We start from the raw sequence: 140,543 nt of genomic DNA, 5'->3' as shown, positions 1-140,543 counted from the left end.
AAACGACCTTTATTAATTTTATTCTTTCATAAGTAGTACACTCTATTCAAATTTCATTTTCGTACGTTAAATTTCCGTTTTCTACCTTTTCTCGTTATTTTATAATAATTTGTATAAACTCATATGGTTATAAACAATTTCTGTTTCTCCATTTTTTCTGCTTTTTACACGTCTCCTGTTAACTATAACTTTAATTCTTCTGCATTAACAGATTAATACTGAAATAAGAGTAGGATAATAAAACTTAAACAAACTTTGTTATATAAAAAATCTGGAGAGGTACATTCCTTTCTTCGTCATTTTTATTTGTCTTATGAAGTTCAAATTCAATTCGGGTGCACATTTTGCTTTGTATCTTTTTTTTTATTTCTGTCTTGAAGTACACTAATGCTGTATTTCTAATCTGGTTTAATTGGCTTTTGATTTGCTCGTATTCCAGAGCTACATCGATTTCTCTCCCACTTTTCACCCCGTAAATATTGTTTGCCTCATTGTACTCATAAACATTAATTATTTGTACAATAACTGATATATCCTTACAAAATATAAATGCCTCTTAATAATGCCACTAAAATAGTAAAACACGTCCAGTGATCAGTTTGCCATACCTTGTGTGATATCTTAAATAGGAATTCATCTCACCGCGCACATTCTTCTATTCTCAAAAAATTAGCAACAGATGCCAAACTTTGTTCTTATAGGACATAATGCACTTTCATGTTTGATCCAAAACAAATATGGTGTGTTGAATCTATAGCATACACAAGTTCTCCTAAATGTCGTGCAAATATGAAATAAAAGTTGATTTAATTCTTAGCTTTTTGTGAGAGTTTTAACTACTCTTTGAAGAATGGTCAAGTGTCGAAGATCGATATTTGTTGAGATATTTGATTAAGCATGAAATATCTGGTCTATATTATCATGAGTGTGGCACACCATAAGAAATCCAATCTTCATCCGAGTGAAATAAGTTTCATTCGGAGAACTATTCGAAACAAAATTCGAGGATTCCTGAGCACTTGCTGCTTCTGAGAATCACCATTGACACTATCTAGGCTGTCTTCAAAGACACTCCCAAACTTTGTCAGTAAAGGAAGACTAGAACGGTAGTTGAAGTAATCCTCTTTCTGTCCCTACAACATGTCTTCTTCCCCTACAACATGTCTTCTTCCCCTAAAACATGTCTTCTTCCCCTAAAACATGTCTTCTTCCCCTAAAACATGTCTTCTTCCCCTACAACATGACTTCTTCTCCTACAACATGTCTTCTTCCCTTTTCTTTACTTCACTACCTACTACATTATTAGAAGTTTTGAGATAGCCTACATCCTATTTAGCAATGCAACCACTTGCATTGCTGAGTGGTTCAATATTAAGCATACGATCGAATATTTTTTCATGATTGATCATAATCTTCGATATACCGGCACGGATCTCTTTGCTTAGCTCACACAGCTCCTGACCGTATAAGGTATGTTTCTGTAGCGGGAGATTTGAGCTGATCGTTGACTCAGCTGCTGTGGGTTCAGGGAACTTTATTTCGTTTCGGCCCCATAAGTAACAGGAAAATGATGTAGAACGTGAGTAAGCAAGTAAAATGGACTTACTGAAGCAGTGAGATTGTAGAATCACTATAAAATGTGTTGGTTGAAAATATTTAGCGGAGCTGGTTTTGTACACGTCCTCATTCAGTCGTTCTGGCAACGCGAATTTATTCAAGATTCTTTGTGTATGAGAACGCGAATCGGACGCAACTTCAAACGCCGTTAACACAGAAGTAAAGTAAGACGACACCGCACATCTCAAATCATCCGCATACTGAATGAACTTGCATTCTTTACCCCGACTACCAGGTAACTTCGCACCCTGAATCAAACCTGACTTCATGTACAAAACATAAAGCAGGAGAAAGAGGGCAGCATTGCCTCACGCCCCGCCCCATTAACCATGACATGACTAAAAGATTCAACATAAAACAGCGGAACCACCGCAACACATTTTCTTTGAAACAAAACCTTTTTAATGTTAAAAAAAACCTTAAATTAACTATCAAACGCCTTCGATCAAAGGATCAAGAGACGCGTATTCCACAATATATCTAACCAAAATCAACTTCGATTGAACCTTCCTGCCAGAACGTTTGATAGGGACCACCCAACAATGCCAATGACTTTCTATGTCCTTAAACAAATAACTTTTGCCAACAATTTGTAGTTCACATTAGGCCGAGGTTTTTCCTCCTTTGTGGTGTAAACACCACTTTTATTTACATTTCATGTCATCACCATAAAATCATATTATTTTCACTATTATCACATTTTTAATAATTTGATCTTCTTCATCAGTAACATTTTAAAGCTTGTGAATTCACTTTGTATTTCATATTACCTCATGTTTTCATAATTTTTTTTATATTTTTAGTCGCGTGGAAGCGACTCTATAGTTCACTATGTCGGTCGGTCTGTCTGCCCCGGACAATCTCTTGGGCCCTCCTCAAAAAACCGCACCCTCGTCCTAACTCGAGCTCCCTCCAATTGACTCTGAGTCAGGCCCTACAGATCAACCTTGATCTTTGTCATTACATTAAGGTTGTATTTCACGGGAATTCTCATAAGATGTGCGTATCAATCACCAATTCAAAGATTCACATGGTCAACATGACCTCTGACCAACTCTTATTATCTAGAACTAGAGAGGGCGCTAAACCATTAAACAAGATATAAAGTCAAACTTTACAAATTCTAACGAATCATATACTGCGTAACTATAGAAAAAAATAGCTTCCAGCCGAAGTATAGTTGTTATGGCACGCCGTGTATGCCAAAATATTTTATTTTATGAAAATTAGACCAAATCGTCGTCTAGAACCTAAACTAGCCGCGCGGTGAAAATAGTAATAATAATATTTATTCAGTCACCAAAAACAAAAAATAAGTTAGTGAAAAATCCCAAATATATTCTGCACTGCTCATAGCATGCTCATGTTCAATCTCTCTTTTCTTTCAAGTGTGAATTTTGTTAAGAAGCAGGCAGAGTACAATGCAGTTTGTCATATATTTAGTAGGAATTGAAACGGGTAAAAGAAAAGGCGGCATGTTGTAACTCGTATATATACGTGAAATACATACGTAATAACACTGTGATTTTAAAAATGAAACTTTATTACTCAAAATAAAATTGTTTAAATGATAATATATAATTTATTATGGATTCATATAACGCCTAATGTCGTGAAACCTCTAAGCGCTGAGGCCTACATAGAGTAGAAACTGAAAAAGGTGCAATAAAATATTTACTACTGTAGTAATGTATATCTTGACAGTTTATTAACAAATATATGAAATGGTCATCCATTGACGTAGGCGGGGTTTGTCTGTGAAACCACTGTAACTCCACTCGTCTTCTTGCTCTTTCGTCGTCTGTAGAAAACATCGACAAATACTTTCTTAAACATTTCATTTACAACATTATATATGAAAGGATTAACGTACGAATTTGTATAAAGTGCAACACGAAATATGTTAACAATCTGAAGTATAACATTATGGTCAATGCCATGGTAGATACTCACTATGTTCATGATTGAGAATGGTGCCATACAAAATATGTAGATAGTTACAGTTAGGAAGATCGTCATAAAGACCTTCTTTTCTGATTTTGACCTTACTTTATTACCCGTTGAATTGGCTGTTGCAAAGGTTGATCTTTTGAGTGTAATCAGGATTATTGTATAGAAACCAACTACAATTGTTATTAGGGTAAACGATAAATAACTATCGATCACAAAAAGATCATTTTGAAAATCACAACTGTCGGTGTTCGCACCACAGTAAGTACATACTATCGTTGAATTTGGAGCCCCGTTGTACATATCAGGCCATGGGAATTCATATGAAACTATAGCGATCCAAGTAAATTTCCGGGCCTGCCATGTTAAGGATATTAGCCACATGATAACGCAGACTTGTAAAGATCTCGAACGTTCTCCAAATTTACTGTTCCGAAATTTCAAAGGGTGACAAATTGCAAGATATCGTTCAGCAGACATCCAGAAGATTGTGAAATTTGCAACTTGCAACGCAGTGTCCACGATGTAAATGCTTAGGTGGCAAAACCATAGCATACCCTCTCCGATGCCCATGTCAACATACATCGTGTAATGGACTGTGCGCAAAGGATGACCATATCAGATCAGGAGCAAAGCAAAGAAACAGAACGTCAGCAATCGCTAAGTTGGCTAAATACACGTTGACTGATGTGCGCATGCGAGGATGTTTCACTATTACAGTGATTGTCATTAGATTCCCAATAATACCGATAATTACAACAATTGGCATAAATATTGTGATAACAATTTCATCTGTAGTTGTATAGGAGTACGATTTGATTACGTCATCCCAATCGGTCTCCTCAACTTTTCCTATGACATCAGTCGTCGACTCATTCACAATATTCGAATCGGTGTAAAAAGTTGATTTGTTCATTTTTTCACCTTAATAAATAAAATAAACGTTAAATAAATGGTATATCTATAAACAGCCTAGATTAAAACAAACTACGTAGGCTACATGTTAAACAAGGCCTACACAAATGAGCAAAAAATTGGGTTAATTTAACCAAAAATAGAAAGGAACTCTTTTTTTCATGAAACAAATTAATTTTGCAATTAAGTTTCTTTGCTAAATCATCAATTGTAATTATTACATAACCGTGTTTAATATTGTATATAAGGATTTGTATTAACAATGGCATGACAAGATTTTGTTTAGAGGCCTAAGGACATTTTTCAATGGTTTTGATGGTACCCGTTTTATTATTACTGTATTTCTAACGAACATCCTAACGACATGACTATAGACAATACAATTACTGCAGTAGTAACAGTTTAGACAGTACAATTACTGCAGTAATAACAGTTTATACTTAATTGTTGTTGAACTTGTGCTTTAATATAGTGTTTTCTGTAAAACAGAATAAATCTTGTATTTGGTATCATCACCTTATAATTACATAAAGTAATACATAAGTCAAATTATCGTGTCTTTTGAATAATAATTTTATGTTTGATTTTGTTTAATTCCTTCCAGAAATCGGTCCAATCGGCTCGATCTGGGCTAAATTGCCTAGGATTCTTATTATCAATACAGGAAAAGCGTGCAGTATCCGCCGCGATATAACGGTTTTATTTGCTATAATCTACAACTGGCTCAGGTTAGTACGGTCCTGGGATTTCAAATTAAATCACTTTATTTTGTCCTCAATAGGAACATTTAACCGTATTCCATGTATAGTACGTTACATAAAAATAATATTTGAGAATATGTCGCGAATATATCATTACTCAAATTTACTAAAAAGCGAAACGTGTAGTCTTGTTTTCTGCATGACAGCGAGATTTGAGAACAATAATTACGGTTCATAAAATAAAACTCACAAGACGAAGTACTGTGTACTTAAGCTTAAAAATGTCTTACCTGTCCCTTTTCCTTCAATGTTAATAGTAACAGCTACAATTCCGATTAAAGTAACACCGATACTCTTAGTGCGGCAAGAGGTTTGACGTGTAAAATAGTTCACACCATTTAAGGCAGATAGTTATAACGGTATTACATTAATTAACAGGCGTGGCTTGTATTTGATTGGCTGATACCTCCAGATAATTAGTTATTACATTATAAAAGAATTTGGTTAATTCATTAATGTTGGAATCTACTTAATTGTATTGAAGGTATTAATTAATATATAAACATGAAAAATTTGACTTTGACTGACATTATAATTTAATTAAAATATAACTTATCATTGCCCATCAGCACCAATCCGAAAAGTAGGCTATATTTCTTGATGTGCATGTAGGATTAGAGGGAACACACATGAGTCTCGCGTCCCTTTTGAATCCTTTTTGTAGATAAGTCCAATAATTTGATTTCGCGAAATGGAAAAAGTGATCAAGTAAAAAAGGGGTCTATAACAATTGGTAGAGGGCACTACATAACATGAATCACGTGTCAGTTTCTTTTTGGCTAATGTCACCGGCGGATTCTAGCTCACGTATTTTTTTTTATACAATACATGCAAACAATCTATCAACCGAAAAAAAAAGAAACTAATGACGTAAATGAATGTTTGAATAGCCATTCAGCCAAAGAGTAAAAATTAGGATGAAAATCTTCATATGACATAGCTCCCTCTATAGTCTATAAATATGAATTATGGAAATTGCACGATCATAGCTTGCTATTAATGTGCATGCGCAGTTATATTTACAGAATAGGAATTCTAACGAGTGCCCTATTATGATGAACTAAATTCTAGCATAAACACACAGTCTAGCTTCCAGCTCAAGTATAGTTATTACGGCACGCCGTGTATGCAAACATATTTTCTTTTTATAAAACTTAGGCCAAACCACTGTCTAGAACCAGAATCTTTAGTAGGCCTAGTTACTTTTCCCAGTACAATTCCAGAAGTTGCACTTCTATTACCTCCAAAATCTAGTATCTCCACCCATCCCCCTTCCAACTAACCCCCTTCTTAGTATGTGTTTAAGATGTGTGTTAAGCCATTACCCCAACCCATAATAATGAGTGGCAGTTTTCAAAATAATTTGTAGGCCTACATTACATTCCCAGTACAGTTTCAGTCATGTTGAATTAGAATTATGCAAATTTTACGATCCTAGCGTGCGATGAATGTGCATGCGCAGTTATATTTACAGAATAGGAATTCTAACGAATAATTTGCGTAACTATAAGTAAAAAAAAAGTCTAGCTTCCAGCTCAAGTATAGTTATTATGGCACGCCGTATATGCCAAAATATTTTCTTTTTATGAAAATTAGACCAAACCACCGTCTAGAACCAGAACCTTTTGGACAAAATAAATTACTCTATTTGTGGGTTATTCAATATTAATTTTTGAACATCGAGTTCATTCTTGTTTTGGGAATGTGAATCTTATGAAGAAATTCTGTTAAAGATATCTGCTTGTCCGACAATATTTAAAAAGATTTATAAATAATTTATACTACTGTATTTTGGGAAGAAAGATAGGCCTATGTTTTACACTGATCTTACTGTTAATATTTTTCAACATCAATACAACAAATATATTATTTCATTTTATATTAAATTTTTATAGTTCTTTTTTAAGTGTATGTTTTTATCTAATCTGCAGACAGTATAATGTTTCGATCTTATTAGATCTCTTCAGTGCAGCTCAGGTTTTGAAATGATATGTACCACATAACTGGCACAATATATATGATGAGCCGGCCAGTTATGTTACTGAATATAAACACAAATACACCTTTCACATCAAAAGCAAAACTCCGGAGACACTCCGGAGTTGACGCACCGGTGTTTTGATGTGAAAGATAAAAGAAATAAAACTTCAAAACAGCGGGGTTGAACAGCTGAACGTTCTCCGGAGGGCAAACTCCGGAGACACACCGGTGTTTTGGTGTGAAAGGTAACAACATCAAACTCTGGAGTTTTTAGATTAAAAGGCCATCCTCACACGATCAATAATCAATTCTTCTATTCCTACAAAATATATAGCGGGTCTAAAAAATAATAAGTAGTATCAGTAAAACATTATATGACTTCTGAGACTTATGAAAAGTGATTTTACCTTTCACACTGGTCAAAAACACCGCCGGAGTTTCTCCGAAGTTTTGCTTTTGGCGGGAAAGGGACCTATAGCTATGTATAAGTGTAGCCACAATAACGAGTATGCTCTTTTGGTTTTTCATACTGTGTTGCTTCATATTAAATTTCTATTCTATTATCTAATCACATGCAATTTTGGAAATAAATCAGTTGAAGATATAAAAAGTTTCCCGTGTCTGTTTATTTTAACACTAGCGCCCCCAGTGGGCATTTAAATTTTTTGGGAACAAGTAGATCTTGGCAAAAAATACGATGAAAATCTTCATATGCCATATTTAACTCCCTCTATGGTTTATACATTATAATTGTTTTATTTTATTTTATTTTATTTTATTCGGTATATAAAAATATATTACAAAACGACAGTCAAGGACTGAAATGAATTGTATTACAAATAAATAAAAATTAGTTAAAATTGCTATAAAAATAGAAACATCTTATTAAAATTAGATATCGTACCATAAAATTAAAAAAACATACATGAATAAAAAACCTTAAAACATACACTTATTACATATCTAAAAAAGAGCTAGTGGTGCCTATTAATTATATCCACCATGGTGGGAACTGGAGACGACCTAAGTCTGCTGATTTTACAATGAGGTACTTCTAGAAAGCGGTTGAATCTGAGAGACCGAGCTGGCTTATGAAGAGTGGGGAAGTATTTCTCTAAACACCTCGGATTTTAATAAGCCTTCTCCGAAAGACAACGCCAGTTTAGTTTGTTTCTTCTCTCAACAAGAGTAGGTAAACCGGTAACAGACAATGCATGATCATAGCACAAATAGTTGTTACCTAGCATGATTCGCAATGCTCTCTTTTGTACCTTTTCAATAGACTTGGACATATCCTTAGTGATAGCGCCATGACAAACAGCGGCAGCATTATTCTAAAATAGGTCTTATATAAGCCATATAAACAGTCAACAAATCATTAATTAAGATTCCAGCTTTCTTCAAAATGCACAAGGAAAATAAACGTCTAGAATTGCTGAGTGGTTCAATATTAAGCATACGATCGAATATTTTTTCATGATTGATCATAATCTTCGATATACCGGCACGGATCTCTTTGCTTAGCTCACACAGCTCCTGACCGTATATATATATATGTTTCTTCTGTAGCGGGAGATTTGAGCTGATCGTTGACTCAGCTGCTGTGGGTTCAGGGAGCTTTATTTCGTTTCGGCCCCATAAGTAACAGGAAAATGATGTAGAACGTGAGTAAGCAAGTAAAATGGACTTACTGAAGCAGTGAGATTGTAGAATCACTATAAAATGTGTTGGTTGAAAATATTTAGCGGAGCTGGTTTTGTACACGTCCTCATTCAGTCGTTCCCATCATGCATTTATGGCGCAACATAAAATAGAACTGGCAACGCGAATTTATTCAAGATTCTTTGTGTATGAGAACGCGAATCGGACGCAACTTCAAACGCCTTTAACACAGAAGTAAAGTAAGACGACACCGCACATCTCAAATCATCCGCATACTGAATGAACTTGCATTCTTTACCCCGACTACCAGGTAACTTCGCACCCTGAATCAAACCTGACTTCATGTACAAAACATAAAGCAGGAGAAAGAGGGCAGCATTGCCTCACGCCCCGCCCCATTAACCATGACATGACTAAAAGATTCAGCATAAAACAGCGGAACCACCACAACACATTTTCTTTGAAACAAAACCTTTTTAATGTTAAAAAAAACCTTAAATTAACTATCAAACGCCTTCGATCAAAGGATCAAGAGACGCGTATTCCACAATATATCTAACCAAAATCAACTTCGATTGAACCTTCCTGCCAGAACGTTTGATAGGGACCACCCAACAATGCCAATGACTTTCTATGTCCTTAAACAAATAACTTTTGCCAACAATTTGTAGTTCACATTAGGCCGAGGTTTTTCCTCCTTTGTGGTGTAAACACCACTTTTATTCACATTTCATGTCATCACCATAAAATCATATTATTTTCACTATTATCACATTTTTAATTTGATCTTCTTCATCAGTAACATTTTAAAGCTTGTGAATTCACTTTGTATTTCATATTACCTCATGTTTTCATAATTTTTTTTTATATTTTTAGTCGCGTGGAAGCGACTCTATAGTTCACTATGTTGGTCGGTCGGTCTGTCGGTCTGTCGGTCTGTCGGTCCGGTATCACTATGCGTTTTATCGCTTTCTGACCTTATCTTAATATCAGTTTAATCTAGCTAGGTCAATTTTTCACAGTATATTCCTTATGGCCAGGATTCGATGTGGTTATGTTTTCACGGTGCGCAATAAAAAATTACGCGGTCTACGCACGATTTAACGAAATCACGTTTGTAATCATATCTTCACAACCATGAATCACAATTAAATAAAAATTGGTACTCATAAATTTCAGGGCTTAAATCATCATATGGCAATACAATTACGTGCGTAGCGCATGTGACGCATGCGTACGCGCGCTTAAAATTTTCAAAATTTATTTTCTATGAAATAAGAGTACGTTTCAGGCAATTTTAAGCGTTTAAAAAATTGCCATGAGTGCAATTTTAACGCATTTAACATGCGTTAAATGTTATTGCGCACTCTTTTTGCCCGATTTCTGTTTTCTTGACTTACTTTTCAACTCGAAATTACGTTATACGAGCACATCAAAAGTGACAGGCTACGCACGTGTAAATTAAAAAAATATAAATGTTTTTAAACATTTCAACATTTTTAAACATGTTCAGTAATTTCGGTCAGTATAGTTCACTATGTCGGTCGGTCGGTCTGTCTGTCTGTCTGTCTGTCTGTCTGTCTGTCTGTCTGTCTGTCTGTCTGTCGGTCTGTCTGTCGGTCCGGTATCACTATGCATTGTAGCACGCGACTTAATGGCTGTTGGCCTTGTTCGATACTACACTTTCACAATAGAAGTTTAAGAAGTTAACGCACAAATAACTGCAACGTTTACCTTTTTGTTTTCAAACATCGCTATAACATAATAATATTATATAAATATTATATAATAATAATATAATATCCTTATAAATACATTAAGCATAGTTATTGGGCTGCGATTTTCGGGATCCAGACAATCCCAACCTTTCGGGAACAACTTAAATAAGCCCACCTTTTTGAGATGACGACAAGTGCCTCTTTTCAAAAATCGACTTGTAAACACAAACTACGAATCGAGAAAACATCTTGATTCTCTGCAAAAAGATCCTCACTCATTTCAAACAGATTCTTATAAATGTCCTCAAAAATGTATTCACTGCCCCGGACAATCTCTTTCCCTCCTCAAAAAACCGCACCCTCGTCCTAACTCGAGCTCCCTCCAATTGACTCTGAGTCAGGCCCTACAGATCAGCCTTGATCTTTGTCATTACATTAAGGTTGTATTTCACGGGAATTCTCATAAGATGTGCGTATCAATCACCAATTCAAAGATTCACATGGTCAACATGACCTCTGACCAACTCTTATTATCTAGAACTAGAGAGGGCGCTAAACCATTAAACAAGATATAAAGTCAAACTTTACAAATTCTAACGAATCGTACTGCGTAACTATAGAAAAAAATAGCTTCCAGCTGAAGTATAGTTGTTATGGCACGCCGTGTATGCCAAAATATTTTATTTTATGAAAATTAGACCAAATCGTCGTCTAGAACCTAAACTAGCCGCGCGGTGAAAATAGTAATAATAATATTTATTCAGTCACCAAAAACAAAAAATAAGTTAGTATAAAATCCCAAATATATTCTGCACTGCTCATAGCATGCTCATGTTCAATCTCTCTTTTCTTTCAAGTGTGAATTTTGTTAAGAAGCAGGCAGAGTACAATGCAGTTTGTAATATATCTAGTAGGAATTGAAACGGGTAAAAGAAAGTTGTAACTCGTATCACGTGAAATACATACGTAATAACACTGTGATTTTAAAAATGAAACTTTATTACTCAAAATAAAATTGTTTAAATTATAATATATAATTTATTATGGATTCATATAACGCCTAATGTCGTGAAACCTCTAAGCGCTGAGGCCTACATAGAGTAGAAACTGAAAAAGGTGCAATAAAATATTTACTACTGTAGTAATGTATATCTTGACAGTTTATTAACAAATATATGAAATGGTCATCCATTGACGTAGGCGGGGTTTGTCTGTGAAACCACTGTAACTCCACTCGTCTTCTTGCTCTTTCGTCGTCTGTAGAAAACATCGACAAATGCTTTCCTAAACATTTCATTTACAACATTATATATGAAAGGATTAACGGACGAATTTGTATAAAGTGCAACACGAAATATGTTAACAATCTGCAGAAATATAACATTATGGTCAATGCCATGGTAGATACTCACTATGTTCATGATTGAGAATGGTGCCATACAAAATATGTAGATAGTTACAGTTAGGAAGATCGTCATAAAGACCTTCTTTTCTGATTTTGACCTTACTTTATTACCCGTTGAATTGGCTGTTGCAAAGGTTGATCTTTAGAGTGTAATCAGGATTATTGTATAGAAACCAACTACAATTGTTATTAGGGTAAACGATAAATAAATATCGATCACAAAAAGATCATTTTGAAAATCACAACTGTCGGTGTTCGCACCACAGTAAGTACATACTATCGTTGAATTTGGAGCCCCGTTGTACATATCAGGCCATGGGAATTCATATGAAACTATAGAGATCCAAGTAAATTTCCGGGCCTGCCATGTTAAGGATATTAGCCACATGATAACGCAGACTTGTAAAGATCTCGAACGTTCTCCAAATTTACTGTTCCGAAATTTCAAAGGGTGACAAATTGCAAGATATCGTTCAGCAGACATCCAGAAGATTGTGAAATTTTCAACTTGCAACGCAGTGTCCACGATGTAAATGTTTAGGTGGCAAAACCATAGCATACCCTCTCCGATGCCCATGTCAAATACATCGTGTAATGGACTGTGCGCAAAGGATGACCATATCAGATCAGGAGCAAAGCAAAGAAACAGAACGTCAGCAATCGCTAAGTTGGCTAAATACACGTTGACTGATGTGCGCATGCGAGGATGTTTCACTATTACAGTGATTGTCATTAGATTCCCAATAATACCGATAATTACAACAATTGGCATAAATATTGTGATAACAATTTCATCTGTAGTTGTATAGGAGTAAGATTTGATTACGTCATCCCAATCGGTCTTTTCAACTTTTCCTATGACATCAGTCGTCGACTCATACACAATATTCGAATCGGTGTAAAAAGTTGATTTGTTCATTTTTTCACCTTAATAAATAAAATAAACGTTAAATAAATAAATGGTATATCTATAAACAGCCTAGATTAAAACAAACTACGTAGGCTACATGTTAAACAAGGCCTACACAAATGAGCAAAAAATTGGGTTAATTTAACCAAAAATAGAAAGGAACTCTTTTTTCATGAAACAAATTAATTTTGCAATTAAGTTTCTTTGCTAAATCATCAATTGTAATTATTACATAACCGTGTTTAATATTGTATATAAGGATTTGTATTAACAATGCCATTACAAGATTTTGGAGGCCTAAGGACATTTTCCAATGGTTTTGATGGTACCCGTTTTATTATTACTGTATTTCTAACGAACATCCTAACGACATGACTATAGACAGTACAATTACTGCAGTAATAACAGATTAGACAGTACAATTACTGCAGTAATAACAGTTTATACTTAATTGTTGTTGAACTTGTGCTTTAATATAGTGTTTTCTGTAAAACAGAATAAATCTTGTATTTGGTATCATCACCTTATAATTACATAAAGTAATACATAAGTCAAATTATCATGTCTTTTGAATAATAATTTTATGTTTGATTTTGTTTAATTCCTTCCAGAAATCGGTCCAATCGGCTCGATCTGGGCCAAATTGCCTAGGATTCTTATTATCAATACAGGAAAAGCGTGCAGTATCCGCCGCGATATAACGGTTTTATTTGCTATAATCTACAACTGGCTAAGGTTGGTACGGTCCTGGGATTTCAAATTAAATCGCTTTATTTCGTCCTCAATAGGAACATTTAAAGCGTATTCCATGTATAGTACGTTACATAAAAATATTATTTGAGAATATGTCGCGAATATATCATTACTCAAATTTACTAAAAAGGGAAACGTGTAGTCTTGTTTTCTGCATGACAGCGAGATTTGAGAACAATAATTACGGTTCATAAAATAAAACTCTAAAAGATCACAAGACGAAGTACTGTGTACTTAAGCTTAAAAATGTCTTATCTGCTGTCCCTTTTCCTTCAATGTTAATAGTAACAGCTACAATTCCGATTAAAGTAACACCGATACTCTTAGTGCGGAATCGGCAAGAGGTTTGCCGTGTAAAATATTTCACACCATTTAAGGCAGATAGTTATAACGGTATTACATTAATTAACAGGCGTGGCTTGTATTTGATTGGCTGATACCTCCAGATAATTAGTTATTACATTATAAAAGAATTTGGTTAATTCATTAATGTTGGAATCTACTTAATTGTATTGAAGGTATTAATTAATATATAAACATGAAAAAATTGACTTTCACTGACATTATAATTTAATTAAAATATAACTTATCATTGCCCATCAGCACCAATCCGAAAAGTAGGCTATATTTCTTGATGTGCATGTATAGGATTAGAGGGAACACAATGAGTTTCGCGTCCCTTTTGAATCCTTTTTGTAGATAAGTCCAATAATTTGATTTCGCGAAATGGAAAAAGTGATCAAGTAAAAAAGGGGTCTATAACAATTGGTAGAGGGCACTACATAACATGTCACCGGCGGATTCTAGCTGACGTATTTTTTTTATACAATACATGCAAACAATCTATCAACTGAAAAAAAGAAACTAATGACGTAAATGAATGTTTATAGCCATTCAGCCAAAGAGTAAAAATTAGGATGAAAATCTTCATATGACATAGCTCCCTATATAGTCTATAAATATGAATTATGGAAATTGCACGATCATAGCTTGCGATTAATGTGCATGCGCAGTTATATTTACAGAATAGGAATTCTAACGAGTGCCCTATTATGATGAACTAAATTCTAGCACAAACACACAGTCTAGCTTCCAGCTCAAGTATAGTTATTACGGCACGCCGTGTATGCCAACATATTTTCTTTTTATAAAACTTAGGCCAAACCACTGTCTAGAACCAGAATCTTTAGTAGGCCTAGTTACTATTCCCAGTACAATTCCAGAAGTTGCACTTCTATTACCTCAAAAATCTAGTATCTCCACCCATCCCCCTTCCAACTAACCCCCTTCTTAGTATGTGTTTAAGATGTGTGTTAAGCCATTACCCCAACCCATAATAATGAGTGGCAGTTTTCAAAATAATTTGTAGGCCTACATTACATTCCCAGTACAGTTTCAGTCATGTTGAATTAGAATTATGCAAATTTTACGATCCTAGCGTGCGATGAATGTGCATGCGCAGTTATATTTACAGAATAGGAATTCTAACGAATAATTTGCGTAACTATAAGTAAAAAAAAAGTCTAGCTTCCAGCTCAAGTATAGTTATTATGAAAATCAAATATGAAATAAAAGTTGATTTAATTCTTAGCTTTTTGTGAGAGTTTTAACTACTCTTTGAAGAATGGTCAAGTGTCGAAGATCGATATTTGTTAAAATATTTGGTTAAGCATGAAATATCTGGTCTATATTATCATGAGTGTGGCACACCATAAGAAATCCAATCTTCATCCGAGTGAAATAAGTTTCATTCGGAGAACTATTCGAAACAAAATTCGAGGATTCCTGAGCACTTGCTGCTTCTGAGAATCACCATTGACACTATCTAGGCTGTCTTCAAAGACACTCCCAAACTTTGTCAGTAAAGGAAGACTAGAACGGTAGTTGAAGTAATCCTCTTTCTGTCCCTACAACATGTCTTCTTCCCCTACAACATGTCTTCTTCCCCTAAAACATGTCTTCTTCCCCTACAACATGTCTTCTTCCCCTACAACATGTCTTCTTCCCCTACAACATGTCTTCTTCCCCTAAAACATGTCTTCTTCCCCTACAACATGTCTTCTTCCCCTACAACATGTCTTCTTCCCCTACAACATGTCTTCTTCCCTTTTCTTTACTTCACTACCTACTACATTATTAGAAGTTTTGAGATAGCCTACATCCTTCTCTTCAATACTCATCACCATCGACCAGCCAGCCTCAAAACAAATAGAGCAGACTACTTTGTTCTTACATTCTAAGTAAATTTGACCAAGAGAGTAACCTTTCGAACACGTTCCCAATCAGTCCTGAACCAGCTGGTCAACGACCCCACAACAACGGCACGTTTTAGACTTACCATAACATCGCACCCAACCGTACCTGGTTAGCAATTGCTTAACTATTGCTTCTTATATTTTGATCTTCCCTGTTCAGATGTTAATGAATGAGTTTTATGTTTTGTCTCTTATTGCTTGCATAATTTTGCTTTGAGAAATTCTCCTGAAGTATACTCAGTGGCCATGTAATCTGTTTTCCAATAAATTTTTGCTTCTCCTGTTTTGAATAAAACTTCTTTGGTTTGTGTTATAAGGTTATCCACGTGTTGCATTCTTATTTTTATATTTAACAAAGTATGTGTAAGACATTTTAATTACACGCTCAGCATCATTACCAATTACAAAAATCTTCTTGTCATAGTCATTCTTTTTTCATTCCGAGTTATATCTGATGTTTAAAACAAGTCGACTGACATGAAAGTGTGTCCAGTTTCAAAGTACATACATTTTATTTGGTTTGATCGTCCATGGTTGCCATGTGATTGACCCTAATACCGAGTGTCTTATAAACTTATCAAATGGTCTAGCAACATCGCAACGTCTCGTCCAGTGATGCTTTCATCCAAAATATGTATGGTTATATATCTGAATGATTAAAGAATAAATCTAACTGAATAGTGTATCAACCAGCTATCTTTAATTATTACGGAACCAATGAATTATAAATGTGATCGTGTAATTCTTATCTATACGATAATCTTATCTAAATCAAGTAGTTCTCCAAGTCGGTCTCTAAAGATAATCTTTTCATTTAGTGAAGTAAAGTTTCCAATTGCCCCGTCATGAAAGAACGACTTAACTGCATAAAGCAAAATTTTGAGATAATCCACAAAACGTGATATGGTTTTAGCTCTTCTTTTGTGTAGATTATATTATTTGGTTGTCATACCTTTTAGTAGCTTATATAAGTCCTCTTTATTGTGTAAACATTGTTTAAGATTTCCCCATGTTTTATTAGATATGTCAGATTTAATGTTTTTCAAGACATTCTGTGTCAATCACGCTCATGAAAACCATGAAAGAAGAAGAAACTCAACTGCATTTGTCATGGAAGAATCCACTCAACTACAAACTTTTTTTCTTAAATTCAAATAGGTACTAAATTAATGTAAACATATATACAAAATACTTTATTTAACTTTATAACCTTGTTCAAGAGACTTCTTTTTATATAATAGCAAAATTTAAAACCCCAACTCTGGCCTGTATGGCTAGGCTTAGTAGGCCTAGGTGTGAGGGGCCTAGCGTTGTTGGGTTCTTAAAGCAAAATAGTTACTGTAAATAATTTAATATGTTACAAAAATTACAAAGTATACATCAATTATATATAACAAGAATACGATATAATAATAATTACATTTTTTCAATAATTTATAATGAGGGGCCAGCTATTTCTAACTCACCATTAATTAACTCTGTAGTAGGCTTATACTCTGTATGTACATAATGTGATGGTAATTAAACCAAAGTATACATTAATTATAATGTGAACAGGAATACATCTTTTAATAGATTATTAATTATACTATTAGATTTATTTTTCTTTAATAGAGAGCAGCCTATTTCCATTAATTACTTTGTTTTGTGTAATTTGTATTATTTAGACTGGCAGTCAAATCTGCAACTTTGTCAGTTGGGATACCATTCCAGAATGTGCCTCCTTCTTAACCAATCCGCGCAACCTTCTAACCAACTGTTTATCAGAAACTGTTCTGTTCACTATAATATGTAAAGACTGTGGTATTAAAGTTTTTTAAAATTTAAAATCAATGTGATTTATATTCATAATAACACAAATAAATATTTCAAATTTATAACATATTTCATTTAGTTAATAGTTAGAATGATATGAACTTACTCATGCCTTTGGTTATGCCTTTGTTTTCTTCTACAATTTTACCATCATTATGAAATTTATCAATTATCCCTCTATTAAAAAAAACCCCAGTAATTGACATTATGTATTCTTGAAATTGAACACAAATTCTTGATACACAGTACCGGTTTTAATTTTAACAAAACTGAAAGTGAAATATAGAAGCTAGTATGACTGATAACAAAATTAAACATGATTTAAAATTTGGGAAGCATTTGAAATTCTTTACTTAAAACTTTGATAGTTTAGGTGACTAATTAAATTGTTGTTATTTCTCTCCCATTTTAGTGACATACCCAAATAAATAACTCTCAAGATTGTTAACAAATAGCAATGCATTGCTGTCCAGTAAACACCATTGTTGTGTGCACTTGAGTGAGTCTTTCATTGTCAGTGTGAGTCTTTCATGGAATTTGCAGTTGAGCTAGTCTTTGGTGACAATAGTAACACACACTTGCAATTGAGTGGCATTTTGATTTTAAAATTTCATATTTCTAGTTACAATTTTGAATATCTGAATTTACCACAAGGTGTATTATTTCCTAAATAGCCAAAAAAGATAAAAAAGGTGATTTTTAAAAAATGTGTCAGTTGAGTCGTTCTTTTATGACAGGGAAGCGTAGAGGTTACCATTCTGGAACTGAAGACGCTTACCATCTCTATATCTATCTATCGGCCACGATGGTTTTTAGCTCACGTTTATTAGTCGCGTGGACGCGACTCTATAGTTCACTATGTCGGTCGGTCTGTTGGTCTGTCTGTCGGTCCGGTATCACTATGCGTTTTAGCACGCAACTTATGGCTGTTGGCCTTGTTCACATCTGCGTCAGTTAGGTCTTCTATGATAAAGTGTTGTTTACCTTGTAACAGTTCCTTGACTTTCATCAATACCAACTGTCTTTGAGGCCTAAAAATAAAATTAATGATGATATGCCGTGGCTTGCTGTCGTCGTTTTCCAACCTTATGAGCATTTTCAGCTTCTATATTTGGTAGATTAAATTCGGAAGTAAATATCTCCTTAATGTTTGTCCATGGGTTTTGATTTTCGGTTTCCTCTATTCCTCCAAATCGAAGGTTAAAGCTACGGAAATACCGTAGTATGCCGCTTCCAGCAATGCAATATTTCATCCTTTTGTTTCAGAGCAGACTCCATACCTGACATTCTTGCTTTTTTTCACCTTTGCTGAATTATCTTCAGTGGCTGCATTTAGCAATGCAACCACTTGCATTGCTGAGTGGTTCAATATTAAGCATACGATCGAATATTTTTTCATGATTGATCATAATCTTCGATATACCGGCACGGATCTCTTTGCTTAGCTCACACAGCTCCTGACCGTATAAGGTATGTTTCTGTAGCGGGAGATTTGAGCTGATCGTTGACTCAGCTGCTGTGGGTTCAGGGAACTTTATTTCGTTTCGGCCCCATAAGTAACAGGAAAATGATGTAGAACGTGAGTAAGCAAGTAAAATGGACTTACTGAAGCAGTGAGATTGTAGAATCACTATAAAATGTGTTGGTTGAAAATATTTAGCGGAGCTGGTTTTGTACACGTCCTCATTCAGTCGTTCCCATCATGCATTTATGGCGCAACATAAAATAGAACTGGCAACGCGAATTTATTCAAGATTCTTTGTGTATGAGAACGCGAATCGGACGCAACTTCAAACGCCTTTAACACAGAAGTAAAGTAAGACGACACCGCACATCTCAAATCATCCGCATACTGAATGAACTTGCATTCTTTACCCCGACTACCAGGTAACTTCGCACCCTGAATCAAACATGACTTCATGTACAAAACATAAAGCAGGAAAAAGAGGGCAGCATTGCCTCACGCCCCGCCCCATTAACCATGACATGACTAAAAGATTCAGCATAAAACAGCGGAACCACCGCAACACATTTTCTTTGAAACAAAACCTTTTTAATGTTAAAAAAAACCTTAAATTAACTATCAAACGCCTTCGATCAAAGGATCAAGAGACGCGTATTCCACAATATATCTAACCAAAATCAACTTCGATTGAACCTTCCTGCCAGAACGTTTGATAGGGACCACCCAACAATGCCAATGACTTTCTATGTCCTTAAACAAATAACTTTTGACAACAATTTGTAGTTCACATTAGGCCGAGGTTTTTCCTCCTTTGTGGTGTAAACACCACTTTTATTTACATTTCATGTCATCACCATAAAATCATATTAGGGCCTATTTTCACTATTATCACATTTTTAATAATTTGATCTTCTTCATCAGTAACATTTTAAAGCTTGTGAATTCACTTTGTATTTCATATTACCTCATGTTTTCATAATTTTTTTTATATTTTTAGTCGCGTGGAATCTCTTTCCCTCCTCAAAAAACCGCACCCTCGTCCTAACTCGAGCTCCCTCCAATTGACTCTGAGTCAGGCCCTACAGATCAACCTTGATCTTTGTCATTACATTAAGGTTGTATTTCACGGGAATTCTCATAAGATGTGCGTATCAATCACCAATTCAAAGATTCACATGGTCAACATGACCTCTGACCAACTCTTATTATCTAGAACTAGAGAGGGCGCTAAACCATTAAACAAGATATAAAGTCAAACTTTACAAATTCTAACGAATCATATACTGCGTAACTATAGAAAAAAATAGCTTCCAGCCGAAGTATAGTTGTTATGGCACGCCGTGTATGCCAAAATATTTTATTTTATGAAAATTAGACCAAATCGTCGTCTAGAACCTAAACTAGCCGCGCGGTGAAAATAGTAATAATAATATTTATTCAGTCACCAAAAACAAAAAATAAGTTAGTGAAAAATCCCAAATATATTCTGCACTGCTCATAGCATGCTCATGTTCAATCTCTCTTTTTCTTTCAAGTGTGAATTTTGTTAAGAAGCAGGCAGAGTACAATGCAGTTTGTCATATATTTAGTAGGAATTGAAACGGGTAAAAGAAAGGGCGGCATGTTGTAACTCGTATATACACGTGAAATACATACGTAATAACACTGTGATTTTAAAAATGAAACTTTATTACTCAAAATAAAATTGTTTAAATTATAATATATAATTTATTATGGATTCATATAACGCCTAATGTCGTGAAACCTCTAAGCGCTGAGGCCTACATAGAGTAGAAACTGAAAAAGGTGCAATAAAATATTTACTACTGTAGTAATGTATATCTTGACAGTTTATTAACAAATATATGAAATGGTCATCCATTGACGTAGGCGGGGTTTGTCTGTGAAACCACTGTAACTCCACTCGTCTTCTTGCTCTTTCGTCGTCTGTAGAAAACATCGACAAATGCTTTCCTAAACATTTCATTTACAACATTATATATGAAAGGATTAACGGACGAATTTGTATAAAGTGCAACACGAAATATGTTAACAATCTGCAGAAGTATAACATTATGGTCAATGCCATGGTAGATACTCACTATGTTCATGATTGAGAATGGTGCCATACAAAATATGTAGATAGTTACAGTTAGGAAGATCGTCATAAAGACCTTCTTTTCTGATTTTGACCTTACTTTATTACCCGTTGAATTGGCTGTTGCAAAGGTTGATCTTTTGAGTGTAATCAGGATTATTGTATAGAAACCAACTACAATTGTTATTAGGGTAAACGATAAATAAATATCGATCACAAAAAGATCATTTTGAAAATCACAACTGTCGGTGTTCGCACCACAGTAAGTACATACTATCGTTGAATTAGGAGCCCCGTTGTACATATCAGGCCATGGGAATTCATATGAAACTATAGAGATCCAAGTAAATTTCCGGGCCTGCCATGTTAAGGATATTAGCCACATGATAACGCAGACTTGTAAAGATCTCGAACGTTCTCCAAATTTACTGTTCCGAAATTTCAAAGGGTGACAAATTGCAAGATATCGTTCAGCAGACATCCAGAAGATTGTGAAATTTGCAACTTGCAACGCAGTGTCCACGATGTAAATGTTTAGGTGGCAAAACCATAGCATACCCTCTCCGATGCCCATGTCAAATACATCGTGTAATGGACTGTGCGCAAAGGATGACCATATCAGATCAGGAGCAAAGCAAAGAAACAGAACGTCAGCAATCGCTAAGTTGGCTAAATACACGTTGACTGATGTGCGCATGCGAGGATGTTTCACTATTACAGTGATTGTCATTAGATTCCCAATAATACCGATAATTACAACAATTGGCATAAATATTGTGATAACAATCTCATCTGTAGTTGTATAGGAGTAAGATTTGATTACGTCATCCCAATCGGTCTCCTCAACTTTTCCTATGATATCAGTCGTCGACTCATACACAATATTCGAATCGGTGTAAAAAGTTGATTTGTTCATTTTTTCACCTTAATAAATAAAATAAACGTTAAATAAATAAATGGTATATCTATAAACAGCCTAGATTAAAACAAACTACGTAGGCTACATGTTAAACAAGGCCTACACAAATGAGCAAAAAATTGGGTTAATTTAACCAAAAATAGAAAGGAACTCTTTTTTCATGAAACAAATTAATTTTGCAATTAAGTTTCTTTGCTAAATCATCAATTGTAATTATTACATAACCGTGTTTAATATTGTATATAAGGATTTGTATTAACAATGCCATTACAAGATTTTGGAGGCCTAAGGACATTTTCCAATGGTTTTGATGGTACCCGTTTTATTATTACTGTATTTCTAACGAACATCCTAACGACATGACTATAGACAGTACAATTACTGCAGTAATAACAGATTAGACAGTACAATTACTGCAGTAATAACAGTTTATACTTAATTGTTGTTGAACTTGTGCTTTAATATAGTGTTTTCTGTAAAACAGAATACATCTTGTATTTGGTATCATCACCTTATAATTACATAAAGTAATACATAAGTCAAATTATCATGTCTTTTGAATAATAATTTTATGTTTGATTTTGTTTAATTCCTTCCAGAAATCGGTCCAATCGGCTCGATCTGGGCCAAATTGCCTAGGATTCTTATTATCAATACAGGAAAAGCGTGCAGTATCCGCCGCGATATAACGGTTTTATTTGCTATAATCTACAACTGGCTCAGGTTGGTACGGTCCTGGGATTTCAAATTAAATCGCTTTATTTTGTCCTCAATAGGAACATTTAAAGCGTATTCCATGTATAGTACGTTACATAAAAATATTATTTGAAAATATGTCGCGAATATATCATTACTCAAATTTACTAAAAAGCGAAACGTGTAGTCTTGTTTTCTGCATGACAGCGAGATTGGAGAACAATAATTACGGTTCATAAAATAAAACTCTAAAAGATCACAAGACGAAGTACTGTGTACTTAAGCTTAAAAATGTCTTACCTGCTGTCCCTTTTCCTTCAATGTTAATAGTAACAGCTACAATTCCGATTAAAGTAACACCGATACTCTTAGTGCGGAATCGGCAAGAGGTTTGCCGTGTAAAATAGTTCACACCATTTAAGGCAGATAGTTATAACGGTATTACATTAATTAACAGGCGTGGCTTGTATTTGATTGGCTGATACCTCCAGATAATTAGTTATTACATTATAAAAGAATTTGGTTAATTCATTAATGTTGGAATCTACTTAATTGTATTGAAGGTATTAATTAATATATAAACATGACAAATTTGACTTTGACTGGCATTATAATTTAATTAAAATATAACTTATCATTGCCCATCAGCACCAATCCGAAAAGTAGGCTATATTTCTTGATTCAAGATTCTTTGTGTATGAGAACGCGAGTCGGACGCAACTTCAAACGCCTTTAACACAGAAGTAAAGTAAGACGACACCGCACATCTCAAATCATCCGCATACTGAATGAACTTGCATTCTTTACCCCGACTACCAGGTAACTTCGCACCCTGAATCAAACCTGACTTCATGTACAAAACATAAAGCAGGAGAAAGAGGGCAGCATTGCCTCACGCCCCGCCCCATTAACCATGAAATGACTAAAAGATTCAGCATAAAACAGCGGAACCACCGCAACACATTTTCTTTGAAACAAAACCTTTTTAATGTTAAAAAAAACCTTAAATTAACTATCAAACGCCTTCGATCAAAGGATCAAGAGACGCGTATTCCACAATATATCTAACCAAAATCAACTTCGATTGAACCTTCCTGCCAGAACGTTTGATAGGGACCACCCAACAATGCCAATGACTTTCTATGTCCTTAAACAAATAACTTTTGCCAACAATTTATAGTTCACATTAGGCCGAGGTTTTTCCTCCTTTGTGGTGTAAACACCACTTTTATTTACATTTCATGTCATCACCATAAAATCATATTATTTTCACTATTATCACATTTTTAATAATTTGATCTTCTTCATCAGTAACATTTTAAAGCTTGTGAATTCACTTTGTATTTCATATTACCTCATGTTTTCATAATTTTTTTTATATTTTTAGTCGCGTGGAAGCGACTCTATAGTTCACTATGTCGGTCGGTCTGTCTGCCCCGGACAATCTCTTTCCCTCCTCAAAAAACCGCACCCTCGTCCTAACTCGAGCTCCCTCAAATTGACTCTGAGTCAGGCCCTACAGATCAACCTTGATCTTTGTCATTACATTAATGTTGTATTTCACGGGAATTCTCATAAGATGTGCGTATCAATCACCAATTCAAAGATTCACATGGTCAACATGACCTCTGACCAACTCTTATTATCTAGAACTAGAGAGGGCGCTAAACCATTAAACAAGATATAAAGTCAAACTTTACAAATTCTAACGAATCATATACTGCGTAACTATAGAAAAAAATAGCTTCCAGCCGAAGTATAGTTGTTATGGCACGCCGTGTATGCCAAAATATTTTATTTTATGAAAATTAGACCAAATCGTCGTCTAGAACCTAAACTAGCCGCGCGGTGAAAATAGTAATAATAATATTTATTCAGTCACCAAAAACAAAAAATAAGTTAGTGAAAAATCCCAAATATATTCTGCACTGCTCATAGCATGCTCATGTTCAATCTCTCTTTTCTTTCAAGTGTGAATTTTGTTAAGAAGCAGGCAGAGTACAATGCAGTTTGTCATATATTTAGTAGGAATTGAAACGGGTAAAAGAAAGGGCGGCATGTAGTAACTCGTATATACACGTGAAATACATACGTAATAACACTGTGATTTTAAAAATGAAACTTTATTACTCAAAATAAAATTGTTTAAATTATAATATATAATTTATTATGGATTCATATAACGCCTAATGTCGTGAAACCTCTAAGCGCTGAGGCCTACATAGAGTAGAAACTGAAAAAGGTGCAATAAAATATTTACTACTGTAGTAATGTATATCTTGACAGTTTATTAACAAATATATGAAATGGTCATCCATTGACGTAGGCGGGGTTTGTCTGTGAAACCACTGTAACTCCACTCGTCTTCTTGCTCTTTCGTCGTCTGTAGAAAACATCGACAAATGCTTTCCTAAACATTTCATTTACAACATTATATATGAAAGGATTAACGGACGAATTTGTATAAAGTGCAACACGAAATATGTTAACAATCTGCAGAAATATAACATTATGGTCAATGCCATGGTAGATACTCACTATGTTCATGATTGAGAATGGTGCCATACAAAATATGTAGATAGTTACAGTTAGGAAGATCGTCATAAAGACCTTCTTTTCTGATTTTGACCTTACTTTATTACCCGTTGAATTGGCTGTTGCAAAGGTTGATCTTTAGAGTGTAATCAGGATTATTGTATAGAAACCAACTACAATTGTTATTAGGGTAAACGATAAATAAATATCGATCACAAAAAGATCATTTTGAAAATCACAACTGTCGGTGTTCGCACCACAGTAAGTACATACTATCGTTGAATTTGGAGCCCCGTTGTACATATCAGGCCATGGGAATTCATATGAAACTATAGAGATCCAAGTAAATTTCCGGGCCTGCCATGTTAAGGATATTAGCCACATGATAACGCAGACTTGTAAAGATCTCGAACGTTCTCCAAATTTACTGTTCCGAAATTTCAAAGGGTGACAAATTGCAAGATATCGTTCAGCAGACATCCAGAAGATTGTGAAATTTGCAACTTGCAACGCAGTGTCCACGATGTAAATGTTTAGGTGGCAAAACCATAGCATACCCTCTCCGATGCCCATGTCAAATACATCGTGTAATGGACTGTGCGCAAAGGATGACCATATCAGATCAGGAGCAAAGCAAAGAAACAGAACGTCAGCAATCGCTAAGTTGGCTAAATACACGTTGACTGATGTGCGCATGCGAGGATGTTTCACTATTACAGTGATTGTCATTAGATTCCCAATAATACCGATAATTACAACAATTGGCATAAATATTGTGATAACAATTTCATCTGTAGTTGTATAGGAGTAAGATTTGATTACGTCATCCCAATCGGTCTCCTCAACTTTTCCTATGACATCAGTCGTCGACTCATACACAATATTCGAATCGGTGTAAAAAGTTGATTTGTTCATTTTTTCACCTTAATAAATAAAATAAACGTTAAATAAATAAATGGTATATCTATAAACAGCCTAGATTAAAACAAACTACGTAGGCTACATGTTAAACAAGGCCTACACAAATGAGCAAAAAATTGGGTTAATTTAACCAAAAATAGAAAGGAACTCTTTTTTCATGAAACAAATTAATTTTGCAATTAAGTTTCTTTGCTAAATCATCAATTGTAATTATTACATAACCGTGTTTAATATTGTATATAAGGATTTGTATTAACAATGCCATTACAAGATTTTGGAGGCCTAAGGACATTTTCCAATGGTTTTGATGGTACCCGTTTTATTATTACTGTATTTCTAACGAACATCCTAACGACATGACTATAGACAGTACAATTACTGCAGTAATAACAGATTAGACAGTACAATTACTGCAGTAATAACAGTTTATACTTAATTGTTGTTGAACTTGTGCTTTAATATAGTGTTTTCTGTAAAACAGAATAAATCTTGTATTTGGTATCATCACCTTATAATTACATAAAGTAATACATAAGTCAAATTATCATGTCTTTTGAATAATAATTTTATGTTTGATTTTGTTTAATTCCTTCCAGAAATCGGTCCAATCGGCTCGATCTGGGCCAAATTGCCTAGGATTCTTATTATCAATACAGGAAAAGCGTGCAGTATCCGCCGCGATATAACGGTTTTATTTGCTATAATCTACAACTGGCTCAGGTTGGTACGGTCCTGGGATTTCAAATTAAATCGCTTTATTTTGTCCTCAATAGGAACATTTAAAGCGTATTCCATGTATAGTACGTTACATAAAAATATTATTTGAGAATATGTCGCGAATATATCATTACTCAAATTTACTAAAAAGCGAAACGTGTAGTCTTGTTTTCTGCATGACAGCGAGATTTGAGAACAATAATTACGGTTCATAAAATAAAACTCTAAAAGATCACAAGACGAAGTACTGTGTACTTAAGCTTAAAAATGTCTTACCTGCTGTCCCTTTTCCTTCAATGTTAATAGTAACAGCTACAATTCCGATTAAAGTAACACCGATACTCTTAGTGCGGAATCGGCAAGAGGTTTGCCGTGTAAAATAGTTCACACCATTTAAGGCAGATAGTTATAACGGTATTACATTAATTAACAGGCGTGGCTTGTATTTGATTGGCTGATACCTCCAGATAATTAGTTATTACATTATAAAAGAATTTGGTTAATTCATTAATGTTGGAATCTACTTAATTGTATTGAAGGTATTAATTAATATATAAACATGAAAAATTTGACTTTGACTGGCATTATAATTTAATTAAAACATAACTTATCATTGCCCATCAGCACCAATCCGAAAAGTAGGCTATATTTCTTGATGTGCATGTATAGGATTAGAGGGAACACAATGAGTTTCGCGTCCCTTTTGAATCCTTTTTGTAGATAAGTCCAATAATTTGATTTCGCGAAATGGAAAAAGTGATCAAGTAAAAAAGGGGTCTATAACAATTGGTAGAGGGCACTACATAACATGTCACCGGCGGATTCTAGCTGACGTATTTTTTTTTATACAATACATGCAAACAATCTATCCACTTAAAAAAAGAAACTAATGACGTAAATGAATGTTTGAATAGCCATTCAGCCAAAGAGTAAAAATTAGGATGAAAATCTTCATATGACATAGCTCCCTATATAGTCTATAAATATGAATTATGGAAATTGCACGATCATAGCTTGCGATTAATGTGCATGCGCAGTTATATTTACAGAATAGGAATTCTAACGAGTGCCCTATTATGATGAACTAAATTCTAGCACAAACACACAGTCTAGCTTCCAGCTCAAGTATAGTTATTACGGCACGCCGTGTATGCCAACATATTTTCTTTTTATAAAACTTAGGCCAAACCACTGTCTAGAACCAGAATCTTTAGTAGGCCTAGTTACTATTCCCAGTACAATTCCAGAAGTTGCACTTCTATTACCTCAAAAATCTAGTATCTCCACCCATCCCCCTTCCAACTAATCCCCTTCTTAGTATGTGTTTAAGATGTGTGTTAAGCCATTACCCCAACCCATAATAATGAGTGGCAGTTTTCAAAATAATTTGTAGGCCTACATTACATTCCCAGTACAGTTTCAGTCATGTTGAATTAGAATTATGCAAATTTTACGATCCTAGCGTGCGATGAATGTGCATGCGCAGTTATATTTACAGAATAGGAATTCTAACGAATAATTTGCGTAACTATAAGTAAAAAAAAAGTCTAGCTTCCAGCTCAAGTATAGTTATTATGAAAATCAAATATGAAATAAAAGTTGATTTAATTCTTAGCTTTTTGTGAGAGTTTTAACTACTCTTTGAAGAATGGTCAAGTGTCGAAGATCGATATTTGTTGAGATATTTGGTTAAGCATGAAATATCTGGTCTATATTATCATGAGTGTGGCACACCATAAGAAATCCAATCTTCATCCGAGTGAAATAAGTTTCATTCGGAGAACTATTCGAAACAAAATTCGAGGATTCCTGAGCACTTGCTGCTTCTGAGAATCACCATTGACACTATCTAGGCTGTCTTCAAAGACACTCCCAAACTTTGTCAGTAAAGGAAGACTAGAACGGTAGTTGAAGTAATCCTCTTTCTGTCCCTACAACATGTCTTCTTCCCCTACAACATGTCTTCTTCCCCTACAACATGTCTTCTTCCCCTACAACATGTCTTCTTCATTCTCATTCATTCTCATTCTTTCTTGGAGATCCAAGAAACATTTATTATATATGGCCTTTGGCCCAAATAATATACAATTTAATACAATATTAAATAAATATCAGTTGAGTGCGTTTAAAAATTCTGTTCTACGTTTAAATGAAAAAAATAAATATTTTCCAAGTTTAACAATAATATCAGTATTTGTGGCAGACATAAGATAAATATATTTTAATTTAGTTGGGTTGTTTGTATAAAAGGAAAACATATATTTAGTTCTAATATCTGAATAAAATGGACAAACTAAAGTGAAATGATATTCATCTTCAATTGATTGTAAAGCACATAATTTGCATAATCTTTCATTTCTATTTATACAATTCCATCTTCCTTTTTCAATTTCTAATTCTAAAATTCCTAGTCGTATCTTAGTCATAATTTGTCTATGTTTGTAATTTGTTACTTTTGTTAGATATTCTTCAATTCCAAACTTATATTTAACGTGCTTGTAATATTGGAGCTTAGAGTGTAGCCTAGTATCTTCGTAGAATTTCTGTCGTTCAATGTCTGTAAGCCTTTGTTTAAAATTTGAAATAAAAGTATATATATTATTAACCTGTTGTGAGTACCATATGTTACCAAATCCATTTATGCATAGTATTTGTTTTACGTCATTGGCCCAACATTGCTCATTTCTTTGAGCTTTTCTATATTGAAAATCATAACATTGTTTAATAAATTTGTCATTATCCATTTGGATTACTCTAAGCCAATAACGAATTATATTAATGATAATTTGAATTTGGATAGTGAATCTTCCACATTCTCCTCTCACTGCAACACTTGGTGCAGAATTACCTATTCCTAGAATGTATTTACAGAATCTTAAATGAACTTTCTCTAATACTGATATATCATTTAAACCCCATATTTCGCTACCATAAAGTAAGATTGGCATAATCTTAACATCAAATATATGGTTCCATATATTAACTTGGAGGTTACCAAAACGTCTATGGGTCAATCCTTTTAATGCGAACAAAGCCTTATTAGCTTGTTGACAATTGTATTCTTTGGCTTTATTCCAATTACCATTTGAGTTGAAAACAACTCCTAAATATTTAAAGGATTTGACAATGTCAACTGTATTTCCATTGTAATTCCATTTTTCAAATTTGTTAAGATTACCACCATTCTTAAACACCATAATATTACTCTTGTTAACATTGACAGTTACATCCCATCTTGCACAATAGGTAGATAACTTGTTTAAATAATATTGTAGACCATAAACGGTATCACCAAATAACATAAGGTCATCTGCATAGAGTAAATGATTAATTTTTAGATTTCCTATTTGGATTCTATGCTCGTCGCCTTCCTCATTTAATGTTTCACTCAAATCATTAATAAAAACATTAAATAAAAAGGACGAGAGTGGCGAACCCTGTTGTATACCTATTAGACATTTGAAAGAATTACTAATGTTGCCGTCGACCTTAACATGTGCTGATAACTTATTGTACATTGAATTAATAACGTTTAACATTTTTCCTTTTACTCCTGAATTTTTTAGTTTTATGTGAAGATATTGATGTCCTACGGAGTCAAAGGCTCGTTTAAAATCAATGAAAGCAACATATACTTTCCCACGTTTTTTTCCTAGGTATTTATTAATGATTGTGTTAAGAATAAATACATTATCCGATGTTCTGAACCCCTTTCTAAAACCGGCTTGTTCCTGATGTAGAATGTTATTATCTTCTGCCCAAAATTGTAATCTTTTATTGATAATATGTAGGAAAATTTTAGCAAAAACGGGAATAAGTGATATTCCTCTATAATTCTCTGGTTGTTCTTTGTCACCTTTTTTAAATATTGGGACAATAAGGCTGGTTGCCCATTGCTGTGGAAACTGTCCTGTATTATAAATTATATTATATAATTTTGTTATTAGATTGATTACATTTTGAGGTGAGTGTATAAAAAGTTCTGGTAATAATCCATCGATTCCAGGTGATTTACCTGTTTTTTGGGATTTAATGGCATGAATTACCTCATCTACTGTAATGTCATTATTTAGGTTAGGTTCGTTTTCATTTACAGCAGGTTCATCATTAATGATACTTTCTACATTTTGATTATCTCTATTTTCATCAATATGAAATAAGGATTCGAAATGAGTGCGCCATGTATTAATACATATGTTACTTGGAAAATTTGGTTTTGTTTGTTTTAGTTTAATCCAGAATGATTTGGAGTTTTTTTCTCCTAATGATCTAATCAATTCTGTACGTGATCTTTTAATATAGCTGTATTTCTTATTTTTTATTAATGTTTTATATTCTTTTTTTATTTCCAGGTATGCATTAAGCAATGTTTGTGTACGATTGTGTCGGAATCTATTTAAATTTCTTCGAACTTTGTTTTTAAGTGTAAGACATTGATTGTCATACCATGTGTCTTTAGCTTTAGTTGTTTTATTGTTGGAATTCCTATGGATAATTCCTTTACATGCATATTCATACAATCTACCTATAGTTGAAACAGCTTCATCAATTAGGTTATCATTAATCAAGTTAGTTAATTCATTTTTAAGTTCATCGATTTTATTATGCTGTAATCTTAATTTAAATGTTTCAGTATATGTTTCTGACCAATTGAATTTAGTTTGTTTAGGATTAGGACAATTTTCAATATTACATTTTTTTATTTTTATATTATCTTTAGTTAGAAGGCCTAATTGAAACGTAATTGGCATATGATCAGATTCTATTCTATTTTCTACTTTCAAATCTGCTATGTACCTGAAGTTATCAGCTTTTGTCAATATATAATCGACTACGCTTTTGCCTTGTTGTCCTATGAAAGTGTAGCTTTTACTATACATTGGGTTAATTCTACCATTAGCAATTCTTAAATTCATTTCTTTACAAAAATTGAGAAGATCTATGCCATAATTATTCGTGACGTCATCTTCATTAATTCTAATTTTTAAATTATCTTCATCATCTTCAATATATAATTCGTTATCCCAATCTATTGGGCATACATCGTTGTTGACATAATCCAATAAATCTCCTGTTCTACCATTGAAGTCTCCAACAATGAATATTTGATTTTTATTATTATATTTATATAAATATTCAGCGTATTCGTTTGTAAGTATTTCATATAAATTGTTATTATTAGCATATGGGGAGTTTTGTGGTGGTCTGTAAACTACAGCCATTATTATAGAATCGTTCTCCGTTTTGATTCGTAACCACATAATATACTTAATTAAGCTAGGTAATTCTTTAACTTTGATATTAGTTTTATAATATATCATAATTCCACCTGTATTTCTACCACGGTGTTGTAACTTTTCTCGCATTTTACTTATACAATTATATCCCTTAATGTAGTAGTCATCACTATAAGTTGTCCAAGTTTCAACCAAACATATTACATCGAAATCACAAATAAATTTTATAAATTCACAATCACTAAAATTACTTTTTAAACCATTTATATTCCACACAATAGTCTTTAAAGAGGTGGACGTGTAAATACTTTTACTTATATTTTTATTTGTAACATTGGTATATATATTGTTATTATTGACGTTGTTATTCCTATTATTAACGTCGGCGTTTATGTTATCGTTATCTATACCATTTGTTTGACCATTATTAGTTGTATTGTCAATATTTTCTTTTTCCTGATTTTCGTTATTATTCTCACCTTTATTATTATTATTATTGTCATTTACGTCATTATCAACAATTGTACCAATAATATTATTACATTTGTTGTTTATTTGATATGTGTTTGGGCCATGGCCGGACCCCTATCTAGGTTTATATCTACTATACTTAACTACTTTATCATTATCTATATCATATGTATAAGTTTCGTCATCAATAATGAGTTTATCGTATCTTATTTTGAACGGTTTTCCGCTTTTAATAGCTTCATCTATTTTTGGTTGTAAATTTTTTCTGATCTTACGAACTCTTGCTGTGTAATCTTCGCTGATAGTAATTTGTTTCCTTCTTTCACCCCCCGGTCTTCATTTTTGTTCATTTTTCGACGTTGTGTTCTACTTGCTTTTAGAACATTTTCTTTAGTTTTGTAATCTTTGAATTTCACAATGATCGGTCTCGGTTTAAATCTTGCGTTGAGCCTATGTGCCCTCTCAATCTCAATATTCTCCCCACCAATACCGAGATCATTTGTAAAGTGTTCTTTTACTTTCTTTTCACTCTGATCCCAATTCTCATGTTCGCTATCTATTACTCCATATACTATCAGGTTGTTACGTCTGCTTTGACCTTCAATTTTGTCTATATGTTTGATTAATTGTAAGTTCATTGTTTTAAGTTGTTGATTTTCTTCTTCTATTATTGTCATTCTTTCGTTTAGCGAGTCCATGTTGCTATTTAGTGTATCAATTTTTTCTTTTACGCTTTTAACATCTCCTGAAATGTCATCCATTTTCTTATTCAATTTCGTGTTCATTGTTTGTAGTTGTATTAATATATTTTGTATTGGAAGTTCATTTCCTCCCGCATTCAGCGCCACTTGTGTTGTTGCGTCTTCCGTTGTGGGTTTACCAGTAAGTTCATCCAATGTAGCTTGTCTAGTGTAAACTGGACCTGGATTGCTTTCGATATCGCCGGCCAAAAAAGGTAACAAGCATAACGCGGATAGTCGTAGTGTAGTTCTAATGACTACACCTAAAGAACCATGACTTTTTATGCGCTTTTGTTTATTTCGTTTTCCTCTCCAATATAGTCCTATTCTTAACCGGTAATTATCAATGTCAATCATATTGATGTAGAAGTTTAAGTGTGATTAGACGTGTAGTTATGTAAGCCAGTGCGTGCTATGTTGAGGTATTGTAGAACCGGAAGCAACTGGTTTCGGTAATGTGACGTGGCGTTTTTCGATCAAGTCCGGTCATGTGACTTGAAAATTCCGTTGAATTTTTTTATACTGAAGTTATAGATTAAGTTAATGTAACGAAAATTTATAAAGTGAAATTGATATAACTTGTGGTATTTACTATTGAGTTATTACAATAAACCAAACAAAAGCAACTTATCTTGGTTTGACAGGCCTATGTCGTGGGCCTGCCGCTTAACAGCTGCTCTGGAATGTCGCCATGAGTTATGTTAATCCAACAAGTAAAAAATCAGTTCCAATCGGTGTTTAAAGATCCCGCCGCTTAATTGCGGCTTACATAGGTAGTTTACAGTAGCTGTATATAACGTTAAATGTAGTTTCCGGTGAGAAGGCTGTATAAAAAACGGTTGTCGTAGGCCGTCTTACCCTACAACATGTCTTCTTCCCCTACAACATGTCTTCTTCCCCTAAAACATGTCATGTCTTCTTCCCCTAAAACATGTCTTCTTCCCCTACAACATGTCTTCTTCCCCTACAACATGTCTTCTTCCCTTTTCTTTACTTCACTACCTACTACATTATTAGAAGTTTTGAGATAGCCTACATCCTTCTCTTCAATACTCATCGCCATCGACCAGCCAGCCTCAAAACAAATAGAGCAGACTACTTTGTTCTTACATTCTAAGTAAATTTGACCAAGAGAGTAACCTTTCGAACACGTTCCCAATCAGTCCTGAACCAGCTGGTCAACGACCCCACAACAACGGCACGTTTTAGACTTACCATAACATCGCACCCAACCGTACCTGGTTAGCAATTGCTTAACTATTGCTTCTTGTATTTTGATCTTCCCTGTTCAGATGTTAATGAATGAGTTTTATGTTTTGTCTCTTATTGCTTGCATAATTTTGCTTTGAGAAATTCTCCTGAAGTATACTCAGTGGCCATGTAATCTGTTTTCCAATAAATTTTTGCTTCTCCTGTTTTGAATAAAACTTCTTTGGTTTGTGTTATAAGGTTATCCACGTGTTGCATTCTTATTTTTATATTTAACAAAGTATGTGTAAGACATTTTAATTACACGCTCAGCATCATTACCAATTACAAAAATCTTCTTGTCATAGTCATTCTTTTTTCATTCCGAGTTATATCTGATGTTTAAAACAAGTCGACTGACATGAAAGTGTGTCCAGTTTCAAAGTACATACATTTTATTTGGTTTGATCGTCCATGGTTGCCATGTGATTGACCCTAATACCGAGTGTCTTATAAACTTATCAAATGGTCTAGCAACATCGCAACGTCTCGTCCAGTGATGCTTTCATCCAAAATATGTATGGTTATATATCTAAATGATTAAAGAATAAATCTAACTGAATAGTGTATCAACCAGCTATCTTTAATTATTACGGAACCAATGAATTATAAATGTGATCGTGTAATTCTTATCTATACGATAATCTTATCTAAATCAAGTAGTTCTCCAAGTCGGTCTCTAAAGATAATCTTTTCATTTAGTGAAGTAAAGTTTCCAATTGCCCCGTCATGAAAGAACGACTTAACTGCACAAAGCAAAGTTTTGAGATAATCCACAAAACGTGATATGGTTTTAGCTCTTCTTTTGTGTAGATTATATTATTTGATTGTCATACCTTTTAGTAGCTTATATAAGTCCTCTTTATTGTGTAAACATTGTTTAAGATTTCCCCATGTTTTATTAGATATGTCAGATTTAATGTTTTTCAAGACATTCTGTGTCAATCACGCTCATGAAAACCATGAAAGAAGAAGAAACTCAACTGCATTTGTCATGGAAGAATCCACTCAACTACAAACTTTTTTTCTTAAATTCAAATAGGTACTAAATTAATGTAAACATATATACAAAATACTTTATTTAACTTTATAACCTTGTTCAAGAGACTTCTTTTTATATAATAGCAAAATTTAAAACCCCAACTCTGGCCTGTATGGCTAGGCTTAGTAGGCCTAGGTGTGAGGGGCCTAGCGTTGTTGGGTTCTTAAAGCAAAATAGTTACTGTAAATAATTTAATATGTTACAAAAATTACAAAGTATACATCAATTATATATAACAAGAATACGATATAATAATAATTACATTTTTCCAATAATTTATAATGAGGGGCCAGCTATTTCTAACTCACCATTAATTAACTCTGTAGTAGGCTTATACTCTGTATGTACATAATGTGATGGTAATTAAACCAAAGTATACATTAATTATAATGTGAACAGGAATACATCTTTTAATAGATTATTAATTATACTATTAGATTTATTTTTCTTTAATAGAGAGCAGCCTATTTCCATTAATTACTTTGTTTTGTGTAATTTGTATTATTTAGACTGGCAGTCAAATCTGCAACTTTGTCAGTTGGGATACCATTCCAGAATGTGCCTCCTTCTTAACCAATCCGCGCAACCTTCTAACCAACTGTTTATCAGAAACTGTTCTGTTCACTATAATATGTAAACACTATGGTATTAAAGTTTTTTTTAATTTAAAACAAATGTGATTTATATTCATAATAACACAAATAAATATTTCAAATTTATAACATATTTCATTTAGTTAAAAGTTAGAATGATATGAACTTACTCATGCCTTTGGTTATGCCTTTGTTTTCTTCTACAATTTTACCATCATTATGAAATTTATCAATTATCCCTCTATTTAAAAAAACCCCAGTAATTGACATTATGTATTCTTGAAATTGAACACAAATTCTTGATACACAGTACCGGTTTTAACAAAACTGAAAGTGAAATATAGAAGCTAGTATGACTGATAACAAAATTAAACATGATTTAAAATTTGGGAAGCATTTGAAATTCTTTACTTAAAACTTTGATAGTTTAGGTGACTAATTAAAATGTTGTTATTTCTCTCCCATTTTAGTGACATACCCAAATAAATAACTCTCAAGATTGTTAACAAATAGCAATGCATTGCTGTCCAGTAAACACCATTGTTGTGTGCACTTGAGTGAGTCTTTCATTGTCAGTGTGAGTCTTTCATGGAATTTGCAGTTGAGCTAGTCTTTGGTGACAATAGTAACACACACTTGCAATTGAGTGGCATTTTGATTTTAAAATTTCATATTTCTAGTTACAATTTTGAATATCTGAATTTTCCACAAGGTGTATTATTTCCTAAATAGCCAAAAAAGCTAAAAAAAGGTGATTTTTAAAAAATGTGTCAGTTGAGTCGTTCTTTTATGACAGGGAAGCGTAGAGGTTACCATTCTGGAACTGAAGACGCTTACCATCTCTATATCTATCTATCGGCCACGATGGTTTTTAGCTCACGTTTATTAGTCGCGTGGACGCGACTCTATAGTTCACTATGTCGGTCGGTCTGTTGGTCTGTCTGTCGGTCCGGTATCACTATGCGTTTTAGCACGCAACTTATGGCTGTTGGCCTTGTTCACATCTGCGTCAGTTAGGTCTTCTATGATAAAGTGTTGTTTACCTTGTAACAGTTCCTTGACTTTCATCAATACCAACTGTCTTTGAGGCCTAAAAATAAATTTAATGATGATATGCCGTGGCTTGCTGTCGTCGTTTTCCAACCTTATGAGCATTTTCAGCTTCTATATTTGGTAGATTAAATTCGGAAGTAAATATCTCCTTAATTTTTGTCCATGGGTTTTGATTTTCGGTTTCCTCTATTCCTCCAAATCGAAGGTTGAACTACGGAAATACCGTAGTATGCCGCTTCCAGCAATGCAATGTTTCATCCTTTTGTTTCAGAGCAGACTCCATACCTGACATTCTTGCTTTTTTTCACCTTTGCTGAATTATCTTCAGTGGCTGCATTTAGCAATGCAACCACTTGCATTGCTGAGTGGTTCAATATTAAAGACCCCTTCCCTGCAATTTTGGACGTTTTTTGGAAAATAATACATATATATCACTTTAAAAACATTAAACCATGTCATTCCTTGTCTTAAATGTACATTTTATGGTAAATTATGATAAAAAGTGAGAAACAATGCACTACCTAAGTAGCTCGCGGCGATCGACCTCTCGTGGACGGTCTTAGGCCTAGCCTAGCTAGGCTTAGTTTTGTAGGCCTAGCTGGTAAACATCGGTAACGTACGAACATCGTACGCGAGCTATATACCTAGCCTGACGTTGTATAGTTGCTGCATTAATTGTCTTTCTATTTTTGCCAGACTCCGTTGATACAAATTGGGGAAAACCCGGTATTTTCGCTGAAAAGTTAGGAGTCTTCCATTTGTTTTGGCCTCACGATCGTTCGAAAAGTGGGCGAATTACAGGTGAAAAACAAAAATATCAATCCGCGCGCAATGCATTTTGGGATTTATAGCGGGCCGCTATAATTATTAGAATCGGCTTATTTTTCACATTTTTAACCGTTTAAAGACGAAAAAAGTTATCGCAATAGGACCATATAGTATTATTTTTACATTAAATATAGTTTGTGATCTTAAATTAGATCTAAAAAACGTAGGGAATGGGGCTTTAAGCATACGATCGAATATTTTTTCATGATTGATCATAATCTTCGATATACCGGCACGGATCTCTTTGCTTAGCTCACACAGCTCCTGACCGTATAAGGTATGTTTCTGTAGCGGGAGATTTGAGCTGATCGTTGACTCAGCTGCTGTGGGTTCAGGGAACTTTATTTCGTTTCGGCCCCATAAGTAACAGGAAAATGATGTAGAACGTGAGTAAGCAAGTAAAATGGACTTACTGAAGCAGTGAGATTGTAGAATCACTATAAAATGTGTTGGTTGAAAATATTTAGCGGAGCTGGTTTTGTACACGTCCTCATTCAGTCGTTCCCATCATGCATTTATGGCGCAACATAAAATAGAACTGGCAACGCGAATTTATTCAAGATTCTTTGTGTATGAGAACGCGAATCGGACGCAACTTCAAACGCCTTTAACACAGAAGTAAAGTAAGACGACACCGCACATCTCAAATCATCCGCATACTGAATGAACTTGCATTCTTTACCCCGACTACCAGGTAACTTCGCACCCTGAATCAAACCTGACTTCATGTACAAAACATAAAGCAGGAGAAAGAGGGCAGCATTGCCTCACGCCCCGCCCCATTAACCATGACATGACTAAAAGATTCAGCATAAAACAGCGGAACCACCGCAACACATTTTCTTTGAAACAAAACCTTTTTAATGTTAAAAAAAACCTTAAATTAACTATCAAACGCCTTCGATCAAAGGATCAAGAGACGCGTATTCCACAATATATCTAACCAAAATCAACTTCGATTGAACCTTCCTGCCAGAACGTTTGATAGGGACCACCCAACAATGCCAATGACTTTCTATGTCCTTAAACAAATAACTTTTGCCAACAATTTGTAGTTCACATTAGGCCGAGGTTTTTCCTCCTTTGTGGTGTAAACACCACTTTTATTTACATTTCATGTCATCACCATAAAATCATATTATTTTCACTATTATCACATTTTTAATAATTTGATCTTCTTCATCAGTAACATTTTAAAGCTTGTGAATTCACTTTGTATTTCATATTACCTCATGTTTTCATAATTTTTTTTATATTTTTAGTCGCGTGGAAGCGACTCTATAGTTCACTATGTCGGTCGGTCTGTCTGCCCCGGACAATCTCTTTCCCTCCTCAAAAAACCGCACCCTCGTCCTAACTCGAGCTCCCTCCAATTGACTCTGAGTCAGGCCCTACAGATCAACCTTGATCTTTGTCATTACATTAAGGTTGTATTTCACGGGAATTCTCATAAGATGTGCGTATCAATCACCAATTCAAAGATTCACATGGTCAACATGACCTCTGACCAACTCTTATTATCTAGAACTAGAGAGGGCGCTAAACCATTAAACAAGATATAAAGTCAAACTTTACAAATTCTAACGAATCATATACTGCGTAACTATAGAAAAAAATAGCTTCCAGCCGAAGTATAGTTGTTATGGCACGCCGTGTATGCCAAAATATTTTATTTTATGAAAATTAGACCAAATCGTCGTCTAGAACCTAAACTAGCCGCGCGGTGAAAATAGTAATAATAATATTTATTCAGTCACCAAAAACAAAAAATAAGTTAGTGAAAAATCCCAAATATATTCTGCACTGCTCATAGCATGCTCATGTTCAATCTCTCTTTTCTTTCAAGTGTGAATTTTGTTAAGAAGCAGGCAGAGTACAATGCAGTTTTGGCTAAATACACGTTGACTGATGTGCGCATGCGAGGATGTTTCACTATTACAGTGATTGTCATTAGATTCCCAATAATACCGATAATTACAACAATTGGCATAAATATTGTGATAACAATTTCATCTGTAGTTGTATAGGAGTACGATTTGATTACGTCATCCCAATCGGTCTCCTCAACTTTTCCTATGACATCAGTCGTCGACTCATTCACAATATTCGAATCGGTGTAAAAAGTTGATTTGTTCATTTTTTCACCTTAATAAATAAAATAAACGTTAAATAAATAAATGGTATATTAAAACAAACTACGTACATGTTAAACAAGGCCTACACAAGTGAGCAAAAAATTTGGGTTAATTTAACCAAAAATAGAAAGGAACTCTTTTTTCATGAAAGAAATTAATTTTGCAATTAAGTTTCTTTGCTAAATCATCAATTGTAATTATTACATAACCGTGTTTAATATTGTATATTAGGATTTGTATTAACAATGCCATGACAAGATTTTGGAGGCCTAAGGACATTTTTCAATGGTTTTGATGGTACCCGTTTTATTATTACTGTATTTCTAACGAACATCCTAACGACATGACTATAGACAGTACAATTACTGCAGTAATAACAGTTTAGACAGTACAATTACTGCAGTAATAACAGTTTATACTTAATTGTTGTTGAACTTGTGCTTTAATATAGTGTTTTCTGTAAAACAGAATAAATCTTGTATTTGGTATCATCACCTTATAATTACATAAGTCAAATTATCATGTCTTTTGAATAATAATTTTATGTTTGATTTTGTTTAATTCCTTCCAGAAATCGGTCCAATCGGCTCGGTCTGGGCCAAATTGCCTAGGATTCTTATTATCAATACAGGATAAGCGTGCAGTATCCGCCGCGATATAACTGTTTTATTTGCTATAATCTACAACTGGCTCAGGTTGGTACGGTCCTGGGATTTCAAATTAAATCGCTTTATTTTGTCCTCAATAGGAGCATTTAAAGCGTATTCCATGTATAGTACGTTACATAAAAATATTATTTGAGAATATGTCGCGAATATATCATTACTCAAATTTACTAAAAAGCGAAACGTGTAGTCTTGTTTTCTGCATGACAGCGAGATTTGAGAACAATAATTACGGTTCATAAAATAAAAATCTAAAAGATCACAAGACGAAGTACTGTGTACTTAAGCTTAAAAATGTCTTACCTGTCCCTTTTCCTTCAATGTTAATAGTAACAGCTACAATTCCGATTAAAGTAACACCGATACTCTTAGTGCGGCAAGAGGTTTGCCGTGTAAAATAGTTCACACGATTTAAGGCAGATAATTATAACGGTATTACATTAATTAACAGGCGTGGCTTGTATTTGATTGGCTGATACCTCCAGATAATTAGTTATTACATTATAAAAGAATTTGGTTAATTCATTAATGTTGGAATCTACTTAATTGTATTGAAGGTATTAATTAATATATAAACATGAAAAATTTGACTTTCACTGACATTATAATTTAATTAAAATATAACTTATCATTGCCCATCAGCACCAATCCGAAAAGTAGGCTATATTTCTTGATGTGCATGTATAGGATTAGAGGGAACGCACATGAGTCTCGCGTCCCTTTTGAATCCTTTTTGTAGATAAGTCCAATAATTTGATTTCGCGAAATGGAAAAAGTGATCAAGTAAAAAAGGGGTCTATAACAATTGGTAGAGGGCACTACATAACATGAATCACGTGTCAGTTTCTTTTTGGCTAATGTCACCGGCGGATTCTAGCTCACGTATTTTTTTTTATACAATACATGCAAACAATCTATCAACCGAAAAAAAAGAAACTAATGACGTAAATGAATGTTTGAATAGCCATTCAGCCAAAGAGTAAAAATTAGGAAGAAAATCTTCATATGACATAGCTCCCTCTATAGTCTATAAATATGAATTATGGAAATTGCACGATCATAGCTTGCGATTAATGTGCATGCGCAGTTATATTTACAGAATAGGAATTCTAACGAGTGCCCTATTATGATGAACTAAATTCTAGCACAAACACACAGTCTAGCTTCCAGCTCAAGTATAGTTATTACGGCACGCCGTGTATGCCAACATATTTTCTTTTTATAAAACTTAGGCCAAACCACTGTCTAGAACCAGAATCTTTAGTAGGCCTAGTTACTTTTCCCAGTACAATTCCAGAAGTTGCACTTCTATTACCTCCAAAATCTAGTATCTCCACCCATCCCCCTTCCAACTAACCCCCTTCTTAGTATGTGTTTAAGATGTGTGTTAATCCATTACCCCAACCCATAATAATGAGTGGCAGTTTTCAAAATAATTTGTAGGCCTACATTACATTCCCAGTACAGTTTCAGTCATGTTGAATTAGAATTATGCAAATTTTACGATCCTAGCGTGCGATGAATGTGCATGCGCAGTTATATTTACAGAATAGGAATTCTAACGAATAATTTGCGTAACTATAAGTTAAAAAAAAGTCTAGCTTCCAGCTCAAGTATAGTTATTATGGCACGCCGTATATGCCAAAATATTTTCTTTTTATGAAAATTAGACCAAACCACCGTCTAGAACCAGAACCTTTTGGACAAAATAAATTACTCTATTTGTGGGTTATTCAATATTAATTTTTGAACAACGAGTTCATTCTTGTTTTGGGAATGTGAATCTTATGAAGAAATTTGGTTAAAGATATCTGCTTGTCCGACAATATTTAAAAAGATTTATAAATAATTTATACTACTGTATTTTGGGAAGAAAGATAGGCCTATGTTTTACACTGATCTTACTGTTAATATTTTTAAACATCAATACAACAAATATATTATTTCATTTTATATTAAACTTTTATAGTTCTTTTTTAAGTGTATGTTTTTATCTAATCTGCAGACAGTATAATTCTCTATATCTTGCGTTCCAAATTATCAACTTAATCTCAGAGATAATAAAGACAGCTAACTTATTTTTGTAAGCATCCGGTGTAGTAAACGAAAACAAACAAATGTGAGACTCACTAAAATCCACATGCAGGCCTGGAAATCTTGCCAATATTTCCAAAGCCAATTGCCAGGCCAAAGACAATTTATTTACCTCCTCAACATCTACATCTTTCTCTATTATTGGCCTACTCGTGGTCTGAGTAGTGACAAACTTGGTACGTAAAACTGTGTACTGCACATGCCTCCGGAACATAGAACCTGTCAAGTCGGCATGCGACCCTTTTGCCAAGGAACTCCAAGACGTAGCAACATCATGAGGAAACAGGGTCGTGTATGCATCCGTTATCCGGTATGATAAAAAGTACGCCAGTTCAATAGCACCCGAAGTACCACTGGCCGAGTTCCCACCAACCTTGTCTATCAGGGGATTGTCGATACAGCTGGTAAAAAAAGTCTTCCTTCGGCCAGGGTTGTAAACACAGCAAATTTGCAATGAAGTTTCAATGAAATCCACCAGGACTGTTTTGACCTGCTTAATGACATCCCCTGTTTCAACTGGATTGCCACCCCTCCTCTCCTTGGAGAAGAACCATTTCAGTAAGACTCTCACTTGGGGTTAGAAGTGTTGCTTGTTTTCCCCTCATCACTTCTCTAGTGCATCTGATGTAAGGGTCAGACAGCATGCCCAGGTACAGAATTACAATAATTTATGACTCTGAATATGGTTTGTCTGGTCCTAGTTCTGCAACAACGTTGTTTTTTAATTTTAAAAATATGTCCTCTTGTCCTTGAGTTCTCGTCCATATAAAAAAAAAATGTTGGCATCAAGGTTATCAAATCCTTTTATAATTTTGAAAATCTGTATGACATCTGACCTTTCTATTCTGTAGGCTAAAGTAGGAAGATTCAGTTCTTTCAATCTGTGTGGGTAGGATAAATGCCTGATCTCGGGAATAAGTCGTGTGGCTCGTTGTTGCGCTTTTTCTAATAGATTTCATCTTATACAATGGATACCAAGCTGTATTGTAGTATTCCAATGTTAGTCTTATAATGGTTTTGTAAAGTTGGATGAAACCTTTCTTTTGTAGTGATTTAAATGATCTTTTGATCATTCCCAGCTTGATGTTTGCTCTTCTTGCTACATCACTTGCATGGAGACTGAAAGTTAATTTCTTATCAAATCCTCCACTTTGATTGGTTTCTGGGTTGTTCCCTCATCCATTGTATATTCATGATGTTGATTATTCCTCCCATAGTGCTTAACTTCGCATTTATTTTTGTTGAAGAGCAACTGCCATTTCCTTGACCAATCCATGACTGCTTAGACTTTGTAAAGCATCAGCATCTTCTGGGTTGTCTACAATTTTAAATAATTTTGTGTCGTCAGCAAACTGTTTGAGGTCGGCAAGAACAACATCTGGAAAATCGTTAATAAATATGATAAACATTGTTGGTCCCAACACGCTTCCTTGGGGGATTCCGCTTGTGATATTTGCACTTTGTGATAGTTTACCATTTACTGTAACTTTCTGTGATCGCCCAGTCAAATATTTCTCTATCCATCGGTATAGGTTACCTTCAATGCCATATGATGAGCTTGCTAAGTAAACGTCGATGCGGTACACTGTCAAAAGCCTTGCGATAATCTAAATACAAACAATCAATAGAGTGACCTTCATAAATATCCTCTGTCCATTTCTCCAAGACTTCCAGCAATTGCGTTGTACAGGACCTGATACTACGAAAACCATGCTCATTGCTTATAAAAAGTTATTTTGATTTAGATGATTTGTAAGTGCCTTTCGTATAATTCTTTCCATAATCTTGCATACCACCGACGTCAAGCTTACAGGCCTATAGTTGTTTGGGTCATCCTTCCTTCTTTTTTTTGAAGATTGGTGCCACTGTAGCTTTTTTCCAGCTTGTCGGAACATCACCCTCATTCATCAGCTTGGTAAAGATCATCTGCAATGTTTGTGCAATATTTTCAATGGGTTTCCTTCAAAATACGAGAGTGCAGTCCATCCGGTCCCGGTGATTTATTAATGTTTAAATTGATGAGAAGGCTATCGATATCGTGTACTGTAAAGTCGATATTAGTTTTTTTAGATTCTGTTTTTTTTTTTTTATAAATATTCTATGCAGGTGTTAACACTTCCAAAAAATGTGTTGAGAGTTTCAGCTTTATCCTGGTCAGATGTTGCCAATTTTCCTTCTGGTGTCTGGAATGTCCAATTTTGTTCTTGTTTTTGCTTTGACATATTTCCAAAAACTTTTGTTATTATCCTTAACTTCTTCTGTGTTTCCTCTTTACAGCTTCCAGAGCGGCTTTATTCATCCACTGTGGTTTATTACTTGTGTATTTCCTTCGCATTGGTATTTAAAATATTCTTTTCTTACTCTTAGTTTATGTCTCATATTTTATCGACTTCATTTAAAACGCATTCAGGGGTATGTATAATACTTGTGTCTTAGATTACCCTTGCTAACCCAAGTGCTTTTAAAATCATAACTTTGCCAAATATCGAGAGGTTTCTTTTGTGCCATGTATCAAGCATTTTTTTTTAAAGATTGAATTTTTCAGACCAGTTTTTAGTAAAACATATTTCTTTGTCATGGCCAACATGTATACGTACTTAGAATCTTAAAGCTACTGTACACCCAATTGATGAAACATTTTCGTTCTTCTTTCTTTTTTTCCAACGCCCTAACCACATGGCATTGGTTTTTTCTTTGTTTAGCTTTAAACCTGATACTAGACCAAATTCAACGATTTTATCAATGCTATTTTTTATACTGTTTTCATTTTTTAGAAATAAAACTGTCATCTGCTAATTGTGCAATTTTGACTTTCCTGGAAGGGCAATCCCTTCGATATTTTGATCACTTTTAATTCTTATAGCCATTATTTTTGCTACTAAAATGAATAGTAAGGCAGAAAGGGGACAGCCTTGTGTGATCCCTCTATGCATTTTGAAGCTTTTTGAACACCAACCGTTATTCATTATTACACATTCTGTATCTGAATACAGTACGTTCACCCATGAAATGAAAGAAGAACCAAAATTGAAGGAACGCAAGGTACTTAAAAGAAACTGTCTTATTACAGTGTCAAAGGCTTTACTAAAATCTACGCTAACAAGAGCTCCTGTTAACCTGCCGTTATCCATATACTGAATTACATCATTAATTAATCTTACATTGTCGCCACCAAAGCGACCTTTAATGTAACCTTTTTGGTCATTACTAACAATTGTTGATATAACCTTTTGTATTCGTTTTGTTAAAACCAATGCAGCAATTTTGTAGTATACATTCAAGAGAGTTAGGTCTCCAGTTATTGAGATCATCATGGTCTCCGTTCTTACCACTCTTCTTTGTGATATTGATAGTTTCCCATCTTTATCGCATGTATTAAGAGCATTACAGATTAAGGAGCCTATTTTAGGCCAGAAAAATTGATAAAATTCAACGATAAGGCCGTCAGTACCGGGTGATTTATTACGCTTCATTAACAAAATTGCATCTTTATCTTTAGTGTCAGTTCACCCTCACAGGATTGTTTTTCATCATCTGTGAATTTTGTTAAATCTGTTTCTTTTAGATATTTTGATTTTGGTATAGACTTTCGAAGTGTTTCACCTCCTCCGAAAGTATGTCATTTGTTTTTTTCGGCATAAGATCCATTGGGTCTTTTTATTTTTCTAATTTGTTTTTTTTTAACCATTTTTTTTCCAGATATAGAAAGTATTTACTGTTTGTTTTGCCCTTTTCTATCCATTTTGTTCTTGAACGAATTTGGGCGCCTTTTGCTTCAAATTCATAAATATCCTCCAACCCTTTAGTTTTCTTTTTAATTTCTAGTTCTATTGTTTCTTCTCCGTTTGTATCTATTAACTGAACATTTAGTTGATTGATTTCTTTTTGTAAATTTTTTTTTTCAATTTTTATAATATGTTTTTGTTTTTCCGTATTTGATTGAGTACTCTTTAATTTTAACTTTAATTAGTTCCCATTTGTCTACAGGATTAAGAGAATCTGACGATTTATTGATGTTTTCTATTACTTTGTTTACACTGTTAATAAAAATGTTATCAGGTAAGAGGTCTGAATTAAATTTCCATAGACCTCGACCACGTTTTTCCTCAGTTAAGTTGAGTTTAATTGATACTCCTTGGTGATCTGCGAATATAGCAGGTCTGATATCACAGGAAGGTATATTTCTTTTTTTGATACAAACCAATAGTCTAATCTTTTATAGAGATTTACTGAGTTTCTACGCCATTTAAATTGGATTTTATTTTTATTAAGAAATCTCCAAATATCGATTATATTGAATAATTGGCGTCCCATTACCCTCTTAAACACCGATTACAAAATTCTTGCACATGTATTAAGTAACAGACTTAAAATGGTTATTAAATCAATAGTAAGTTCAGACCAAAAAGGTTATATAAAAGGCCGTTTCGCTGGTGAAAACATTCGGTTAATAGAAGACCTGCTTTATTATACAGAGTGTAATGATATCGAAGGGGCAATAATTACCGTAGATTTTAAGAAGGCTTTTGACTCTATTAGTAGAGATTTTATGTTCAATGTTCTAGAAAAGTTTAACTTTGGAATGTTCTTTTGTAACTGGGTAAAAGTATTATACAATAACGTTGAATGTGTCACAGTTAACAATGGTTGGGTTTCAAACAATTTTAAAATGGAAAGAGGTATTAGACAAGGTTGTCCTCTATCTGCTCTGTTATTCATTTTAGTGGTTGAAGTAATGGCATCTAGAATAAGAAACAAAGATGACTATAAGGGTATTAAACTTCCAAATAATGAAAATAACATAGAAGCTAGAATAAGCCAATTAGCCGATGATACTGTTTTGTATGTTGGTAATGACAAAAGTATTAAGTCAGCAGTCAGTGTAATTGAACGTTTTTGTGAAGTATCTGGAATGACACTAAATAAAAAAAAAACCAATGCTTTTTGGATTGGTAAATGGAAGAACATAATAGATAGACCTTTAGAATTAAATTGGGTAAAACACCCGATCAAAATTTTAGGCATATATGTAGGGTATAATACAGAAGAATGTACCAGAAAAAACTGGGATGTTAAATTAATAGAGCTAGAAAAGACTTTAAAACAATGGAATGCTAGAAATCTCTCAATTTTTGGTAGAATAATAATCCTGAAAAGTCTTGCACTATCTAAATTAACATATGCTGCAAATATCACTGATGTTCCAAAATATGTATATACACAAGTTACAAATCTAATATATAATTTTATTTGGAACAATAAAAGGGAAAAGATAAAAAGAAAAACTCTAATTGGTGATGTTGAGATGGGAGGCATTAAAATGCCTGATTTTACTCTTCATGTTAACGCACTCATGTGTGGCTGGTTAAAAAGAATTATGAATGATGATGGTGCTAAATGGAAAAATATTCCAATGTATTATATTAAAAAAATATGTGATGTTAATGTTTTACTTAATATGTCATGTTATAACATTATTGATGTTAATTCTGATAAAATTCCACTGTTTTACAAAAATATGATAAAAGCCTACATAAATTATAACAGAATCTCAAAAAAAAAACCTGAAACTTATAACGATATAATGAATGAGCAACTGTGGGGAAACCACTACGTTAAACTAAAAAAAAAACGCTTTTCTACAAGCATTGGATTGACAGTGGCATTATCAGTATTAAAGACATTGTTAATAAGAACACTTTTTTAACATCGAACGAAATACTGGTGAAACTACAATGTAAAACAAACTGGTTAAATGAGTATTTGTGCATTATTAAGGCAATACCAATTCAATGGAAACGTATTATTAAGGAGGTAGATATTTTCAATTGTGATGATAATGATGAAGTAGTTGGGACTAAGTATGAGATTAATACTACCAAACTAATATACTCATGGTTTGTGAAAGAATATTTCATTATTCCAATGTCACAACTAAAATGGGAAGAGTACTTCAATGATAACAACATTGATTGGAAAACTTCTTGGTTACGGAAAGTATGTAAAATGAAAGATAAGAAACTAGCACAATTCAATTATAAGATGTTACATAGAATACTGCCTACCAACAAACGGCTGTATCAGTGGAAAGTTAAGGAAACACAAACGTGTGACAAATGTGGAGAAATTGAAAATGAAAATCATTTGTTTTTTAGTTGTAGATTTATTCAGAAATATTGGAGGAAAATGCTTAGTATCTTTGTAAGTTTAAATCACAATAATATATCATTTAAACAATTAATACTAGGAACGGGAGATAAGCTAATAGATTATATTTACACTTTTGCAGCATTTACTATTTATAGAATAAAAATGTTATCTGCACTAAATAAGCCAGTGGGTAAATCTTTATGGAATTCATTTAAAAGCAATATGTTATATAACATTGAATGTGAAACATATAACAATAAAGAAACAAGTATAGAAAAATGGGTAGCTTTAAGAAATAAGATTATGATAATATAAATTCTAATTTGATACGATTAACCGAAAAGGAATTACAGTGATACGGGTTACTGGTGGTACTGAGCTATTATTGTTTTTTTTTTTTATCATGTATATAAATATATTGTATAATCCGGGTTGTAAAATGAAAACAAACAAATGAAAATGTGTGAACTATTTTAAAACGAGATAGATGATAATGATGATCCTGTCAAGTGTATAACAAAATATAAGAAAATTAATGAAAAAAGGAGTAATACAGAATTCATATATGTAAAAATGTTACTTATGAACTGTAACGACATTTACAAGTTAAATAATACGATTTTATGTAATATGAGATAATATGAATGTGAATAAAAGTGGTGTTTGCGCCACAAAAGAGAAAAAAAAAAATATCGATTAATTTAAGTTTGTTTAAAAAGTTTTTAACCGTGAATACGGATTTATCAATTTTCATCTTACTGCCTCTTTGGTCGCAAAATTTATCTTGGATGCAGTTCATGTCTCCGGCAATTAAAATATATTCTGTGTTGCAAAAGCTTTGAATATGTTTCTGAAGTGCTCCGTGATTTGCTATCATTTGGAGCATATACATGAATTATTGTGCATTGAATTTCGATAGTTAACAGGATGAATCTACCACTGACGTCGAAATTCTGTTTTATAAATTTGTAATCTAAGCTTTTTCTAATAAGAATGGACACTCCTTTGTTAGCAGAAGTGTCAAAGCTATGAAAGGCGTCACCATCCAAAAGGAAATTGAGATCATTAGTACGATCTTCAGTGAGATGAGATTCTTGTATAAGAAATATATCGACGTTATTAACATGTGCCCAATTAAATATTTTTGGCTGTTTTTCTTTTGTCTTTACGTTTAAAGAAACGCAGTGTAAGTGTAAATTATTTTCTTTAACCATTTCATATGAGAATTAAATAACTTAATTTAAAAGCTTTACATAACGGTACTATAGCTTAACAGTGTAAGTAACTCTATAATACGATACTGATACATACTATCTATGTGGACTTGCTTCTCATACGTTTTCTCTTCTTCTTCTGAGTTTGTTTAGGGCTTGGTGGTGCGATTAGTTTCTCTACATCAGTTTCTTTGCCTTTGTTTTCTGTTTCATGGATAATCACTATTTCTCTTGAGGCTTGCGATGTTGGTTTAATGAAGTTGGTAATCCTGGGTTGACTATTTTCGCATGATGATTTTCGCATCGCATGTATTTCTTGATTTCTCTCCCTGCTAATTCTCGATGAATGTTCAATAATTAACGACCGAGTCTTAACACTATCCCACAAGTCCAGTATTGAATTGTAGCCCGGTTTGAGCGACTGCCATCCTCTGAACTTCGTAGTGAAATCCTCCACAAAACAAGGATCGGACAACACAGCCACAATGCACTTCCAACACCGCTACCACGGCGGGTTTCCTCAGATACGATCGCATCCAGTACCACGAAGTCATGGTCAGAAAAACCACAAACGGAATGGGAAATGGACTTAAAAACGAATCAGGAGCAGAAAACCGGTCCAACCTACAAGCGACACCCTTGGCCACGGATGACCACGACGTTGCCACAACATCAGGATACAGCTTCCGAAACTGACCCACAAGAAGACCGAGCGCCGAGCAAAACTCCATTAACTCGACAACCCCTGCACTTCCTAACCCATGATTACCACCAACGTTATCCAAGTCAAAATCTGGGACACAATTAAAATCGCCGCCAAGCAAACAAGACACAGCGGGCGAAACAAACTTAGGCAGGTCCTTAAAGAAATCTTTCGACAAGCGGGATCATTAGAAGCATAAATACAACAAAGCCACGCCTGACATTACCGAACCAGTAGGATCTCCCTGATGTTTGATAGGGATAACCCCAAACCAAAGAAGAATCGCAACACTACCACTTCTTTTAGAGTTCCCATACCAATATGCACCACCAGCCCAATCTTTCGCCCATGAATCACCTTCCGAATCGGAAGCACAATGAACTTCCAGAAGGAATACAACATCAAATTTTCCCTGTCGGGAATCGCTAAAAACCTGCGCTCTCCTAGACGAATCTCGAAATCCATTCACATTCAATGAAGCATACAAAACCATTAAAAACAAAAAAAAGGTAAACCAGTGGTCCCCTACAACTCATTTCGAAAAAGTTTGCCTCAACAATTCTCGCTCTGCCGTGCGAGCAACATAGGACGCGTGGAACGAAGCCAAATGGCCGAATAAATCCGCTGGCCTGGTCGCCGAATTCCTGCAAGATTTGACCGGAAAATTCACCACTGCGCTCTTCTCATGCTTCTTTGCCATATTATCTGCATATGACCGCCATGAGGAGAAAGACGGTAACGAACAACCTTTCACGCAAGACATCCCTGTCTCCTTCCGAAAACCGGCTTCTTTAGGCTTTTTCAGAGCCTTGGCGTTCACCGATGCATCCTTTGCCACTACCAAATTCGAGGAATCTTGGGCACTCACTACATCTGAGGAATCACTATCATCACTGTCCAAACTGTCCTCACAGTCAGTATTAAAAATACTCCCAACCTTAGGCAGTAAAGGAACACTAGAACCCTAGCTGGATAACTCCTCCTGCTCTCCCTCCAACATGTCTTCTTCATTTCTCTCCACTTTACTACCTCCAACACTATTAGAGCTTTGGAGGGGGCCTAAATCCTTCTCTGACGTACTCGCTAACATCGAGCCTGACTTTCCTACTCTCTACCTCCAACTCTTCCTCTGCATCCGTCACATTATCTTCAACCACCACAAGATCATCCTCTACACTTGAAATTAATCCATACTCTTCAATAATATGCTGACTGTCATCACGAGCTTTAGCGCTGAAAGAAACAGGACAACTCCTAGCTACATGACCAGCTTCAGTGCAAATCAAACAGACTACTTTGTTCTTACACAGGACAAATGACCCAGAAGAAAACATTTCGAACTCTTCTTTTCTGAGCAGTCTCGGACCAGGTGACCAACGACCCCACACCTCAGGCACGTTTTAAGCTGTCCATACCGCAACCAACAGTCCCTTGATCCGATGCGAATCTGTGACGCGTCAATTCCATCTTGTACTGGCGATTTCCGTTTAAATCGTAGGCTGATGGCTATAAAAAAAGCCGTCTCGATTCAGTGACTTCGCCATATCGGGATAACATGTGCTTCACCACACCATCATCCACCTCACATTTGACAATCAAGATGTTACAACGACCCGATTGTCATAAAACTGGCCATGTTAAACACAGGTCCTTATTCCGGTTTAATTTACATACAATGTAGCTAATGTATTCATTCTATCGATGTGTTAAGCCATACCGGTAAAAATGTAACAGTAAAAGAAACAGAAAAGAACAGATACTCCTTTTTGATTTAGAGCGAACGCAAGGATAAACTAAGTTAGAACAAAACCACTAAGCGTTCAACCCCATGCAGGCTGCCCACGGCAGACCGGAATACGTGAGAGTACGATCCTCCATGCCTCTAAAAACTAAACAAAAACCAGATGCGAGAAAACAGAAACTGCACAAAACTGAATTAATTTACAACTTAAAAACCAAATTTTCGCCATCCACGCATGCGAAAACAGCCTGTGTGTACCAACAATTTTGAAAAGTTGGTAACTGACGCTTGAGTCGTGTAAATTCCAGATTAATACAATTTTTTTAGCTTTCTTGATTAAGAGAATAAGACCTTCTTCCGAAACAAATTCTTTGTGGAACAAGGCCTGACATCTAGCCTTCCAAATAACAAACTTAATCTCTGAAATGAAAAACACTGCCAATTCATAAAGAGGCTGCTCAGACGCACTGAAAAAAAAAATATCAAGTGGTCCTCAGACAAGAAGACATCCAATCCATGAATGCGACTAAGCACTTCCATCCCACTGCCAAACTAAAGCGAGATGCGAGCAGTTCATAAGACAGTGGCTGATTTATTCCGTAACACCACACCAAGGACAGTCAAAACGCTTGACCGACATTCTGCGAAGTTTCAAAACTTCTCCAAACGATAGACATGTATGCACCGCTTTCCATCCTACCTCTCTACTACGGTTAAAGATTCTACCACCCCATAGAGCCTTAAAGGCTAAATCCCAATCCTGGGCCGGTCTTGAACTCACACACAAAGCCACATAACTGTTACCTTCTAATATAGCATTAAAAACCTATTTACTCGATAACTGATGCCAAGCAACTTGTTTCTTGCATAGGAACCAATAATCTGCACACAATTTCTCCAGATGGTCATATACCTTTGGAGGTTCCATATCATGGGGACGGTTGTTATCCCACACCAAAATCCCAAGTCGATGAAGAACCCGACCTAACCACAAGGCACCAAAGAAAGACCATTCAACCCCTTTGCAAACCTGTGACATGGAGGAAATTAGAATACTTTCACATTTCGCCACCGGATCTAATAGACCCAAGCCACCTTTACTTTTTGGCAAAAATAAAGTCTTCCGTGAAACAATTTCTCTACCACCCCTCCACCACACGAAGGAGAACATGCACTTATATATACGCTTGACCAAAGCCATCGGAGCTACGTAAACAGGAGCTACATACAACACAATAGGTAACGCTAAAGAATTCAAAATCAGGACTCTACTCATTACAGACATTTTCCTGTTTTTCCATTTTCCAACTGTTGTCTGGACCCGCCCCACCACTTTTTCCCACGTAGCCAGGCCGGGATGTTGAGCCCCTAACTTCACCCCGCAAACTCTTAAAGAATTCGCAGACCACGGGACTGAATCCACCCCAGGAAGTCGGGATAATCCGCATAACACACACCATAACAGACCACATGTTTTTAAAAGATTAAATCGGGAACCAGAGACCCCCTCAAACGCCTTTAATAATTTTACCAAAGAAATAACAGAGAAACGAGACGAATTAATACATGTGAGGTCATCTGCGTATTGGATGAACTTGCATTCTTTCCCAACGCTTCCAGGGGAGCGTTACTCTTTGAATGCACTCGGAACTTTGAATCCTGCACGCCAATGTTTCCATGTATAAAATATACAACAAAAGAGACAGCGGGCAACCTTGCCTCACCCCCCGAGTTAACGGAAATGAACGAGAAACAAAACCATTGACCATCACACCGCTAAATAGGTTGCAGTACAAAACACGCAGCCATTGAAGAAACTTCATGCCAAACCCCATCCTTCTCAACACTTGAAATAAAAAATCAACGTTAACTCTGTCAAAAGCTTTTTCTTGATCAAAAGATATGATTGCTAAGGGAAACTTACGTCTTGATGAAAATTCCACAATATCCCTTAGAAGAACTAAATTAGATTGAAGACGTCTGCCGGGAACGCTACATATTTGTAAGGGGCCTACCAAGTCACCCATCACGCTACCCAAACGAAGAAAAAGCACTTTTGCCAAAATCTTATAGTAAACATTTAGCAGGGTGATAGGACGCCGGTTCTTTGGTTCTTGGCTATCCCAAGGCTTTTGTAAAATGGTTATAAGACCACCCCGTTGCGATTTCGACAAACTACCTGACTGAAATACTGAAGTATAAACCTCAATCAAGTCGGCGCAGATAAGCGACCAAAATTCCAAATAAAATTCCACAGGCAAGCCATCTGACCCAGGTGAATTGTCTTTGGACATGGAAGAAATAGCTTTCTAAAACTCGGCCACATCTACAGTTCCTTCCAAATCGTTCACCTTTGTTCTTGGGAACTTGCTTTTATACACCATTCAAGAAGCTTTCTTGTCCGGGTATGTCTAACTTTCTGTCGCTTCCGTCAAACAGATCCTGATAATAGTCAGCAAAATCCTCAGTAATTTCCTCGGTATCAGTGACGATCTCGGCTTTGCTCTTACGCACTGACCTGATCAGTTTCTTCTTTCCTTTTTCATGGCCAAAAAAGAACTTGGAGGTCTTTTCCCCTTCCTCTAAAAATTGGACTCTTGCCCTAATTCGGGCCCCTTCTCTTTCTACCTGGGCTAGCTTGTTTAACTTAACCTTTATTGCTGCCATTGAATCTAACCATTAATTAATTTAACCATTACTGCTCATCTTTAGACAGGTTGAGCTTGTATTTGAGTTGCTCATACTCATTCTCCAATTGTTCCCTTTCATTTTTCTTTGACTTACTGATCCTCACCGAGTGGTGGTAATAACCTCTTTAGACCTCTTTAAATCGTCCCACCATTCAAGAATTGACGGAAACCATGCTTTAAAGTTTGCCACAAATTATATCTATGAGTGAAGTCTTCAGTAAAAACGGGATCATTCAGAACAGAAATATTGGATTTCCATACGCCTTTCCCTTTTCTTATGCAGGATGATACCTCTGCTTCCATTACTGTCCATTCATGATCAGAGCATGCACATACAGTGTACTCAAAACGCTTAACATGGATTGAAGGGGACGCATAAAACCTATCAAGTCTACAGGCCTTTGCGCTTGAACACCAGGATGGGCTAACGGTATTAAGATGTAACAAGCGGAACTGGTCGGCCATGCAATAATCATGACAAAAATCACGTAATTCGACAGAGCCGGACATTCCGAGCCCCGGGTTTCCCCCACTTTGTCTATATCTCCATCCATAATGCAATTAAAGTCCCCACCTAGGACACAAGGCACGAATGGGGAAATCCGTCAGCGCGGCGAAGTACGTCTTTCTAATTGCCGGGTCATTTGGAGCATACACACAACAGAGCTTCACCAATTTCTCTCCGAACATTACCAATCCTGAGATCACAGTACCATTCACATCCCTGCGAACTTTCGAAAGTAATATCCCGACGCCCCCACTTCTATTAGAACTTACACCCCAAAAGGCGCTTGCACCCCACTCAAGTGATCACTGGTCGGTATCCATACCACAATGAACTTCTTTAAAAAAAATAACATCATATTTCGTTTGCCTACACGAATTAAAAATAAAAGTCCTCTTTACAGGATCTCTTAACCCATTTACATTTAAAGAACGAAAAAAGACCATTGCTAAAAATAAAATTAAGCTAAAAACTCTCATTTCTATGGCAACGATAGGCAAACCATGTCGTTCACTGACGTTCTCAATACATACCCAGTATGCACTTCGACCAGGTGCGGGATTACTTCGGAAGGTCTCGACATCCACCTTCTACACGCTCTAACCGGGCAGTTGGCCATTACGTTACTTTTGCCGTGCTTCTTCGCCATATGGTCTACATATGTAGCCCAAGCCGTAAAGGACCCCTTGGTGCAACCCTTGGGGCAGCTTAATATAAAGCCTCTTTCCTTGGCAAATTTTGAACTGTCAAGTTTAACTTGGGCCCTTTCTCGTCTGACCGTCTCCTTAACAGCGGATGCCATTGGCATTTCTTTCTCAGAACTAGCTTCTTCCTGAATTACCAGCTTTTGATCTTCATGAAGGTCCTTCATATCGCAATCTGCCCAGCTGCCAGAACATGTTTGTGTCACCACATCTCCAATAGTAGACACATTACTAGCTTGTGATACCCTTTCATCAACATTTGACCCAGTGCTAGTCAATGTTCCCTGTCATCTTGTGTAGACAGGTAACTGTCGTCTAACTCACCAGAAACATCCAGACTCATGCTCGACGTACAGCACAGTAACAGTAACTCTGTTGTCGTAAATAGTGACCCCCATTTTCGTACTACAAGATAAATGATACAAGATACAAGAAAACTTTATTGTCAAAGGTCAAACATGTGACAGTTGAAATTCTTCTTGCTTGCTGCAAGAACTCACCACACTACAACATAAATAAATACTAAACTGAAACATTATCTTAAAAATCTACAGCTGAACTCATGGATTGCATTTACTAGGAAGGAGTTTCTGTGTCGATTAGTATGACCCTTAAGAGGCCTAATCCTACCTGACCTTTGATACACAATATACTGATTTAAAGGGTGTTTTGTATTATTCATGATCTTGACAAAATGCTTATAAAAAGTATGTATATCATCGACATGTTTTACATTGCAGCCAATTACTCTGCCAGCCCGTTTCATAACTTTCTTAAATTTATCCTTGTTTATTCCTGATAGACTGGCAAACCAGACAATGCAGTTGTATAAAAGTACACTTACAATAACACTAGAGAAAAATAAATAAAGAATATCCTCACTAACCCTGACCTTTTTCAAATTTCTGAGAAAATACAGGCGCTGATTAGCTTTCTTAGTAAGGTATATTGTATTAGGCGTCCAACAAAGGTCCTTATCTATAATGGTACCAAGATACTTAAATTTATTGACAACATCTATTTCATTATTCTTAATTATAACTGCCTCAATGGGTGAATATTTCTTCCTAAAATTAAACACCATCTCCTTTGTTTTTGAGGCATTTAATATTAAATAATTATCGTCACACCAAGATATAAAATTAACTATAGAGTTTCGGTAGTTATTCTCATCCTCTGAACAAATAAGCCCTGTGATGACAGTGTCATCAGAATAGCGTATTAGCTTACATGCATTGTTATCGAGGTGGAAGTCATTGGTGTAAATTGAGAACAGTAGTCTGGACACAACACACACCCCTGAGGTACACCAGTGTTAGTGATAACTGAAACAGGTAACACATCCCCAAACCATGACATATTGAGGCCTATTGTATAAACAATCTGCTATCCATCGTGAGATGTGGGGACTGATGCTTAGAGTGGACAGTTTACGGAGTAACAAGTGAGGTAAGATGGTATTAAAGGCGAGGAGAAGTCAAAGAACATAGATCTGGCATATGAACCTTTCTTCTCAGGTGAGAGTAAATAGAATGAAGAAAAGTGAGAAGAGCATCAGTCACCCCAACCTTACTCTCATACGCGAATTGATTTGAGTCTAAGGATTCACCACATTCATTTAATAACCGTTGCTTGACAATTGACTCCTAGCATTTCATTGGTAAGGCGGTAAAAACTATTGGTCTGTAATCATTATGGCACAATGGATTCGGTTTCTTTGGTAATGGTTTGATACAAGATGTCTTCCAAATCTTAGAGATAGTATGACTACCAATAGACCAAGTAAAAAGACGAAGAAACACATTGCTTAACTCATTTGCAAAAGTTTTCAATAATTTTGCTTTGACACCATCAGGTCCATTTGCCTTACATGCATTGAACTTTTTGAGGCTATTCCTCACAACAACAATATTAATTAAACACTCATTACCTTTATCTACACTCATGTTAATTTCATTATCTAAATCCTGACAGACTTCTTTAAATGTATCCTCATAGAGGTGGCTATCCTTATTAAACCTGTTAAAAAACATATTCAAGTCATTAACAGAACCCCTACTACTTGAGTTCATAATTGAGTCATTCTTTTTACCAATACCCGTAATCTTTTTGAGCCCGATCCATGCACTTTTTTGATTATTCTGCCTAAAGTTTGCTTCAATTTTAAACACTACACAACTCACCGGAAGCACGTCGGCATATTGCAGGGGTCTTGTCTTGTCGAACGATCAACTGCTTAACCGCTGAACAGCTTCCACTTCCTCTACCCGAACACCAGCTTTCTTGATGTGCGCAAACACAGACTTTACATACACAACCTCTTTGAATCTCAGGTTTAGAGACGAATGTCCGCATTTTAAGACGCACAGTACTTCAAATAGATACAGGTATAATCTTCTATCTTTTTTTTTGTCTTGTGTGGGGTCGTCCCACTTTTATTATAATACTCTGTTTTATATGTATATATATTATATATAAAAATAAAGGTACATTTGTGTAACAATTAATTATTGTATGAATATTGCTCTTTCTATTGTATATTACTACGTTTGTTACAGTGTTAAAAGTAGTTAAAATGCAGGCATAAAAGGTGATTGATTACAATATAAAACCATATGCTTTCATTTACAATTTTAATTAAATTATAAATATAAAACATGGTAATAAAAGTCTTTGAACTGTCATTTAAAATCGTACTTATAACATTTGGTTCATGTTCATGTTCGGGTAGATAGGCTGTCATGTGGCTAGGAGGTGTCCTGTTTCTTTCAGCGCTAAAGCTCGTGGTGGCAGTCAGCCTATTATTGAAGAGGACGGACTAACTTCAAGTGGAGAAGAGGAGCTTGTTGTGGTAGAAGATGCAGGTAATGTGTCGGATGTTGAGGAGGAGTTGGAGGTAGAGAGTAGGGAAGTGGTTGCATCAGGCTCGATACTAATGAGTACGTCAGAGAAGGATTTAGGCCCCCTCCAAAGCTCTATTAGTGTTGGAGGTAGTGATGTGGAGAAAAATGAAGAAGACACGTTGGGAGGAGAGCAGGAGGAGTTCTCCAGCTGGGGCGATAGTGTTCCTTTACTGCCTAAGGTTGGGAGTATTTTCGATACTGACAGTGAGGACAGTTTGGACAGTGATGATAGTGATTCCTCAGATGTTGTAAGTGCCAAAGACTCTTCGAATTTGGTAGTGGCAAAAGATGCATCTGTTGTGAACGCCAAGGCTCTGAAAAAGCTGAAAGAAGCCGGTTTTGGGAAGGAGATAGGAATGTCGTTATCCTGCGTGAAAGGTTGTTCGTTACCGGCTTTCTCCTCATGGCGTTCTTTTGCAGATCATATGGCAAAGAAGCATGGAAAGAGCGCAGTGGTGAACTGTCCGGTTAAATCTTGCAGAAAGTCGGCGACCAGGCCAGCGGATTTAGTCGGCCATTTGGCTTCATTCCACGCGTCCTATGTTGCTCGCACGTCAGCAGTGCGAGAGTTGTTGAGGCAAACCTTTTCGAAATGAGTTATAGGGGACCACTGGTGTACTTTTTGTTGTTTTTAATGGTTTTGTTTGCTTCATTTTTTATTTATTGACCTAATTTATAGCCATGAAACGTATAGTTTACTGTTTCGTCTTTGTTTTACGGTCCGACTCGATAAACCTTACGCTACTTACGTCACTCTGTATTGTTATGTAAATTGACAACGTAGCGTAAGTGTTCTATAACGTTAACGGTGTTTTACGACCATCGAACGTAACACGTCATCAGTTTTGTTTAAAAAAAACATGTTGACAGTTATTACAAATTAATTATATTACTCTATAATCTCTGTAAAAACTTTTATATTTTAAACGGTATGGCTTAACACATCGGTCGAATGTATGCATTAGCTACATTATATGTATCACACTGATTCGACAGCAAGTCGTCATTTGTTGGTACTAGTTGAGATTCGTTTAATTGTTATCGCTTCTCGGCCTTTTGGCTAAGATCATGTGTAGTATCTGTTCTTTTCAGCTTAATATCTGAAACGCTGCTCATCGAGTAGCTTCTATATTAAACTGATTTTTGAATTTAGGCCATGGAATAGGAGCTTGCTCCATCCTGGCCACGGGTTGACCTGGTATTGCAGTACGTCCAGGATTGGCCCAACCTATCAAGATAATTATTAAAAAATAGAATCTGTTACACTGTTTAATGTAGGTCTTCTGTATTTACGTTACAGGTTACATGTTGTTACGTCATACTTTTTCAATAGAGAAATAATTATGTATTTTTTCTGAATAAAATGTTACTGTAATTTCAGTTGATTGTTTAATTATTAAAATGCACAGAGAAACGAATGGGCGTATATTCAAATTTTGTTAATGACGTAATTTATAGCCATGAAACGTATATTTTACTGTTTCGTCTTTGTTTTACGGTCCGACTCGATAAACCTTACGCTACTTACGTCACTCTGTATTGTTATGTAAATTGACAACGTAGCGTAAGTGTTCTATAACGTTAACGGTGTTTTACGACCATCGAACGTAACACGTCATCAGTTTTGTTTAAAAAAAACATGTTGACAGTTATTACAAATTAATTATATTACTCTATAATCTCTGTAAAAACTTTTATATTTTAAACGGTATGGCTTAACACATCGGTCGAATGTATGCATTAGCTACATTATATGTATCACACTGATTTGACAGCAAGTCGTCATTTGTTGGTACTAGTTGAGATTCGTTTAATTGTTATCGCTTCTCGGCCTTTTGGCTAAGATCATGTGTAGTATCTCTTCTTTTCAGCTTAATATCTGAAACGCTGCTCATCGAGTAGCTTCTATATTAAACTGATTTTTGAATTTAGGCCATGGAATAGGAGCTTGCTCCATCCTGGCCACGGGTTGACCTGGTATTGCAGTACGTCCAGGATTGGCCCAACCTATCAAGATAATTATTAAAAAATAGAATCTGTTACACTGTTTAATGTAGGTCTTCTGTATTTACGTTACAGGTTACATGTTGTTACGTCATACTTTTTCAATAGAGAAATAATTATGTATTTTTTCTGAATAAAATGTTACTGTAATTTCAGTTGAGTTGATTGTTTAATTATTAAAATGCACAGAGAAACGAATGGGCGTATATTCAAATTTTGTTAATGACGTAATTTATAGCCATGAAACGTATATTTTACTGTTTCGTCTTTGTTTTACGGTCCGACTCGATAAACCTTACGCTACTTACGTCACTCTGTATTTTTATGTAAATTGACAACGTAGCGTAAGTGTTCTATAACGTTAACGGTGTTTTACGACCATCGAACGTAACACGTCATCAGTTTTGTTTAAAAAAAACATGTTGACAGTTATTACAAATTAATTATATTACTCTATAATCTCTGTAAAAACTTTTATATTTTAAACGGTATGGCTTAACACATCGGTCGAATGTATGCATTAGCTACATTATATGTATCACACTGATTCGACAGCAAGTCGTCATTTGTTGGTACTAGTTGAGATTCGTTTAATTGTTATCGCTTCTCGGCCTTTTGGCTAAGATCATGTGTAGTATCTGTTCTTTTCAGCTTAATATCTGAAACGCTGCTCATCGAGTAGCTTCTATATTAAACTGATTTTTGAATTTAGGCCATGGAATAGGAGCTTGCTCCATCCTGGCCACGGGTTGACCTGGTATTGCAGTACGTCCAGGATTGGCCCAACCTATCAAGATAATTATTAAAAAATAGAATCTGTTACACTGTTTATTGTAGGTCTTCTGTATTTACGTTACAGGTTACATGTTGTTACGTCATACTTTTTCAATAGAGAAATAATTATGTATTTTTTCTGAATAAAATGTTACTGTAATTTCAGTTGATTGTTTAATTATTAAAATGCACAGAGAAACGAATGGGCGTATATTCAAATTTTGTTAATGACGTAATTTATAGCCATGAAACGTATATTTTACTGTTTCGTCTTTGTTTTACGGTCCGACTCGATAAACCTTACGCTACTTACGTCACTCTGTATTGTTATGTAAATTGACAACGTAGCGTAAGTGTTCTATAACGTTAACGGTGTTTTACGACCATCGAACGTAACACGTCATCAGTTTTGTTTTAAAAAAACATGTTGACAGTTAATATTACAAATTAATTATATTACTCTATAATCTCTGTAAAAACTTTTATATTTTAAACGGTATGGCTTAACACATCGGTCGAATGTATGCATTAGCTACATTATATGTATCACACTGATTCGACAGCAAGTCGTCATTTGTTGGTACTAGTTGAGATTCGTTTAATTGTTATCGCTTCTCGGCCTTTTGGCTAAGATCATGTGTAGTATCGGTTCTTTTCAGCTTAATATCTGAAACGCTGCTCATCGAGTAGCTTCTATATTAAACTGATTTTTTAATTTAGGCCATGGAATAGGAGCTTGCTCCATCCTGGCCACGGGTTGACCTGGTATTGCAGTACGTCCAGGATTGGCCCAACCTATCAAGATAATTATTAAAAAATAGAATCTGTTACACTGTTTATTGTAGGTCTTCTGTATTTACGTTACAGGTTACATGTTGTTACGTCATACTTTTTCAATAGAGAAATAATTATGTATTTTTTCTGAATAAAATGTTACTGTAATTTCAGTTGATTGTTTAATTATTAAAATGCACAGAGAAACGAATGGGCGTATATTCAAATTTTGTTAATGACGTAATTTATAGCCATGAAACGTATATTTTACTGTTTCGTCTTTGTTTTACGGTCCGACTCGATAAACATTACGCTACTTACGTCACTGTATGTATACTCTGTATTGTTATGTAAATTGACAACGTAGCGTAAGTGTTAACGGTGTTTTACGACCATCGAACGTAACACGTCATCAGTTTTGTTTTAAAAAAACATGTTGACAGTTATTACAAATTAATTATATTACTCTATAATCTCTGTAAAAACTTTTATATTTTAAACGGTATGGCTTAACACATCGGTCGAATGTATGCATTAGCTACATTATATGTATCACACTGATTCGACAGCAAGTCGTCATTTGTTGGTACTAGTTGAGATTCGTTTAATTGTTATCGCTTCTCGGCCTTTTGGCTAAGATCATGTGTAGTATCTGTTCTTTTCAGCTTAATATCTGAAACGCTGCTCATCGAGTAGCTTCTATATTAAACTGATTTTTGAATTTAGGCCATGGAATAGGAGCTTGCTTCATCCTGGCCACGGGTTGACCTGGTATTGCAGTACGTCCAGGATTGGCCCAACCTATCAAGATAGTTATTAAAAAATAGAATCTGTTACACTGTTTATTGTAGGTCTTCTGTATTTACGTTACAGGTTACATGTTGTTACGTCATACTTTTTCAATAGAGAAATAATTATGTATTTTTTCTGAATAAAATGTTACTGTAATTTCAGTTGATTGTTTAATTATTAAAATGCACAGAGAAACGAATGGGCGTATATTCAAATTTTGTTAATGACGTAATTTATAGCCATGAAACGTATATTTTACTGTTTCGTCTTTGTTTTACGGTCCGACTCGATAAACCTTACGCTACTTACGTCACTCTGTATTGTTATGTAAATTGACAACGTAGCGTAAGTGTTCTATAACGTTAACGGTGTTTTACGACCATCGAACGTAACACGTCATCAGTTTTGTTTTAAAAAAACATGTTGACAGTTATTACAAATTAATTATATTACTCTATAATCTCTGTAAAAACTTTTATATTTTAAACGGTATGGCTTAACACATCGGTCGAATGTATGCATTAGCTACATTATATGTATCACACTGATTCGACAGCAAGTCGTCATTTGTTGGTACTAGTTGAGATTCGTTTAATTGTTATCGCTTCTCGGCCTTTTGGCTAAGATCATGTGTAGTATCTGTTCTTTTCAGCTTAATATCTGAAACGCTGCTCATCGAGTAGCTTCTATATTAAACTGATTTTTGAATTTAGGCCATGGAATAGGAGCTTGCTCCATCCTGGCCACGGGTTGACCTGGTATTGCAGTACATCCAGGATTGACCCAACCTATCAAGATAATTATTAAAAAAGAGAATCTGTCACACGGTTTATTGTAAGTCTTCTGTATTTACGTAACAGGTTACATGTTGTTGCGTCATACTTTTTCTATAGAGAAATAATTATTTATTTTTTCTGAATGAAATGTTACTGTAATTTCAGTTGATTTTTTAATTATTAAAATGCACAGAGAAACGAATGGGCGTATTTTCAATTTTTATTTATTGACCTAATTTATAGCCATGAAACGTATAGTTTACTGTTTCGTCTTTGTTTTACGGTCCGACTCGATAAACCTTACGCTACTTACGTCACTCTGTATTGTTATGTAAATTGACAACGTAGCGTAAGTGTTCTATAACGTTAACGGTGTTTTACGACCATCGAACGTAACACGTCATCAGTTTTGTTTTAAAAAAACATGTTGACAGTTATTACAAATTAATTATATTACTCTATAATCTCTGTAAAAACTTTTATATTCTAAACGGTATGACTTAACACATCGGTCGAATGTATGCATTAGCTACATTATATGTATCACACTGATTCGACAGCAAGTCGTCATTTGTTGGTACTAGTTGAGATTCGTTTAATTGTTATCGCTTCTCGGCCTTTTGGCTAAGATCATGTGTAGTATCTGTTCTTTTCAGCTTAATATCTGAAACGCTGCTCATCGAGTAGCTTCTATATTAAACTGATTTTTGAATTTAGGCCATGGAATAGGAGCTTGCTCCATCCTGGCCACGGGTTGACCTGGTATTGCAGTACGTCCAGGATTGGCCCAACCTATCAAGATAATTATTAAAAAATAGAATCTGTTACACTGTTTATTGTAGGTCTTCTGTATTTACGTTACAGGTTACATGTTGTTACGTCATACTTTTTCAATAGAGAAATAATTATGTATTTTTTCTGAATAAAATGTTACTGTAATTTCAGTTGATTGTTTAATTATTAAAATGCACAGAGAAACGAATGGGCGTATATTCAAATTTTGTTAATGACGTAATTTATAGCCATGAAACGTATATTTTACTGTTTCGTCTTTGTTTTACGGTCCGACTCGATAAACCTTACGCTACTTACGTCACTCTGTATTGTTATGTAAATTGACAACGTAGCGTAAGTGTTCTATAACGTTAACGGTGTTTTACGACCATCGAACGTAACACGTCATCAGTTTTGTTTTAAAAAAACATGTTGACAGTTATTACAAATTAATTATATTACTCTATAATCTCTGTAAAAACTTTTATATTTTAAACGGTATGGCTTAACACATCGGTCGAATGTATGCATTAGCTACATTATATGTATCACACTGATTCGACAGCAAGTCGTCATTTGTTGGTACTAGTTGAGATTCGTTTAATTGTTATCGCTTCTCGGCCTTTTGGCTAAGATCATGTGTAGTATCTGTTCTTTTCAGCTTAATATCTGAAACGCTGCTCATCGAGTAGCTTCTATATTAAACTTATTTTTGAATTTAGGCCATGGAATAGGAGCTTGCTCCATCCTGGCCACGGGTTGACCTGGTATTGCAGTACATCCAGGATTGGCCCAACCTATCAAGATAATTATTACAAAATAGAATCTGTTACACTGTTTATTGTAGGTCTTCTTCTGTATTTACGTAACAGGTTACATGTTGTTACGTCATACTTTTTCTATAGAGAAATAATTATTTATTTTTTCTGAATGAAATGTTACTGTAATTTCAGTTGATTTTTTAATTATTAAAATGCACAGAGAAACGAATGGGCGTATTTTCAATTTTTATTTATTGACCTAATTTATAGCCATGAAACGTATAGTTTACTGTTTCGTCTTTGTTTTACGGTCCGACTCGATAAACCTTACGCTACTTACGTCACTGTATGTATACTCTGTATTGTTATGTAAATTGACAACGTAGCGTAAGTGTTCTATAACGTTAACGGTGTTTTACGACCATCGAACGTAACACGTCATCAGTTTTGTTTTAAAAAAACATGTTGACAGTTATTACAAATTAATTATATTACTCTATAATCTCTGTAAAAACTTTTATATTTTAAACGGTATGGCTTAACACATCGGTCGAATGTATGCATTAGCTACATTATATGTATCACACTGATTCGACAGCAAGTCGTCATTTGTTGGTACTAGTTGAGATTCGTTTAATTGTTATCGCTTCTCGGCCTTTTGGCTAAGATCATGTGTAGTATCTGTTCTTTTCAGCTTAATATCTGAAACGCTGCTCATCGAGTAGCTTCTATATTAAACTTATTTTTGAATTTAGGCCATGGAATAGGAGCTTGCTCCATCCTGGCCACGGGTTGACCTGGTATTGCAGTACATCCAGGATTGGCCCAACCTATCAAGATAATTATTACAAAATAGAATCTGTTACACTGTTTATTGTAGGTCTTCTTCTGTATTTACGTAACAGGTTACATGTTGTTACGTCATACTTTTTCTATAGAGAAATAATTATTTATTTTTTCTGAATGAAATGTTACTGTAATTTCAGTTGATTTTTTAATTATTAAAATGCACAGAGAAACGAATGGGCGTATTTTCAATTTTTATTTATTGACCTAATTTATAGCCATGAAACGTATAGTTTACTGTTTCGTCTTTGTTTTACGGTCCGACTCGATAAACCTTACGCTACTTACGTCACTGTATGTATACTCTGTATTGTTATGTAAATTGACAACGTAGCGTAAGTGTTCTATAACGTTAACGGTGTTTTACGACCATCGAACGTAACACGTCATCAGTTTTGTTTTAAAAAAACATGTTGACAGTTAATATTACAAATTAATTATATTACTCTATAATCTCTGTAAAAACTTTTATATTTTAAACGGTATGGCTTAACACATCGGTCGAATGTATGCATTAGCTACATTATATGTATCACACTGATTCGACAGCAAGTCGTCATTTGTTGGTACTAGTTGAGATTCGTTTAATTGTTATCGCTTCTCGGCCTTTTGGCTAAGATCATGTGTAGTATCTGTTCTTTTCAGCTTAATATCTGAAACGCTGCTCATCGAGTAGCTTCTATATTAAACTGATTTTTGAATTTAGGCCATGGAATAGGAGCTTGCTCCATCCTGGCCACGGGTTGACCTGGTATTGCAGTACGTCCAGGATTGGCCCAACCTATCAAGATAATTATTAAAAAAATAGAATCTGTTACACTGTTTATTGTAGGTCTTCTGTATTTACGTTACAGGTTACATGTTGTTACGTCATACTTTTTCAATAGAGAAATAATTATGTATTTTTTTCTGAATAAAATGTTACTGTAATTTCAGTTGATTGTTTAATTATTAAAATGCACAGAGAAACGAATGGGCGTATATTCAAATTTTGTTAATGACGTAATTTATAGCCATGAAACGTATATTTTACTGTTTCGTCTTTGTTTTACGGTCCGACTCGATAAACATTACGCTACTTACGTCACTGTATGTATACTCTGTATTGTTATGTAAATTGACAACGTAGCGTAAGTGTTAACGGTGTTTTACGACCATCGAACGTAACACGTCATCAGTTTTGTTTAAAAAAAACATGTTGACAGTTATTACAAATTAATTATATTACTCTATAATCTCTGTAAAAACTTTTATATTTTAAACGGTATGGCTTAACACATCGGTCGAATGTATGCATTAGCTACATTATATGTATCACACTGATTTGACAGCAAGTCGTCATTTGTTGGTACTAGTTGAGATTCGTTTAATTGTTATCGCTTCTCGGCCTTTTGGCTAAGATCATGTGTAGTATCTGTTCTTTTCAGCTTAATATCTGAAACGCTGCTCATCGAGTAGCTTCTATATTAAACTGATTTTTGAATTTAGGCCATGGAATAGGAGCTTGCTCCATCCTGGCCACGGGTTGACCTGGTATTGCAGTACGTCCAGGATTGGCCCAACCTATCAAGATAGTTATTAAAAAATAGAATCTGTTACACTGTTTATTGTAGGTCTTCTGTATTTACGTTACAGGTTACATGTTGTTACGTCATACTTTTTCAATAGAGAAATAATTATGTATTTTTTCTGAATAAAATGTTACTGTAATTTCAGTTGATTGTTTAATTATTAAAATGCACAGAGAAACGAATGGGCGTATATTCAAATTTTGTTAATGACGTAATTTATAGCCATGAAACGTATATTTTACTGTTTCGTCTTTGTTTTACGGTCCGACTCGATAAACCTTACGCTACTTACGTCACTCTGTATTGTTATGTAAATTGACAACGTAGCGTAAGTGTTCTTTAACGTTAACGGTGTTTTACGACCATCGAACGTAACACGTCATCAGTTTTGTTTTAAAAAAACATGTTGACAGTTATTACAAATTAATTATATTACTCTATAATCTCTGTAAAAACTTTTATATTCTAAACGGTATGACTTAACACATCGGTCGAATGTATGCATTAGCTACATTATATGTATCACACTGATTCGACAGCAAGTCGTCATTTGTTGGTACTAGTTGAGATTCGTTTAATTGTTATCGCTTCTCGGCCTTTTGGCTAAGATCATGTGTAGTATCTGTTCTTTTCAGCTTAATATCTGAAACACTGCTCATCGAGTAGCTTCTATATTAAACTGATTTTTGAATTTAGGCCATGGAATAGGAGCATGCTCCATCCTGGCCACGGGTTGACCTGGTATTGCAGTACGTCCAGGATTGGCCCAACCTATCAAGATAATTATTAAAAAATAGAATCTGTTACACTGTTTATTGTAGGTCTTCTGTATTTACGTTACAGGTTACATGTTGTTACGTCATACTTTTTCAATAGAGAAATAATTATGTATTTTTTCTGAATAAAATGTTACTGTAATTTCAGTTGATTGTTTAATTATTAAAACTAGATGGCACGCTCGCTTCGCTCGCGTACCATCTAGGGGTGCTCACAGATGGTTCTCGAATACAGTAGAATCCACGGACGGGGACTTTTTTGGGACACTAAACAAAAACGGAAGTGTCCCCCTAATTGGGGTATTCAGAAATAGAGACAACAAAACCAATACTGGATTCTGGACAATTAATTTATGTGGATTAAAGAAATTAGGGAGAAATGGAAATGTATGTACGGGAATTGGGCGGCACGTGGTGGTGGTGATGGAACCGCAGTAATAAAGTTGATTGTATTTATATATTATAAGAACCAAACTAAATAAATAGACCTAGACATTCTGCGAAATGGAAATCGGAAATTCAAGCTCCTATTCAGTGAAAAATTAAACTGTAGTCTACCTAAATATTTAGGGCAAATCATCGGTTGTGGTGTTGAAATTCCTGTAAACATTTGTGTGAACCAAACTGGGTCGAATTTCTGTCATGAGTACTGATTTGTTGGCCTGTGATTTATGACGCCTAAGGGATCTATCTAGACTTATTTTTTAGAATAATGTACGTACCTGTCAGATACAATTGTCTTGTGTCGTATAATAAATAAGTACTGTAATAGTTACTGAAGTTACTATTACAATCTCGTCAATGAAAACACGAAAATGTATATGCACTTACTTATGAAAACGTATACAGTATTATACTCAGTTATTGAAACAGTAGGTTTAAAAAAGTTTCGTTTGTCTGTAAAATGATGTAATCAAGCTGTTTACATGAGTCTTAATTTATAAGCACATCAATAATAAAATAGTTTATCTATCCTGTAATTGGCGAGATTATGGTCGCTGTTGAATGAAATAAAGCCAATCGGTATCATATTTGTACAGAAACGTTTTCGCGGCCGAAGGGTGTAACCTAAATTCGTTGTATTATCGTCAAGAACTAACTGTAACTAAACTTACATAGAAAGTAGGGTATCATAAATTTGGCCTTAGCACTCGGGGGAGTGGCTAAGATGAAGTCCGTGGGACTACTAAATATAAATTGTAATGAACCTCGAGGGACATAAATAGGAATATTTCATGTTTCATTATCAATGTATAATAAATGGAAACTGTTTACCGATTCAAATAATAGAAATTGGTTTTTAACATTTTCCGAACCTATTGCAAGTTTATTCTCAAAGGGCCCATATATTTACCTACCGTATGTGTTAAACCAAGGGCTCATAAATTTACCTACAGTACTTGTGTCAATACATTTGTATAATCGTATATTAAATCTATCAAAATAGTATTTTTTAAAGAAAATCGGCCTGTCTTCAACATTATGATGGTGTACTCTAGCAATCTATCAAAATAGTATTTTTTAAAGAAAATCGGCCTGTCTTCACTCTTCAACATTATGATGGTGTACTCTAGCTGTTCAACCGGTTTTCAGCTATTAAAAACAATTATCGTAGGAGGAGATAGGAAAATGCGAAGCCTCCTCGCTATGTAACATTAGGGTTGAGGGATGGGAAAGCGGATAGGTACAAAGAGGAACAATTTTAAAATATATTCTTTATCCACTGAGTAACGAAATATTTTGTTCATGTTTTATAGGCCTATAAATAATATACCTCTAAATACAGTAGGCCTAAAACATTTGCGATTTAATACTTTGTTAAAACTGTCACTGTCATAATCGATTGAAATATTAAAGTACATGTCACGATACACCACTACGACGTTTATATTTTTGGTAATTATTAATTATTACAAACGTTGAGAAGGAACTGTCAGTATAAAGTTTATTTGTATATCTAACAGTAGAGCCTATCCACAGTCTCAGTAATAAAGTTTATTTGTATATATTTTTATATTACATCTAACAGTACGAACATTCACAGTAAGAAATGTTCGATTCAAATGAAAAATAGTTAATAGGTATTTACAGTATTGTCAAAGTATTGCAAGTTTATTCTCAAAGGGCCCATATATTTACCTACCGTATGTGTTAAACCAAGGGCTCATAAATTTACCTACAGTACTTGTGTTAAACCAAACTCTGGCAGACTGAGAGGTTGGGATGTTCCATTCATCGCAAATCAATACATTTGTATAATCGTATATTAAATCTATCAAAATAGTATTTTTTAAAGAAAATCGTCCTGTCTTCAACATTATGATGGTGTACTCTAGCTGTTCAACCGGTTTTCAGCTATTAAAAACAATTATCGTAGGAGGAGATAGAAAAATGCGAAGCCTCCTCGCATTTTTTTGGCGGGTATTTTTCAAGATGGACATCCATTAGACAGTGTATACCACGATCGGAAAACACCCCTATTTGGGGCAAATCGTTGAACCTAAATTCGTTTTAATCGTCAATAACTAATTATCTAACTCAATTTAATTAGTAAACAGGGTTACATCAGGCGGTTAAAATCAGTACCGAAAGTACGAACCAACTTTACATACCATCGAGTGAAAATTCTAGAAGTAAGGCGCGATTTACCGAATTTTGCCCTTACGTAAATTTATATATAGATGCACAGAGAAACGAATGGGCGTATATTCAAATTTTGTTAATGACGTAATTTATAGCCATGAAACGTATATTTTACTGTTTCGTCTTTGTTTTACGGTCCGACTCGATAAACATTACGCTACTTACGTCACTCTGTATTGTTATGTAAATTGAAAACGTAGCGTAAGTGTTCTATAACGTTAACGGTGTTTTACGACCATCGAACGTAACACGTCATCAGTTTTGTTTAAAAAAAACATGTTGACAGTTATTACAAATTAATTATATTACTCTATAATCTCTGTAAAAACTTTATATTTTAAACGGTATGGCTTAACACATCGGTCGAATGTATGCATTAGCTACATTATATGTATCACACTGATTCGACAGCAAGTCGTCATTTGTTGGTACTAGTTGAGATTCGTTTAATTGTTATCGCTTCTCGGCCTTTTGGCTAAGATCATGTGTAGTATCTGTTCTTTTCAGCTTAATATCTGAAACGCTGCTCATCGAGTAGCTTCTATATTAAACTGATTTTTGAATTTAGGCCATGGAATAGGAGCTTGCTCCATCCTGGCCACGGGTTGACCTGGTATTGCAGTACGTCCAGGATTGGCCCAACCTATCAAGATAGTTATTAAAAAATAGAATCTGTTACACTGTTTATTGTAGGTCTTCTGTATTTACGTTACAGGTTACATGTTGTTACGTCATACTTTTTCAATAGAGAAATAATTATGTATTTTTTCTGAATAAAATGTTACTGTAATTTCAGTTGATTGTTTAATTATTAAAATGCACAGAGAAACGAATGGGCGTATATTCAAATTTTGTTAATGACGTAATTTATAGCCATGAAACGTATATTTTACTGTTTCGTCTTTGTTTTACGGTCCGACTCGATAAACCTTACGCTACTTACGTCACTCTGTATTGTTATGTAAATTGACAACGTAGCGTAAGTGTTCTATAACGTTAACGGTGTTTTACGACCATCGAACGTAACACGTCATCAGTTTTGTTTTAAAAAAACATGTTGACAGTTATTACAAATTAATTATATTACTCTATAATCTCTGTAAAAACTTTTATATTTTAAACGGTATGGCTTAACACATCGGTCGAATGTATGCATTAGCTACATTATATGTATCACACTGATTCGACAGCAAGTCGTCATTTGTTGGTACTAGTTGAGATTCGTTTAATTGTTATCGCTTCTCGGCCTTTTGGCTAAGATCATGTGTAGTATCTGTTCTTTTCAGCTTAATATCTGAAACGCTGCTCATCGAGTAGCTTCTATATTAAACTGATTTTTGAATTTAGGCCATGGAATAGGAGCTTGCTCCATCCTGGCCACGGGTTGACCTGGTATTGCAGTACGTCCAGGATTGGCCCAACCTATCAAGATAATTATTAAAAAATAGAATCTGTTACACTGTTTATTGTAGGTCTTCTGTATTTACGTTACAGGTTACATGTTGTTACGTCATACTTTTTCAATAGAGAAATAATTATGTATTTTTTCTGAATAAAATGTTACTGTAATTTCAGTTGATTGTTTAATTATTAAAATGCACAGAGAAACGAATGGAAGTATATTCAAATTTTGTTAATGACGTAATTTATAGCCATGAAACGTATATTTTACTGTTTCGTCTTTGTTTTACGGTCCGACTCGATAAACCTTACGCTACTTACGTCACTCTGTATTGTTATGTAAATTGACAACGTAGCGTAAGTGTTCTATAACGTTAACGGTGTTTTACGACCATCGAACGTAACACGTCATCAGTTTTGTTTTAAAAAAACATGTTGACAGTTAATATTACAAATTAATTATATTACTCTATAATCTCTGTAAAAACTTTTATATTTTAAACGGTATGGCTTAACACATCGGTCGAATGTATGCATTAGCTACATTATATGTATCACACTGATTCGACAGCAAGTCGTCATTTGTTGGTACTAGTTGAGATTCGTTTAATTGTTATCGCTTCTCGGCCTTTTGGCTAAGATCATGTGTAGTATCTGTTCTTTTCAGCTTAATATCTGAAACGCTGCTCATCGAGTAGCTTCTATATTAAACTGATTTTTGAATTTAGGCCATGGAATAGGAGCTTGCTCCATCCTGGCCACGGGTTGACCTGGTATTGCAGTACATCCAGGATTGGCCCAACCTATCAAGATAATTATTAAAAAAGAGAATCTGTCACACGGTTTATTGTAAGTCTTCTGTATTTACGTAACAGGTTACATGTTGTTGCGTCATACTTTTTCTATAGAGAAATAATTATTTATTTTTTCTGAATGAAATGTTACTGTAATTTCAGTTGATTTTTTAATTATTAAAATGCACAGAGAAACGAATGGGCGTATTTTCAATTTTTATTTATTGACCTAATTTATAGCCATGAAACGTATAGTTTACTGTTTCGTCTTTGTTTTACGGTCCGACTCGATAAACCTTACGCTACTTACGTCACTCTGTATTGTTATGTAAATTGACAACGTAGCGTAAGTGTTCTATAACGTTAACGGTGTTTTACGACCATCGAACGTAACACGTCATCAGTTTTGTTTTAAAAAAACATGTTGACAGTTATTACAAATTAATTATATTACTCTATAATCTCTGTAAAAACTTTTATATTCTAAACGGTATGGCTTAACACATCGGTCGAATGTATGCATTAGCTACATTATATGTATCACACTGATTCGACAGCAAGTCGTCATTTGTTGGTACTAGTTGAGATTCGTTTAATTGTTATCGCTTCTCGGCCTTTTGGCTAAGATCATGTGTAGTATCTGTTCTTTTCAGCTTAATATCTGAAACGCTGCTCATCGAGTAGCTTCTATATTAAACTGATTTTTGAATTTAGGCCATGGAATAGGAGCTTGCTCCATCCTGGCCACGGGTTGACCTGGTATTGCAGTACGTCCAGGATTGGCCCAACCTATCAAGATAATTATTAAAAAATAGAATCTGTTACACTGTTTATTGTAGGTCTTCTGTATTTACGTTACAGGTTACATGTTGTTACGTCATACTTTTTCAATAGAGAAATAATTATGTATTTTTTCTGAATAAAATGTTACTGTAATTTCAGTTGATTGTTTAATTATTAAAATGCACAGAGAAACGAATGGGCGTATATTCAAATTTTGTTAATGACGTAATTTATAGCCATGAAACGTATATTTTACTGTTTCGTCTTTGTTTTACGGTCCGACTCGATAAACCTTACGCTACTTACGTCACTCTGTATTGTTATGTAAATTGACAACGTAGCGTAAGTGTTCTATAACGTTAACGGTGTTTTACGACCATCGAACGTAACACGTCATCAGTTTTGTTTTAAAAAAACATGTTGACAGTTAATATTACAAATTAATTATATTACTCTATAATCTCTGTAAAAACTTTTATATTTTAAACGGTATGGCTTAACACATCGGTCGAATGTATGCATTAGCTACATTATATGTATCACACTGATTCGACAGCAAGTCGTCATTTGTTGGTACTAGTTGAGATTCGTTTAATTGTTATCGCTTCTCGGCCTTTTGGCTAAGATCATGTGTAGTATCTGTTCTTTTCAGCTTAATATCTGAAACGCTGCTCATCGAGTAGCTTCTATATTAAACTGATTTTTGAATTTAGGCCATGGAATAGGAGCTTGCTCCATCCTGGCCACGGGTTGACCTGGTATTGCAGTACATCCAGGATTGGCCCAACCTATCAAGATAATTATTAAAAAAGAGAATCTGTCACACGGTTTATTGTAAGTCTTCTGTATTTACGTAACAGGTTACATGTTGTTGCGTCATACTTTTTCTATAGAGAAATAATTATTTATTTTTTCTGAATGAAATGTTACTGTAATTTCAGTTGATTTTTTAATTATTAAAATGCACAGAGAAACGAATGGGCGTATTTTCAATTTTTATTTATTGACCTAATTTATAGCCATGAAACGTATAGTTTACTGTTTCGTCTTTGTTTTACGGTCCGACTCGATAAACCTTACGCTACTTACGTCACTCTGTATTGTTATGTAAATTGACAACGTAGCGTAAGTGTTCTATAACGTTAACGGTGTTTTACGACCATCGAACGTAACACGTCATCAGTTTTGTTTTAAAAAAACATGTTGACAGTTATTACAAATTAATTATATTACTCTATAATCTCTGTAAAAACTTTTATATTCTAAACGGTATGGCTTAACACATCGGTCGAATGTATGCATTAGCTACATTATATGTATCACACTGATTCGACAGCAAGTCGTCATTTGTTGGTACTAGTTGAGATTCGTTTAATTGTTATCGCTTCTCGGCCTTTTGGCTAAGATCATGTGTAGTATCTGTTCTTTTCAGCTTAATATCTGAAACGCTGCTCATCGAGTAGCTTCTATATTAAACTGATTTTTGAATTTAGGCCATGGAATAGGAGCTTGCTCCATCCTGGCCACGGGTTGACCTGGTATTGCAGTACGTCCAGGATTGGCCCAACCTATCAAGATAATTATTAAAAAATAGAATCTGTTACACTGTTTATTGTAGGTCTTCTGTATTTACGTTACAGGTTACATGTTGTTACGTCATACTTTTTCAATAGAGAAATAATTATGTATTTTTTCTGAATAAAATGTTACTGTAATTTCAGTTGATTTTTTAATTATTAAAATGCACAGAGAAACGAATGGGCGTATATTCAAATTTTGTTAATGACGTAATTTATAGCCATGAAACGTATATTTTACTGTTTCGTCTTTGTTTTACGGTCCGACTCGATAAACCTTACGCTACTTACGTCACTCTGTATTGTTATGTAAATTGACAACGTAGCGTAAGTGTTCTATAACGTTAACGGTGTTTTACGACCATCGAACGTAACACGTCATCAGTTTTGTTTTAAAAAAACATGTTGACAGTTAATATTACAAATTAATTATATTACTCTATAATCTCTGTAAAAACTTTTATATTTTAAACGGTATGGCTTAACACATCGGTCGAATGTATGCATTAGCTACATTATATGTATCACACTGATTCGACAGCAAGTCGTCATTTGTTGGTACTAGTTGAGATTCGTTTAATTGTTATCGCTTCTCGGCCTTTTGGCTAAGATCATGTGTAGTATCTGTTCTTTTCAGCTTAATATCTGAAACGCTGCTCATCGAGTAGCTTCTATATTAAACTGATTTTTTAATTTAGGCCATGGAATAGGAGCTTGCTCCATCCTGGCCACGGGTTGACCTGGTATTGCAGTACGTCCAGGATTGGCCCAACCTATCAAGATAATTATTAAAAAATAGAATCTGTTACACTGTTTATTGTAGGTCTTCTGTATTTACGTTACAGGTTACATGTTGTTACGTCATACTTTTTCAATAGAGAAATAATTATGTATTTTTTCTGAATAAAATGTTACTGTAATTTCAGTTGATTGTTTAATTATTAAAATGCACAGAGAAACGAATGGGCGTATATTCAAATTTTGTTAATGACGTAATTTATAGCCATGAAACGTATATTTTACTGTTTCGTCTTTGTTTTACGGTCCGACTCGATAAACATTACGCTACTTACGTCACTGTATGTATACTCTGTATTGTTATGTAAATTGACAACGTAGCGTAAGTGTTAACGGTGTTTTACGACCATCGAACGTAACACGTCATCAGTTTTGTTTAAAAAAAACATGTTGACAGTTATTACAAATTAATTATATTACTCTATAATCTCTGTAAAAACTTTTATATTTTAAACGGTATGGCTTAACACATCGGTCGAATGTATGCATTAGCTACATTATATGTATCACACTGATTCGACAGCAAGTCGTCATTTGTTGGTACTAGTTGAGATTCGTTTAATTGTTATCGCTTCTCGGCCTTTTGGCTAAGATCATGTGTAGTATCTGTTCTTTTCAGCTTAATATCTGAAACGCTGCTCATCGAGTAGCTTCTATATTAAACTGATTTTTGAATTTAGGCCATGGAATAGGAGCTTGCTCCATCCTGGCCACGGGTTGACCTGGTATTGCAGTACGTCCAGGATTGGCCCAACCTATCAAGATAATTATTAAAAAATAGAATCTGTTACACTGTTTATTGTAGGTCTTCTGTATTTACGTTACAGGTTACATGTTGTTACGTCATACTTTTTCAATAGAGAAATAATTATGTATTTTTTCTGAATAAAATGTTACTGTAATTTCAGTTGATTGTTTAATTATTAAAATGCACAGAGAAACGAATGGGCGTATATTCAAATTTTGTTAATGACGTAATTTATAGCCATGAAACGTATATTTTACTGTTTCGTCTTTGTTTTACGGTCCGACTCGATAAACCTTACGCTACTTACGTCACTCTGTATTGTTATGTAAATTGACAACGTAGCGTAAGTGTTCTATAACGTTAACGGTGTTTTACGACCATCGAACGTAACACGTCATCAGTTTTGTTTTAAAAAAACATGTTGACAGTTATTACAAATTAATTATATTACTCTATAATCTCTGTAAAAACTTTTATATTTTAAACGGTATGGCTTAACACATCGGTCGAATGTATGCATTAGCTACATTATATGTATCACACTGATTCGACAGCAAGTCGTCATTTGTTGGTACTAGTTGAGATTCGTTTAATTGTTATCGCTTCTCGGCCTTTTGGCTAAGATCATGTGTAGTATCTGTTCTTTTCAGCTTAATATCTGAAACGCTGCTCATCGAGTAGCTTCTATATTAAACTGATTTTTGAATTTAGGCCATGGAATAGGAGCTTGCTCCATCCTGGCCACGGGTTGACCTGGTATTGCAGTACATCCAGGATTGACCCAACCTATCAAGATAATTATTAAAAAAGAGAATCTGTCACACGGTTTATTGTAAGTCTTCTGTATTTACGTAACAGGTTACATGTTGTTGCGTCATACTTTTTCTATAGAGAAATAATTATTTATTTTTTCTGAATGAAATGTTACTGTAATTTCAGTTGATTTTTTAATTATTAAAATGCACAGAGAAACGAATGGGCGTATTTTCAATTTTTATTTATTGACCTAATTTATAGCCATGAAACGTATAGTTTACTGTTTCGTCTTTGTTTTACGGTCCGACTCGATAAACCTTACGCTACTTACGTCACTCTGTATTGTTATGTAAATTGACAACGTAGCGTAAGTGTTCTATAACGTTAACGGTGTTTTACGACCATCGAACGTAACACGTCATCAGTTTTGTTTTAAAAAAACATGTTGACAGTTATTACAAATTAATTATATTACTCTATAATCTCTGTAAAAACTTTTATATTCTAAACGGTATGACTTAACACATCGGTCGAATGTATGCATTAGCTACATTATATGTATCACACTGATTCGACAGCAAGTCGTCATTTGTTGGTACTAGTTGAGATTCGTTTAATTGTTATCGCTTCTCGGCCTTTTGGCTAAGATCATGTGTAGTATCTGTTCTTTTCAGCTTAATATCTGAAACGCTGCTCATCGAGTAGCTTCTATATTAAACTGATTTTTGAATTTAGGCCATGGAATAGGAGCTTGCTCCATCCTGGCCACGGGTTGACCTGGTATTGCAGTACGTCCAGGATTGGCCCAACCTATCAAGATAATTATTAAAAAATAGAATCTGTTACACTGTTTATTGTAGGTCTTCTGTATTTACGTTACAGGTTACATGTTGTTACGTCATACTTTTTCAATAGAGAAATAATTATGTATTTTTTCTGAATAAAATGTTACTGTAATTTCAGTTGATTGTTTAATTATTAAAATGCACAGAGAAACGAATGGGCGTATATTCAAATTTTGTTAATGACGTAATTTATAGCCATGAAACGTATATTTTACTGTTTCGTCTTTGTTTTACGGTCCGACTCGATAAACCTTACGCTACTTACGTCACTCTGTATTGTTATGTAAATTGACAACGTAGCGTAAGTGTTCTATAACGTTAACGGTGTTTTACGACCATCGAACGTAACACGTCATCAGTTTTGTTTTAAAAAAACATGTTGACAGTTATTACAAATTAATTATATTACTCTATAATCTCTGTAAAAACTTTTATATTCTAAACGGTATGACTTAACACATCGGTCGAATGTATGCATTAGCTACATTATATGTATCACACTGATTCGACAGCAAGTCGTCATTTGTTGGTACTAGTTGAGATTCGTTTAATTGTTATCGCTTCTCGGCCTTTTGGCTAAGATCATGTGTAGTATCTGTTCTTTTCAGCTTAATATCTGAAACGCTGCTCATCGAGTAGCTTCTATATTAAACTGATTTTTGAATTTAGGCCATGGAATAGGAGCTTGCTCCATCCTGGCCACGGGTTGACCTGGTATTGCAGTACGTCCAGGATTGGCCCAACCTATCAAGATAATTATTAAAAAATAGAATCTGTTACACTGTTTATTGTAGGTCTTCTGTATTTACGTTACAGGTTACATGTTGTTACGTCATACTTTTTCAATAGAGAAATAATTATGTATTTTTTCTGAATAAAATGTTACTGTAATTTCAGTTGATTGTTTAATTATTAAAATGCACAGAGAAACGAATGGGCGTATATTCAAATTTTGTTAATGACGTAATTTATAGCCATGAAACGTATATTTTACTGTTTCGTCTTTGTTTTACGGTCCGACTCGATAAACCTTACGCTACTTACGTCACTCTGTATTGTTATGTAAATTGACAACGTAGCGTAAGTGTTCTATAACGTTAACGGTGTTTTACGACCATCGAACGTAACACGTCATCAGTTTTGTTTTAAAAAAACATGTTGACAGTTAATATTACAAATTAATTATATTACTCTATAATCTCTGTAAAAACTTTTATATTTTAAACGGTATGGCTTAACACATCGGTCGAATGTATGCATTAGCTACATTATATGTATCACACTGATTCGACAGCAAGTCGTCATTTGTTGGTACTAGTTGAGATTCGTTTAATTGTTATCGCTTCTCGGCCTTTTGGCTAAGATCATGTGTAGTATCTGTTCTTTTCAGCTTAATATCTGAAACGCTGCTCATCGAGTAGCTTCTATATTAAACTGATTTTTGAATTTAGGCCATGGAATAGGAGCTTGCTCCATCCTGGCCACGGGTTGACCTGGTATTGCAGTACATCCAGGATTGGCCCAACCTATCAAGATAATTATTAAAAAAGAGAATCTGTCACACGGTTTATTGTAAGTCTTCTGTATTTACGTAACAGGTTACATGTTGTTGCGTCATACTTTTTCTATAGAGAAATAATTATTTATTTTTTCTGAATGAAATGTTACTGTAATTTCAGTTGATTTTTTAATTATTAAAATGCACAGAGAAACGAATGGGCGTATTTTCAATTTTTATTTATTGACCTAATTTATAGCCATGAAACGTATAGTTTACTGTTTCGTCTTTGTTTTACGGTCCGACTCGATAAACCTTACGCTACTTACGTCACTCTGTATTGTTATGTAAATTGACAACGTAGCGTAAGTGTTCTATAACGTTAACGGTGTTTTACGACCATCGAACGTAACACGTCATCAGTTTTGTTTTAAAAAAACATGTTGACAGTTATTACAAATTAATTATATTACTCTATAATCTCTGTAAAAACTTTTATATTCTAAACGGTATGGCTTAACACATCGGTCGAATGTATGCATTAGCTACATTATATGTATCACACTGATTCGACAGCAAGTCGTCATTTGTTGGTACTAGTTGAGATTCGTTTAATTGTTATCGCTTCTCGGCCTTTTGGCTAAGATCATGTGTAGTATCTGTTCTTTTCAGCTTAATATCTGAAACGCTGCTCATCGAGTAGCTTCTATATTAAACTGATTTTTGAATTTAGGCCATGGAATAGGAGCTTGCTCCATCCTGGCCACGGGTTGACCTGGTATTGCAGTACGTCCAGGATTGGCCCAACCTATCAAGATAATTATTAAAAAATAGAATCTGTTACACTGTTTATTGTAGGTCTTCTGTATTTACGTTACAGGTTACATGTTGTTACGTCATACTTTTTCAATAGAGAAATAATTATGTATTTTTTCTGAATAAAATGTTACTGTAATTTCAGTTGATTGTTTAATTATTAAAATGCACAGAGAAACGAATGGGCGTATATTCAAATTTTGTTAATGACGTAATTTATAGCCATGAAACGTATATTTTACTGTTTCGTCTTTGTTTTACGGTCCGACTCGATAAACCTTACGCTACTTACGTCACTCTGTATTGTTATGTAAATTGACAACGTAGCGTAAGTGTTCTATAACGTTAACGGTGTTTTACGACCATCGAACGTAACACGTCATCAGTTTTGTTTTAAAAAAACATGTTGACAGTTATTACAAATTAATTATATTACTCTATAATCTCTGTAAAAACTTTTATATTTTAAACGGTATGGCTTAACACATCGGTCGAATGTATGCATTAGCTACATTATATGTATCACACTGATTCGACAGCAAGTCGTCATTTGTTGGTACTAGTTGAGATTTGTTTAATTGTTATCGCTTCTCGGCCTTTTGGCTAAGATCATGTGTAGTATCTGTTCTTTTCAGCTTAATATCTGAAACGCTGCTCATCGAGTAGCTTCTATATTAAACTGATTTTTGAATTTAGGCCATGGAATAGGAGCTTGCTCCATCCTGGCCACGGGTTGACCTGGTATTGCAGTACATCCAGGATTGACCCAACCTATCAAGATAATTATTAAAAAAGAGAATCTGTCACACGGTTTATTGTAAGTCTTCTGTATTTACGTAACAGGTTACATGTTGTTGCGTCATACTTTTTCTATAGAGAAATAATTATTTATTTTTTCTGAATGAAATGTTACTGTAATTTCAGTTGATTTTTTAATTATTAAAATGCACAGAGAAACGAATGGGCGTATTTTCAATTTTTATTTATTGACCTAATTTATAGCCATGAAACGTATAGTTTACTGTTTCGTCTTTGTTTTACGGTCCGACTCGATAAACCTTACGCTACTTACGTCACTCTGTATTGTTATGTAAATTGACAACGTAGCGTAAGTGTTCTATAACGTTAACGGTGTTTTACGACCATCGAACGTAACACGTCATCAGTTTTGTTTTAAAAAAACATGTTGACAGTTATTACAAATTAATTATATTACTCTATAATCTCTGTAAAAACTTTTATATTCTAAACGGTATGACTTAACACATCGGTCGAATGTATGCATTAGCTACATTATATGTATCACACTGATTCGACAGCAAGTCGTCATTTGTTGGTACTAGTTGAGATTCGTTTAATTGTTATCGCTTCTCGGCCTTTTGGCTAAGATCATGTGTAGTATCTGTTCTTTTCAGCTTAATATCTGAAACGCTGCTCATCGAGTAGCTTCTATATTAAACTGATTTTTGAATTTAGGCCATGGAATAGGAGCTTGCTCCATCCTGGCCACGGGTTGACCTGGTATTGCAGTACGTCCAGGATTGGCCCAACCTATCAAGATAATTATTAAAAAATAGAATCTGTTACACTGTTTATTGTAGGTCTTCTGTATTTACGTTACAGGTTACATGTTGTTACGTCATACTTTTTCAATAGAGAAATAATTATGTATTTTTTCTGAATAAAATGTTACTGTAATTTCAGTTGATTGTTTAATTATTAAAATGCACAGAGAAACGAATGGGCGTATATTCAAATTTTGTTAATGACGTAATTTATAGCCATGAAACGTATATTTTACTGTTTCGTCTTTGTTTTACGGTCCGACTCGATAAACCTTACGCTACTTACGTCACTCTGTATTGTTATGTAAATTGACAACGTAGCGTAAGTGTTCTATAACGTTAACGGTGTTTTACGACCATCGAACGTAACACGTCATCAGTTTTGTTTTAAAAAAACATGTTGACAGTTATTACAAATTAATTATATTACTCTATAATCTCTGTAAAAACTTTTATATTCTAAACGGTATGACTTAACACATCGGTCGAATGTATGCATTAGCTACATTATATGTATCACACTGATTCGACAGCAAGTCGTCATTTGTTGGTACTAGTTGAGATTCGTTTAATTGTTATCGCTTCTCGGCCTTTTGGCTAAGATCATGTGTAGTATCTGTTCTTTTCAGCTTAATATCTGAAACGCTGCTCATCGAGTAGCTTCTATATTAAACTGATTTTTGAATTTAGGCCATGGAATAGGAGCTTGCTCCATCCTGGCCACGGGTTGACCTGGTATTGCAGTACGTCCAGGATTGGCCCAACCTATCAAGATAATTATTAAAAAATAGAATCTGTTACACTGTTTATTGTAGGTCTTCTGTATTTACGTTACAGGTTACATGTTGTTACGTCATACTTTTTCAATAGAGAAATAATTATGTATTTTTTCTGAATAAAATGTTACTGTAATTTCAGTTGATTGTTTAATTATTAAAATGCACAGAGAAACGAATGGGCGTATATTCAAATTTTGTTAATGACGTAATTTATAGCCATGAAACGTATATTTTACTGTTTCGTCTTTGTTTTACGGTCCGACTCGATAAACCTTACGCTACTTACGTCACTCTGTATTGTTATGTAAATTGACAACGTAGCGTAAGTGTTCTATAACGTTAACGGTGTTTTACGACCATCGAACGTAACACGTCATCAGTTTTGTTTTAAAAAAACATGTTGACAGTTAATATTACAAATTAATTATATTACTCTATAATCTCTGTAAAAACTTTTATATTTTAAACGGTATGGCTTAACACATCGGTCGAATGTATGCATTAGCTACATTATATGTATCACACTGATTCGACAGCAAGTCGTCATTTGTTGGTACTAGTTGAGATTCGTTTAATTGTTATCGCTTCTCGGCCTTTTGGCTAAGATCATGTGTAGTATCTGTTCTTTTCAGCTTAATATCTGAAACGCTGCTCATCGAGTAGCTTCTATATTAAACTGATTTTTGAATTTAGGCCATGGAATAGGAGCTTGCTCCATCCTGGCCACGGGTTGACCTGGTATTGCAGTACATCCAGGATTGGCCCAACCTATCAAGATAATTATTAAAAAAGAGAATCTGTCACACGGTTTATTGTAAGTCTTCTGTATTTACGTAACAGGTTACATGTTGTTGCGTCATACTTTTTCTATAGAGAAATAATTATTTATTTTTCTGAATGAAATGTTACTGTAATTTCAGTTGATTTTTTAATTATTAAAATGCACAGAGAAACGAATGGGCGTATTTTCAATTTTTATTTATTGACCTAATTTATAGCCATGAAACGTATAGTTTACTGTTTCGTCTTTGTTTTACGGTCCGACTCGATAAACCTTACGCTACTTACGTCACTCTGTATTGTTATGTAAATTGACAACGTAGCGTAAGTGTTCTATAACGTTAACGGTGTTTTACGACCATCGAACGTAACACGTCATCAGTTTTGTTTTAAAAAAACATGTTGACAGTTATTACAAATTAATTATATTACTCTATAATCTCTGTAAAAACTTTTATATTCTAAACGGTATGGCTTAACACATCGGTCGAATGTATGCATTAGCTACATTATATGTATCACACTGATTCGACAGCAAGTCGTCATTTGTTGGTACTAGTTGAGATTCGTTTAATTGTTATCGCTTCTCGGCCTTTTGGCTAAGATCATGTGTAGTATCTGTTCTTTTCAGCTTAATATCTGAAACGCTGCTCATCGAGTAGCTTCTATATTAAACTGATTTTTGAATTTAGGCCATGGAATAGGAGCTTGCTCCATCCTGGCCACGGGTTGACCTGGTATTGCAGTACGTCCAGGATTGGCCCAACCTATCAAGATAATTATTAAAAAATAGAATCTGTTACACTGTTTATTGTAGGTCTTCTGTATTTACGTTACAGGTTACATGTTGTTACGTCATACTTTTTCAATAGAGAAATAATTATGTATTTTTTCTGAATAAAATGTTACTGTAATTTCAGTTGATTGTTTAATTATTAAAATGCACAGAGAAACGAATGGGCGTATATTCAAATTTTGTTAATGACGTAATTTATAGCCATGAAACGTATATTTTACTGTTTCGTCTTTGTTTTACGGTCCGACTCGATAAACCTTACGCTACTTACGTCACTCTGTATTGTTATCTAAATTGACAACGTAGCGTAAGTGTTCTATAACGTTAACGGTGTTTTACGACCATCGAACGTAACACGTCATCAGTTTTGTTTTAAAAAAACATGTTGACAGTTAATATTACAAATTAATTATATTACTCTATAATCTCTGTAAAAACTTTTATATTTTAAACGGTATGGCTTAACACATCGGTCGAATGTATGCATTAGCTACATTATATGTATCACACTGATTCGACAGCAAGTCGTCATTTGTTGGTACTAGTTGAGATTCGTTTAATTGTTATCGCTTCTCGGCCTTTTGGCTAAGATCATGTGTAGTATCTGTTCTTTTCAGCTTAATATCTGAAACGCTGCTCATCGAGTAGCTTCTATATTAAACTGATTTTTGAATTTAGGCCATGGAATAGGAGCTTGCTCCATCCTGGCCACGGGTTGACCTGGTATTGCAGTACGTCCAGGATTGGCCCAACCTATCAAGATAATTATTAAAAAATAGAATCTGTTACACTGTTTATTGTAGGTCTTCTGTATTTACGTTACAGGTTACATGTTGTTACGTCATACTTTTTCAATAGAGAAATAATTATGTATTTTTTCTGAATAAAATGTTACTGTAATTTCAGTTGATTGTTTAATTATTAAAATGCACAGAGAAACGAATGGGCGTATATTCAAATTTTGTTAATGACGTAATTTATAGCCATGAAACGTATATTTTACTGTTTCGTCTTTGTTTTACGGTCCGACTCGATAAACCTTACGCTACTTACGTCACTCTGTATTGTTATGTAAATTGACAACGTAGCGTAAGTGTTCTATAACGTTAACGGTGTTTTACGACCATCGAACGTAACACGTCATCAGTTTTGTTTTAAAAAAACATGTTGACAGTTATTACAAATTAATTATATTACTCTATAATCTCTGTAAAAACTTTTATATTTTAAACGGTATGGCTTAACACATCGGTCGAATGTATTCATTAGCTACATTATATGTATCACACTGATTCGACAGCAAGTCGTCATTTGTTGGTACTAGTTGAGATTCGTTTAATTGTTTTCGCTTCTCGGCCTTTTGGCTAAGATCATGTGTAGTATCTGTTCTTTTCAGCTTAATATCTGAAACGCTGCTCATCGAGTAGCTTCTATATTAAACTTATTTTTGAATTTAGGCCATGGAATAGGAGCTTGCTCCATCCTGGCCACGGGTTGACCTGGTATTGCAGTACATCCAGGATTGGCCCAACCTATCAAGATAATTATTACAAAATAGAATCTGTTACACTGTTTATTGTAGGTCTTCTTCTGTATTTACGTAACAGGTTACATGTTGTTACGTCATACTTTTTCTATAGAGAAATAATTATTTATTTTTTCTGAATGAAATGTTACTGTAATTTCAGTTGATTTTTTAATTATTAAAATGCACAGAGAAACGAATGGGCGTATTTTCAATTTTTATTTATTGACCTAATTTATAGCCATGAAACGTATAGTTTACTGTTTCGTCTTTGTTTTACGGTCCGACTCGATAAACCTTACGCTACTTACGTCACTGTATGTATACTCTGTATTGTTATGTAAATTGACAACGTAGCGTAAGTGTTCTATAACGTTAACGGTGTTTTACGACCATCGAACGTAACACGTCATCAGTTTTGTTTTAAAAAAACATGTTGACAGTTATTACAAATTAATTATATTACTCTATAATCTCTGTAAAAACTTTTATATTTTAAACGGTATGGCTTAACACATCGGTCGAATGTATGCATTAGCTACATTATATGTATCACACTGATTCGACAGCAAGTCGTCATTTGTTGGTACTAGTTGAGATTCGTTTAATTGTTATCGCTTCTCGGCCTTTTGGCTAAGATCATGTGTAGTATCTGTTTTTTTCAGCTTAATATCTGAAACGCTGCTCATCGAGTAGCTTCTATATTAAACTTATTTTTGAATTTAGGCCATGGAATAAGAGCTTGCTCCATCCTGGCCACGGGTTGACCTGGTATTGCAGTACATCCAGGATTGGCCCAACCTATCAAGATAATTATTACAAAATAGAATCTGTTACACTGTTTATTGTAGGTCTTCTTCTGTATTTACGTAACAGGTTACATGTTGTTACGTCATACTTTTTCTATAGAGAAATAATTATTTATTTTTTCTGAATGAAATGTTACTGTAATTTCAGTTGATTTTTTAATTATTAAAATGCACAGAGAAACGAATGGGCGTATTTTCAATTTTTATTTATTGACCTAATTTATAGCCATGAAACGTATAGTTTACTGTTTCGTCTTTGTTTTACGGTCCGACTCGATAAACCTTACGCTACTTACGCCACTGTATGTATACTCTGTATTGTTATGTAAATTGACAACGTAGCGTAAGTGTTCTATAACGTTAACGGTGTTTTACGACCATCGAACGTAACACGTCATCAGTTTTGTTTTAAAAAAACATGTTGACAGTTAATATTACAAATTAATTATATTACTCTATAATCTCTGTAAAAACTTTTATATTTTAAACGGTATGGCTTAACACATCGGTCGAATGTATGCATTAGCTACATTATATGTATCACACTGATTCGACAGCAAGTCGTCATTTGTTGGTACTAGTTGAGATTCGTTTAATTGTTATCGCTTCTCGGCCTTTTGGCTAAGATCATGTGTAGTATCTGTTCTTTTCAGCTTAATATCTGAAACGCTGCTCATCGAGTAGCTTCTATATTAAACTGATTTTTGAATTTAGGCCATGGAATAGGAGCTTGCTCCATCCTGGCCACGGGTTGACCTGGTATTGCAGTACGTCCAGGATTGGCCCAACCTATCAAGATAATTATTAAAAAATAGAATCTGTTACACTGTTTATTGTAGGTCTTCTGTATTTACGTTACAGGTTACATGTTGTTACGTCATACTTTTTCAATAGAGAAATAATTATGTATTTTTTCTGAATAAAATGTTACTGTAATTTCAGTTGATTGTTTAATTATTAAAATGCACAGAGAAACGAATGGGCGTATATTCAAATTTTGTTAATGACGTAATTTATAGCCATGAAACGTATATTTTACTGTTTCGTCTTTGTTTTACGGTCCGACTCGATAAACATTACGCTACTTACGTCACTGTATGTATACTCTGTATTGTTATGTAAATTGACAACGTAGCGTAAGTGTTAACGGTGTTTTACGACCATCGAACGTAACACGTCATCAGTTTTGTTTAAAAAAAACATGTTGACAGTTATTACAAATTAATTATATTACTCTATAATCTCTGTAAAAACTTTTATATTTTAAACGGTATGGCTTAACACATCGGTCGAATGTATGCATTAGCTACATTATATGTATCACACTGATTCGACAGCAAGTCGTCATTTGTTGGTACTAGTTGAGATTCGTTTAATTGTTATCGCTTCTCGGCCTTTTGGCTAAGATCATGTGTAGTATCTGTTCTTTTCAGCTTAATATCTGAAACGCTGCTCATCGAGTAGCTTCTATATTAAACTGATTTTTGAATTTAGGCCATGGAATAGGAGCTTGCTCCATCCTGGCCACGGGTTGACCTGGTATTGCAGTACGTCCAGGATTGGCCCAACCTATCAAGATAGTTATTAAAAAATAGAATCTGTTACACTGTTTATTGTAGGTCTTCTGTATTTACGTTACAGGTTACATGTTGTTACGTCATACTTTTTCAATAGAGAAATAATTATGTATTTTTTCTGAATAAAATGTTACTGTAATTTCAGTTGATTGTTTAATTATTAAAATGCACAGAGAAACGAATGGGCGTATATTCAAATTTTGTTAATGACGTAATTTATAGCCATGAAACGTATATTTTACTGTTTCGTCTTTGTTTTACGGTCCGACTCGATAAACCTTACGCTACTTACGTCACTCTGTATTGTTATGTAAATTGACAACGTAGCGTAAGTGTTCTATAACGTTAACGGTGTTTTACGACCATCGAACGTAACACGTCATCAGTTTTGTTTTAAAAAAACATGTTGACAGTTATTACAAATTAATTATATTACTCTATAATCTCTGTAAAAACTTTTATATTTTAAACGGTATGGCTTAACACATCGGTCGAATGTATGCATTAGCTACATTATATGTATCACACTGATTCGACAGAGTCGTCATTTGTTGGTACTAGTTGAGATTCGTTTAATTGTTATCGCTTCTCGGCCTTTTGGCTAAGATCATGTGTAGTATCTGTTCTTTTCAGCTTAATATCTGAAACGCTGCTCATCGAGTAGCTTCTATATTAAACTGATTTTTGAATTTAGGCCATGGAATAGGAGCTTGCTCCATCCTGGCCACGGGTTGACCTGGTATTGCAGTACATCCAGGATTGACCCAACCTATCAAGATAATTATTAAAAAAGAGAATCTGTCACACGGTTTATTGTAAGTCTTCTGTATTTACGTAACAGGTTACATGTTGTTGCGTCATACTTTTTCTATAGAGAAATAATTATTTATTTTTTCTGAATGAAATGTTACTGTAATTTCAGTTGATTTTTTAATTATTAAAATGCACAGAGAAACGAATGGGCGTATTTTCAATTTTTATTTATTGACCTAATTTATAGCCATGAAACGTATAGTTTACTGTTTCGTCTTTGTTTTACGGTCCGACTCGATAAACCTTACGCTACTTACGTCACTCTGTATTGTTATGTAAATTGACAACGTAGCGTAAGTGTTCTATAACGTTAACGGTGTTTTACGACCATCGAACGTAACACGTCATCAGTTTTGTTTTAAAAAAACATGTTGACAGTTATTACAAATTAATTATATTACTCTATAATCTCTGTAAAAACTTTTATATTCTAAACGGTATGACTTAACACATCGGTCGAATGTATGCATTAGCTACATTATATGTATCACACTGATTCGACAGCAAGTCGTCATTTGTTGGTACTAGTTGAGATTCGTTTAATTGTTATCGCTTCTCGGCCTTTTGGCTAAGATCATGTGTAGTATCTGTTCTTTTCAGCTTAATATCTGAAACGCTGCTCATCGAGTAGCTTCTATATTAAACTGATTTTTGAATTTAGGCCATGGAATAGGAGCTTGCTCCATCCTGGCCACGGGTTGACCTGGTATTGCAGTACGTCCAGGATTGGCCCAACCTATCAAGATAATTATTAAAAAATAGAATCTGTTACACTGTTTATTGTAGGTCTTCTGTATTTACGTTACAGGTTACATGTTGTTACGTCATACTTTTTCAATAGAGAAATAATTATGTATTTTTTCTGAATAAAATGTTACTGTAATTTCAGTTGATTGTTTAATTATTAAAATGCACAGAGAAACGAATGGGCGTATATTCAAATTTTGTTAATGACGTAATTTATAGCCATGAAACGTATATTTTACTGTTTCGTCTTTGTTTTACGGTCCGACTCGATAAACCTTACGCTACTTACGTCACTCTGTATTGTTATGTAAATTGACAACGTAGCGTAAGTGTTCTATAACGTTAACGGTGTTTTACGACCATCGAACGTAACACGTCATCAGTTTTGTTTTAAAAAAACATGTTGACAGTTATTACAAATTAATTATATTACTCTATAATCTCTGTAAAAACTTTTATATTCTAAACGGTATGACTTAACACATCGGTCGAATGTATGCATTAGCTACATTATATGTATCACACTGATTCGACAGCAAGTCGTCATTTGTTGGTACTAGTTGAGATTCGTTTAATTGTTATCGCTTCTCGGCCTTTTGGCTAAGATCATGTGTAGTATCTGTTCTTTTCAGCTTAATATCTGAAACGCTGCTCATCGAGTAGCTTCTATATTAAACTGATTTTTGAATTTAGGCCATGGAATAGGAGCTTGCTCCATCCTGGCCACGGGTTGACCTGGTATTGCAGTACGTCCAGGATTGGCCCAACCTATCAAGATAATTATTAAAAAATAGAATCTGTTACACTGTTTATTGTAGGTCTTCTGTATTTACGTTACAGGTTACATGTTGTTACGTCATACTTTTTCAATAGAGAAATAATTATGTATTTTTTCTGAATAAAATGTTACTGTAATTTCAGTTGATTGTTTAATTATTAAAATGCACAGAGAAACGAATGGGCGTATATTCAAATTTTGTTAATGACGTAATTTATAGCCATGAAACGTATATTTTACTGTTTCGTCTTTGTTTTACGGTCCGACTCGATAAACCTTACGCTACTTACGTCACTCTGTATTGTTATGTAAATTGACAACGTAGCGTAAGTGTTCTATAACGTTAACGGTGTTTTACGACCATCGAACGTAACACGTCATCAGTTTTGTTTTAAAAAAACATGTTGACAGTTATTACAAATTAATTATATTACTCTATAATCTCTGTAAAAACTTTTATATTTTAAACGGTATGGCTTAACACATCGGTCGAATGTATTCATTAGCTACATTATATGTATCACACTGATTCGACAGCAAGTCGTCATTTGTTGGTACTAGTTGAGATTCGTTTAATTGTTATCGCTTCTCGGCCTTTTGGCTAAGATCATGTGTAGTATCTGTTCTTTTCAGCTTAATATCTGAAACGCTGCTCATCGAGTAGCTTCTATATTAAACTGATTTTTGAATTTAGGCCATGGAATAGGAGCTTGCTCCATCCTGGCCACGGGTTGACCTGGTATTGCAGTACATCCAGGATTGGCCCAACCTATCAAGATAATTATTACAAAATAGAATCTGTTACACTGTTTATTGTAGGTCTTCTTCTGTATTTACGTAACAGGTTACATGTTGTTACGTCATACTTTTTCTATAGAGAAATAATTATTTATTTTTTCTGAATGAAATGTTACTGTAATTTCAGTTGATTTTTTAATTATTAAAATGCACAGAGAAACGAATGGGCGTATTTTCAATTTTTATTTATTGACCTAATTTATAGCCATGAAACGTATAGTTTACTGTTTCGTCTTTGTTTTACGGTCCGACTCGATAAACCTTACGCTACTTACGTCACTGTATGTATACTCTGTATTGTTATGTAAATTGACAACGTAGCGTAAGTGTTCTATAACGTTAACGGTGTTTTACGACCATCGAACGTAACACGTCATCAGTTTTGTTTTAAAAAAACATGTTGACAGTTATTACAAATTAATTATATTACTCTATAATCTCTGTAAAAACTTTTATATTTTAAACGGTATGGCTTAACACATCGGTCGAATGTATGCATTAGCTACATTATATGTATCACACTGATTCGACAGCAAGTCGTCATTTGTTGGTACTAGTTGAGATTCGTTTAATTGTTATCGCTTCTCGGCCTTTTGGCTAAGATCATGTGTAGTATCTGTTCTTTTCAGCTTAATATCTGAAACGCTGCTCATCGAGTAGCTTCTATATTAAACTTATTTTTGAATTTAGGCCATGGAATAAGAGCTTGCTCCATCCTGGCCACGGGTTGACCTGGTATTGCAGTACATCCAGGATTGGCCCAACCTATCAAGATAATTATTACAAAATAGAATCTGTTACACTGTTTATTGTAGGTCTTCTTCTGTATTTACGTAACAGGTTACATGTTGTTACGTCATACTTTTTCTATAGAGAAATAATTATTTATTTTTTCTGAATGAAATGTTACTGTAATTTCAGTTGATTTTTTAATTATTAAAATGCACAGAGAAACGAATGGGCGTATTTTCAATTTTTATTTATTGACCTAATTTATAGCCATGAAACGTATAGTTTACTGTTTCGTCTTTGTTTTACGGTCCGACTCGATAAACCTTACGCTACTTACGTCACTGTATGTATACTCTGTATTGTTATGTAAATTGACAACGTAGCGTAAGTGTTCTATAACGTTAACGGTGTTTTACGACCATCGAACGTAACACGTCATCAGTTTTGTTTTAAAAAAACATGTTGACAGTTAATATTACAAATTAATTATATTACTCTATAATCTCTGTAAAAACTTTTATATTTTAAACGGTATGGCTTAACACATCGGTCGAATGTATGCATTAGCTACATTATATGTATCACACTGATTCGACAGCAAGTCGTCATTTGTTGGTACTAGTTGAGATTCGTTTAATTGTTATCGCTTCTCGGCCTTTTGGCTAAGATCATGTGTAGTATCTGTTCTTTTCAGCTTAATATCTGAAACGCTGCTCATCGAGTAGCTTCTATATTAAACTGATTTTTGAATTTAGGCCATGGAATAGGAGCTTGCTCCATCCTGGCCACGGGTTGACCTGGTATTGCAGTACGTCCAGGATTGGCCCAACCTATCAAGATAATTATTAAAAAATAGAATCTGTTACACTGTTTATTGTAGGTCTTCTGTATTTACGTTACAGGTTACATGTTGTTACGTCATACTTTTTCAATAGAGAAATAATTATGTATTTTTTCTGAATAAAATGTTACTGTAATTTCAGTTGATTGTTTAATTATTAAAATGCACAGAGAAACGAATGGGCGTATATTCAAATTTTGTTAATGACGTAATTTATAGCCATGAAACGTATATTTTACTGTTTCGTCTTTGTTTTACGGTCCGACTCGATAAACATTACGCTACTTACGTCACTGTATGTATACTCTGTATTGTTATGTAAATTGACAACGTAGCGTAAGTGTTAACGGTGTTTTACGACCATCGAACGTAACACGTCATCAGTTTTGTTTAAAAAAAACATGTTGACAGTTATTACAAATTAATTATATTACTCTATAATCTCTGTAAAAACTTTTATATTTTAAACGGTATGGCTTAACACATCGGTCGAATGTATGCATTAGCTACATTATATGTATCACACTGATTCGACAGCAAGTCGTCATTTGTTGGTACTAGTTGAGATTCGTTTAATTGTTATCGCTTCTCGGCCTTTTGGCTAAGATCATGTGTAGTATCTGTTCTTTTCAGCTTAATATCTGAAACGCTGCTCATCGAGTAGCTTCTATATTAAACTGATTTTTGAATTTAGGCCATGGAATAGGAGCTTGCTCCATCCTGGCCACGGGTTGACCTGGTATTGCAGTACGTCCAGGATTGGCCCAACCTATCAAGATAGTTATTAAAAAATAGAATCTGTTACACTGTTTATTGTAGGTCTTCTGTATTTACGTTACAGGTTACATGTTGTTACGTCATACTTTTTCAATAGAGAAATAATTATGTATTTTTTCTGAATAAAATGTTACTGTAATTTCAGTTGATTGTTTAATTATTAAAATGCACAGAGAAACGAATGGGCGTATATTCAAATTTTGTTAATGACGTAATTTATAGCCATGAAACGTATATTTTACTGTTTCGTCTTTGTTTTACGGTCCGACTCGATAAACCTTACGCTACTTACGTCACTCTGTATTGTTATGTAAATTGACAACGTAGCGTAAGTGTTCTTTAACGTTAACGGTGTTTTACGACCATCGAACGTAACACGTCATCAGTTTTGTTTTAAAAAAACATGTTGACAGTTATTACAAATTAATTATATTACTCTATAATCTCTGTAAAAACTTTTATATTCTAAACGGTATGACTTAACACATCGGTCGAATGTATGCATTAGCTACATTATATGTATCACACTGATTCGACAGCAAGTCGTCATTTGTTGGTACTAGTTGAGATTCGTTTAATTGTTATCGCTTCTCGGCCTTTTGGCTAAGATCATGTGTAGTATCTGTTCTTTTCAGCTTAATATCTGAAACGCTGCTCATCGAGTAGCTTCTATATTAAACTGATTTTTGAATTTAGGCCATGGAATAGGAGCTTGCTCCATCCTGGCCACGGGTTGACCTGGTATTGCAGTACGTCCAGGATTGGCCCAACCTATCAAGATAATTATTAAAAAATAGAATCTGTTACACTGTTTATTGTAGGTCTTCTGTATTTACTCAGATAATTTAATTGATGAAGAGTGTGAACATATTTTAGATAGTTTTTGTAAAAGATACCTAAAACAAGCATGGCAATTTCGAAATGATTCACTGAATTCCATGACTCAATAACTATGTTATCTACATTGCTACATTAAGTAAATTGAAAAAAAAGTGGGAGGGGGGAGGAGTTGGGGGTTTTTCGTAATAAGCTGTGTTTATCAGCTGATTTTATTTTATTTTATACACTTTTACTATATCTTGTTTTGTATTCATTGTGTAAAGTAATGATCTACTGTATGTATCGATGTAAATTGGGGGGGGGGGGGGGGTAGGATAGGGGTTGATAGTTGCTTTTGCCTTTTTTTACTTTTCTGTTAATTGTTATATTTTATATTGTGAAGGATGCACCTTTGTGCTAAGTGTGCCACCGATCTAAAGGTGTAATTCCAAATAAATAAATAAATAAATACGTTACAGGTTACATGTTGTTACGTCATACTTTTTCAATAGAGAAATAATTATGTATTTTTTCTGAATAAAATGTTACTGTAATTTCAGTTGATTGTTTAATTATTAAAACGCACAGAGAAACGAATGGGCGTATATTCAAATTTTGTTAATGACGTAATTTATAGCCATGAAACGTATATTTTACTGTTTCGTCTTTGTTTTACGGTCCGACTCGATAAACATTACGCTACTTACGTCACTCTGTATTGTTATGTAAATTGACAACGTAGCGTAAGTGTTCTATAACGTTAACGGTGTTTTACGACCATCGAACGTAACACGTCATCAGTTTTGTTTAAAAAAAACATGTTGACAGTTATTACAAATTAATTATATTACTCTATAATCTCTGTAAAAACTTTATATTTTAAACGGTATGGCTTAACACATCGGTCGAATGTATGCATTAGCTACATTATATGTATCACACTGATTCGACAGCAAGTCGTCATTTGTTGGTACTAGTTGAGATTCGTTTAATTGTTATCGCTTCTCGGCCTTTTGGCTAAGATCATGTGTAGTATCTGTTCTTTTCAGCTTAATATCTGAAACGCTGCTCATCGAGTAGCTTCTATATTAAACTGATTTTTGAATTTAGGCCATGGAATAGGAGCTTGCTCCATCCTGGCCACGGGTTGACCTGGTATTGCAGTACGTCCAGGATTGGCCCAACCTATCAAGATAATTATTAAAAAATAGAATCTGTTACACTGTTTATTGTAGGTCTTCTGTATTTACGTTACAGGTTACATGTTGTTACGTCATACTTTTTCAATAGAGAAATAATTATGTATTTTTTCTGAATAAAATGTTACTGTAATTTCAGTTGATTGTTTAATTATTAAAATGCACAGAGAAACGAATGGGCGTATATTCAAATTTTGTTAATGACGTAATTTATAGCCATGAAACGTATATTTTACTGTTTCGTCTTTGTTTTACGGTCCGACTCGATAAACCTTACGCTACTTACGTCACTCTGTATTGTTATGTAAATTGACAACGTAGCGTAAGTGTTCTATAACGTTAACGGTGTTTTACGACCATCGAACGTAACACGTCATCAGTTTTGTTTAAAAAAAACATGTTGACAGTTATTACAAATTAATTATATTACTCTATAATCTCTGTAAAAACTTTTATATTTTAAACGGTATGGCTTAACACATCGGTCGAATGTATGCATTAGCTACATTATATGTATCACACTGATTCGACAGCAAGTCGTCATTTGTTGGTACTAGTTGAGATTCGTTTAATTGTTATCGCTTCTCGGCCTTTTGGCTAAGATCATGTGTAGTATCTGTTCTTTTCAGCTTAATATCTGAAACGCTGCTCATCGAGTAGCTTCTATATTAAACTGATTTTTGAATTTAGGCCATGGAATAGGAGCTTGCTCCATCCTGGCCACGGGTTGACCTGGTATTGCAGTACGTCCAGGATTGGCCCAACCTATCAAGATAATTATTAAAAAATAGAATCTGTTACACTGTTTATTGTAGGTCTTCTGTATTTACGTTACAGGTTACATGTTGTTACGTCATACTTTTTCAATAGAGAAATAATTATGTATTTTTTCTGAATAAAATGTTACTGTAATTTCAGTTGATTGTTTAATTATTAAAATGCACAGAGAAACGAATGGGCGTATATTCAAATTTTGTTAATGACGTAATTTATAGCCATGAAACGTATATTTTACTGTTTCGTCTTTGTTTTACGGTCCGACTCGATAAACCTTACGCTACTTACGTCACTCTGTATTGTTATGTAAATTGACAACGTAGCGTAAGTGTTCTATAACGTTAACGGTGTTTTACGACCATCGAACGTAACACGTCATCAGTTTTGTTTTAAAAAAACATGTTGACAGTTAATATTACAAATTAATTATATTACTCTATAATCTCTGTAAAAACTTTTATATTTTAAACGGTATGGCTTAACACATCGGTCGAATGTATGCATTAGCTACATTATATGTATCACACTGATTCGACAGCAAGTCGTCATTTGTTGGTACTAGTTGAGATTCGTTTAATTGTTATCGCTTCTCGGCCTTTTGGCTAAGATCATGTGTAGTATCTGTTCTTTTCAGCTTAATATCTGAAACGCTGCTCATCGAGTAGCTTCTATATTAAACTGATTTTTGAATTTAGGCCATGGAATAGGAGCTTGCTCCATCCTGGCCACGGGTTGACCTGGTATTGCAGTACATCCAGGATTGGCCCAACCTATCAAGATAATTATTAAAAAAGAGAATCTGTCACACGGTTTATTGTAAGTCTTCTGTATTTACGTAACAGGTTACATGTTGTTGCGTCATACTTTTTCTATAGAGAAATAATTATTTATTTTTTCTGAATGAAATGTTACTGTAATTTCAGTTGATTTTTTAATTATTAAAATGCACAGAGAAACGAATGGGCGTATTTTCAATTTTTATTTATTGACCTAATTTATAGCCATGAAACGTATAGTTTACTGTTTCGTCTTTGTTTTACGGTCCGACTCGATAAACCTTACGCTACTTACGTCACTCTGTATTGTTATGTAAATTGACAACGTAGCGTAAGTGTTCTATAACGTTAACGGTGTTTTACGACCATCGAACGTAACACGTCATCAGTTTTGTTTTAAAAAAACATGTTGACAGTTATTACAAATTAATTATATTACTCTATAATCTCTGTAAAAACTTTTATATTCTAAACGGTATGACTTAACACATCGGTCGAATGTATGCATTAGCTACATTATATGTATCACACTGATTCGACAGCAAGTCGTCATTTGTTGGTACTAGTTGAGATTCGTTTAATTGTTATCGCTTCTCGGCCTTTTGGCTAAGATCATGTGTAGTATCTGTTCTTTTCAGCTTAATATCTGAAACGCTGCTCATCGAGTAGCTTCTATATTAAACTGATTTTTGAATTTAGGCCATGGAATAGGAGCTTGCTCCATCCTGGCCACGGGTTGACCTGGTATTGCAGTACGTCCAGGATTGGCCCAACCTATCAAGATAATTATTAAAAAATAGAATCTGTTACACTGTTTATTGTAGGTCTTCTGTATTTACGTTACAGGTTACATGTTGTTACGTCATACTTTTTCAATAGAGAAATAATTATGTATTTTTTCTGAATAAAATGTTACTGTAATTTCAGTTGATTGTTTAATTATTAAAATGCACAGAGAAACGAATGGGCGTATATTCAAATTTTGTTAATGACGTAATTTATAGCCATGAAACGTATATTTTACTGTTTCGTCTTTGTTTTACGGTCCGACTCGATAAACCTTACGCTACTTACGTCACTCTGTATTGTTATGTAAATTGACAACGTAGCGTAAGTGTTCTATAACGTTAACGGTGTTTTACGACCATCGAACGTAACACGTCATCAGTTTTGTTTTAAAAAAACATGTTGACAGTTAATATTACAAATTAATTATATTACTCTATAATCTCTGTAAAAACTTTTATATTTTAAACGGTATGGCTTAACACATCGGTCGAATGTATGCATTAGCTACATTATATGTATCACACTGATTCGACAGCAAGTCGTCATTTGTTGGTACTAGTTGAGATTCGTTTAATTGTTATCGCTTCTCGGCCTTTTGGCTAAGATCATGTGTAGTATCTGTTCTTTTCAGCTTAATATCTGAAACGCTGCTCATCGAGTAGCTTCTATATTAAACTGATTTTTGAATTTAGGCCATGGAATAGGAGCTTGCTCCATCCTGGCCACGGGTTGACCTGGTATTGCAGTACATCCAGGATTGGCCCAACCTATCAAGATAATTATTAAAAAAGAGAGTCTGTCACACGGTTTATTGTAAGTCTTCTGTATTTACGTAACAGGTTACATGTTGTTGCGTCATACTTTTTCTATAGAGAAATAATTATTTATTTTTTCTGAATGAAATGTTACTGTAATTTCAGTTGATTTTTTAATTATTAAAATGCACAGAGAAACGAATGGGCGTATTTTCAATTTTTATTTATTGACCTAATTTATAGCCATGAAACGTATAGTTTACTGTTTCGTCTTTGTTTTACGGTCCGACTCGATAAACCTTACGCTACTTACGTCACTCTGTATTGTTATGTAAATTGACAACGTAGCGTAAGTGTTCTATAACGTTAACGGTGTTTTACGACCATCGAACGTAACACGTCATCAGTTTTGTTTTAAAAAAACATGTTGACAGTTATTACAAATTAATTATATTACTCTATAATCTCTGTAAAAACTTTTATATTCTAAACGGTATGGCTTAACACATCGGTCGAATGTATGCATTAGCTACATTATATGTATCACACTGATTCGACAGCAAGTCGTCATTTGTTGGTACTAGTTGAGATTCGTTTAATTGTTATCGCTTCTCGGCCTTTTGGCTAAGATCATGTGTAGTATCTGTTCTTTTCAGCTTAATATCTGAAACGCTGCTCATCGAGTAGCTTCTATATTAAACTGATTTTTGAATTTAGGCCATGGAATAGGAGCTTGCTCCATCCTGGCCACGGGTTGACCTGGTATTGCAGTACGTCCAGGATTGGCCCAACCTATCAAGATAATTATTAAAAAATAGAATCTGTTACACTGTTTATTGTAGGTCTTCTGTATTTACGTTACAGGTTACATGTTGTTACGTCATACTTTTTCAATAGAGAAATAATTATGTATTTTTTCTGAATAAAATGTTACTGTAATTTCAGTTGATTGTTTAATTATTAAAATGCACAGAGAAACGAATGGGCGTATATTCAAATTTTGTTAATGACGTAATTTATAGCCATGAAACGTATATTTTACTGTTTCGTCTTTGTTTTACGGTCCGACTCGATAAACCTTACGCTACTTACGTCACTCTGTATTGTTATGTAAATTGACAACGTAGCGTAAGTGTTCTATAACGTTAACGGTGTTTTACGACCATCGAACGTAACACGTCATCAGTTTTGTTTTAAAAAAACATGTTGACAGTTAATATTACAAATTAATTATATTACTCTATAATCTCTGTAAAAACTTTTATATTTTAAACGGTATGGCTTAACACATCGGTCGAATGTATGCATTAGCTACATTATGTATCACACTGATTCGACAGCAAGTCGTCATTTGTTGGTACTAGTTGAGATTCGTTTAATTGTTATCGCTTCTCGGCCTTTTGGCTAAGATCATGTGTAGTATCTGTTCTTTTCAGCTTAATATCTGAAACGCTGCTCATCGAGTAGCTTCTATATTAAACTGATTTTTGAATTTAGGCCATGGAATAGGAGCTTGCTCCATCCTGGCCACGGGTTGACCTGGTATTGCAGTACATCCAGGATTGGCCCAACCTATCAAGATAATTATTAAAAAAGAGAATCTGTCACACGGTTTATTGTAAGTCTTCTGTATTTACGTAACAGGTTACATGTTGTTGCGTCATACTTTTTCTATAGAGAAATAATTATTTATTTTTTCTGAATGAAATGTTACTGTAATTTCAGTTGATTTTTTAATTATTAAAATGCACAGAGAAACGAATGGGCGTATTTTCAATTTTTATTTATTGACCTAATTTATAGCCATGAAACGTATAGTTTACTGTTTCGTCTTTGTTTTACGGTCCGACTCGATAAACCTTACGCTACTTACGTCACTCTGTATTGTTATGTAAATTGACAACGTAGCGTAAGTGTTCTATAACGTTAACGGTGTTTTACGACCATCGAACGTAACACGTCATCAGTTTTGTTTTAAAAAAACATGTTGACAGTTATTACAAATTAATTATATTACTCTATAATCTCTGTAAAAACTTTTATATTCTAAACGGTATGACTTAACACATCGGTCGAATGTATGCATTAGCTACATTATATGTATCACACTGATTCGACAGCAAGTCGTCATTTGTTGGTACTAGTTGAGATTCGTTTAATTGTTATCGCTTCTCGGCCTTTTGGCTAAGATCATGTGTAGTATCTGTTCTTTTCAGCTTAATATCTGAAACGCTGCTCATCGAGTAGCTTCTATATTAAACTGATTTTTGAATTTAGGCCATGGAATAGGAGCTTGCTCCATCCTGGCCACGGGTTGACCTGGTATTGCAGTACGTCCAGGATTGGCCCAACCTATCAAGATAATTATTAAAAAATAGAATCTGTTACACTGTTTATTGTAGGTCTTCTGTATTTACGTTACAGGTTACATGTTGTTACGTCATACTTTTTCAATAGAGAAATAATTATGTATTTTTTCTGAATAAAATGTTACTGTAATTTCAGTTGATTGTTTAATTATTAAAATGCACAGAGAAACGAATGGGCGTATATTCAAATTTTGTTAATGACGTAATTTATAGCCATGAAACGTATATTTTACTGTTTCGTCTTTGTTTTACGGTCCGACTCGATAAACCTTACGCTACTTACGTCACTCTGTATTGTTATGTAAATTGACAACGTAGCGTAAGTGTTCTATAACGTTAACGGTGTTTTACGACCATCGAACGTAACACGTCATCAGTTTTGTTTTAAAAAAACATGTTGACAGTTAATATTACAAATTAATTATATTACTCTATAATCTCTGTAAAAACTTTTATATTTTAAACGGTATGGCTTAACACATCGGTCGAATGTATGCATTAGCTACATTATATGTATCACACTGATTCGACAGCAAGTCGTCATTTGTTGGTACTAGTTGAGATTCGTTTAATTGTTATCGCTTCTCGGCCTTTTGGCTAAGATCATGTGTAGTATCTGTTCTTTTCAGCTTAATATCTGAAACGCTGCTCATCGAGTAGCTTCTATATTAAACTGATTTTTGAATTTAGGCCATGGAATAGGAGCTTGCTCCATCCTGGCCACGGGTTGACCTGGTATTGCAGTACATCCAGGATTGGCCCAACCTATCAAGATAATTATTAAAAAAGAGAGTCTGTCACACGGTTTATTGTAAGTCTTCTGTATTTACGTAACAGGTTACATGTTGTTGCGTCATACTTTTTCTATAGAGAAATAATTATTTATTTTTTCTGAATGAAATGTTACTGTAATTTCAGTTGATTTTTTAATTATTAAAATGCACAGAGAAACGAATGGGCGTATTTTCAATTTTTATTTATTGACCTAATTTATAGCCATGAAACGTATAGTTTACTGTTTCGTCTTTGTTTTACGGTCCGACTCGATAAACCTTACGCTACTTACGTCACTCTGTATTGTTATGTAAATTGACAACGTAGCGTAAGTGTTCTATAACGTTAACGGTGTTTTACGACCATCGAACGTAACACGTCATCAGTTTTGTTTTAAAAAAACATGTTGACAGTTATTACAAATTAATTATATTACTCTATAATCTCTGTAAAAACTTTTATATTCTAAACGGTATGGCTTAACACATCGGTCGAATGTATGCATTAGCTACATTATATGTATCACACTGATTCGACAGCAAGTCGTCATTTGTTGGTACTAGTTGAGATTCGTTTAATTGTTATCGCTTCTCGGCCTTTTGGCTAAGATCATGTGTAGTATCTGTTCTTTTCAGCTTAATATCTGAAACGCTGCTCATCGAGTAGCTTCTATATTAAACTGATTTTTGAATTTAGGCCATGGAATAGGAGCTTGCTCCATCCTGGCCACGGGTTGACCTGGTATTGCAGTACGTCCAGGATTGGCCCAACCTATCAAGATAATTATTAAAAAATAGAATCTGTTACACTGTTTATTGTAGGTCTTCTGTATTTACGTTACAGGTTACATGTTGTTACGTCATACTTTTTCAATAGAGAAATAATTATGTATTTTTTCTGAATAAAATGTTACTGTAATTTCAGTTGATTGTTTAATTATTAAAATGCACAGAGAAACGAATGGGCGTATATTCAAATTTTGTTAATGACGTAATTTATAGCCATGAAACGTATATTTTACTGTTTCGTCTTTGTTTTACGGTCCGACTCGATAAACCTTACGCTACTTACGTCACTCTGTATTGTTATGTAAATTGACAACGTAGCGTAAGTGTTCTATAACGTTAACGGTGTTTTACGACCATCGAACGTAACACGTCATCAGTTTTGTTTTAAAAAAACATGTTGACAGTTAATATTACAAATTAATTATATTACTCTATAATCTCTGTAAAAACTTTTATATTTTAAACGGTATGGCTTAACACATCGGTCGAATGTATGCATTAGCTACATTATGTATCACACTGATTCGACAGCAAGTCGTCATTTGTTGGTACTAGTTGAGATTCGTTTAATTGTTATCGCTTCTCGGCCTTTTGGCTAAGATCATGTGTAGTATCTGTTCTTTTCAGCTTAATATCTGAAACGCTGCTCATCGAGTAGCTTCTATATTAAACTGATTTTTGAATTTAGGCCATGGAATAGGAGCTTGCTCCATCCTGGCCACGGGTTGACCTGGTATTGCAGTACATCCAGGATTGGCCCAACCTATCAAGATAATTATTAAAAAAGAGAATCTGTCACACGGTTTATTGTAAGTCTTCTGTATTTACGTAACAGGTTACATGTTGTTGCGTCATACTTTTTCTATAGAGAAATAATTATTTATTTTTTCTGAATGAAATGTTACTGTAATTTCAGTTGATTTTTTAATTATTAAAATGCACAGAGAAACGAATGGGCGTATTTTCAAATTTTGTTTATTGACCTAATTTATAGCCATGAAACGTATAGTTTACTGTTTCGTCTTTGTTTTACGGTCCGACTCGATAAACCTTACGCTACTTACGTCACTCTGTATTGTTATGTAAATTGACAACGTAGCGTAAGTGTTCTATAACGTTAACGGTGTTTTACGACCATCGAACGTAACACGTCATCAGTTTTGTTTTAAAAAAACATGTTGACAGTTATTACAAATTAATTATATTACTCTATAATCTCTGTAAAAACTTTTATATTCTAAACGGTATGGCTTAACACATCGGTCGAATGTATGCATTAGCTACATTATATGTATCACACTGATTCGACAGCAAGTCGTCATTTGTTGGTACTAGTTGAGATTCGTTTAATTGTTATCGCTTCTCGGCCTTTTGGCTAAGATCATGTGTAGTATCTGTTCTTTTCAGCTTAATATCTGAAACGCTGCTCATCGAGTAGCTTCTATATTAAACTGATTTTTGAATTTAGGCCATGGAATAGGAGCTTGCTCCATCCTGGCCACGGGTTGACCTGGTATTGCAGTACGTCCAGGATTGGCCCAACCTATCAAGATAATTATTAAAAAATAGAATCTGTTACACTGTTTATTGTAGGTCTTCTGTATTTACGTTACAGGTTACATGTTGTTACGTCATACTTTTTCAATAGAGAAATAATTATGTATTTTTTCTGAATAAAATGTTACTGTAATTTCAGTTGATTTTTTAATTATTAAAATGCACAGAGAAACGAATGGGCGTATATTCAAATTTTGTTAATGACGTAATTTATAGCCATGAAACGTATATTTTACTGTTTCGTCTTTGTTTTACGGTCCGACTCGATAAACCTTACGCTACTTACGTCACTCTGTATTGTTATGTAAATTGACAACGTAGCGTAAGTGTTCTATAACGTTAACGGTGTTTTACGACCATCGAACGTAACACGTCATCAGTTTTGTTTTAAAAAAACATGTTGACAGTTAATATTACAAATTAATTATATTACTCTATAATCTCTGTAAAAACTTTTATATTTTAAACGGTATGGCTTAACACATCGGTCGAATGTATGCATTAGCTACATTATATGTATCACACTGATTCGACAGCAAGTCGTCATTTGTTGGTACTAGTTGAGATTCGTTTAATTGTTATCGCTTCTCGGCCTTTTGGCTAAGATCATGTGTAGTATCTGTTCTTTTCAGCTTAATATCTGAAACGCTGCTCATCGAGTAGCTTCTATAATAAACTGATTTTTTAATTTAGGCCATGGAATAGGAGCTTGCTCCATCCTGGCCACGGGTTGACCTGGTATTGCAGTACGTCCAGGATTGGCCCAACCTATCAAGATAATTATTAAAAAATAGAATCTGTTACACTGTTTATTGTAGGTCTTCTGTATTTACGTTACAGGTTACATGTTGTTACGTCATACTTTTTCAATAGAGAAATAATTATGTATTTTTTCTGAATAAAATGTTACTGTAATTTCAGTTGATTGTTTAATTATTAAAATGCACAGAGAAACGAATGGGCGTATATTCAAATTTTGTTAATGACGTAATTTATAGCCATGAAACGTATATTTTACTGTTTCGTCTTTGTTTTACGGTCCGACTCGATAAACATTACGCTACTTACGTCACTGTATGTATACTCTGTATTGTTATGTAAATTGACAACGTAGCGTAAGTGTTAACGGTGTTTTACGACCATCGAACGTAACACGTCATCAGTTTTGTTTAAAAAAAACATGTTGACAGTTATTACAAATTAATTATATTACTCTATAATCTCTGTAAAAACTTTTATATTTTAAACGGTATGGCTTAACACATCGGTCGAATGTATGCATTAGCTACATTATATGTATCACACTGATTCGACAGCAAGTCGTCATTTGTTGGTACTAGTTGAGATTCGTTTAATTGTTATCGCTTCTCGGCCTTTTGGCTAAGATCATGTGTAGTATCTGTTCTTTTCAGCTTAATATCTGAAACGCTGCTCATCGAGTAGCTTCTATATTAAACTGATTTTTGAATTTAGGCCATGGAATAGGAGCTTGCTCCATCCTGGCCACGGGTTGACCTGGTATTGCAGTACGTCCAGGATTGGCCCAACCTATCAAGATAATTATTAAAAAATAGAATCTGTTACACTGTTTATTGTAGGTCTTCTGTATTTACGTTACAGGTTACATGTTGTTACGTCATACTTTTTCAATAGAGAAATAATTATGTATTTTTTCTGAATAAAATGTTACTGTAATTTCAGTTGATTGTTTAATTATTAAAATGCACAGAGAAACGAATGGGCGTATATTCAAATTTTGTTAATGACGTAATTTATAGCCATGAAACGTATATTTTACTGTTTCGTCTTTGTTTTACGGTCCGACTCGATAAACCTTACGCTACTTACGTCACTCTGTATTGTTATGTAAATTGACAACGTAGCGTAAGTGTTCTATAACGTTAACGGTGTTTTACGACCATCGAACGTAACACGTCATCAGTTTTGTTTTAAAAAAACATGTTGACAGTTATTACAAATTAATTATATTACTCTATAATCTCTGTAAAAACTTTTATATTTTAAACGGTATGGCTTAACACATCGGTCGAATGTATGCATTAGCTACATTATATGTATCACACTGATTCGACAGCAAGTCGTCATTTGTTGGTACTAGTTGAGATTCGTTTAATTGTTATCGCTTCTCGGCCTTTTGGCTAAGATCATGTGTAGTATCTGTTCTTTTCAGCTTAATATCTGAAACGCTGCTCATCGAGTAGCTTCTATATTAAACTGATTTTTGAATTTAGGCCATGGAATAGGAGCTTGCTCCATCCTGGCCACGGGTTGACCTGGTATTGCAGTACATCCAGGATTGACCCAACCTATCAAGATAATTATTAAAAAAGAGAATCTGTCACACGGTTTATTGTAAGTCTTCTGTATTTACGTAACAGGTTACATGTTGTTGCGTCATACTTTTTCTATAGAGAAATAATTATTTATTTTTTCTGAATGAAATATTACTGTAATTTCAGTTGATTTTTTAATTATTAAAATGCACAGAGAAACGAATGGGCGTATTTTCAATTTTTATTTATTGACCTAATTTATAGCCATGAAACGTATAGTTTACTGTTTCGTCTTTGTTTTACGGTCCGACTCGATAAACCTTACGCTACTTACGTCACTCTGTATTGTTATGTAAATTGACAACGTAGCGTAAGTGTTCTATAACGTTAACGGTGTTTTACGACCATCGAACGTAACACGTCATCAGTTTTGTTTTAAAAAAACATGTTGACAGTTATTACAAATTAATTATATTACTCTATAATCTCTGTAAAAACTTTTATATTCTAAACGGTATGACTTAACACATCGGTCGAATGTATGCATTAGCTACATTATATGTATCACACTGATTCGACAGCAAGTCGTCATTTGTTGGTACTAGTTGAGATTCGTTTAATTGTTATCGCTTCTCGGCCTTTTGGCTAAGATCATGTGTAGTATCTGTTCTTTTCAGCTTAATATCTGAAACGCTGCTCATCGAGTAGCTTCTATATTAAACTGATTTTTGAATTTAGGCCATGGAATAGGAGCTTGCTCCATCCTGGCCACGGGTTGACCTGGTATTGCAGTACGTCCAGGATTGGCCCAACCTATCAAGATAATTATTAAAAAATAGAATCTGTTACACTGTTTATTGTAGGTCTTCTGTATTTACGTTACAGGTTACATGTTGTTACGTCATACTTTTTCAATAGAGAAATAATTATGTATTTTTTCTGAATAAAATGTTACTGTAATTTCAGTTGATTGTTTAATTATTAAAATGCACAGAGAAACGAATGGGCGTATATTCAAATTTTGTTAATGACGTAATTTATAGCCATGAAACGTATATTTTACTGTTTCGTCTTTGTTTTACGGTCCGACTCGATAAACCTTACGCTACTTACGTCACTCTGTATTGTTATGTAAATTGACAACGTAGCGTAAGTGTTCTATAACGTTAACGGTGTTTTACGACCATCGAACGTAACACGTCATCAGTTTTGTTTTAAAAAAACATGTTGACAGTTATTACAAATTAATTATATTACTCTATAATCTCTGTAAAAACTTTTATATTCTAAACGGTATGACTTAACACATCGGTCGAATGTATGCATTAGCTACATTATATGTATCACACTGATTCGACAGCAAGTCGTCATTTGTTGGTACTAGTTGAGATTCGTTTAATTGTTATCGCTTCTCGGCCTTTTGGCTAAGATCATGTGTAGTATCTGTTCTTTTCAGCTTAATATCTGAAACGCTGCTCATCGAGTAGCTTCTATATTAAACTGATTTTTGAATTTAGGCCATGGAATAGGAGCTTGCTCCATCCTGGCCACGGGTTGACCTGGTATTGCAGTACGTCCAGGATTGGCCCAACCTATCAAGATAATTATTAAAAAATAGAATCTGTTACACTGTTTATTGTAGGTCTTCTGTATTTACGTTACAGGTTACATGTTGTTACGTCATACTTTTTCAATAGAGAAATAATTATGTATTTTTTCTGAATAAAATGTTACTGTAATTTCAGTTGATTGTTTAATTATTAAAATGCACAGAGAAACGAATGGGCGTATATTCAAATTTTGTTAATGACGTAATTTATAGCCATGAAACGTATATTTTACTGTTTCGTCTTTGTTTTACGGTCCGACTCGATAAACCTTACGCTACTTACGTCACTCTGTATTGTTATGTAAATTGACAACGTAGCGTAAGTGTTCTATAACGTTAACGGTGTTTTACGACCATCGAACGTAACACGTCATCAGTTTTGTTTTAAAAAAACATGTTGACAGTTATTACAAATTAATTATATTACTCTACAATCTCTGTAAAAACTTTTATATTTTAAACGGTATGGCTTAACACATCGGTCGAATGTATTCATTAGCTACATTATATGTATCACACTGATTCGACAGCAAGTCGTCATTTGTTGGTACTAGTTGAGATTCGTTTAATTGTTATCGCTTCTCGGCCTTTTGGCTAAGATCATGTGTAGTATCTGTTCTTTTCAGCTTAATATCTGAAACGCTGCTCATCGAGTAGCTTCTATATTAAACTTATTTTTGAATTTAGGCCATGGAATAGGAGCTTGCTCCATCCTGGCCACGGGTTGACCTGGTATTGCAGTACATCCAGGATTGGCCCAACCTATCAAGATAATTATTACAAAATAGAATCTGTTACACTGTTTATTGTAGGTCTTCTTCTGTATTTACGTAACAGGTTACATGTTGTTACGTCATACTTTTTCTATAGAGAAATAATTATTTATTTTTTCTGAATGAAATGTTACTGTAATTTCAGTTGATTTTTTAATTATTAAAATGCACAGAGAAACGAATGGGCGTATTTTCAATTTTTATTTATTGACCTAATTTATAGCCATGAAACGTATAGTTTACTGTTTCGTCTTTGTTTTACGGTCCGACTCGATAAACCTTACGCTACTTACGTCACTGTATGTATACTCTGTATTGTTATGTAAATTGACAACGTAGCGTAAGTGTTCTATAACGTTAACGGTGTTTTACGACCATCGAACGTAACACGTCATCAGTTTTGTTTTAAAAAAACATGTTGACAGTTATTACAAATTAATTATATTACTCTATAATCTCTGTAAAAACTTTTATATTTTAAACGGTATGGCTTAACACATCGGTCGAATGTATGCATTAGCTACATTATATGTATCACACTGATTCGACAGCAAGTCGTCATTTGTTGGTACTAGTTGAGATTCGTTTAATTGTTATCGCTTCTCGGCCTTTTGGCTAAGATCATGTGTAGTATCTGTTCTTTTCAGCTTAATATCTGAAACGCTGCTCATCGAGTAGCTTCTATATTAAACTTATTTTTGAATTTAGGCCATGGAATAAGAGCTTGCTCCATCCTGGCCACGGGTTGACCTGGTATTGCAGTACATCCAGGATTGGCCCAACCTATCAAGATAATTATTACAAAATAGAATCTGTTACACTGTTTATTGTAGGTCTTCTTCTGTATTTACGTAACAGGTTACATGTTGTTACGTCATACTTTTTCTATAGAGAAATAATTATTTATTTTTTCTGAATGAAATGTTACTGTAATTTCAGTTGATTTTTTAATTATTAAAATGCACAGAGAAACGAATGGGCGTATTTTCAATTTTTATTTATTGACCTAATTTATAGCCATGAAACGTATAGTTTACTGTTTCGTCTTTGTTTTACGGTCCAACTCGATAAACCTTACGCTACTTACGTCACTGTATGTATACTCTGTATTGTTATGTAAATTGACAACGTAGCGTAAGTGTTCTATAACGTTAACGGTGTTTTACGACCATCGAACGTAACACGTCATCAGTTTTGTTTTAAAAAAACATGTTGACAGTTAATATTACAAATTAATTATATTACTCTATAATCTCTGTAAAAACTTTTATATTTTAAACGGTATGGCTTAACACATCGGTCGAATGTATGCATTAGCTACATTATATGTATCACACTGATTCGACAGCAAGTCGTCATTTGTTGGTACTAGTTGAGATTCGTTTAATTGTTATCGCTTCTCGGCCTTTTGGCTAAGATCATGTGTAGTATCTGTTCTTTTCAGCTTAATATCTGAAACGCTGCTCATCGAGTAGCTTCTATATTAAACTGATTTTTGAATTTAGGCCATGGAATAGGAGCTTGCTCCATCCTGGCCACGGGTTGACCTGGTATTGCAGTACGTCCAGGATTGGCCCAACCTATCAAGATAATTATTAAAAAATAGAATCTGTTACACTGTTTATTGTAGGTCTTCTGTATTTACGTTACAGGTTACATGTTGTTACGTCATACTTTTTCAATAGAGAAATAATTATGTATTTTTTCTGAATAAAATGTTACTGTAATTTCAGTTGATTGTTTAATTATTAAAATGCACAGAGAAACGAATGGGCGTATATTCAAATTTTGTTAATGACGTAATTTATAGCCATGAAACGTATATTTTACTGTTTCGTCTTTGTTTTACGGTCCGACTCGATAAACATTACGCTACTTACGTCACTGTATGTATACTCTGTATTGTTATGTAAATTGACAACGTAGCGTAAGTGTTAACGGTGTTTTACGACCATCGAACGTAACACGTCATCAGTTTTGTTTAAAAAAAACATGTTGACAGTTATTACAAATTAATTATATTACTCTATAATCTCTGTAAAAACTTTTATATTTTAAACGGTATGGCTTAACACATCGGTCGAATGTATGCATTAGCTACATTATATGTATCACACTGATTCGACAGCAAGTCGTCATTTGTTGGTACTAGTTGAGATTCGTTTAATTGTTATCGCTTCTCGGCCTTTTGGCTAAGATCATGTGTAGTATCTGTTCTTTTCAGCTTAATATCTGAAACGCTGCTCATCGAGTAGCTTCTATATTAAACTGATTTTTGAATTTAGGCCATGGAATAGGAGCTTGCTCCATCCTGGCCACGGGTTGACCTGGTATTGCAGTACGTCCAGGATTGGCCCAACCTATCAAGATAGTTATTAAAAAATAGAATCTGTTACACTGTTTATTGTAGGTCTTCTGTATTTACGTTACAGGTTACATGTTGTTACGTCATACTTTTTCAATAGAGAAATAATTATGTATTTTTTCTGAATAAAATGTTACTGTAATTTCAGTTGATTGTTTAATTATTAAAATGCACAGAGAAACGAATGGGCGTATATTCAAATTTTGTTAATGACGTAATTTATAGCCATGAAACGTATATTTTACTGTTTCGTCTTTGTTTTACGGTCCGACTCGATAAACCTTACGCTACTTACGTCACTCTGTATTGTTATGTAAATTGACAACGTAGCGTAAGTGTTCTTTAACGTTAACGGTGTTTTACGACCATCGAACGTAACACGTCATCAGTTTTGTTTTAAAAAAACATGTTGACAGTTATTACAAATTAATTATATTACTCTATAATCTCTGTAAAAACTTTTATATTCTAAACGGTATGACTTAACACATCGGTCGAATGTATGCATTAGCTACATTATATGTATCACACTGATTCGACAGCAAGTCGTCATTTGTTGGTACTAGTTGAGATTCGTTTAATTGTTATCGCTTCTCGGCCTTTTGGCTAAGATCATGTGTAGTATCTGTTCTTTTCAGCTTAATATCTGAAACGCTGCTCATCGAGTAGCTTCTATATTAAACTGATTTTTGAATTTAGGCCATGGAATAGGAGCTTGCTCCATCCTGGCCACGGGTTGACCTGGTATTGCAGTACGTCCAGGATTGGCCCAACCTATCAAGATAATTATTAAAAAATAGAATCTGTTACACTGTTTATTGTAGGTCTTCTGTATTTACTCAGATAATTTAATTGATGAAGAGTGTGAACATATTTTAGATAGTTTTTGTAAAAGATACCTAAAACAAGCATGGCAATTTCGAAATGATTCACTGAATTCCATGACTCAATAACTATGTTATCTACATTGCTACATTAAGTAAATTGAAAAAAAAGTGGGAGGGGGGAGGAGTTGGGGGTTTTTCGTAATAAGCTGTGTTTATCAGCTGATTTTATTTTATTTTATACACTTTTACTATATCTTGTTTTGTATTCATTGTGTAAAGTAATGATCTACTGTATGTATCGATGTAAATTGGGGGGGGGGGGGGTAGGATAGGGGTTGATAGTTGCTTTTGCCTTTTTTTACTTTTCTGTTAATTGTTATATTTTATATTGTGAAGGATGCACCTTTGTGCTAAGTGTGCCACCGATCTAAAGGTGTAATTCCAAATAAATAAATAAATAAATACGTTACAGGTTACATGTTGTTACGTCATACTTTTTCAATAGAGAAATAATTATGTATTTTTTCTGAATAAAATGTTACTGTAATTTCAGTTGATTGTTTAATTATTAAAACGCACAGAGAAACGAATGGGCGTATATTCAAATTTTGTTAATGACGTAATTTATAGCCATGAAACGTATATTTTACTGTTTCGTCTTTGTTTTACGGTCCGACTCGATAAACATTACGCTACTTACGTCACTCTGTATTGTTATGTAAATTGACAACGTAGCGTAAGTGTTCTATAACGTTAACGGTGTTTTACGACCATCGAACGTAACACGTCATCAGTTTTGTTTAAAAAAAACATGTTGACAGTTATTACAAATTAATTATATTACTCTATAATCTCTGTAAAAACTTTATATTTTAAACGGTATGGCTTAACACATCGGTCGAATGTATGCATTAGCTACATTATATGTATCACACTGATTCGACAGCAAGTCGTCATTTGTTGGTACTAGTTGAGATTCGTTTAATTGTTATCGCTTCTCGGCCTTTTGGCTAAGATCATGTGTAGTATCTGTTCTTTTCAGCTTAATATCTGAAACGCTGCTCATCGAGTAGCTTCTATATTAAACTGATTTTTTAATTTAGGCCATGGAATAGGAGCTTGCTCCATCCTGGCCACGGGTTGACCTGGTATTGCAGTACGTCCAGGATTGGCCCAACCTATCAAGATAATTATTAAAAAATAGAATCTGTTACACTGTTTATTGTAGGTCTTCTGTATTTACGTTACAGGTTACATGTTGTTACGTCATACTTTTTCAATAGAGAAATAATTATGTATTTTTTCTGAATAAAATGTTACTGTAATTTCAGTTGATTGTTTAATTATTAAAATGCACAGAGAAACGAATGGGCGTATATTCAAATTTTGTTAATGACGTAATTTATAGCCATGAAACGTATATTTTACTGTTTCGTCTTTGTTTTACGGTCCGACTCGATAAACCTTACGCTACTTACGTCACTCTGTATTGTTATGTAAATTGACAACGTAGCGTAAGTGTTCTATAACGTTAACGGTGTTTTACGACCATCGAACGTAACACGTCATCAGTTTTGTTTAAAAAAAACATGTTGACAGTTATTACAAATTAATTATATTACTCTATAATCTCTGTAAAAACTTTTATATTTTAAACGGTATGGCTTAACACATCGGTCGAATGTATGCATTAGCTACATTATATGTATCACACTGATTCGACAGCAAGTCGTCATTTGTTGGTACTAGTTGAGATTCGTTTAATTGTTATCGCTTCTCGGCCTTTTGGCTAAGATCATGTGTAGTATCTGTTCTTTTCAGCTTAATATCTGAAACGCTGCTCATCGAGTAGCTTCTATATTAAACTGATTTTTGAATTTAGGCCATGGAATAGGAGCTTGCTCCATCCTGGCCACGGGTTGACCTGGTATTGCAGTACGTCCAGGATTGGCCCAACCTATCAAGATAATTATTAAAAAATAGAATCTGTTACACTGTTTATTGTAGGTCTTCTGTATTTACGTTACAGGTTACATGTTGTTACGTCATACTTTTTCAATAGAGAAATAATTATGTATTTTTTCTGAATAAAATGTTACTGTAATTTCAGTTGATTGTTTAATTATTAAAATGCACAGAGAAACGAATGGGCGTATATTCAAATTTTGTTAATGACGTAATTTATAGCCATGAAACGTATATTTTACTGTTTCGTCTTTGTTTTACGGTCCGACTCGATAAACCTTACGCTACTTACGTCACTCTGTATTGTTATGTAAATTGACAACGTAGCGTAAGTGTTCTATAACGTTAACGGTGTTTTACGACCATCGAACGTAACACGTCATCAGTTTTGTTTTAAAAAAACATGTTGACAGTTAATATTACAAATTAATTATATTACTCTATAATCTCTGTAAAAACTTTTATATTTTAAACGGTATGGCTTAACACATCGGTCGAATGTATGCATTAGCTACATTATATGTATCACACTGATTCGACAGCAAGTCGTCATTTGTTGGTACTAGTTGAGATTCGTTTAATTGTTATCGCTTCTCGGCCTTTTGGCTAAGATCATGTGTAGTATCTGTTCTTTTCAGCTTAATATCTGAAACGCTGCTCATCGAGTAGCTTCTATATTAAACTGATTTTTGAATTTAGGCCATGGAATAGGAGCTTGCTCCATCCTGGCCACGGGTTGACCTGGTATTGCAGTACATCCAGGATTGGCCCAACCTATCAAGATAATTATTAAAAAAGAGAATCTGTCACACGGTTTATTGTAAGTCTTCTGTATTTACGTAACAGGTTACATGTTGTTGCGTCATACTTTTTCTATAGAGAAATAATTATTTATTTTTTCTGAATGAAATGTTACTGTAATTTCAGTTGATTTTTTAATTATTAAAATGCACAGAGAAACGAATGGGCGTATTTTCAATTTTTATTTATTGACCTAATTTATAGCCATGAAACGTATAGTTTACTGTTTCGTCTTTGTTTTACGGTCCGACTCGATAAACCTTACGCTACTTACGTCACTCTGTATTGTTATGTAAATTGACAACGTAGCGTAAGTGTTCTATAACGTTAACGGTGTTTTACGACCATCGAACGTAACACGTCATCAGTTTTGTTTTAAAAAAACATGTTGACAGTTATTACAAATTAATTATATTACTCTATAATCTCTGTAAAAACTTTTATATTCTAAACGGTATGACTTAACACATCGGTCGAATGTATGCATTAGCTACATTATATGTATCACACTGATTCGACAGCAAGTCGTCATTTGTTGGTACTAGTTGAGATTCGTTTAATTGTTATCGCTTCTCGGCCTTTTGGCTAAGATCATGTGTAGTATCTGTTCTTTTCAGCTTAATATCTGAAACGCTGCTCATCGAGTAGCTTCTATATTAAACTGATTTTTGAATTTAGGCCATGGAATAGGAGCTTGCTCCATCCTGGCCACGGGTTGACCTGGTATTGCAGTACGTCCAGGATTGGCCCAACCTATCAAGATAATTATTAAAAAATAGAATCTGTTACACTGTTTATTGTAGGTCTTCTGTATTTACGTTACAGGTTACATGTTGTTACGTCATACTTTTTCAATAGAGAAATAATTATGTATTTTTTCTGAATAAAATGTTACTGTAATTTCAGTTGATTGTTTAATTATTAAAATGCACAGAGAAACGAATGGGCGTATATTCAAATTTTGTTAATGACGTAATTTATAGCCATGAAACGTATATTTTACTGTTTCGTCTTTGTTTTACGGTCCGACTCGATAAACCTTACGCTACTTACGTCACTCTGTATTGTTATGTAAATTGACAACGTAGCGTAAGTGTTCTATAACGTTAACGGTGTTTTACGACCATCGAACGTAACACGTCATCAGTTTTGTTTTAAAAAAACATGTTGACAGTTAATATTACAAATTAATTATATTACTCTATAATCTCTGTAAAAACTTTTATATTTTAAACGGTATGGCTTAACACATCGGTCGAATGTATGCATTAGCTACATTATATGTATCACACTGATTCGACAGCAAGTCGTCATTTGTTGGTACTAGTTGAGATTCGTTTAATTGTTATCGCTTCTCGGCCTTTTGGCTAAGATCATGTGTAGTATCTGTTCTTTTCAGCTTAATATCTGAAACGCTGCTCATCGAGTAGCTTCTATATTAAACTGATTTTTGAATTTAGGCCATGGAATAGGAGCTTGCTCCATCCTGGCCACGGGTTGACCTGGTATTGCAGTACATCCAGGATTGGCCCAACCTATCAAGATAATTATTAAAAAAGAGAGTCTGTCACACGGTTTATTGTAAGTCTTCTGTATTTACGTAACAGGTTACATGTTGTTGCGTCATACTTTTTCTATAGAGAAATAATTATTTATTTTTTCTGAATGAAATGTTACTGTAATTTCAGTTGATTTTTTAATTATTAAAATGCACAGAGAAACGAATGGGCGTATTTTCAATTTTTATTTATTGACCTAATTTATAGCCATGAAACGTATAGTTTACTGTTTCGTCTTTGTTTTACGGTCCGACTCGATAAACCTTACGCTACTTACGTCACTCTGTATTGTTATGTAAATTGACAACGTAGCGTAAGTGTTCTATAACGTTAACGGTGTTTTACGACCATCGAACGTAACACGTCATCAGTTTTGTTTTAAAAAAACATGTTGACAGTTATTACAAATTAATTATATTACTCTATAATCTCTGTAAAAACTTTTATATTCTAAACGGTATGGCTTAACACATCGGTCGAATGTATGCATTAGCTACATTATATGTATCACACTGATTCGACAGCAAGTCGTCATTTGTTGGTACTAGTTGAGATTCGTTTAATTGTTATCGCTTCTCGGCCTTTTGGCTAAGATCATGTGTAGTATCTGTTCTTTTCAGCTTAATATCTGAAACGCTGCTCATCGAGTAGCTTCTATATTAAACTGATTTTTGAATTTAGGCCATGGAATAGGAGCTTGCTCCATCCTGGCCACGGGTTGACCTGGTATTGCAGTACGTCCAGGATTGGCCCAACCTATCAAGATAATTATTAAAAAATAGAATCTGTTACACTGTTTATTGTAGGTCTTCTGTATTTACGTTACAGGTTACATGTTGTTACGTCATACTTTTTCAATAGAGAAATAATTATGTATTTTTTCTGAATAAAATGTTACTGTAATTTCAGTTGATTGTTTAATTATTAAAATGCACAGAGAAACGAATGGGCGTATATTCAAATTTTGTTAATGACGTAATTTATAGCCATGAAACGTATATTTTACTGTTTCGTCTTTGTTTTACGGTCCGACTCGATAAACCTTACGCTACTTACGTCACTCTGTATTGTTATGTAAATTGACAACGTAGCGTAAGTGTTCTATAACGTTAACGGTGTTTTACGACCATCGAACGTAACACGTCATCAGTTTTGTTTTAAAAAAACATGTTGACAGTTAATATTACAAATTAATTATATTACTCTATAATCTCTGTAAAAACTTTTATATTTTAAACGGTATGGCTTAACACATCGGTCGAATGTATGCATTAGCTACATTATGTATCACACTGATTCGACAGCAAGTCGTCATTTGTTGGTACTAGTTGAGATTCGTTTAATTGTTATCGCTTCTCGGCCTTTTGGCTAAGATCATGTGTAGTATCTGTTCTTTTCAGCTTAATATCTGAAACGCTGCTCATCGAGTAGCTTCTATATTAAACTGATTTTTGAATTTAGGCCATGGAATAGGAGCTTGCTCCATCCTGGCCACGGGTTGACCTGGTATTGCAGTACATCCAGGATTGGCCCAACCTATCAAGATAATTATTAAAAAAGAGAATCTGTCACACGGTTTATTGTAAGTCTTCTGTATTTACGTAACAGGTTACATGTTGTTACGTCATACTTTTTCTATAGAGAAATAATTATGTATTTTTTCTGAATAAAATGTTACTGTAATTTCAGTTGATTGTTTAATTATTAAAATGCACAGAGAAACGAATGGGCGTATATTCAAATTTTGTTAATGACGTAATTTATAGCCATGAAACGTATATTTTACTGTTTCGTCTTTGTTTTACGGTCCGACTCGATAAACATTACGCTACTTACGTCACTGTATGTATACTCTGTATTGTTATGTAAATTGACAACGTAGCGTAAGTGTTAACGGTGTTTTACGACCATCGAACGTAACACGTCATCAGTTTTGTTTAAAAAAAACATGTTGACAGTTATTACAAATTAATTATATTACTCTATAATCTCTGTAAAAACTTTTATATTTTAAACGGTATGGCTTAACACATCGGTCGAATGTATGCATTAGCTACATTATATGTATCACACTGATTCGACAGCAAGTCGTCATTTGTTGGTACTAGTTGAGATTCGTTTAATTGTTATCGCTTCTCGGCCTTTTGGCTAAGATCATGTGTAGTATCTGTTCTTTTCAGCTTAATATCTGAAACGCTGCTCATCGAGTAGCTTCTATATTAAACTGATTTTTGAATTTAGGCCATGGAATAGGAGCTTGCTCCATCCTGGCCACGGGTTGACCTGGTATTGCAGTACGTCCAGGATTGGCCCAACCTATCAAGATAGTTATTAAAAAATAGAATCTGTTACACTGTTTATTGTAGGTCTTCTGTATTTACGTTACAGGTTACATGTTGTTACGTCATACTTTTTCAATAGAGAAATAATTATGTATTTTTTCTGAATAAAATGTTACTGTAATTTCAGTTGATTGTTTAATTATTAAAATGCACAGAGAAACGAATGGGCGTATATTCAAATTTTGTTAATGACGTAATTTATAGCCATGAAACGTATATTTTACTGTTTCGTCTTTGTTTTACGGTCCGACTCGATAAACCTTACGCTACTTACGTCACTCTGTATTGTTATGTAAATTGACAACGTAGCGTAAGTGTTCTTTAACGTTAACGGTGTTTTACGACCATCGAACGTAACACGTCATCAGTTTTGTTTTAAAAAAACATGTTGACAGTTATTACAAATTAATTATATTACTCTATAATCTCTGTAAAAACTTTTATATTCTAAACGGTATGACTTAACACATCGGTCGAATGTATGCATTAGCTACATTATATGTATCACACTGATTCGACAGCAAGTCGTCATTTGTTGGTACTAGTTGAGATTCGTTTAATTGTTATCGCTTCTCGGCCTTTTGGCTAAGATCATGTGTAGTATGATGCTTGTAAGCAAACAAAATCTGATACAGCATCAGCGATTGAATGCAATCTGTGCAACCAATTATATCACCGTTCATGTATTGGAATGAAAGGAAAGAAACCAACTATATGGTTCTGCTTATCATGCCACCGCCTACCAGCCTGCATTAAAGAGCTAACTGCAAAACTAAACACAGTCCTGAACAAGTCCTTAGACCAAGATATACTATTAACTGAACAAACAACGAAAATTAAAAGCCTTGAAAGTAAAAACGAGGAGTTGATCAACAAACTAAATATGCTTTCATGTAACCAGGGACAGGATAAACCTAACAATCGACAGGAAACGAATAAACAAGATGTCTTTGCAACAAATCAGAATGACAATGTAGCAAATAAACAATCAGCACCAACACTTCTAATAAGCGATTCCATACTTCGAGATGTAAATAAAAATGGTTTGGAAAACACAACGATCGAGTGCCTACGCGGCAAAAGAGTCAATGATATTAAGAAAAGATTAGATGAGCTACCTGTTGACACATTCTCAACGATTATAATTCATGGAAGCACAAATGACTGCACTTCTGAAGCCGATGAAGAAATAGCAGAAGGTAAATATGAGGAAATCGTATTTTATCTTAATGGACGCTCACCAAACTCACTTGTCATTCTTTCGACAGTATTACCACGTACTGACCACCCAGGCCACCAGAAACTTGTGGACAAACTTAACACAAAACTAAGATCACTGGCCGACACAAATGGATGCATATTAGTTGAAAATGACGAAAATTTCAAACAACAGGACAATTCAGTAGACACATCAACACTTGATAGATATGGACTACACCTGTCAACGAGCGGCACAAGACGCCTTCTACGCAACATCAATAGGCACCACCCAATTATTCGCAAACAGAATCGATTACATAACGGACAGTCAACACGCGGCAAACCGTCACCCAAAAGAAGGAATTCGCATACATTTGAATCTGAACGGAGAAACAACCAAGCGAAAGGATCTAACAACAGACAAAGTCAACGTGCCGGATGTCACTTCTGTGGTGAACACAATCATGTCAAAAAGAACTGTAGACATGGTCAACATATTAAGTGTTACTCATGTGGTTTGTTAGGCCATAAGTCGGTAATTTGCCCATCCGAATGCTAGGAACATGGCCATGAAGAAAGAGCCGGTTATAAGGGACATATTTCCTTAACCGGTAGTACTGACTGGACAAGTCAACAACAAAACAGGTATTTTTTGCTTAGTAATGAATATAACAATGAACATAAGTGTAATATCTCAAGAGAAAGTTCTGTTATAGACCAAAGTAATGAAAAAGTTAAATCAAGTAAAAGACATAGACGTGGTAAAAAGAAAAGTCGTAATGATAAGAATAATGAATGTTCTAACATTAAGATTGCATTTAATAACGTAAACAGGGTAAAATCTAAGATCTATGAGATTGATCATTTCTTAAAAGACAATAGTATCCAAATATTAGGTTTAGCTGAAACATTTCTACAAAATGATCAAACAATTGACATTAACAGCTATAAATGGATTGGCAAAAATAGAAAATCTAAAAATGGGGGTGGTATAGGTTTTCTAATATCGGAGGCGATTACAATCATGGATGATAATTATTTCGACCCGCACGATGATTATGAAAGACTATGGATAAAAGTTAAGTTAAACAATAATATTATATATATAGCAGTAGCTTACTTTCCTGTCGAAGGAACTGATGCATGTCTCTCTGATGAATTATATAATCAACTCCTATCAGAAATTTTACAAATTGAAAATGAAAAAGCTGCACACATTTTAATTATGGGAGACTTTAACGCCAGAATTGGTAATGCAATCCCATATGGAGACCCTGTTCTTAATACGAATGGCAAACGTTTTCTTAATTTTTGTGAAAATTCGGCACTTACAGTTCTCAACTGTACAAAACTATGCCACGGAAAGACAACATGGATGAGGAATAATCAATCCTCAACCATTGATTATATGTTAACCTCAGACGACCTAATAGAATATGTAGAAACATTTATTGTGGATGAAGACCACCGCTTTCATTTAGGCAGTGATCACAATACATTAATAACAAATTTTAAACAAAGCTTTGGTCAATTAAATAAAAAGAAAAAGAATAAAAACTCCACAAATATTTGGAATATTTTACCACATCAAGACTGGTCCAATTACCAAAAAGAATTAAAAGATACTTTGGAAGAATGGAACGCCAATGAATTTGACTGCCCAAATATGCTATGGTCCTCATGGCGATCAAAATTACTACAAGCAGCAAATAAAACAATAGGATTCAAAAATAATAAATGTAAACACAAACGATGGTGGGACTCAAACATTGATCATTTGATCAAAGATAGAAAAACTGCCAGTAAAGAACACCGACATTGGGTGAAGAGTAATAAAAACACAGTACATGGCAACGAGCTATGGCAAAATTACCAACATAAAAGGAAAGCTGTCAAACACGCAATCAACAAGAAAATAATGCAAGTTCGCATTGATAAAAGCGCACAAATCTCAGAAAACGGTGGAGTAAGCAGTAAGAATTTTTGGACAAACTTACGAGGTTCTAACCGCAAAAAAGTTGAAACTACTTCAATTAAACTGCCTAACTCTGATAAGACAACAACAGATAAATGTAAAATAAAAGAGACAATATGTCAATATTGGAAGACATTAGGACAAAGTAACTTAGGTACTCACGATTATTCAATTAAACAAACAAAAGAAGAAATAAACAATCTAAGAAATAAAAGTGATGAATGTAATATCGGAACTCAAAATTCCCCTCAGCTTTGCAATATATATATCTCTATGTTAGATATTAAATGGGCTTTAGGCCAATGTAAAAACCACAAAGCACCTGGCATTGATACCATTCCTAATGAACTTCTCAAATTTGGAGGAGATAAACTTATCCAATCTCTCTCTCAACTATTTAATCGCCTGTTAGAACTTCAAACTATCCCCGATGAATGGAACAAAGGTATAATAATCCCGGTTCACAAGAAAGGTCCAAAAAATGACTTAAACAATTATAGAGGTATAACTCTCAACTCATGTGTGTCCAAGGTATTCACGCGTATTATATCTAATAATATCTCAAAGTTTCTTGAAAGCAACAACATATTGTCTGAAATCCAAGGTGGATTCAGAAAAGACCATCGCTGTGATGATCATATTTTCACACTTAAATGTATAGCCTCAACCAGACAGGCAGAGGGTAAAAATACATATATGGCTTTTCTTGATTTTCGAAAGGCCTTCGATACTGTATGGAGAGACAAATTGTTAACCACAGCATGGGATATTGGTATTAAAGGAAATGTATGGAAAATATTATTTAATATATATAATAATGTTCACTGTAAAGTAAAATTTGGAGAAATCGAAACAGAATATTTCGAAATTGAAGAAGGTGTTAAACAAGGTTGTGCATTATCACCTATTTTATTTTGTATATACATAAATGAATTTGCCAAACTTCTAAGGGAAAACAAAATGGGCATAGAAATATGTAATGTTCAATTAAGTGGTCTATTCTGGGCAGATGATGTTGTTCTGCTAGCTAACGATGAAAGGGAGTTACAAGAAATGCTTGATCTAGCTACAAAATTTAGTAATGACTACAAATTAGAATTCAACTATGAGAAATCCAATGTTTTAATTACTGGAAAAAGAACAGACAAACAGAGATTATGGCCATTAAGTGATCATTATATTTCAGAAGTTAATAGTTACAAATATTTAGGATCCCATATTACAAGATCTCTTTCCGATCACTGTCATATTGAAGAGGTTATTAAGAAGGGATATAGAATTATAGCGTATATAAAGTCAATTATTAATGATCAAGATGATTATAACAGAGTGTTTTATGGAGATTTGTTGTGGAAGACTCTGGGTCTTCCTTCAATTAACTATGCGTGCTCTACATATGTCTGTGGTGGTATAAGTGATATTCAAAATCTTGAAAAATTACAAACCCAAATGGCAAAGGCAATACTCAAATCACCACGTACAACTTGTAAGGAAGCTTTGTACGGTGATCTAGGTTGGAAGTCTATTTCAACTATTCAAGACATGCAACGAATTGATTTCTTAAATCGTTTAGTAAAGATGGATATGAGTCGATGGCCCAAATTGGCTTTTAGTGCAATGCTATTCATTGGTCATACGTCTACATTCAAATGGAAATGGTACAACCATATGCAAAATACTCTAGACTTGTGTGGAATGAGCCACAGGTTTAAATTAACGACAGATACTAACAATCAATGGGTAATCATTTCAAAAAGTATAATTAAAAGTATTGATGGTATCCAAATTTTTGACCAAGCCAGAAAGAAAACTTCATTGATGAATTATGTCACACTTAAATCCACACCATATATAGAACCGTATCTTTTAGATAAATTAGATTTCTTAGGGGCAAGTCTTAAATTTAAGGCAAGATCAAATACACTTGCACTTAACCTTAAGAAATCTATATGGGAAGAAGATAATGATGGTACATGTCCTATATGTAAAAATGATAAAGAAGACATTATACATTTTATGTTCAAATGCAAATATTTTGATGATCTACGCTCAACGGAATATTGTAAACTTGAGCATAACCTATATAATAGTAATCTATATACATTCTGGTTGTACTTTCTACTAGGTAACCCAGTATTAAAACTAAAACTAACCCTAGGAAGTGACACTAGCCTTCCTACTGGGACGCAACCAGTAATTGTTAATAAAGTAAATGAAATATTTGACATGTTTTGCAAAAGCTATATAAAACAAGCATGGGCTTCACGTACCAAAATGTTAAAGATTTAAATACCAGTCTGGTACTACTAATGTATAACTGTAAATAGAGTAACGAAATAAAGAATTTTTTTAGTTAAGTATAGTATACTTAAGTTTTTTTTGTGAATGTGAATGTATTTATATATATATTATTTTGTATCATGTATTAATAATTATTGTTATCACTAAACTGTAGTAGTCTGGTACTACTAATGTAGAACTATAAATACAGTAATGATTAACAGGCTATACCTTACATTAAATATATTTACTTACCAACGTTTTCTTTTGGCTTTTTTAGTTAAGTATAGTAGTATAGTTAAGATTTTTTTTTTTTTTTTTTTTTTTTTTTTTTTTTCGTATTAACTTATGATTTTATGTGAATGTATTTTTTATATATTATTTTGTATCACTATGTATAATTGTTATTACTATACTGTATATGAAACCATTTCAATATTAACTATCATGATAATTTTAATATCCTCATCAACAAATATTTTTGTTACTACTTCCTCTTTATGTAGGCCTATATAATATAAATATATTTAACTAAAATGTATCAACTCATGTCAGACAAATATTGCTACAATATAGAGTACTAATTTTAATTCAAATTAGCTTAAGTATCCGTATCCGTCATTTTATGTTAATTGTGTTCAATATGGATGCACCACTTCCTGTGTGTGCCACCGATGTAAAGGTGCAATTTCCAAATAAATTGATTGATTGATTGATTGATATACCCCGTCTTTAATTACAACATGAACGATGTACAGTATTTGATTGAAGGTCGACTCGACCTACCGGAATGGTATAGATAATATAGTATTATATACTATACTGTATATGAAACCATTTCAATATTAACTATCATGATAATTTTAATATCGTCATCAACAAATATTTTTGTTACTACTTCCTCTTTATGTATATATATATAAATATATTTAACTAAAATGTATCAACTCGATCATGTCAGACAAATATTGCCACAGTATATAGTACTAATTTTAATTCAAATCAGCTTAAGTATCCGTATCCGTCATTTTATGTTAATTGTGTTCAATATGGATGCACCACTTCCTGTGTGTGCCACCGATGTAAAGGTGCAATTTCCAAATAAATTGATTGATTGATATCTGTTCTTTTCAGCTTAATATCTGAAACGCTGCTCATCGAGTAGCTTCTATATTAAACTGATTTTTTAATTTAGGCCATGGAATAGGAGCTTGCTCCATCCTGGCCACGGGTTGACCTGGTATTGCAGTACGTCCAGGATTGGCCCAACCTATCAAGATAATTATTAAAAAATAGAATCTGTTACACTGTTTATTGTAGGTCTTCTGTATTTACGTAACAGGTTACATGTTGTTACGTCATACTTTTTCAATAGAGAAATAATTATGTATTTTTTCTGAATAATATGTTACTGTAATTTCAGTTGATTGTTTAATTGTTAAAATGCACAGAGAAACGAATGGGCGTATTTTCAAATTTTGTTAATGACGTAATTTATAGCCATGAAACGTATATTTTACTGTTTCGTCTTTGTTTCGATAAACCTTATTCAATTCAATTCAATTCAAAATTCTTTAATCATCCCACACGGGGCAATTCAAATAAAAAGGTCTGGATTAAAATGATCTTACAAAATATACAAAATATCACAATACACAGAACAAAAAAAACAAAAAAGTCAAGGTTCAAGAATTTAAGAGTCGAATAGCAAAAACGAATTCCTTTTCCGGTTTGTTCTACATGCCGGGCATCGAAAGCGACGCCCATGAGGCATGAGCTCGAAATCACTGAACAAGGCATGGTTAATATTTTTTAGAATAGCTCTACTTTTTTCAAGAGTTTGCATGTCACAAAAAGAAGATAAGTTCTAAATTAATAGGTTGTCAACTTCGTAGCTTAAGTTAACAATTCTTTATAGTGAGTTTTTTTCTTTGACCCTAAGACTAAAAAACCAGCATATAAAGGAAAAAGTTAAAACGTTCTCAATAAAGGAATTATAAAAAACGCTAAGAATTACTTTATCGACATTAAAATGGTTCAGCTTCCTTAACAGATAAAGTCTCTGGTGTCTTTTCTTTACTATTGCCTCTGTGTTTAATTCCCAGCCGAGATTGTCCTCAAATATAGTACCTAGGTATTTAAAGGAATGGACAATATCGACTGGTTCGTCATTTATAATGGATACCCAAGGGTTGCGTCTTTTCTCCTTCCTAAAATCTACAATCATCTCCTTGGTTTTGGTCACATTGAGTTCCAAGTAGGAGTTTCCACAAAATTGGATAAAATCATCTAAAGCGGAACCATGGCCGTCCTGTGAATTTTGAAGGAGAGACAGCAAGACAGTGTCGTCAGCAAATTTAACAAGATGACTATTGTCCTGTTTGCTGCGACAGTCATCCGTGTATATAATATACAGGAGAGGAGAGAGGACGCAACCCTGGGGGGATCCAATACTTGTCATACGTACATTCGATTGTCTTTGGTTAACTAAGACCCTCTGACATCTGTTCGTAAGAAAACTTATAATCCATAATACAAAATCACGTTGAAAACCAAAATTCGAAATTAATTTGTTTGCTAAAATATAAGGGTGCATGGTATTGAAGGCAGAAGAGAAGTCGGCGAATAACATTCTGGCGTGAGATCGAGGCAGTTCAAGGTGCTTGTACAATGTGTTTAATAAAAAAAGCTTGGCATCCTCAACACCTCTTCCAGTGCAGTGCAGTGCAGTGGATCGAGTTTCATAACAAGAGATGTCAGCGCAATAGGCCGCAGATCATTCAGTTGTTTTATGACAGTCTGTTTAGGAATAGGTTTTATAATCGATTCTTTCCAAAGATTAGGAACTACACACTGCACCAACTTCTCTCCGCTACTTACGTCACTCTGTATTGTTATGTAAATTGACAACGTAGCGTAAGTGTTCTATAACGTTAACGTTAGATCCGGTGGCGAAATGTGAAAGTATTGTAATTTCTTCCATGTCACAGGTGTGCAAAGGGGTTGAATGGTCTTTCTTTGGTGCCTTATGGTTAGGTCGAGTTCTTCATCGACTTGGGATTTTGGTGTGGGATAACAACCGTCCCCATGATATGGAACCTCCGATGGTATATGTCTATCTGGGGAAATTGTGTCAAGATTATTGGCTCCTATGCAAGAAACAAGTTGCTTGGCATCAGGTATCGAGTAAAGAGGTTTTTAATGCTAGATTAGAGGGGATCAGTCATGTGGCTTCGTGTGTGCGTTCACGTCCGGTCCAGGATTGGGATTTGGCTTTTAAGGCTCTATGGGGTAGTAGAATCCTTAACTGTAGTAGAGAAGTAGGATGGAAAGCGGTGCATAATTGTCTCCCGGTAGGAGAAGTTTTGAAACATCGCAGAATGTCGGTCAAGCGTTTTGACTGTCCTTGGTGTGGTGGTACGGAATCAATCCGTCACTGTCTTATGGACTGCTCGCATCTCGCTTTAGTTTGGCAGTGGGGGATGGAAGTGCTTAGTCGCTTCCACGGGTTGGATGTCTCAGTGTCTGAGAACCACTTGATATTTTTTTCTTTTAATGCGTCCGAGCAGCTTCTTTTTGAATTGGCTGTGTTTTTTATTTCTGAGATTAAGTTTGTTATTTGGAAGGCTAGATGTCAGGCCTTGTTCCACAATGAATTTGTTTCGGGAGAAGGTCTTATTCTCATAGTCAAGAAAGCTCTAAAAAATCGTATTAATCTCGAGTTTACACGACTCAAGTGTCAGTTATCAATTTTTCAAAATGTTTGGTGTACTCAAGGTGTTCTCGCATGCGTGGTGGGCGAAAATTTGGTTTTTAAGTTGTAAATTAATTCGACTTACTGCGGTGTCTGTTTTCTCGCATCTCGTTTTTGTTCAGTGTTTAGTTTTTAGAGGCAGGGAGGATCGTACCCTCACGTATTCCGGTCTGCCGTGGGCAGTCTGCCGTGGGCAGCCTGCCTGGGGTTGAACGCTTAGTGGTTATGTTCTGAGTTAGTTTATCCTTGTCTGCATTCGCTCTAAATCAAAAAGGAGTATCTGTTCTTGTGTGGTGGTAAGATAGAAGGTTATACCTGTATCTAATTGAAGTACTTGGCGTCTCAAAATGCGGAGATGTTCGTCTCTCAACCTGAGATACGAAGAGGAGGTGGATGTGAAGTCTGTGTTTGCGGATATCAAGAAATCTGGTGTTCGGGTAGAAGAAGTGGAAGCTGTTCAGCGGTTAAGCAGTCGATCGTACGACGTGTCTTTCAAGACCTCTGCAATATGCCGACGTGCTGCCGGTGAGTTGAGCAGTGTTAGTACGAACATGGTTGTCAACATTTATGACAACAGAGTGATTGTTAAGGTGCTGTACGTCGAGCATGAGGTCCAGGATGAGGTGGTGAAATGTGTGCTTTCCCGATATGGTGAAGTTTTGGCTTCCCGTAGATTGACGTATCGTGAGTTTCCTACCATTTATAATGGTAACAGGCAGTTTATGATGGCTCTTAAAACGAACATACCGTCGCAAATCAGAGTGGGTTCTAGAAACTGTTGGGTTTCTTATTGGGGGCAGCCTAAAACGTGCCTCCGATGCGGCGTAGAAGGTCACTTTGTCCGGGACTGCTCGCAAAAGAAGTGTAATAAATGTCTGGAATTAGGGCATGTGGCACTGGATTGTCAGAATGAGATTAAATGTTCGATCTGTGGTGTGTCTGGTCATGTTTACAGGAACTGCCCCGTGTCGTTCAGTTCAAAGGCCAAAGGGGAAAATAGAGTAGAGGATGGAAGTGAGAACGAGAATACGGAGATAGGTGAGCAGGAATCTCAGACAGAAGGTTTGGAAGTGGATGCGGTTGAAGAGGAAGAAAGCAAAATTAGTGTGGACGTTTCTGGTGAGTTAGACGACAGTTACTTGTCTACACAAGATGACAGGGGCACACTGACTAGCTCTGTGTCAAATGTTGATGAACGGGTATCACAAGCTAGTAATGTGTCTGCTATTGGTGATGTGGTGACACCAACATGTTCTGGCAGCTGGGCTGATTGCGATATGGGTGACCTTCCAGAAGATCAAAGGCTGGTAATTCAGGAAGAAGCTAGTTCTGAGGAAGAGGTGCCAATGGCATCCGCGGATAAAGAAACGATCAGACGTGATAGGGCCCAAGTTAAACTTGACAGTTCAAAATTTGCCAAGGAAAGAGGGTTTATATTAAGCTGCCCGAAGGGTTGCACCAAGGGGTCCTTTACGGCTTGGGCGACATATGTAGACCACATGGCGAAGAAGCATGGCAAAAGTAATGTAATGGTTGACTGCCCGGTTAGAGCGTGTAGAAGGCGGATGTCGAGGCCTTCTGAAGTAATCCCGCACCTGGTCGAAATGCATACTGGGTATGTATTGAGAACGTCAGTGAACGGCATGGTTCGTCTATCGTTGCAATAGTAATGAGAGTTTTTAGCTTAATTTTAGCAATGGTTTTATTCTGTTCTTTAAATGTAAATGGATTAAGAGACCCTGCAAAGAGGACTTTTATTTTTAATTCGTGTAGGCAAAAGAAATATGATGTGATTTTTTTTACAGGAAGTTCATTGTGGTATGGATAGCGACCAGTGGTCTCTTGAACGGGGTGAATGTGTCTGTTGGGGTGGAAGCTCCAATCGAAGTGGGGGAGTCGGGATATTACTTCGTTCAGGGCTATCCCTTTCGAAAGTTCGCAGGGATGTGGATGGTACCGTGATCTCAGGATTGGTGAAGTTCGGAGAGAAGTTGGTGCAGCTCTGTTGTGTGTATGCTCCAAATGACCCGGCAATTAGAAAGGCGTACTTCGCTGCACTGCCGGAGTGGCTTTCCCCAGCCGTGCCTTGTGTTCTAGGTGGGGACTTTAATTGCATCATGGATGGAGGTACAGACAAAGTGGGGGGAAACCCGGGGCTCGGTCGAATTACGTGATTTTTGTCAGGATTATTGCCTGGTCGACCAGTTCCGCTTGTTACATCCTAATACCGTTAGCACATCCTGGAGCTCAAGCGCAAAGGGTGTTGCCTGTAGACTTGATAGGTTTTATGCATCCCCTTCAATCTGTGTTAAGCATTTTGAGTACTCTGTATGTGCGTCCTCTGATCATGAATGGACAGTAATGAAAGCGGAGGTGTCATCCTGCATAAGAAAAGGTAAAGGCGTATGGAAATGCAACATTTCTGTTCTGAATGATCCTGTGTTTACTGAAGACTTCTCTCATAGATATAAGTTGTGGCAGTCGTTAAAGCAGGGGTTTTCGTCAATTCTTGAATGGTGGGTGGGATGATGTAAAGAGGATGTCTAAAGAGGTTATTATCTCCCACTCGGTGAGGATCAGTACTTCAAAGAAAAATGAAAGGAGAAAATTAGAGAAAGAGTATGAGCATCTAAAATGCCAGCTCAACCAGTCTAAAGAGACAGCAGTTTTGGATTCAATGACAGCAATAAAGGTTAACTTAAACAAGCTAGCCCAGATAGAAAGAGAAGGGCCCGAATTAGGGCAAGAGTCCGGTTTTTAGAGGAAGGGGAAAAGAGCTCCAAGTTCTTTTTTGGCCAAGAAAAACAGAGAGGACAGAAGAAACTGGTCTTGTCAGTGCGTAACAGTAAAGGCGATGTCGTCACTGATAGCGAGGAAATCGCTGGGGTTTTTGCTGACTATTATCAGGACCTTTTTGACGGAAGCAACAGCAAGTTAGACATACCCGGACGCGATTTTTTTTTTCGTACATAAGTTGGGGACCCCCTCATGAAACGTCACAAAATAAACATGAATAATTCATCAGTTAAATGTTCTTGTTCCGTGTGCACCCAAGCGTATAGCAACAAGAAGTGAGCACACAAGTGCGGTACGATTCTAGGCCTATCTCTGCTGTTGTTGCGGCGTGCGATTTCATAGAAGATAGCGGCGTTTTGTGTGGATTGTCGAAATAATCAGCCTTTAGTTTATGGTGTTTTTAATATAATTTATTACTAAAGAATTACGTGTTAAAATTATAGTTTCTATTAATACTATTAGGCCTAATTATTAGTCTCTAAACCCATGTGTGTCTATTCTAGTAGTAGCTGTGTGGGGGTGTGTGTGACGTGTGTGTGTTAGGTATGACCAAAGATAGTTATCTTTGGTATGACACAATCCGAGTAATAAGTCAGCAAAATTAAACAATAAACATTACACAAAAATACATTTTTTATTCTCGTGGGTCAAATCTTCCCATCTCATGTGTTCATATACGGGCATTTTTAAAGTTCCTTTGAGTACATGCATATTGTTTGATAATAAAATAGCAGAATTAAAAAAATACAGTACACAAATTATAATACACATTCTTTATTCTTGTGGCTCTAAGCTTTCTTTGGGCTATGTCCAATGAATTACTACTTAGTTTAATCATGGAGGTATAAAAATATACCTCCATGGTTTAATGTCTTGCCTAGCTGTCGATTAGCCTCGACTCGACACATTTTGTGTGAAGAAGAGTGCGCGAAGGCAATCACGTGAATTGACTTATAATCCTAGGCCTACTGTAGAAAGTATCGTATCGCAGTTGTGTAATCACTTCTTGTTGCTATACGCTTGGGTGCACACGGAACAACAAATTTAACTGATGAATTATTCATGTTTATTTTGTGACGTTTATGAGGGGGTCCCCAACTTATGTACGAAAAAAAAAATCGCCGGGCAAGAAAGCTTCTTGAATGGTGTAAAAAGTTCCAAGAACAAAGGTAAACGTTTTGGAAGGAACTGTAGATGCGGCCGAGGTACTGAAAGCTATTTCTTCCATGGCCAAAGACAAGTCACCTGGGTCAGATGGCCTGCCAGTGGAATTTTATTTGGAATTTTGGTCGCTTATTGGCGCCGACTTAATTGAGGTTTATACTTCAGTATTTCAGTCCGGTAGCTTGTCGAAATCGCAACGGCTTGGTCTTATAACCCTGTTACAGAAGCCTGGGGATAGCCAAGACCCAAAGAACCGGCGTCCTATCACCCTGCTAAATGTTTACTATAAGATTTTGGCAAAAGTGCTTTGTCTTCGTTTGGGTAGCGTGATATGTGACTTGGTGACTTCCAAACATGTAGCGTTCCCGGAAGGGAGGGAGTCTCTGGTTCCCGATTTAATCTTTCGAAAACATGTGGTCTGTTATGGGGTGTGTGGCGAGGGTTATCTTGACTTCCTGGGGTGGAGTCAGTCCCGTGGTCTGTGAATTCTTTAAAAGTTTGCGGGGTAGAGTTTGGAGCTCAAGATCCCGGCCGGGCAACGTGGGAGAAAGTTGTGGGGCGGTTCGAAACAACAGTTGAAAAATGGAAAAATAGGAAAATGTCTGTAATGGGTAGAATCCTGATTCTGAATTCTATAGCGTTACCTATTGTGTTGTATGTAGCTCCTGTTTACGTTGATCCTATGGCTTTGGTCAAGCGTATATATAAGTGCATGTTCTCCTTCGTGTGGAAGGGTGGTAGAGAAATGGTTTCACGGAAGACCTTATTTTTGCCGAAAAGTAAAGGTGGCTTGGGTCTGTTAGATCCGGTGGCGAAATGTGAAAGTATTCTAATTTCTTCCATGTCACAGGTGTGCAAAGGGGTTGAATGGTCTTTCTTTGGTGCCTTGTGGTTAGGTCGGGTTCTTCATCGACTTGGGATTTTGGTGTGGGATAACAACCGTCCCCATGATATGGAACCTCCGATGGTATATGTCCATCTGGGGAAATTGTGTCAAGATTATTGGCTCCTATGCAAGAAACAAGTTGCTTGGCATCAGGTATCGAGTAAAGAGGTTTTTAATGCTAGATTAGAGGGGATCAGTCATGTGGCTTCGTGTGTGCGTTTACGTCCGGCCCAGGATTGGGATTTGGCTTTTAAGGCTCTATGGGGTGGTGCACCCGATTCTGCTACTGTCCATAGGTGCTATCTGTAAAACTATAGCAAGTTATACACGTTGTTGTCTGCTATAAATGCTGTACTTTTAACACACGGTACACTGTCTGTAGCACAGTGTCTGTTGACAATTTACAATGATGTACAACCATAGGCAGGTTTTCGTACTGCCATGCAAGAATTTCTATTTCGCTGCACGTGTGGTCGACGCTGCTCGCAATTTTTGTGTATTTTTGTATATTTCTAAACGTTTATGATGTCTATGATAGTTTTTTTATATTGGTAATATTGTCCTAGTGACTGTGAATATTATTTCAAGATAAGTTGGTGATATTTTAGTGGTTTTTATTGATGAATGACTGCATTATACTATGGATCTGGCCCAGGCTCTAGGATATGCTATTCATCGAACGAATTGCATTCCATTGGACAAAAGGTGCGCGGACAACCGCTGTCTAGACCCACCATGGACATACCAAAGGAAGCGAGACGGAGAAAACGGGGTAAGGCAGGAGGCATTAGGAAACGTTTACGTGCTCGCAAAGCAAGACCATACATTCCTACAATTATTATGGGAAATGTTCAGTCGATATCAAATAAAATGGACGAACTTAGAGCGAACGCGAAATACTTTCGTGAATTCCGTGATGCCAGTATAATGTCATTCACTGAAACATGGTTGCAGGATAGGCATGATGATTCTCATATCGAAATTAATGGTTTTAAATTACTGAGGGGAGACAGAACATGTGAATCAGGAAAGAAAAGGGGTGGTGGTATCTGTATTTACGTCAACGAAAGATATTGTCATCAAAATAACGCAGTCGTGAAGAAGCACAGATGCTCACCAAATTGTGAAATTCTTGTTGTAAGCGTACGCCCCTATTATATACCCAGGGAATTTTCACACGTTGTCATTGTTACTGTATATATTCCCAAAACAAATCTGGTTAATAATGCATCGACAGAGATTGCAGAAGTACTGTACGACATAGAAGCCACCTCGCCCGATGCATTCGTTGTCATAAACGGAGATTTTAATCGCGGATCATTGAAGAAGACAAGCGAGTACTACTACCAACACGTTACATGTCCTACGCGAGAAACAAGTATATTAGACCTTTGCTACACAAACGTGAAAAACGCATATGTTTCAACCCAGTGGCCGTGCTTGGGAGATCATTTTTTAATCGTACTAAACCCGAAATACATTCCATTAGTTAAACGAGAGAAGCCAAGGACTATTAAAGTAAAGAAATGGACAGCGGAAGCAACGGAACGCCTAAAAGATGCATTTGATGATACGGACTGGGAGATGTTTATTAATAACGCTAATGATCTGAATGAACTTACGGACACAGTGTCTGAATATATAAACTTTTGTAGTGATATGCTTATCCACTCTAATGAAAGAAAAATACCAAATTCCTTTAGAAACCTTCTATTTTGACCTTTGAACCCTTGATCTGGTCATATTGTATACCAAAATTGTATAGACATTTTTGTGATCTGATCGATAGGAATACATAAGGGAATTTGGTGTCAAAATACTCCAAAACACCCATGTTTCTGTTTACTCTTAATGCGATTGAAAGTATTTTGACCTTTGACCTTAATCATTAGATTTTAATGAGAATTAGTCTTACTTCGTGCCTAGCTTACCTGTATAAACCGACAATAGCCCGTGCTCTCCAGAGGGAGGGCTTAGATGCAAAAAGTTAAATTTAAGTTGACATAAAGACAGACAGAATCTAACAATTCATCAGTATGGCCATTGTCATGAGAGGTAAAATTCATTCCAAATTGCTCAGATGCTAAACAGACAAACCAAGCCCCAATTTTAAACTATATATATATGATACGTTTTACTGTCTGTTTGGGCTTTAGCCTGTTTTCACTTCTTTTATTCATTTTATTTTATTTTATTTTATTCAAACTCATTCAACAGCGGGAAACCCGCCCCTTACAGAATGGAATAAACTATACCATATAAAAATATATATAAATCTTAAAATCTAACAATACAAAATTATACAATTTTACTAATTTTATTACAAAAACAATTATAACGGTCAAAAAAGAGATCAATAGAATTATCTTTAACAACACAATTATCATTAGTAACCAAACAAATTTTATTATTTATTTATTCTTGAAATAAAGGTTAGAAATTAGTCCTCTAAAAAATGCCACGCCTTCTCTATATGGCTAATGTCCATGTTTAAACTTTGGAGCTATACCAATTCTGAAATGTTCCTCTTCGGCAGTGCCATTTAATATTATTAAAGAGACCACTACTGGTTGATTTGACACACACTTATTGGTAAAATTGGTTTTTTTTTTCAATTGAGCTGCACTATTACATTTCTTTGTGTATATAGGTCTGGAGTACATAATTCATCTTATAACATTTTTTTAAATTGTCTAAAACTGCACACTGTACATAGTCACCCACCCAACCATTTATCAAGGTCTCAGTCTAAGTCTCATTTTAGGCTCTAGTCATACCTCCGATTCTTATCTGATATGATGCAATTTAATTTTAAAAGAATTATTGCATTTATCTTTAAGATGTGAACATTTTTCTCTACGGTATTTTTTCTAATCAAAATTCTCTAAAAATCGAAAATACTTCAGGACTATAATTATGATGGTTAATAAAATAAGGGCATGAAAATCTGTTGAAGACCATAACAACTTTACAGTGACAATTTCTTTATAATCCATCTTGATAGATTTGTAAGAGTTTCATATTGTATTTTATTATTTAGGTGATTTGTCAAATGACACATTGTGACCCTTTGATACCTGAAATTATGGCCTCATATCTATATTGATGAATATTATTATTCGTCCATCGGACACTTTTTCTAGGCTGTTTCAGATAAATTTGACATCTCATGGCATGATGAATGGTATGATATGTCCATCATACTATTTGGGACTTAAATTATTAAATTATAATGTAGTGATTAAAGTCAAAGGTAAAAAAACATGGGTGTTTTGGAATATTTTGACAACAAATTCGCTTATGTATTCCTATCGATCACCAAGATTTCTATATAATTATGATATAAAAATTGTATTGTCCAGATCAATAGTTCAAATGGCAAAATAGGTGGTTTCAAAAGGCTTTTAGTATTTTTCTTTAACTACAGTGAATAGAGAGTTGGGCACACTGCTTAATTTAGGACAATTTTGAAGTCTCTACGGCCAGCAGTTGATGCGGTATTGAGATAACCCAAATTTAGGATCAAAGTTATAAATTTTGAAACCAATTTCGTATCCTATCGATCACCAAGATGTCTATAAAAATAAATATGCCTACGTCAATAGTTAATTCAACGGTCAAAATAGAAGGTTTCTAAAGGTTTTTGGTATTTTTCTTTCATTAAAGTATAAATAGAAAGTTGGGCATTCCGAATAATTTGGGACAACTTTGAAGTCTCTACGGCCAGTCGTTGATGAGATATTGAGATAATCCAAATTTAGGGTCAAAGTTCAAAACATGCATTTCCTGTCATTTTTTAAAAAACTTTTCCATTATAATGAATATAAATATGGGTCTTCTGAGTATTTTGACACCAATTTCGCTTATGTACTTCTATCGATCACCAAGATGTCTATAAAATTAAAATATGCTTAGGTCAATAGTTCAAAGGTCAGAATAGAAGGTTTCTAAAGGAATTTAGTATTTTTCTTTCATTAGAGTGAATAGAAAGTTGGGCAATCTGAATAATTTGGGACAACTTTGAACTCTCTACGGCCAGTCGTTGATGAGATATTGAGATAATCCAAATTTATGGTCAAAACAGGCATTTCCGGTCATTTTTTTAAAAACTTATCCATTACAGTGAATATAAATATTGGTCTTCTGAGTATTTTGACACCAAAATTGTTTACTTACACCTACTGGTTGTCAAAATATGGTAAATAATGTTAAGATGGCCGCCATTTTCAAAAATGGCCCAATCAGGTTGAAGCACAACGGGGAAACCCGGGGACTTTTAGTATGTTGTTCCAGACAACATTGGGGACCTATCCTGAAAAATTCAGCTTTAGCATATTTATTTCTACCTTTGGCCCTTTTTTTGTCTAATACTCCTGGACTATTTTCTTTGTGTTAGCTTGTTGAAAATAACCACTTTCTTATCAGTTTGCAGAGGGTGGTCAGATATTGGCGGTTTGCATCTGGAGTGATGTGTTTTTTTAGGTTATACATGTCAGGCGTTTTACATGAGGGTCGTTACATCTTGGCGGTTAACATCTGGAGTGATGTTTTTTTTTTAGGTTATACACGTCAGGCGTTTTACATGAGGGTCGTTACATCTTGGCGGTTTACATCTGGAGTGATGTTTTTTTTTTAGGTAATTATACACATCAGGCGTTGTACATGAGGGTGTTCAGATCTTGGCGGTTTACATCTGGAGTGATGTTTTTATTATGGGTATACACGTCAGGCGTTTTACATGAGGGTGGTTAGATCTTGGCGGTTTACATCTGGAGTGATGTTTTTTTTTAAGGTAATTATACACATCAGGCGTTGTACATGAGGGTGTTCAGATCTTGGCGGTTTACATCTGGAGTGATGTTTTTTTTATGGGTATACACGTCAGGCGTTTTACATGAGGGTCGTTAGATCTTGCCGGTTTACATCTGGAGTGATGTTTTTTTTTTAGGTTATACACATCAGGCGTTTTACATGAGGGTCGTTACATCTTGGCGGTTTACATCTGGAGTGATGTTTTTTTTATAGGTTATACACGTCAGGCGTTTTACATGAGGGTCGTTACATCTTGGCGGTTTACATCTGGAGTGATGTTTTTTTTTTAGGTAATTATACACATCAGGCGTTGTACATGAGGGTGTTCAGATCTTGGCGGTTTACATCTGGAGTGATGTTTTTTTTATGGGTATACACGTCAGGCATTTCCCAGGAGGGTAGTTAGATCTTGGCGGTTTATGTCAGGTTTAATGGTTTTTTTTAAAGGTATACACGTCAGGCGTTTTACATAAGGGATGGGTTTTTTTTAAAGGTATACACGTCAGTCGTTTCACATGAGGGTGGTTTAATCTTGCCGGTTTACATCTGGAGTGATGTATTTCTTAGGTTATACACGTCAGGCGTTTTACATGAGGGATGGGTTTTTTTAAAGGTATACACGTCAGTCGTTTCACATGAGGGTGGTTTAATCTTGCCGGTTTACATCTGGAGTGATGTATTTCTTAGGTTATACACGTCAGGCGTTTTACATGACAGTGCGTGGTCAGATCTTGGCGGTTTACATAGGGAGTAATGTTTTTTTTAAGGTTATACACGTCAGGCGTTTTACATGAGGGTGGTTAAATCTTGGTGGATTACATCTGGAGTGATGTTTTTTTTAAAGGGTATAAATGTCAGGCGTTTTACATGAGAGTGGTTAGATCTTGCCGGTTTACATCTGGCACG

The 140,543-nt window shown here is 34.7% G+C and overlaps 3 protein-coding genes, 73 non-coding genes and 1 pseudogene across 76 annotated transcripts; 75 read left to right on the top strand and 2 right to left on the bottom strand.

The window, feature by feature from the left end:
• Positions 1-3,345: 3,345 nt before the first annotated feature.
• Positions 3,346-4,152, bottom strand: LOC140044064 (kappa-type opioid receptor-like). The gene has a single exon (XM_072088545.1). The coding sequence runs from the start codon at positions 4,150-4,152 to the stop codon at positions 3,346-3,348; it is 807 nt and encodes a 268-aa protein (XP_071944646.1).
• Positions 4,153-21,080: 16,928 nt separating this feature from the next.
• On the bottom strand, positions 21,081-22,220 carry LOC140044063 (somatostatin receptor type 2-like). Its single transcript, XM_072088544.1, has one exon. It carries the CDS (start codon positions 22,218-22,220, stop codon positions 21,081-21,083), a length of 1,140 nt encoding a protein of 379 aa, XP_071944645.1.
• Positions 22,221-60,848: 38,628 nt separating this feature from the next.
• LOC140045658 (U2 spliceosomal RNA) lies at positions 60,849-61,040 on the top strand. The gene has a single exon (XR_011844665.1). It is a non-coding gene; the product is annotated as a U2 spliceosomal RNA (small nuclear RNA).
• A 587-nt stretch (positions 61,041-61,627) lies between these two features.
• LOC140045673 (U2 spliceosomal RNA) lies at positions 61,628-61,819 on the top strand. The gene has a single exon (XR_011844677.1). It is a non-coding gene; the product is annotated as a U2 spliceosomal RNA (small nuclear RNA).
• Positions 61,820-62,411: 592 nt separating this feature from the next.
• On the top strand, positions 62,412-62,603 carry LOC140045656 (U2 spliceosomal RNA). Its single transcript, XR_011844664.1, has one exon. It is a non-coding gene; the product is annotated as a U2 spliceosomal RNA (small nuclear RNA).
• A 590-nt stretch (positions 62,604-63,193) lies between these two features.
• LOC140045670 (U2 spliceosomal RNA) lies at positions 63,194-63,385 on the top strand. Its single transcript, XR_011844675.1, has one exon. It is a non-coding gene; the product is annotated as a U2 spliceosomal RNA (small nuclear RNA).
• A 588-nt stretch (positions 63,386-63,973) lies between these two features.
• On the top strand, positions 63,974-64,165 carry LOC140045666 (U2 spliceosomal RNA). Its single transcript, XR_011844672.1, has one exon. It is a non-coding gene; the product is annotated as a U2 spliceosomal RNA (small nuclear RNA).
• A 587-nt stretch (positions 64,166-64,752) lies between these two features.
• Positions 64,753-64,944, top strand: LOC140045611 (U2 spliceosomal RNA). Its single transcript, XR_011844624.1, has one exon. It is a non-coding gene; the product is annotated as a U2 spliceosomal RNA (small nuclear RNA).
• A 588-nt stretch (positions 64,945-65,532) lies between these two features.
• LOC140045655 (U2 spliceosomal RNA) lies at positions 65,533-65,724 on the top strand. Its single transcript, XR_011844663.1, has one exon. It is a non-coding gene; the product is annotated as a U2 spliceosomal RNA (small nuclear RNA).
• A 587-nt stretch (positions 65,725-66,311) lies between these two features.
• Positions 66,312-66,503, top strand: LOC140045592 (U2 spliceosomal RNA). The gene has a single exon (XR_011844606.1). It is a non-coding gene; the product is annotated as a U2 spliceosomal RNA (small nuclear RNA).
• A 602-nt stretch (positions 66,504-67,105) lies between these two features.
• LOC140045590 (U2 spliceosomal RNA) lies at positions 67,106-67,297 on the top strand. The gene has a single exon (XR_011844605.1). It is a non-coding gene; the product is annotated as a U2 spliceosomal RNA (small nuclear RNA).
• A 605-nt stretch (positions 67,298-67,902) lies between these two features.
• Positions 67,903-68,094, top strand: LOC140045654 (U2 spliceosomal RNA). The gene has a single exon (XR_011844662.1). It is a non-coding gene; the product is annotated as a U2 spliceosomal RNA (small nuclear RNA).
• A 590-nt stretch (positions 68,095-68,684) lies between these two features.
• LOC140045653 (U2 spliceosomal RNA) lies at positions 68,685-68,876 on the top strand. The gene has a single exon (XR_011844661.1). It is a non-coding gene; the product is annotated as a U2 spliceosomal RNA (small nuclear RNA).
• A 587-nt stretch (positions 68,877-69,463) lies between these two features.
• LOC140045669 (U2 spliceosomal RNA) lies at positions 69,464-69,655 on the top strand. Its single transcript, XR_011844674.1, has one exon. It is a non-coding gene; the product is annotated as a U2 spliceosomal RNA (small nuclear RNA).
• Positions 69,656-72,754: 3,099 nt separating this feature from the next.
• LOC140045652 (U2 spliceosomal RNA) lies at positions 72,755-72,946 on the top strand. Its single transcript, XR_011844660.1, has one exon. It is a non-coding gene; the product is annotated as a U2 spliceosomal RNA (small nuclear RNA).
• A 587-nt stretch (positions 72,947-73,533) lies between these two features.
• Positions 73,534-73,725, top strand: LOC140045651 (U2 spliceosomal RNA). The gene has a single exon (XR_011844659.1). It is a non-coding gene; the product is annotated as a U2 spliceosomal RNA (small nuclear RNA).
• Positions 73,726-74,315: 590 nt separating this feature from the next.
• Positions 74,316-74,507, top strand: LOC140045606 (U2 spliceosomal RNA). Its single transcript, XR_011844619.1, has one exon. It is a non-coding gene; the product is annotated as a U2 spliceosomal RNA (small nuclear RNA).
• Positions 74,508-75,095: 588 nt separating this feature from the next.
• LOC140045650 (U2 spliceosomal RNA) lies at positions 75,096-75,287 on the top strand. The gene has a single exon (XR_011844658.1). It is a non-coding gene; the product is annotated as a U2 spliceosomal RNA (small nuclear RNA).
• A 590-nt stretch (positions 75,288-75,877) lies between these two features.
• On the top strand, positions 75,878-76,069 carry LOC140045605 (U2 spliceosomal RNA). Its single transcript, XR_011844618.1, has one exon. It is a non-coding gene; the product is annotated as a U2 spliceosomal RNA (small nuclear RNA).
• Positions 76,070-76,657: 588 nt separating this feature from the next.
• Positions 76,658-76,849, top strand: LOC140045649 (U2 spliceosomal RNA). The gene has a single exon (XR_011844657.1). It is a non-coding gene; the product is annotated as a U2 spliceosomal RNA (small nuclear RNA).
• Positions 76,850-77,439: 590 nt separating this feature from the next.
• On the top strand, positions 77,440-77,631 carry LOC140045662 (U2 spliceosomal RNA). The gene has a single exon (XR_011844669.1). It is a non-coding gene; the product is annotated as a U2 spliceosomal RNA (small nuclear RNA).
• Positions 77,632-78,219: 588 nt separating this feature from the next.
• On the top strand, positions 78,220-78,411 carry LOC140045648 (U2 spliceosomal RNA). The gene has a single exon (XR_011844656.1). It is a non-coding gene; the product is annotated as a U2 spliceosomal RNA (small nuclear RNA).
• Positions 78,412-78,998: 587 nt separating this feature from the next.
• On the top strand, positions 78,999-79,190 carry LOC140045610 (U2 spliceosomal RNA). Its single transcript, XR_011844623.1, has one exon. It is a non-coding gene; the product is annotated as a U2 spliceosomal RNA (small nuclear RNA).
• Positions 79,191-79,778: 588 nt separating this feature from the next.
• Positions 79,779-79,970, top strand: LOC140045646 (U2 spliceosomal RNA). The gene has a single exon (XR_011844655.1). It is a non-coding gene; the product is annotated as a U2 spliceosomal RNA (small nuclear RNA).
• A 587-nt stretch (positions 79,971-80,557) lies between these two features.
• On the top strand, positions 80,558-80,749 carry LOC140045645 (U2 spliceosomal RNA). The gene has a single exon (XR_011844654.1). It is a non-coding gene; the product is annotated as a U2 spliceosomal RNA (small nuclear RNA).
• A 590-nt stretch (positions 80,750-81,339) lies between these two features.
• Positions 81,340-81,531, top strand: LOC140045604 (U2 spliceosomal RNA). The gene has a single exon (XR_011844617.1). It is a non-coding gene; the product is annotated as a U2 spliceosomal RNA (small nuclear RNA).
• Positions 81,532-82,119: 588 nt separating this feature from the next.
• LOC140045644 (U2 spliceosomal RNA) lies at positions 82,120-82,311 on the top strand. Its single transcript, XR_011844653.1, has one exon. It is a non-coding gene; the product is annotated as a U2 spliceosomal RNA (small nuclear RNA).
• Positions 82,312-82,898: 587 nt separating this feature from the next.
• On the top strand, positions 82,899-83,090 carry LOC140045609 (U2 spliceosomal RNA). The gene has a single exon (XR_011844622.1). It is a non-coding gene; the product is annotated as a U2 spliceosomal RNA (small nuclear RNA).
• A 588-nt stretch (positions 83,091-83,678) lies between these two features.
• LOC140045643 (U2 spliceosomal RNA) lies at positions 83,679-83,870 on the top strand. Its single transcript, XR_011844652.1, has one exon. It is a non-coding gene; the product is annotated as a U2 spliceosomal RNA (small nuclear RNA).
• Positions 83,871-84,457: 587 nt separating this feature from the next.
• LOC140045642 (U2 spliceosomal RNA) lies at positions 84,458-84,649 on the top strand. The gene has a single exon (XR_011844651.1). It is a non-coding gene; the product is annotated as a U2 spliceosomal RNA (small nuclear RNA).
• A 590-nt stretch (positions 84,650-85,239) lies between these two features.
• LOC140045603 (U2 spliceosomal RNA) lies at positions 85,240-85,431 on the top strand. Its single transcript, XR_011844616.1, has one exon. It is a non-coding gene; the product is annotated as a U2 spliceosomal RNA (small nuclear RNA).
• Positions 85,432-86,018: 587 nt separating this feature from the next.
• On the top strand, positions 86,019-86,210 carry LOC140045641 (U2 spliceosomal RNA). The gene has a single exon (XR_011844650.1). It is a non-coding gene; the product is annotated as a U2 spliceosomal RNA (small nuclear RNA).
• A 590-nt stretch (positions 86,211-86,800) lies between these two features.
• Positions 86,801-86,992, top strand: LOC140045640 (U2 spliceosomal RNA). The gene has a single exon (XR_011844649.1). It is a non-coding gene; the product is annotated as a U2 spliceosomal RNA (small nuclear RNA).
• Positions 86,993-87,579: 587 nt separating this feature from the next.
• On the top strand, positions 87,580-87,771 carry LOC140045660 (U2 spliceosomal RNA). The gene has a single exon (XR_011844666.1). It is a non-coding gene; the product is annotated as a U2 spliceosomal RNA (small nuclear RNA).
• A 602-nt stretch (positions 87,772-88,373) lies between these two features.
• Positions 88,374-88,565, top strand: LOC140045671 (U2 spliceosomal RNA). Its single transcript, XR_011844676.1, has one exon. It is a non-coding gene; the product is annotated as a U2 spliceosomal RNA (small nuclear RNA).
• Positions 88,566-89,170: 605 nt separating this feature from the next.
• On the top strand, positions 89,171-89,362 carry LOC140045639 (U2 spliceosomal RNA). The gene has a single exon (XR_011844648.1). It is a non-coding gene; the product is annotated as a U2 spliceosomal RNA (small nuclear RNA).
• Positions 89,363-89,950: 588 nt separating this feature from the next.
• LOC140045638 (U2 spliceosomal RNA) lies at positions 89,951-90,142 on the top strand. Its single transcript, XR_011844647.1, has one exon. It is a non-coding gene; the product is annotated as a U2 spliceosomal RNA (small nuclear RNA).
• Positions 90,143-90,727: 585 nt separating this feature from the next.
• Positions 90,728-90,919, top strand: LOC140045608 (U2 spliceosomal RNA). The gene has a single exon (XR_011844621.1). It is a non-coding gene; the product is annotated as a U2 spliceosomal RNA (small nuclear RNA).
• Positions 90,920-91,507: 588 nt separating this feature from the next.
• On the top strand, positions 91,508-91,699 carry LOC140045637 (U2 spliceosomal RNA). Its single transcript, XR_011844646.1, has one exon. It is a non-coding gene; the product is annotated as a U2 spliceosomal RNA (small nuclear RNA).
• Positions 91,700-92,286: 587 nt separating this feature from the next.
• LOC140045635 (U2 spliceosomal RNA) lies at positions 92,287-92,478 on the top strand. Its single transcript, XR_011844645.1, has one exon. It is a non-coding gene; the product is annotated as a U2 spliceosomal RNA (small nuclear RNA).
• Positions 92,479-93,065: 587 nt separating this feature from the next.
• On the top strand, positions 93,066-93,257 carry LOC140045601 (U2 spliceosomal RNA). The gene has a single exon (XR_011844615.1). It is a non-coding gene; the product is annotated as a U2 spliceosomal RNA (small nuclear RNA).
• Positions 93,258-93,859: 602 nt separating this feature from the next.
• On the top strand, positions 93,860-94,051 carry LOC140045664 (U2 spliceosomal RNA). Its single transcript, XR_011844671.1, has one exon. It is a non-coding gene; the product is annotated as a U2 spliceosomal RNA (small nuclear RNA).
• A 605-nt stretch (positions 94,052-94,656) lies between these two features.
• On the top strand, positions 94,657-94,848 carry LOC140045634 (U2 spliceosomal RNA). The gene has a single exon (XR_011844644.1). It is a non-coding gene; the product is annotated as a U2 spliceosomal RNA (small nuclear RNA).
• A 588-nt stretch (positions 94,849-95,436) lies between these two features.
• On the top strand, positions 95,437-95,628 carry LOC140045633 (U2 spliceosomal RNA). Its single transcript, XR_011844643.1, has one exon. It is a non-coding gene; the product is annotated as a U2 spliceosomal RNA (small nuclear RNA).
• A 587-nt stretch (positions 95,629-96,215) lies between these two features.
• On the top strand, positions 96,216-96,407 carry LOC140045632 (U2 spliceosomal RNA). The gene has a single exon (XR_011844642.1). It is a non-coding gene; the product is annotated as a U2 spliceosomal RNA (small nuclear RNA).
• A 1,041-nt stretch (positions 96,408-97,448) lies between these two features.
• Positions 97,449-97,640, top strand: LOC140045631 (U2 spliceosomal RNA). Its single transcript, XR_011844641.1, has one exon. It is a non-coding gene; the product is annotated as a U2 spliceosomal RNA (small nuclear RNA).
• A 587-nt stretch (positions 97,641-98,227) lies between these two features.
• Positions 98,228-98,419, top strand: LOC140045630 (U2 spliceosomal RNA). The gene has a single exon (XR_011844640.1). It is a non-coding gene; the product is annotated as a U2 spliceosomal RNA (small nuclear RNA).
• Positions 98,420-99,009: 590 nt separating this feature from the next.
• Positions 99,010-99,201, top strand: LOC140045600 (U2 spliceosomal RNA). Its single transcript, XR_011844614.1, has one exon. It is a non-coding gene; the product is annotated as a U2 spliceosomal RNA (small nuclear RNA).
• A 588-nt stretch (positions 99,202-99,789) lies between these two features.
• Positions 99,790-99,981, top strand: LOC140045629 (U2 spliceosomal RNA). Its single transcript, XR_011844639.1, has one exon. It is a non-coding gene; the product is annotated as a U2 spliceosomal RNA (small nuclear RNA).
• Positions 99,982-100,571: 590 nt separating this feature from the next.
• LOC140045599 (U2 spliceosomal RNA) lies at positions 100,572-100,763 on the top strand. The gene has a single exon (XR_011844613.1). It is a non-coding gene; the product is annotated as a U2 spliceosomal RNA (small nuclear RNA).
• Positions 100,764-101,351: 588 nt separating this feature from the next.
• LOC140045628 (U2 spliceosomal RNA) lies at positions 101,352-101,543 on the top strand. The gene has a single exon (XR_011844638.1). It is a non-coding gene; the product is annotated as a U2 spliceosomal RNA (small nuclear RNA).
• A 588-nt stretch (positions 101,544-102,131) lies between these two features.
• LOC140045598 (U2 spliceosomal RNA) lies at positions 102,132-102,323 on the top strand. The gene has a single exon (XR_011844612.1). It is a non-coding gene; the product is annotated as a U2 spliceosomal RNA (small nuclear RNA).
• Positions 102,324-102,911: 588 nt separating this feature from the next.
• Positions 102,912-103,103, top strand: LOC140045627 (U2 spliceosomal RNA). Its single transcript, XR_011844637.1, has one exon. It is a non-coding gene; the product is annotated as a U2 spliceosomal RNA (small nuclear RNA).
• A 590-nt stretch (positions 103,104-103,693) lies between these two features.
• LOC140045597 (U2 spliceosomal RNA) lies at positions 103,694-103,885 on the top strand. Its single transcript, XR_011844611.1, has one exon. It is a non-coding gene; the product is annotated as a U2 spliceosomal RNA (small nuclear RNA).
• A 588-nt stretch (positions 103,886-104,473) lies between these two features.
• On the top strand, positions 104,474-104,665 carry LOC140045626 (U2 spliceosomal RNA). Its single transcript, XR_011844636.1, has one exon. It is a non-coding gene; the product is annotated as a U2 spliceosomal RNA (small nuclear RNA).
• Positions 104,666-105,253: 588 nt separating this feature from the next.
• On the top strand, positions 105,254-105,445 carry LOC140045596 (U2 spliceosomal RNA). The gene has a single exon (XR_011844610.1). It is a non-coding gene; the product is annotated as a U2 spliceosomal RNA (small nuclear RNA).
• A 588-nt stretch (positions 105,446-106,033) lies between these two features.
• Positions 106,034-106,225, top strand: LOC140045624 (U2 spliceosomal RNA). The gene has a single exon (XR_011844635.1). It is a non-coding gene; the product is annotated as a U2 spliceosomal RNA (small nuclear RNA).
• A 590-nt stretch (positions 106,226-106,815) lies between these two features.
• On the top strand, positions 106,816-107,007 carry LOC140045667 (U2 spliceosomal RNA). Its single transcript, XR_011844673.1, has one exon. It is a non-coding gene; the product is annotated as a U2 spliceosomal RNA (small nuclear RNA).
• A 588-nt stretch (positions 107,008-107,595) lies between these two features.
• LOC140045623 (U2 spliceosomal RNA) lies at positions 107,596-107,787 on the top strand. The gene has a single exon (XR_011844634.1). It is a non-coding gene; the product is annotated as a U2 spliceosomal RNA (small nuclear RNA).
• A 587-nt stretch (positions 107,788-108,374) lies between these two features.
• Positions 108,375-108,566, top strand: LOC140045607 (U2 spliceosomal RNA). Its single transcript, XR_011844620.1, has one exon. It is a non-coding gene; the product is annotated as a U2 spliceosomal RNA (small nuclear RNA).
• Positions 108,567-109,154: 588 nt separating this feature from the next.
• Positions 109,155-109,346, top strand: LOC140045622 (U2 spliceosomal RNA). Its single transcript, XR_011844633.1, has one exon. It is a non-coding gene; the product is annotated as a U2 spliceosomal RNA (small nuclear RNA).
• A 587-nt stretch (positions 109,347-109,933) lies between these two features.
• On the top strand, positions 109,934-110,125 carry LOC140045620 (U2 spliceosomal RNA). The gene has a single exon (XR_011844632.1). It is a non-coding gene; the product is annotated as a U2 spliceosomal RNA (small nuclear RNA).
• Positions 110,126-110,712: 587 nt separating this feature from the next.
• On the top strand, positions 110,713-110,904 carry LOC140045589 (U2 spliceosomal RNA). Its single transcript, XR_011844604.1, has one exon. It is a non-coding gene; the product is annotated as a U2 spliceosomal RNA (small nuclear RNA).
• Positions 110,905-111,506: 602 nt separating this feature from the next.
• On the top strand, positions 111,507-111,698 carry LOC140045663 (U2 spliceosomal RNA). The gene has a single exon (XR_011844670.1). It is a non-coding gene; the product is annotated as a U2 spliceosomal RNA (small nuclear RNA).
• Positions 111,699-112,303: 605 nt separating this feature from the next.
• Positions 112,304-112,495, top strand: LOC140045619 (U2 spliceosomal RNA). The gene has a single exon (XR_011844631.1). It is a non-coding gene; the product is annotated as a U2 spliceosomal RNA (small nuclear RNA).
• Positions 112,496-113,083: 588 nt separating this feature from the next.
• LOC140045618 (U2 spliceosomal RNA) lies at positions 113,084-113,275 on the top strand. Its single transcript, XR_011844630.1, has one exon. It is a non-coding gene; the product is annotated as a U2 spliceosomal RNA (small nuclear RNA).
• Positions 113,276-113,862: 587 nt separating this feature from the next.
• On the top strand, positions 113,863-114,054 carry LOC140045617 (U2 spliceosomal RNA). Its single transcript, XR_011844629.1, has one exon. It is a non-coding gene; the product is annotated as a U2 spliceosomal RNA (small nuclear RNA).
• A 1,039-nt stretch (positions 114,055-115,093) lies between these two features.
• On the top strand, positions 115,094-115,285 carry LOC140045661 (U2 spliceosomal RNA). Its single transcript, XR_011844667.1, has one exon. It is a non-coding gene; the product is annotated as a U2 spliceosomal RNA (small nuclear RNA).
• A 587-nt stretch (positions 115,286-115,872) lies between these two features.
• On the top strand, positions 115,873-116,064 carry LOC140045616 (U2 spliceosomal RNA). The gene has a single exon (XR_011844628.1). It is a non-coding gene; the product is annotated as a U2 spliceosomal RNA (small nuclear RNA).
• Positions 116,065-116,654: 590 nt separating this feature from the next.
• Positions 116,655-116,846, top strand: LOC140045595 (U2 spliceosomal RNA). The gene has a single exon (XR_011844609.1). It is a non-coding gene; the product is annotated as a U2 spliceosomal RNA (small nuclear RNA).
• Positions 116,847-117,434: 588 nt separating this feature from the next.
• On the top strand, positions 117,435-117,626 carry LOC140045615 (U2 spliceosomal RNA). Its single transcript, XR_011844627.1, has one exon. It is a non-coding gene; the product is annotated as a U2 spliceosomal RNA (small nuclear RNA).
• Positions 117,627-118,216: 590 nt separating this feature from the next.
• On the top strand, positions 118,217-118,408 carry LOC140045594 (U2 spliceosomal RNA). The gene has a single exon (XR_011844608.1). It is a non-coding gene; the product is annotated as a U2 spliceosomal RNA (small nuclear RNA).
• A 588-nt stretch (positions 118,409-118,996) lies between these two features.
• On the top strand, positions 118,997-119,188 carry LOC140045614 (U2 spliceosomal RNA). The gene has a single exon (XR_011844626.1). It is a non-coding gene; the product is annotated as a U2 spliceosomal RNA (small nuclear RNA).
• Positions 119,189-119,776: 588 nt separating this feature from the next.
• LOC140045593 (U2 spliceosomal RNA) lies at positions 119,777-119,968 on the top strand. The gene has a single exon (XR_011844607.1). It is a non-coding gene; the product is annotated as a U2 spliceosomal RNA (small nuclear RNA).
• Positions 119,969-120,556: 588 nt separating this feature from the next.
• Positions 120,557-120,748, top strand: LOC140045612 (U2 spliceosomal RNA). The gene has a single exon (XR_011844625.1). It is a non-coding gene; the product is annotated as a U2 spliceosomal RNA (small nuclear RNA).
• A 6,570-nt stretch (positions 120,749-127,318) lies between these two features.
• On the top strand, positions 127,319-127,499 carry LOC140045675 (U2 spliceosomal RNA; annotated as a pseudogene).
• A 2,827-nt stretch (positions 127,500-130,326) lies between these two features.
• On the top strand, positions 130,327-132,467 carry LOC140043271 (uncharacterized). Its single transcript, XM_072087772.1, has 3 exons — positions 130,327-131,523; positions 131,785-132,106; positions 132,445-132,467. The coding sequence occupies exons 1-3, from the start codon at positions 130,327-130,329 to the stop codon at positions 132,465-132,467; spliced, it is 1,542 nt and encodes a 513-aa protein (XP_071943873.1).
• Positions 132,468-140,543: the final 8,076 nt, after the last annotated feature.

The sequence above is a fragment of the Antedon mediterranea genome, chromosome 3 (genome assembly GCF_964355755.1).
Source record: "Antedon mediterranea chromosome 3, ecAntMedi1.1, whole genome shotgun sequence".
Lineage (NCBI taxonomy): Eukaryota > Metazoa > Echinodermata > Crinoidea > Comatulida > Antedonidae > Antedon > Antedon mediterranea.
This window is presented reverse-complemented; position numbering and strand designations above follow the sequence as displayed.

Bases quoted from the DNA above. Each gene is read 5' to 3' on its own strand.
- LOC140044064 (XM_072088545.1), bottom strand. From the start codon at position 4,152: ATGTATGTTGACATGGGCATCGGAGAGGGTATGCTATGGTTTTGCCAC.
- LOC140044063 (XM_072088544.1), bottom strand. From the start codon at position 22,220: ATGAACAAATCAACTTTTTACACCGATTCGAATATTGTGTATGAGTCG.
- LOC140043271 (XM_072087772.1), top strand. From the start codon at position 130,327: ATGCGGAGATGTTCGTCTCTCAACCTGAGATACGAAGAGGAGGTGGAT. The intron at 131,524-131,784 runs GTTAGAGCGTGT...TTTTTTTTACAG, and splicing joins ATGTAATGGTTGACTGCCCG to GAAGTTCATTGTGGTATGGA. The intron at 132,107-132,444 runs GTACAGACAAAG...CTTCTCTCATAG, and splicing joins TAATTGCATCATGGATGGAG to ATATAAGTTGTGGCAGTCGT.